The sequence below is a fragment of the Mugil cephalus genome, chromosome 17 (assembly GCF_022458985.1).
Source record: "Mugil cephalus isolate CIBA_MC_2020 chromosome 17, CIBA_Mcephalus_1.1, whole genome shotgun sequence".
NCBI classification, from domain to species: domain Eukaryota; kingdom Metazoa; phylum Chordata; class Actinopteri; order Mugiliformes; family Mugilidae; genus Mugil; species Mugil cephalus.
The window spans coordinates 13,587,377-13,731,555 of NC_061786.1; the positions used below are offsets into that span (position 1 = coordinate 13,587,377).

Consider the following 144,179-nt stretch of genomic DNA (forward strand, 5'->3'; position numbering starts at 1 on the left):
TGTCTACCTGTCTCAATGTGTTTATAGCTCATTCATTGTCATTGTCGCTCTCCGTGTCAGCTTATTGTCCGTCCTCGGGGAATGTCACTTTTTATTATGTCAGCGAGTGAACCGTGGCTTTGTTTGGGGAGTAAATACTCTACAATTACACTCTGATTTGAGCTTTATGCCTTGCTCCTTCAGAATCTGAAGAAGCAATTTTGATTTTAGAGCTAGAGTCCGATCATGTAAAAGGAATATACTTCGAGGGCTGAGATATATATTCATGTGAAGCTTGTTTTGTTGATGCAACAACAGATTAAATGTAACCGTATTCCAAGTGTAAACCATGGCTTCAGTATTTATTTAACAACTTCAAACAGACCACACAATATTACAAAAAATATTAAGTGCTGCAGGTCATACAAAAACGGTCACCAATTCTGAAAAAAACAGGTATAAATACAAAACAATTTATGTACAAATACCAAAAAAATAATGCTCATTAAAACTACAATTTCTGAATTCACGTTCCCTAATCTACATTGTAAAAAAAAAAAAAAAAAAAAAAAAAAAAAAAAAAAAACGCAAACGCACCATTCCCCAGGCTGTCAAAAACACACGCACACAATTTTCAAGTATTTTTAGGACAGGACAGTTAGCTTATCTCTGCAGTGTAGAGGTAAAGCCAAAAAGAAAAAGAAAAAAAGGATCAGCGTGAAGTTCAAATTTTAAAAAGATTGGTGCAACGCTTTTAAGAGTGTTGCACCGAAACATGAAGGAAAGCATTTGAGGGCCTAAAAGACATAAACCCCTCATTGTTTCCTGCTAAATCAACAAATTTCATTTCTTAAAAACAAGAGCAAAAAGAAATTGCTCCTCTAATTAAACCTCATTTACATCAATTAATTCCTCCCCCTCTTCCCTTTCCACCAACACCTGTAGCACAGATGCTGCGCTCTATTCATTTGGGGGGATATTTCCTAAGAAATACAATAGTAGTTTTACACTACTACATCAAAAAAAAAAAAAAAAATCAATGCTTAAAATCAACTATTGAACATCAAACAGTGGAGTAACTGGATTTGAAATGAAGCTGCCAAAACAACAAGAGAGTGAGCTCTGGGTGCACATTTTGGCACAAAATTCAGTGCCAAACTGGTAAACAGTGCCCAACATGAAGCTTAAAGCAGGTTGAGGGAAAACCTGAACCTGGAAAGCACCTTTAAAATCAGCTTTATACCCAACGCTTAAATAGCCACGTCCGGGCTTTTGCACTGTATCCGTGCGATCAACGCTGTAGATGCTCGTGGCTCTACAAAAGCCGGATCATTCACAGTTTAATTTGGTCAGTGGTGAAAATGCTACGGGTTTTACAAAAACACACCCTGCGTTCGGTCCTTAGCGGATTTAGCTTCCTCTCATCCAGTGATCGAGTCCTGTAAAGCTGCTCTTAAAGCTGACATAATACAAGGCTGCCCCCTACGGGCCAAAGAGTGGCACAAACATTTAGACTTTGGGAAAAAAAAAATAAAAACTTCCTGAGTTTTCATACCAAACACTGCCTTTCGCCCAAATAAACTGTCTTTTGTTGATGCACAATAACTTTTTTTTTTTAAGATTTTTTTTTTTCAATCTTCGTTGGGCAGGATGAAAGTGTGACCGTAAATCCCTGCTTTTTAAACTTTCCTTATGGTTGGAGATGACCTCAGATCATCTTTTCATTATGTACAACTTAGTTTTAGGTTATTATTAAATGATGGCTTCATAGTGTGATAAATCCTCCCCCCGAGAAGGCATTTTACATTTATAACCCCCCCCCCCCACCACCTCCCTCTTCTATACCTCAGCTCTTTAACAAATCCCCAAGATCATAGGTATCGAAGAAATCGGACACTCCCTCGCTGTCCTCCAGGCTCCAGAGGTAGTCGTCGTGGTCCAGGGGTGGGGAGAAACTGACAAAGGGGGTGTTGGGGTCTTGGGTGAAGGAGGCGCCGGGAAGCTGGTCCTCTGTGATCTGGAGCAAACTCGGGGGCAAACCCAGCAGACCCTCCACGTCAAGCAGGGACGAACTGGAGGTTGTGGCTGGGGGGGCGACGAGAGCCGCTGTAGACACATTCAGAAAAATGTCAAACCGGGAAACTGTCATTTCATCTTGTGTTTGCTTGTTCTACTTCAGGACACATCAGGGAATGTGTGGTGAGGCTAGCTTTAGCTACAGTAACTCCCTGTGCTTTCAGAACCCCGTTTATACTAAAAACCCACTAAGAAATCTGCTTCATTTATGGCGTTCTATCCTCACTCCAAGACACAGGTGCACAGCTCCAGTCAAAATGAGGTGATCTGCTTTCGCTTTCACATGACCGAACCCTAACCCCAGTTTACCTTCTGCGGGCTCCTCCTTGACGGCGAAACTCGGCGGCGCCATTGCGGCCGCAGCTGGAGCGACGAGGGTTGGGGGAATTTCCTTTTTGGGTGTGACACTCTTAACGGGGCTGGCGTCTTCGAGCCCCTCCTCTGGACAGAGGTAGACCTCGATGGGGCCGTTTCTGCTCTTCAAATAGATCTGCAACGAAGCCTGCGGAGGACGCGAGGGAAGTGGAGAAGTCAATGCATTCGTCTGAAATAAGCACTGACTGACATTATAAAACAGGGTGCTACATTAGGCACCGCTCACAGCCATATCAGCATGCGCCCTGACTGATATGACTCGCTGCAAGCACAGGTGTGAAAAACACCCTGGATGTATCTGAAATTTGATCACACCAGCCTGGCAATAGCTGCGCTGTTTGTGTCCACTTCCTTTCAGCAATGCACCGTGTGTTACAATACACAAGTGTCATGCCCTTGCTTGAGCAGAATTTTTCATTCATTCAGAACTTTTCCATAGTAAGGAGAACCTTTAAAAATATGTTGTCCATGCAGCTGTTTCCTAACTACATTGTAAATAAATAGAGCACACTGGCATGTAGTTAATGGACCATGAGGCGATAGCAATGTGGAGTCAAGTTCGTCAATAATGGCCAAAGTCTCGCTTTATCTTTATCATCGGACACTTTTCTTTCAGTTTTGCAAACAGAGCAGCAGTGAGATCAGTGTGCGTACGGAAGCTCCCAAGGTTCCGATTTATCATCCGAGCTTTGTGAAGGTTTTTAAAATAACTAATGTCGAGCAGAGAGGTTGTTGTGACACAACGAAAGACATTAGTGCCTGTTCAGATCGTGCATTAAGATCTAGTTCTCTGGTTGATCCACACTTGAGAGATCTGATCTCTGACCATATTTGGAGTTCATCTTGGTCGCGTGGGTCCACGTTCCTTTGGTAGTGTGAATACAACGCATATTCAGTCTCATTAAAGAACGCCTACACTCAGGAGAGTTGTTCCTGTCTGTTCATAATGAGAATAATTTAAAACATTCTGTCCCTGTAGCTGTTAATCAGCTAAAGATTAAATCAATCTAAGTAAGAATTTTGCAAAGAAAGTGTTTCTGTGTTAACTATTGATTTGGTCGTGCAGATGTAGCCACGTGTGGTTAATAAGTCCCAGGCATTTCCTCAAGATTTTTTTCAAATTACAGCCGTAAAAATATTCTACTGCGCCTCAGATGATGTTAGCTTTACTTGCAAGCTGTCACCGGATGCATTTGGAGACACAGTATTGTGTGATGCGGTCACGCCTGACATTTTTTCACGTGTGAACGGTAGGAATGACGAAACAAGATTCAGTTCAAATCAAAAACAAAGATCTCGTCTCACCCCCGCCGTGTCTGGCACCTCTAGCTTGGTCTCAGCAGGAGCTTTGACAGCGATGACCGTCTGGTCTCGGAGACTGGCGATCGAGCGGATGTCCTGGTACGTCACGTAGCCCAGCGTAAAGTGCGGGGTCAAGGGGATCAACAACAGCGGAAATGTGGCAGATGTGTAACCGGACACAGAGGGCGAGCGGACAGAGCGATGCAGGCGACGCTGCGTGTAAAGGATATCTCTGGCTGTCTTTGTATTCGGTCAGCTGTTTGAGCTGCGCGCTGCTGGACTGGATGAGCTCGTCCAGCGACCTCTCTGCTCTCTCCAGGTCTCCCAGCTCTTTCCTCAGGGCACAGGCCTTCTCTCCTCCACCTGCACCACCTTCAAACACATCTCCAACCCTAGAGAAACACACACGTGAACAGTTAGAAGCGTGTCTGAGTTGCTGAATTAGATACCAATTTGTATCGTTGCCATCCATCATAACTCAACAGTCCATCAGCACGCTTTGTTTACTTATTCTAATACCTCTTGATAACCACTAGGGGGAAGATGAGTGAGTATGAACTGTATACAGGAAGTCGTAGGAAGCCAGGAAGGAAAACATCTTTATTACAACCCCTTCCAAAATAAAAACTCAAAACAAAAAAATATTGCATGTATTATCAAATGTGATCAACTTGGTGACAAATTACAAATGTACCCCATTTATGTTAAACTATAGATGTCAGGGTCTATAGTGAAGTATTTATTGCAATGTACTGTCCATTCAAAGAACATACAGAAAATGCCACTACTAAGAAAGATCCCTCCACAAGAAAATAAACTATATCTCGCAATGTTGGAAAGCTGCGTTGCTGAAACTAAAGTGTGGGTGGCATGTGTTCAACAGTCGCTAATTTGATTTATTTGGAGGTTGGTAAGGAAACACACAATGAACATTACATGTCACTTTATCATTCTACTTGTTTTTGAAATGCCTTGTGACTTTTTCAAAATCAAATTTCAAAATCGTTATTGTACACCTTCCCCTGATCCCTATGGAAGGCCAATTCTGCTATAATGCCATAAATAATTGAATAAATTAATAAATAGCATTCATTATATTTATTTAAGTGCATGATTTAGCGGTACGGAAGATGAGATGAGATGAGATTTATTTATTTATTTATGGCATATATCTGTAGGTATTTGTTTATATTTTTTATTGTGGCAGAAATGGTCCTCCAAAGATCTCCAGTCAATGAGGCTACAAGACCTAACACATATCGAACGCACACAGTGCTTTACATGCACGTGAAAAAAAAAACAAAAACAAATTATTCCCTTAAATGAACTCTAACTGGAGACCTTAAGTGCATGTAAACACGGGCTCTACAACCGCTGCGCTGGCGTGTGACCCTGGAACAAAAACATCCAAGAAAGTCGATCGCAGAAGAAGAAGAAGGTAAACAGAACTGGTAGAAGAACCGTTTGAGGGATAGTGCGCATCTTATCTGCACCAGAAGTAGCGCACACATTACGTACGAGATTTTAAAAAGTGTACTATTAAACATCTGGTTTTTGTTTGAAACACCGGTCTGCTGCATGAACAACTCGATTATTATATGACGTAATAGGTCAACCGGAAAGACGGCCGTATTAACATGGTATTAACCCACTGAAAAGACGAGTATCGCCACCTAGTGTGGAGGAGGAGGACATGTTCCCGTCAGTTGTTCGATTTTCTCTGCTGCATGTAAACCGGGACAATAACCGCATTCAGAAAGCCGGATTTCAAGCATAGCTCGATTAAGCTGTGCATGTAAACACACTGACTGATGCATCTGTGCCTGTGTCTCTTCTCTGCGTTTACACTCACAGCCACTGGATGTTGTTCTTGGACTTCTTTCGGATCAGCTGGACCCCCTCTAGGACATTAGTGATATCGTAGATGCGTCTCTTCTGGACCTCCAGGACCTCCGTGGCCCAGTTGAGGTCGAGGACTCCATCAGGGGACTCGGCGATCAGACCCACGAATTTCTTGGTGAGCAGGCCCAGCGAGGTGTCGTAGCGCGTCCGCTCGCCCGGAGACTTTGGAGCTGAGAGCAAACAGACACATACACAAAAAAAAACAAAAACAGAAATAAATAAAAGAGAAACGGCGTAGGAATTCAGATATCGAATTTTCGTGAAGTAATTTCGACTGCTGCGGTATAGTGAAGAGGAACCGAATTAGTCATTCAAGCTGTTGACAACAAAGTAACATGAAAACAAACTATGATACAAATGTGTCAGCTGCTTTTATTCCACAGAGAATATGACTCATTTTACATTCTACGGTTGACATATTAACAACTATTTTGTAGGTATTAGAATAATGTTAGAGGTATTTACAACAACAAAAAAACAGTGAGTTCAGCTTTGCACCTAGTAGGCACTTGACATGAGATGAGAAAAAAAGGTATATTATCGTGTTAGCTTTCCTTGCGTAATATATTGTATGTCCAATAATGATAGTAACCAGTTCCTGAGAGGCATACGTTCCAAAAACAATTCTTTTAAAGGTCCAGGGCTCAAACCCAGAGCTTCTCTATCTTTAAAGAACCTTTCCTGGACTTAGATTGTAACAGAACACTAGATTTTCCAACCGCAAACTACAATCCGTGTCATACACTTACTTCTTGGGCTAGGTATCCTTGCTGCGATGCTGCCTTTGCCTTTTGGTGTGCGAAACTCTGGCAGGTAGAGAGGGTCTTCTAGATCCAGCTTTCTTTTAGCCTACAGACGAAAATGTTTTTGCGTGCATTAGGAAAAAAAGTACTAAAAACCAAGACGGCCGGCCAGCCATACCCAAAAGTTAAAAGTTTAAAGTATTAAAATGTACTGTGTGACACTGTGACGTCAGGGCTGGCAACGGGGTTAAGTAGAGTCCCGTTGAAAAGTGACGTGCTGTAAATGTGCCAACAACCCTCAAGTGCGGGAACAAAGCATCCCCCTCACACTTTCCCAAGCACTTCAAGAGTGGCTGATTCTCTGCGTCTGCAGGCGGGCGGGGAAGGAGGGGGGCGGCAGGCTCTCGACCCGCCGCATGCAAAACGCCAGGAAGTCCCTGGAATTGCTCAATGACCTCTCCTCCCCCTCTCAAACTCCGCTCCTTTCTTCTAAGAACTTAGCACGCGGGTCATCTACGAATCTGTGCACACCAACGTGAATTTTTTTTGGGAGGGGTGGGTACAGGAGCCGAGGCGATTAAGAAATGACCAACTGCGTGAAAACTGACAACTTGCGCAAACTGGCAACACCCTAGCGTGCGGAACTTCTGCCAGTAATTCTGTGACCCCCCGACAAATGCTCGCAGTGGATCAGAAAGTTTTGCAGTCAGTCATGCTCCCACACACAGAAACCCCTCTGGTGACTGAGCTAACGAGGCGTGGGTTTTCACCTCCACGTTTTTGAGGCTGCTGGGTAATTTGTACCGCCTGGTTAGGACCTCACCTTTCTTTATTGTCTCACACCCTGCCGTTCCACCATGGCAACAATAACCCCCCCCCCCCGCCTCTTTTTTGGTCACAGCAGTGCACACGAGGCTAGCGAGCTGATTCAGCTAATAGGTTTAGGCAACTGTCCTTCACGGAGATGAGAAAAGTGGATGTGCCTGTGTGCGAGCGAAAGGGATAAAGAAGGCTGCCATTGTCCCACCGTGCCCCCCTGACATGTCCACCTGTTGACCGGCGACATCTGGAGCGGCGCGGCGAGTGAAGCACACAGGCAGTCATACAGAAACGTCAGTATGGACACTGAGAGACACACATGCAAAAAAAAAAAAAAGGACGGTGACAACTTTCGGGAGAAAATGACAACCGTTTGGTGGGACTAAAAGTTTCATTTCTATTTGCATGACACCAGAGGTCACTGAGAAGCCTGCGAACAGCGACAGCTGTAGTTAAAGCGGGGTTTCGGTTCATCCTCCCCGTCTTGGGGTCCCACGAGCAGAGCTCCTCGCAACTTCGGTGACCTAAATGCGCAGACTGAGCAGCCGCACGTCGACAGTCTCCATGCGCTCAGGCCTGGAGCTTGAGTCACAGCTGATGACATGTTGTAAGAAGGGAACCAACGGTTTCACCCTGCAGCTGTATGGGTTAGGGTGGGGGCTAACTTTTTTTTTTTTGCATGAGGGATTTCTATGGTGAGTCAACCATATTACACAAATACCACTTCGTCTAGCGGAAAGACAGCTCGTCCTGCTTTCACTCAGCTCGCTTAAAGATCACGGAAAAGAGTTTAATTGTTAGATCTTCACGAGGCTACGCCGAGTTTGAGTTTTGCATCAGGATATCCAAAATGTGAGCAAAGACTGGAGGATCTGAATCTAAAATTTTAGGTTGAGGTTGAGTCATGTGTGCAGTATACTTATTACATTAAGCTCAAGATTAAACCAATGCAGTTATGGTGCTGCAAGGCGCTTTTAATAAGAAGAATTGTGAAAGGCCTGAGGCAACTCCTCAGAAGCCCTTTATCTCCAAGACTCGCAATATCACTCCACTCACGTTCGCCACAACCTCACCCTGCCTGTCTGAGTTACACCCAAACGCTGCATGTGGCTTCTCTGTTTGCTGTGCATTCTTTGGTCTGTTCCCGCCATCTCCATCAGTGTAGGGAAACGTCCACGGCGGCATTTCCACACACACACACACACATACGGTCACATGACAGCCACAGTCACGTGAAGGACTTCTACACCCCGGGCCTCTCCTCAAACCAACAAACCTTGCCGATCAGGCCGCACAGGGACTCTGATCCTATTCCGATGCACGGGCAAGTCGCGGTACGTCTGCCGAACAACCTCACCACCACACCCTCGGGTAGCCAGGGAAAAACAATTGCGCTGCCAACGAAGAGGTAAAAGAGAAGGGTGGATCTGCCCATTTGGCTGGCCGATGGGGGATGTGGGGCACGTTGCTTTGAAATGCAAACCCCCCCTCCACCTCCATTGAATACATTATACTCCAGGGTAGAGGCAGGCCTGAGGGTGCACTAAAACAAGGTGAATGATAGGAAGAGTGTATACAGTTGGCTATGTGACCAATGTCACACCCAAGCAGCCGTCTGAATGGGGGCAGGGTTTTTTAACCCCAGGTACTTAAGAAAGCCAACAGAGGAGGCGTCACTTCCAACCACACAGAAAGGCAGAGTAATTCATAAAGTCGACAGCGGCGTTCACATTTGGGGCGGATCGTCCGCATTCCTCGACGGTCTGGGCACACGCTCAAGTGACATATAAGCGGGGAATAAATGGGACATTGTTTCTGGGATACTGTAGCCAAACGGCCATTTGTTGCAGCTCAAATTTATTCGTGTGTGGCTCTAGATGAGGTTAAGTGTGAAAGCGGTCGTCACACGGGGACTGGACTTTGGATGGAGGCCTGAAAACTGTAAACCATTGACATCACTATCAAGTGGAAAGGAAACGGAGCAACTAAACATTATCAACAGCCTACAGAACCCTGGTTGAAAACTCACATGATAATTGCCGATATGCTGCCTTTTACTACATCATTCATAAGTAAAGTCGACTACACCAAGTCAAATATTAACTGGTTTTGTTTCAGGAAGGGGGTGTCCCGTGAGGAAGTGTACGATGTACGACAGTTTGCCTGCAGTCAAGGTATTCATGTGAAGCAGAGCATCTGGTTACCCACTCAAAAAAAAACAGTGGTTGTGTTGTTTAAGTTAAAGGAAGCGAGCTGTACGTGAAGAGGCAACACTTCCTGTAAACAGAAGACCCGTGATTGAAAAATGCACCGAAGCTGCAGCGTCAGCAGCAAAAGCACGTCTTTCAGTTCAGCAGTGTGCTGAAATTTTTAGTGGCTACGCAGGGTTTTATTGATTTATTACTATAATCGATGATGAGGTCACGCGCGTAGCTGCACACAGCAGATAACAGGCTTTAAGTCAAAACTGATCATCCAGAGCAAGGAAAGAACAAGTTTGAAGAGCTTTACAGCCCAAGTGCTGGCAGTGCTGGTTCTGATACAGATGAAGACGCAGTTGTTTTTTGAGTCAAAGATACACGTTTCACAGGAACATGCGTGTGTCAGGGGCTTTCTACGCCCTTTCGAATTAGACAGAATTTACAGCTCTTACTTCGCTGGTGAAGTGGAAACGCATACTTGACAGTCGACGTGAAGTAACTGAACATATTTACCTCAATGTGTTCACACAGCAAATCCAGACTCATTATGCACATATGGCACTGACAAAGCATAGAGACCAGCATTATCAGTGTGAGAACACACAGCGCGCTGCCTCCTTATCTGCAACTTGTCACTGACGTGATGGCTCGTATAATAATCCCTATCAGCCCACATCCCGGACGAGTGGCTGTATTAGCCCAGGCCATAGTTATAGGCAAAGTATCTGTCACAAGATCCGGATCAGGAGTGGAAACGCATTTTCCACGTACAAATCCATATGCACTCGAACTGTAACTAAGTCCACCTTGGCATATGATAAGCCAGGTGGTAGCCTGTTTCTCACTTTACTTATGTCCTTGCTAATCCTCTTGAAGGGCCTATTAGTGAACATGGGCTCACAGGGCAGGGGGTTAACATGAGATTTGGAGGCCCGGTCCCTACTCTAACCCCTCACCCCCTGAGCCTCGCTACAGTTCAGCAAATCTTCTCGAGGATAGCCGGCTTGAACGGAGGGACCGAATTACAGCAAACAGCTGCGGAGCGCTGACTAAGACGTTAGCGACTGTGATCCTCTCAGATCATCATCAAGATTTTCGAGTAATCCTTCAGGAACGGGAACTTTTTAAGCGTGTAAGGAATACAGTTTAAAAAGAAAACAGAAAACCAGTTGTTCGGTTATGACCTCTGACACCCACTTCCTTCCTCCAGTGATATGAACAGGTTGCACAGGTTCTTTATTGGCTCAACAGGTGCAATCGGAGCAGCTGTCTAGGGGTGTAATCGTCAAGTACATATGTACTGTGTTTGCATTAGCTGTCTCCCACCGGCCTGGTCGCCCCCCCCCCCGGTTGTTTGATTGTGTAAAAGCTATCCCCGCTGCACCAGGGGGGCTCTCATCCTTCTTTTTATTCCACAAGAGATGGGCCCCAAACACTATCAACTCCCCCCCTCCTCACCCCTCCCTTGTCCCAACACAAAACCTAGTACACACACACACACTGGTACTGTCTAGTTACAGCTGGACTGCGAGGATAGATGTCAGACAAGATGGCAGGGGGGGAAGAACACAGCATTCATGCACATCAGCAGCAGCCACAGTGGCCCCTCTGTGGCTTATCACGTCAAAACATATTTGAATGCACGCTGCTAAAACATGCATACCAATGGAAATTAAGAATTATCCTCCCACCCCTCCCCGCACGTAAACTCACAACCGACGGAATTAGTTAATAAACAGTGTGTTATATGTGCGGGTTATGTGCACAGGCTTGTATTTGTGTGTATGTTTCTTTACCGGCAGTCGCCCGGAGGATGATCTGATGGGTTTAGCCTCGGGTCCGTGGGGGGTTGAATACAGGCTGTTGGCTCTTTGTTCGGCCACGGCGGTGTTGCAGATCTGGGTGAAATAGCCGGCCGGTACCGTGTGCATAGGCGGGCTGGACAGTCCGGAGCTGAAGAAGTCGGTCTTGACTCCTCCGGTAGTCAAAACCTTGATCTTCTGCTGAGAGCACGGCAGACCCACTGCGGGCCGACCCGAAGCCGGCGAGACGCCTTTAGGCATCCGCATCATTTTCCCTGAGTAAACTAAAAAATGAACCGGATCGGTCAAGCGAAGGGTGAAAAGTGCTGAAAGCACACTTATAACCGCTGTGTTATTACAAGCTGCTGCAGCCGCTCTGTGAAGATATAGACTTTACTATAACAAAAAACAAAAGGGCAATATATATATTTAAATACATATAAGTTAACCTATTAACTGCAAGATGCACTCGGTGCACAAGTAATAAAAGCGTGTTTTCGAATAATATTTGTTAATACATTTAGCAGATTGCTCCGTGTCGTTATCCTTTGTCTGGTAACAAAGTGCAGAGTAAACTTGTCTTACCAGTTATATAAAAAATTGACTTCCTAAATAAATCTCAAACATCCAGTGTTTTAAAGTCCGACACTAGAAGGCTTCCAGGTCTGGCTGAGATCAGGGTCCCCCCTCGGTCCGGAGATTTACAACTTATTGCGAGTTCCCCTCTGATGCGGAATCCGACCCAGTCGGCGAATCCTGTCCGTCCACCTCAGAGCTCCTCTCTCCATACAAGAGGACAAGAGCAGGAGAAGAACAGGCTTTTTAGCGCCAAACTCGGTCCCGCGAAATTTGGATCTCCCGCGGTTGGAACCCGCGTCTGATTGGCCCGCGGCACGTTCGGCTTGTCACATTTGCATAAAGCAGTTGTCCCGGGACGAGGCGGGGCTTCTTAAAGGGACAGTAGCACCATTTCTGAACATAATGTCCTTTTATTGGTAACAGACTGAAGCTGGCCAAAATGGCCAGACTAGTCCAGGTCATATGATCACAAGCATATTACATAAATGTAACGTTGCTGTTACCCCACCTTTACTGGTTATTTGAGGTCATTATTAGCAAAAGTTAGTCTAAAACATACACCGCCCTGTAACCTTGCTTTACAGAGAACTTTATTAAAAGTAACACTGAACTACACGAATGCTATAGAATGTTAAATCTAATCATTTTATTATAAACGAATTGTAACATAGATTTATATTATTGCATTAATAATGGACTAGATATACTCCCAGTGAGAAATTATAGAACTAAATCTTACTATTGCTCAATAACATGTGGGTATTAGAAATTAAACATAAAAACATAAAAGTTGAGTTCAAATAGTGCTCCAGTGGTTAACTGTAGATCAATATGAATATTATAATATCATGTCATGCAGCTGAAGCAGCGACAAAGAAAGTGAGGTGTTTTATTGTCTACGTGAGAATCTATATTCCATGTAATGAAAGTGTACTGGGGCCTTTTACAAGGTGTCACCGGGCATATAGTTTGTAGATGATAATTGGATTCACTCAGTGCCACTCTTGCTTATTGGCTCAGAGGAGATATTGAATGAAAACACTCCCTCCCCCACGCACAGCGACCAAACCCAAGCCATATGACTTGACCCCCATTGGCTAAGACAAAGTAGACTACCAGCCTATTGTCATGCCTCTATCTTTTCAAGTGAAATAGTCAAATTTACGTATGTTCTGAGTGCACAAAGTGTGCTTCACTTAAGATTGTGGTTGTGAAAAAAAAATGAAGGACCAAGGGTGAGAGGGAAAGCTGACACAGTGGTTTGCTTATGGATTAGATAAGACAGTAGAAATTTGCTTTTCGGTTTGTCAAACGTATGTTGGACACAAGAATTGCTAACAGACAGCACATAGGGCAACTTAAATTCCTCCCACCCTCTGTTTCTTCCTCTTCCTGAACCATCCTTGTAATATCCCAGGATGTGTCTCTGATCAAGGTTTGCCAAAGACAAACATGACTTAGCTCACAATTTCTTTATGCGTTAATGTTTAATTTATCTTCACCTGTAGAGGGTGAAAATTTTGGACAAAAAGAGAATAAAAAGGGTCTTATTCTCAGATCAGTTAACCTCATACAGACAAATATTAGCAATGGGGACATGAACAGATGTTCTGACTCTTTATTGTTCAGTATGCACACGTGTATTTATAGCCAACTTACTGAATATAATGTAAGTTTGAAGTTCTTGCAGTGAGTGTGAAATGTCGCTGGCTTACTCTGGCGCCAGACAAACACAAAACTCTGTCACACTTTAATCCTCATGTGATAATGTGCTTTTCTTTGGCATGTGCTTAAACTTGTTCACGACCTTCAACTCTGTTTCTTTTTAACGCAGCTCATGTGAAAAAAAGAAAACACTGGATTATATTCCTGCTTCAGTTTTCTCTGTCTTATATGTACACCGACCGGGTATAACATTATGACTACATTCCTAAAATTGTGTAGCTCCTTCTTGGGCGTCCAAATCAGTTGTAAGTCATCAAAGAATGGACATAGTCCCTCTGAGGGTGTTCTGTGGTGACTGGCAACAGGATCTAGTGGGGGTGTTTGGCAGTATATTGAATTGTCACCAGATGGTGAATGTTATTTACTTCTCCTGTCAGCGGTCATAATGTTGTGGTTGATTGGTTTGCAATTGGGTCCAAGGTACATTTATTCCACTGCACTCCCCCTACAGACAGGTTCCTTTTGACCTTTTAAGAAATTAGGTTATATTATGCTTCCCTTCCTGGAAAGCAAAGAGGCCTGAAACTTGCTGCATCCTTATCCAACACCCCCATCTTGTGGTGGGGACTGGTACTCGATCATCTTTAATTAAATAAAGGCCTAAGTAATTATAATCAACGAATACATATGAAGCAAATCCTCAACTCAACTCAACTTGACTCCGCTTTATTTATATTGCACTTTAAAAAACGGCCAAACAAAGTGCTGTACATGGCTAAAATAAGATCATAAGACATACAGAATCGTGTTTAATATATTCTAATAGAATAACGTTGCAACAAGTAATTCTGTCACTGAAAAACTGCTAATGTCCAGGTCATTGTATCATTATAATGATACACACAAGGTGTCCCTCAATTCCACAGAGTACTTGAAATGTACAAATGACAACCATGCAGCAAACGTGTGTGAATTTTTCAGCTCAACACAGCCAGCCTTAACATCACAATGAACAAATGTATAGGCATACTGTAGCTACATAATGAAAAATATGTTCACAGATGTAGATTTTAATTGCAAATTAATATAAGTGGCACCGACCCTTTATTATTTCTGCCAATTACTGTTACAAATATAGTTTTATTTTCCTGGGCTATTAAGATTAATTGCAGCAAAAACCTATGAGTCGTATCCGATGTAATATCTAACAGAGTCTAATGCAGTAACGACACAACAAATGCTGTTAGCGAGGTGCTGATTTTACTTTTATTTGATTTTACTGTTGTAAAAAATGCTAATTGCCAGACCATTTCATTCATTTAATATGCATTGAGGTGTTGATGGTTACCTTACAGCACTCTCACATAACAATACCATTGAACTTAAAAGTTCAACACTAATTTGTCAGTCTCAATATCAGAATAAGTAAATAAATGTACCGACGTATATTAAGACAAATATGAAGTTTACAGAGGAAGTTCACTGATGCTGAACTGTCTTGAAATTTAATTTAGTCAATAACTCACTTTGACCACTAGATGGTGTTGCACTCACATTATTAGTATCGGGCTGAACTTTGGAACTAGGTCATCTTGTTCAGCTCTTTTAACATACTACTAGTACTGTAGGGTAAAGTTTTTATTTGCTGTCGCTGTTTTCAGCTTTGTTGGCCTATAAATACTAAAAGACCGAGCGGTCAGACCACAGGGCCTCTCTTTAGAGTTTGATAAACGATCCAGATGAAGGATTGGAAGTTTGTGCCAACTTCTGATTCCTGAAATTCCAAATAAATCCACAATGCAATGAGGTTTGTTCAGATTTGAGAACTAAATATGTTCTTTTGAACGTTACCTAAGAGATGATGCTCTCCAGCTTCCAAAGGTAAAGACAATTACTTTCTATGCGGCTCTTCTCTCATGAATGGTGACAATAATAGGCGAGTAGACTCATGAATGATCAGATGCTTTGGTTTCTGATCACGCAACATCCTCTCATCTACAGCATTTAGGAAGTTCAACTGCTTTAAACTGGTGGTAGCTACTCCCTCTTTGGAAAAATACAAACACTTGAAGGAAACTCCCTCCGTTTGATTTCCAACCACTCAACCTCAAGATTCATCAGAATACATCCTGTTGTATCAGCATTTCATTGTCATCCAAAGCCAGAAAGTCACGTCAGCGTCGCTCCAGTCCTGTGAAGATTCACTCTCATTCATTACTTCACAGCAAACACACCACGCTGCTTTAAGTGTTTCACATCCACGTTTTGTTTTTATTTCATTACATAAGAACATACATACAAAGCAAACTTTATAATAAAGAGTTTATGAAACTCACAGCACATTGTCTGTAGAAATAACACAATCCCTACAAACATTTACAATTAACTCTAGTATAGAGTTCTGATTATACCTAAGAAAACCCAAACTCCCATTCAAAGAAAAGTAGACATCCAAATTGACACATACCCACAGCAGATATGTACACATTCTCGAGAATCAGTCTGGAGATCATTAGATATTTTTTTTTTTTCTGTGTGTTTGTTTTTGGAAGGGTGATAATTACATTATGTGAGGTGATACTTGGTGTAGATAGGGTTCAGGTTGAGCGTGGAGCCCACAAAGCTTGTTTGGAATGTAATACAAAAAAACAAAAAAACAAAAAAAAAAAAAGGAAATAAAAAGGACAATATTTCTACTACGTATAATCTATAAGGAATCCCAGGTTTGAGAGGAAGGCATACAACGCTGGTCGCTTTCAGTTTCCAATCCTGGCTTCTGCTTTGGTGTGCTGATTTGTCTGTCCAGGGGCCAAAGAATGAGTCTCTGTTTTCTTGCTCATGCACTACTGTTGATCCCCGCTCATCTAGGAAACAGTCCACTTTTTTCTCTCTCTTTCTTTAAACCCTCCACCTCCTCCGCCTCCGCCTCCTCCTCCTTCTTCTCCTTCTATCCCAAATACCTATCCCACCCTTTCTGCCCCTCTTGTCCTCTTGCCCGGAGTGAAGTGGAGACATGTGTTTCCCTGCACCTGCATGGAGAGAAAGGAAGAAAAGTGAAGTCAGATCTCTCCCTCTCACCCTCCCTCCCTCCCTCCCTGCAGAGGGGAGCAGACAGACTGGCGCCTAGCATGGAACTTTCATTAACCCCAGGCAGATAGCAATGAATCCGCTACACAATCACTGGCCTGTCTAATTGGCAACCGTGGTGAATGTGGAGGGCAGGGAGACCTTCACATCTAGACAGACCAATGCTTGCACTATGTTCTCTGATATTTTAAGTTTTATTTTAAGTTTTTTTTTTTCCCTCATTTTGAAAAGTCCAAAACAACACACTGGTGCAGCTTTCGAGAAAATCATCCGGCATCGAATATGTTTCTTAGTGCATTTATCGTGGAGTTTTATGCAATAAACAAGACTGATTGGAGAATAAATACGTACCATGATCTGCCGTGCACATCCTAATGGCACAACCGCCCTTCTTCTTTGGAGAAATTGCGAGTAAGGTCCGCAGTCTGAATGAGGAGCAGGAAAAAAAACAGAGAAGCACTTTTAGACGCTTGCAGTGACAGTATTATAATTAACAGAAAAATAAGCGTGTCAATATAGGAGGGAAGCGATTTCTGCTGCAACATACTAGATTAAAACAAGTTATATCAGATCCGTGCATGTAAGAGTAGATGTAATGCACTGGCTATGTTGTGTTGGGACGCATAAGAACTTAAAAAGTACTTTTAAGAAAAGTACGGATTTGTGTTGTGCAGAGATCCAGAGAAAAATAATCCAGTGCACGCCAGTGTGTGAGGATGTTACAGGGCGTGCATCGGTCCACCCCGCAGCACGCATCTCCCCTCACCTTTATTGACAAGACCATCTCCGGCTCGGCCGAGTCCTCCGCCTCCAGTGCGATCTGCAGGTCGAAGATGTAGTCAATAACGTGTTGCAGGATCTCCACCTGGCTGACCGACTTGTTCTGCGGGATGCTGGGAACCAGCTCCTTCAGCTTGGAGTAGCAGTCGTTCATGTCGCACAGTGCGCCCACCGGCTCGTCCAGACACGAGTGTTTATTCCGGCTGATGGCGAGGCTCTGCTCCGAGATGCAGCACACGGCCTTGTAGCAGCTCCTCACCGAGCGGACGGGACTGATGGCTTTCATGGCGAAATCGCGACCGAAGCGGTTGAACGCAAAAAAACAACTAGAGCTGATGTTTGAATGCAAGCTGAGCGATAGTCGTCTCCCCGTTGAGATCTCCCGATCACTGTCCTGAATAGCTACAGTGCAGTGACAGCGGCGTACAGTTAGGTTTTTATACACAACGCGCCCGCTGACGCCCCCTTTCTCGCATCGCGCTCTGATTGGCCAGTGTAGAAGCACAAGTCCGATCTCATTGGCCGACGTCTCCCTGGGAAGAATGAGGAAATCAGGCTGGGATGCCTGAAGGGGATTGTCACTCCATTAGCTATCTTTTTCAGGTGGTGGTATTTATTTGAAATAGATAAAGTAGCAGACCACTTGAGAACTGCAGATTGAAGCTTTTAGATTTATACTGTTATTTACTGGGGACCACATGAATGAGAGTGGCTGTCTGTTCATTCATTTCACGTGTTTCTTCTTCACAATGACTTTAGTTAATCGGGGTTTTTTATTTTCACATACATATATTTTAATTCTTATGGGTTTCCAAACTGCGGGACACACAAAAACTCATATCCTAGCTTATATCATAGTCTACACAAATTAAATGTTGAATATATAGGTAAAAGGTCAGTGGAAACCAGGTTATTTCAACACAAATCGGTTCCCAAGATCATTCATTACAGCGACCAGTCTCATTATTTGAATTCATTGTCATTTGGGAGCTCATATACCTTAGTGTCGTTATATGGCTGAACTACTTACAATGTCTCTCATATAACCTAATGGGCTGGTGCGGCTGCCTGCGCTTAAGCTGTCAAGTCACTTTCTGCCAAAATCTAACCTCCTTTGCCTTAAACTGTTCCATAAAAGTTACTTTTTAACAATTCCAAATGTTTCTCCCTTTTAGTTTACATCAAAGCACGTCCCGTTCTGCTCCTATTTGGGTCTTATTTTCCCCTTTTCTCACAATCCTGTTTTGTGGAGGAATGCAGGCCTGAGCCAGCTGTGTGTCCTATCCCGGCCCAGCTGTGTTGATCTAACGCGCCAGTCCCAGACATGCTGGCGCCAGCCTCCCGACGTCATCCATTCACCCCGACGCGCACTCCCCTCTTTGGCAGACGGCCCGCCCTCCCCCGTGAACCATGAGAGGGGAGAGAAGCAGAGGCGCTCGGAGATCGGATTGGCTGGACGGTTCCGTCAGTCACGGACAAAGCTGTACGCCCCCACGGTTCTCTACTTGGGTCTAAAGTTACAGAGAACTTAAGGACAAAATGTTTAACAGTGATGAAAAGTCCAACATGGCCCCACATGAGACGGGTCTGTTCACAAAACGTGACAGGTCTCTCTGACGGGAAATTATTTGTAAAGCCAGGACAAATCCAAATTTAACTTTAGGCCAACACTTTAAGTGAAAAAAGCTTCTATATAAATCTCAGCGTGATTGCTCAATGGTGCCTCGGTGCCAGAATGGCAGCGGGATTGGGATATTTCTGAAAGTCTAACCAACAGAGGGTCTGAACTATTCATTTTTATCATTAAATGTTGTTCTTATTATAGCAGAGCTGGCACACAATTTGACATTTCATTGCTTCACAGGTCACAAGAATGGATTAAATATGACACAATGTTCGAGCTGGGTAAAGGGTGCGAGCACACCATATCCCTCTTATCTTCACTCTGGACACATTTGTGCGTAAATGCACACGGCCGGAGATATCCTCCCAATTATGCAGAGGTTTAACAGATGTTGGAGTCACTGCCTTTTTCCGGGCACCCCTCCCTCCCTCCTCCGCCACCGCCACAACAACTGACCCTGTATGACAAGTCACTCTGTTGACCTCACTTTGGAGCAAAACATAATATTGAACCGTGAGACAGGACTTCGATCCAGTGCTATTTTAAAGATATATTGTGCGAGTGGCGCCAAGTATCCAAACAAAACTTTGACCTTGAATATCTCCCTTAAATATGTCAGAGGGAGTTAATTTCCCAGGTCTGGTGGGAAAGTAACGTGTCTGCCGGGGCTAAGATTGGGCCGATACACGGGATTATAGGCCTCCTTTCAGAGCTGAAGCGAGCAATCAGTAGCACATTTAAGCGAGATGATTTACAGCGAGCGCTGATTGCGAGTTTGTGGTCAATTTTACAAACTAAGAGCTATTGCCATAAGATGTCAAAAGTGTTTTTCCTCTACCCAGCGCCTGACTGCGGATTCCAGAGTCCTCGGTGCGTAAATCTGTGCGAAAATGCACACACACACACACGCGCGCACGAGTGGTCTGGGCAGGGATCAGGTGCTTGTCGGAAAGGCCCCGGACACAATCGGGTCTCTCTTTCAATGGATGGGAGAATTCCGAGCCCGGCGTCAGTGAGTCTGCCTCTCTCCCCGCCCTCCCTCTCCCTCTCCCTGCTCCTCCGTGCAGCTGGACGCAGACAATCAAGCCATCAACAATCGCCACGCATAATTAGCAGCACCCCTCCCCCCCGCCCCTCTCCTTCTCTTTCTCTCTCAATTAAATATCCACTGTATTCTATTTACAGCCAGCTACCACAACGAAAAAAAAAAAAAAATACAACAGTTTAATAATAATCCCAAACAGTTCCACTCTAGTGAATAAACGCGTTTGCATTTGAGTCAGAATCTCACCTCTCTGTACGTCTTTATCTCTCAGACCAGCTTGTCTCAACAAAGACAAAGTGCCTCCTTTTTGGTTCTAACAACACTAAAGGGTAATGAGGGCCGTCTTGTGACATGAAACAGGAGGAGGGAGCAAGTCAGAAAGACATAGGGACTAAAGGCACCATAGTGCTGCGTGAAGAGGCAGCGTTGTATACAGAAGAGTATCATCCACAAGTGTAGGGTCATCTGAGAGGGGGGATAATGAAGTGGCAAGAAACACAGTGAAACTTAATTCCTTGTGTGTGTGTTTGTGTGTGTGTGTGTCATGCAGGATTCCTCCTCCTCTGCTCAGTGTTTTCACTCCGTCCTCCATCAAAGAACCTTCAGTCTTCCCCGTCCTTTGAACGCTTTGAACGTCCCACGGATCCCGAGCGTTTGACCCGAGCACTGACACGACATTTTACTGACATTGTTGTTTTGTGTCGGTCGCTTGTTCGTGCTTGCGCACGGCAATCATGCTGGATCTGTAGACGAGGCCGGGGGGGTATGATGGACGGGGAAATAAACTCATGCTCTTATGTCATTCATTGAGCTCATTGGGGATTCTTGGCCAGTACTTGCGTGCACGCTAAGAAACACGATTAATCACGATTAAATATCATTCATTTTTAATCTGCGTTAATAGCGTGCGCTGCAAACTGAACTAAAACTATTTTGACATGTCATTATTGAAATGTTGCACAGATTCATACAATATAAACACTGAAGCTGTATGATGTGTATTTTCGAGCTATGGTCATCGGTTCAAAAGCGCTGTAGCTCCGAAAGTATTAAAGGTATTTGTATCATGTGTTCACACATGGGCAAATTTGTCTATCTTACAAATTGAATGACTAGCAACGGGTAAATTACGCATCCAACGTGTGGTTACGATGCCAGTCAAAGGGTTAAAAACCACTAGTGACTGCAGCATACGGTAGTCTGGACAGATGGCAAATGGGAAGCTCTGACAACATCCTACGGTGGACGCAATCTAAATATAATAAACAGTGAAGTCTTATAAAGGCTGGATATAGTAACATTAACATTTTTTTTGTTTATGACAGCAGCATGCACTCCTATAAGAAGACTGACAAAGTTAACAAAACAGAAATATGGCTCTAACACCACACGAGTCATAATATTCGGACCTGCCGTATCTGAGAATCGCTCTGTTGTTATTATCATGCAGTCAGGTGGCCCTGTCCACGTCCTTGGGCGTGAGGCTTCTACTGCTCTCGCCACACGGGGAAAAACCAAGAACGGCGCAGCAGGTGGGACGCAAGCCACAGAAGGCCATAAAGCCCATGGCCACCACGTAGGGCCAAAACAAGCCGCGTGTTCACTGGGGCTGCGCGGGCGGAGAGGAGGCCGCCAGGTGCCGGTCACACCATTGTTTTGTCGTTTTCATCAGCTGACTGGAACACTTGGTTTATTCTGCAGCCATCCAGTGAGGATAAACATCTGGCTTCGTGTAAGCAAGGCCAGACTTGGTGGCTGTGGCTGTGGGCCGGTTGGTGTGGGCGAGAGAGTGATCTGATTAGTCACAACACCTTCAATCATTCCTCCCAAGCAAGCTGGAACAGGTTTCACTATTAAATCATTTATTATCAATAAATTGAGTCATTTCGGGGATAGACTCACGCATTCTCCAGCCTGCCCGGCATGCTGTCAAGAAGGCAGACAAGAAAAACACTTACACCCACTTTAGAGCTGACGTTGGACTTGTTGTTGATCATTAATCGAAACACAGCAGTTCCAACAATCCCCTTTAACGCAAAGCCTCTGTTTTCAAAAAAACACGACTGTCTGCAAAGAGACAAACTGTCTGCGTCTGCCAGTTGTCTCCACACGATTCCATTTGGTCTCACCCTTAATCTTTTACAAAAATCAAGACCCATTTTGCAGATTACTACCAGATGATGAACATATAATTATTTTTTACAAAAGCGCTTGTGAAATTGCTGTTCCTACTGCAGTTTTGCAAGGGGGGCATTTGTGGTAAATACACTTTAAACTCACTCGATCCGTGCTTTGTGAGATCCCACACAGTGTGGCCTGTACACAAAGGAGACTTTAGCTGTAAAACTGCAGCCGAATCCCGTTCGTTTAGATGCTCGCGCTGATTGGAGGAGAGGCCTGCAAGTAGGAGCGGCAGCCTGAAGTAGAAATGAACAAGTCCCAGCATTTTTGACCGGTTACAATGGCATATTAAGTTGCAGCGGAAGAGGCCAGGTGTAGATGTAGTCAGAATAATACTTCCTCGTTTTCCTCAGAAACCCCTGCGAAAGTTCATGCATTTCTTTTGCCAGGAGGAGACGAGGACTAGAGTAGATGGAGAGATACAAACAGGAAATTAGTTTGTGTGATCAGGAAACAAAGCCCATCGAAGAGAACGAGCTGAGCGAGAAAATTAGCGTGGAAAACTCACTGAAGGGCCGACTCAGGGGCGAGCAACAGAGACGAGAAGGAGGCGACGCGAAGTGTGAAAGGCAGAAACGGATTGACGGTAGTGAAGAGGTAGAAGGGTCTGACTGCGGGGTGGATGCTGCAGGGGTTCAGCTGGTCAGGCTTCACACAGAGACACACAGACAGAGGCCATTAGGTCCCTGGTGGGTATCTCTGCACCTGTGTGTGTTTGTGTGTGCGTGTGTGTGTGTGCCATGTGTTTCTAGGTCAAGCGGGTGCCTGAAATCTAAGACGAACCACAGCAGTGACTTTCACCTTCTGTCACTGACATCGTATTCTTCTGTCCTCCGCCCCCTCACCGCCAACCCCTCGCCTCCTCAACTCCACACAAATGCACACACTTGCCACCCCTCCTCGCCTCTCTCATATGTTCCTTGGGCTGTTAATGAACTGAAGCGGTGTGAACTGATACACAGCTGAGCCTCCCCCCACCCCACTTCACCACCCACTCCTCCACACACACACACACACAGTTACCCTTCCCCTAATCTGGGTCAGTGGTGCCCCTCTTGGTCACCCCTGGTGGAGCCCTCCAGACAGAGGGGGCAGAGTGGGAGCAGAGAGGTCTGGGATCTCGGTGACCTGATTAAAAGCTCTTGCACAGACTACTGAGCTCCGTAACCAATCAAACACAACACGCAGTTGCTACTGGCCTGTCCCGTATTTATCCGCATATTTGCCTTTTCCCTGTAGAGTGATTTATAGGTGACTGTGCGTTTTCTGCTTGAAAACGCACCCCTCCCAAACGCCAACGTATCATTTTCCCCCGGAGTAGCTTTAATCAGCGATGGGAACAACATCATGAGGTGGACATCAGGGAAAACGGACACTCTGCCAGCTGGTCGGCCCTGCATTGCCATATTGAGGCATCGCGGAGCAAACCGTTGTGAACTTTATAACGGTCCAGTGTGTTTTGTTATGAAAGTTTTTAAAACTTGCTGCTGTTCCTGTGATGTCGGCGAACCATTTTAAACCCTGACCCAGTGACTAAACTCCCACTCTTTGACCCCCTGGCCCTCAGTTACTACTGTTGTTACAACCAACAAACAAGACGAACCAAAATACGCACGGAAATCTGCACAAAGTCTGATTTCTGCTGAAACCCGAAGCAGCGCAAGTCAGTCCCAGAGTGATTAACACTACCAGGAAATTCCTATATCTGTTTAGCTGTGTCTGGCCTGTGTGTATTGTATTATGCACACTTCCTGCTAACATTCTCTGGTTACTCTGTAATTACTGAAAATATCCTTGCACCACTAAGTTAAGAGTCTGGCCAAAGCGGAGGGTCAAAGCCACTCAAGATTTCTAAAAATGCTGCTTCCTCCAATCCGTAAGAATGTCCAAAAGAGGAATATAGCCTTTGGACGCGAGTTCTCATAAACTAGAAGCACTGGGACTTAAAAAACACACTATAACACACTTAAAAAAACATACAACACAGGGATGTGTTGATGAAAAACACATCGCCTCACTTACTTTATGGCATTTAGTCCTGCAGACACTGTTATAGCTCGGATGTCTCTTTCCACTGCAGGGAAACCGAGATGAATGGCATTTAATTTCAGTCGGTTGCAACAATGTGTCTTTTCAGAAATGGCATTAGCTCAAGATAATTCACACTTCGAGCCTTACGGGGTCTACGACCAATAATTACTTTACTGTACACAACAAGGCCTGTGGATTATCCACAGCAATTTGGTCACTGCCTACAGAAAGACACCATGAAGTTGTTGCCGTTGCTATAAAAATAGGCACACCATTAAACAATCACGCCATTAATTTCAATATATAAAAATTAACTGTCAGAAAAAAAGAACTACATAAGTACATAATTTCTGATTTTATTTAATTGTGTAGCTGAGAGTTAAACCAACTTGGAAATCTAACAGGTCTTTAAACCCATCTCCTCAAACTGGGGAGGTGAGCTGAATTATTTTAGATACTCTCATGCATATTCTTTGTGAGCAACACACCCACATCAACGCAGCTACTTGGATTTTTATTTATCTTCTTCGCAGTGTTATTTTCAGCTTCAGCGTCGCCTTCAACACCTACAACTTTCATAGTTCGGCTGTGGAACACCTACGCCACTCTAAAGTTGAGCGTGAGGCAGGAAACTTTGTCACACGTCACCCATGTCTCGCTTTGTTTACCGTCTCTCTGTGTGTAGTGGCACACTATCGAAACAGAGGTGAAAGACACCATACAAATCACCTCCAAACCTTATGGGGTATGTTTATTTATTTGTTTCCTTTTATCGCAAATCTACAAATCAGCATTTGTGAAGCAGAAGGGGCAGATGCACAGTCCGGCGCATGACCTCAACATAGTGATCTCAGATAAAGACAGAGACTTCAAACACAGCGGGTAATCTTCTCTGTGAAGGACACAGAGCAGCTTCTCAGGTCACAACAATAGATAGGTCTGACACAGCCCAGTTAGGTGAATGCTAAACTAGCCACGTCTCTACACTGTATTCACAAACGGCAAATGGTGCAATGACTCCTCCTCTACGTGGGTTTCAGTGCTGAATGTCAGCTGAGGATAAAGGTGTCGATGTTTCCGACACGCGGGGCGTCCCCTTTATCTCATCAGCGTCAATACAGTCAACAGTGGCATCTTGAAACTGAATAGGCTTCAGCCTAATGCGACAGACAAACTGTGGCAAAGCTAGTCGGTCAATCAGATTTGTGTGTGTGTGTGTGTGTTCGCTCGCACCACAGCAGCCTTATAATGACTGTTTAACTACTTGAGTAGTGCTCACCTGTGTCAACGCGCTGAGTGACTTGAGTTAATTATTGCCCTGCAGACGTCTGCAAGGCCTCGGAAAGACAGAAGGATTACAGAAGACGAACGGGAGATAAGACAAAAACAGAGACGCTGCCTTTCTTTTCAGCCCCGGGACGAATCGATCTCAAGATTACAGTAGTGTGTGTTACTGGTAACGTATCAGTGATAAGCGGGAGCATCGGTGCAGTGAGTCACGCTCGCTTAAGATAATGCTCATAAATTAGTTTTCTGTTCACGCCAGATGTGTGCCCCTCTTGTTGGGGAGGCAGATGATTCCACCCTCCCCGACCAACAACAACACTCCAGTGTTAGGCTAACCTCCTGGTGACTTAACCGCAGCATCTGGCAAACGTTAGGCTTCACCTGAACCCACCGTTTATGCTGTAATCTGAGCAGCACTCTTACAGATGCGGCTTCGGAAGGCAAGCCTTGTGTGTGTGTGTGATCTTATATGTACTCTTGCATCTGCGTGCTCTCCAGACTCGGCTCAGCTCGGAGGGTTTTAAAAAAGACAATTGCTCGGTTCAGGATGGGAACCAAAGAACCCGGAGCAGGCACAGCGGGAAAGCCCTTTTCACACAGTGCACAATAACTACCCAGCCCCAGAGAACACAGTGCCTGGCTTGCCTAGTGAACACACAGCACTGACAGTGTGTCGCACACGTGGTTGAGACGGGTCTATGTGTCCTTTTGTTAGCAGCGACTGATAAATGAAAAAAAAGAGAGAGAGAGAGCGAGAAAAAAACAGACAAGACCTACAAGACAATAATACCACACTCCCTGCACAGCTGGCATATTTTCTGAGAAGCTATTTCCTGTTAAAATTCTGACACGGGAATAATGATGGCTTTGATTGGGCCCCAGTTAACGGGAGGCACTTCCTGTTCCTTTGTATTGGTTTCATTGTGAGGCAATGGGGTGGGAGGGGGGAGGAACGGGCGAGGCAGGGTTTGAGGGAAACAGCTGCTGGAGATGACACAGTCAAGAACATCCCTGTGACCTCCCACCCCTGTGCACCAACACACACTAACACACACACACACACAATATTTGCAAGTGCTCACCGAATTATATCTCCTCTAAACTACCAGTAAAACCGGAGGCCGTTAAAATGAAATTCATTTACAGTTAGTAATCACGGTAAGTGTATTGGACAGAAATAGTCTTGCCTGACTTGTGACATTTGTGTAGCTATTAATGAAATGCCTACACGTACCACGATGCATTGTGCACGAATATCTGAAGGGTATTCCCCAAAATCTACATATGGGCACGTTCAACCCTGTTGTGTACTGCATGACCACCCTAGGTTTGGCTTGTACTTTCCTCTTGCTCGGCTAATGCAGCTGCCCCCTCAGCCTTTCTTTGCCAGGCTGCTTCATCCGCTCTCCGCTGCATAAAATACAAACTGACTGTCCAGCTGAGTCAGCCAAACACACACTAATATCAAATCAGAAGTTAGATGTCAGTATTAGTAGACACTAGAAACCCCAGCTGGGGGCAGCTTGTGGTTTGTCCAAGAATGAATGGTATTACTAGTTCCAGGAAGACAGAGGGAAATAGAATATTTAAAGAAGTGTTGTTGTTGTTCACAGGCCTTTGCCTAATTTGGATAAACAGAGATAGATTGAAAATCAGCAAAGTGCTCCTTTAAGGCTTGTTAGGTGTAAGTTAGGTGATGAACGAGAATCATTTGCAGTTGAATTCTCATGAGAAATAATACTCAGAGAGAAAAAAAAAAAACTTCCAGGTCATCATGGCATGGAAAGTTCAAAGACAAGACACTCAGATCAGTCACTGCAAATTGGTGTGGCTTTGTTGTAACAACAGAGGGATAATACCTTCTGCAGCCACTTTACAAGAAACAGAATCAAAGTGAAATTTCAAATCAGCATTTCTTTTAAACTAAAATGGATGGGTGAATATGGTTTAGTGCTGTTGCTGTATTTATCTTTAGAAGAACAAACTTTAAAACCCATGTTTAAATTAACTCTCACCGCAATAACAACACAAAAAGAGGTTTCAACGGCTGTGATGATTTCTTATCTTATACAGAATCGATAAAACGAGCAATAGCTCAGGTGCTGAAAACAGTTCGGTATTTTTTTCTTTGTTGTTGTTTAAAAAAAGCTGCTGTTAAATGATAAAGGTTAGGGTTTGTGATCTCTGCTAGGGGAAGTGCCGATTGTTATCTGTAAAGGAAAGTTAATTGCTGCAAAAGCAGCCTTAGCGTCACATCTAGTCTTCCTCTAGAAAGATTTAGATTTATTATAACTCTTTAAAACTGAAAGGCATCCCCCACTCACATGCCGAAGGCACACACATCAACACACATCTGTGCTCGTATGCAGTCACACCGACGTTTTCTATCTGAGTGAGGTTTTCCATTAGTGTTTTTGCAGAGATCACAGGCTGTTCTGTTTCCTGCCACACAGAGTGTTTCGCCACAGAAGCTAACCAGTGTTCATGTGCTCTCTGCTCTGCATTGAAGATGATCACTGGAAAATCATCAGTGCAACACACTCACACCTGCCACAGACACAGATGCATGAGCACAAACACAGTCACTGCTCAGCCCTTATTTGGCTACTAGACTACGAGAGGAAAAGCACTGAAAAGAAAATTTCTCATGCACCACTGTGTTGTTCTGATTTAGTTGTCACCTTATGACCTTTCATTGGTACAACAACCGTTTGCGCTTTCCTTTCCCTGCTCTTGTCATTTTTTTTTTTTTTTTGCAGCAGTGCCAGTCTCTGCGGAGGACTGATGTGAGCTCCAGATGTTGAACTAGACTAGCTGGAGACAGAGAGGGCAGAGGGCTCTACAACACCACCTCCCCGCCCACCTCCCTTTCTTTTCTCCTTAAGCCTCTTGCCTAAATATTTAGCCAGTTCCTTTGTCTTCTGCGGCGGCCTCAGATTGTTGCCCATTCATTTGCATCATTTCACGAGAACATGTGTATCCAGCTCCCGTTTCATCCACATGAGACTTGTTCTTCTTCTGCACCGTGGCCTTGACAAACATGATTTTCGTTATAAAAACACACCTATTGCCAGATGTCAAACTCTGTTTAAAAAAAAAAGGGTTGCACCAGTTCAAAGAAGAGTTGAATCAAGTATTGTTAGGCATCAACAGCGATGAGAGATAATTATTAGAGGGTAAGAGTATTTTTGTGAAAGGAAACTTTCTTGTGGCGCCGCTGCGACAAAGGCAAGAACTTGAGTGCATAGGAAAAGAAACACAAACAGAGGAAGGAGCGGAGGGATGAGTGCTTTCCTTTTAGGTTCCAAAACGACGAGAGAGGCTGTTGTCTTTGCGCGAGTCTTTATTGGTCGGGTAAGAGGTCATTTAGCCTCTTAAGATACTATCTCTGTAAGTGAACATCCATCCATCACAGTGAACGCAATGTCACCTTCCTCACCTCTCTTCCCATCCTGCATCGCTCCTCCTCCTCCTCCTCCTCCTCCTCCTAATCCTCCTAGCCCTGCACCGCTATCATCTATTTGGGTCCTGCAATTGCTCAGCCCTCCTTTGCTGGTGCCTCCTTCAAAGGACGCATTGATCACCGGTGGACACGGACAGACAATTTAAGGGAGTCGCACTTTTCTCTGTGTGAGCGCGGCCATGCAGCAGCAGCAGCAGCAGCAGCAGGGGTCACACTCTGAAATTAGGCTGCATGCCAGGGCTAATTGAACTCAGGGGTCACTAACTCGCACCGCCGACCATGCACGTTAGTTAGCATATCTTAACGTACTGATAAGATCGTGTGTTTTGCAGATAGTTTGGGTTAAGGAAAACTGAAACGCGATTAGACTGCGAGAGTGAAGCGTCATCGCCTCGCATCACGGGGGGAACCACAATTATTCACAGGCACACTGAGGCATCTTCACAGTTTGCTGCCGTCAAAACCGGTGAAACACGTTGATTTGATTTGAGCGAAACAAAACCACAATTGTCTGGCTGCTGTTCGAGACCGAAACAGGATGCGTGAAATTGGATGCAGCTCGTCATTAAACAAACACATGTCGCCATGCACAATGTATACAGATGCAAATATGTCCCCTGGCCGGCGAGGCCGAATGCAAAGTCGCGCGCAGATCTTAGAAACCAGCTCTCACCTTTCCCCGCTTCATGTCTTAGATGTGGAGAAAATATGAAAGAGCACTAATCCTCTGTAACTCAATTTAATATCCTCCTCGAAATAGACTGCCCACATTATCTTTAGAGCCGCAAGAAGAAACGCCAATAAGTCGCACATACAAATGTCTGGCTACTCAAAGGTCACATTATGCGGCCATTTGGGTGATTTGGAGACAGCTTCTAAATCCACTTAGCTCTAATTAGAGCTCTTACTAGAGCATCAATTTGTAAGGCATTAGTCCGGTCACCTCTATGTAATTAGGACATTTCATTTCACCTGCTGTGACCCAGCTCCTCATGAATATTATTAAGAAGAAGCTATTTTTTTTTCTTTGTCCTGGGAGAATTGGAACAAAAAAATATGACACAGTTAGCGGTTAATTATCAACATCTTGCACCAGATGATTTAACTCTTGATGAACGGCGGCCAATTTCGCTATAAGCTATAAAAAGTGGCTCGTAAAAGATGGGCACAGCGGTATCACTGGCCTCTTGTCGCCTTCACGTGGAGTGGTGTTTACCGCGCTAACGAGAACACACTAACGAGAACACGCTAACTCTAATGCTAGCCGCACACTCTAAGTGGAAACCTATGGAAATGTTCCGAGGTTTCATATGTTAATATATTGTAATTTAGTCAGCCCCTACACCGCCTAGCACCGTTGCCCTTTTGACACGCAGCCAAAAAAGTGTCATATGATGATGTCGTCTCATGTCATAACCACAAGACCATGAGTTCCATTTAAAGTTAGCATCATTGTCAGCAAACCAAATGGATACCCCAATAGTGGTAAAACAGTGTCATTGACAAAGGCTGCATTTTATTATTGTCATTTGTAACAGTGATAGTACAAAAACGACTAGATATGTGTCCACTTGTTTGAAAAAGTAGAAAATCCGGGGGCGAGAATATCAGTGGAGAGAAGAATAAAGTGAACCTTATCAACTCCTCTGCTCAGACGCTGCTTTGATGTTGACCCGCGTTGTCCTGCTCGGCTTCTCATCAAATCGCCTCACCTCTGACCAACATACCGACAGGGGCGGAGTGCGTTTGTTAGACCAGCCGCAGACAGAAATCTTACGCCTCCTTCGCCCATCTGGAGCAAACGGTCAACAGTTACAACAGTGTTGATGATGAATTCAATAAATGTGTGTGAGCGGGTCACGTTTCGATGCCCTCCCCGTGCTCGGCGCCTTTCCTCCGCTGCAGTTCTCTGCGGCCCGACCTTTGGCCTGGTCATTCGACCTTTCCAGCGCTGACCGCTCCTCGGCCGTCCAGCTGTGAAATCGACTCTGGGATCGTGCGAGCACATCTGCGCTCGTGTTACATCCTGAAGAAGCCCTGCGTGCTTTGAATACAAAACCCTGGCAAACACACTTGCTTCCTTAGAGTGCGGGTTCTTGGATGGTTTCCTATCACCGGCCTATTTGCTCACACTTTAAAAAACTCCGCTCCCAGCAATGGTCACCCTCACTTTTTCCCCCCAGATTCCTTGCCCCCTCTGCAGAGGACCAGAGGAACTGCATTCTGGTGGAGACCGACACAATTTCCAGACATGCGTTTGGGGCCGGGGAATAAAAAGGAGGAGACGTAACCGGTTAAACCCCAATATAATTAAGTTTTACACTCTCAACATTTTGGGATGTAGACGGTGAGACGTTTTCTGCTCTCTTCTGTTTCCTCCCCGCGAGAGAGAAATAATGACATTTGGGAAGATCTTATTTATAGGATTCTTAAATATACACAGGAACAACGTATTAGACTAAGTGGATTGTTTTAAGATGATTGTCAAACCTTTACCGGAGAGGAGAAACAGAGCACACTGATTTCCGTCGCCATCACACGTGCTTGATGCAGAAACTTTAACAGACCGCTTCTCATAAACAGAATATCTCATCTTAAAGGGCCGTTCCAGAAAGTTTGAAGCCTGTGACTACACCGTAAGCCCCGGCATATTAAAGAAAAAAAAAATCCCTTTATTTCTCCCCACGTCTTTCCATTTGAACTTGTCGTGTCCCCAGTACAGCACACAGGGCCTCCTTTTCGTCTCCTCCCATCCTACTCTGCCTCTCTTTCTCCCCTTCCTCTATCTCTCCGTCTCCCCCCTGCTAGGATCCCCACAGCTGCGCGGACCAGGTGCGTTCCGCCCCGACACACACACGCACACTGACACACACACACACACGCGCGCGCACATACACACACACACCCTTACACCCGCCAACGGACGCAGCAGGAAATGCCTAATACCAGTTTTAGAATGATGCCACTATGCCAGCTTGACAGGGAGGCTGCAGGATCTGTCACGAGAAAAAGGCAACAGAGACCGAGGGAGAGAGTGACACAGAGTCACTTTCTCTCTCGCAGATGCATGTCACCGAGAAGCCACCTTCTGCTTCAAACCCTTAGCAAAACTTCATATCATAGCACCTCGTGGCTTTTACACGCATCCAGTCTGACTCGGTGTCCAGGACGTCACTGCTCGCGCGGCCAGAACGTATCCAGAGACAACTCTCTCCAGGGATTCTCAAGCAATGGGGACCTCTGTGCATGTGCGGGACAGTGCACGCATGTGTGACTTTATGTGTGGGTGGATGCACATGTGTTTTTATAAAAAAAAAAAAAAGAAAGAAAGAAAAAAAAGTACCAGTTATTTTGGTCTGTGGCTCACCACAGCTCACACTCTCCCCTGTCTTGTACTCATCTCACACAGCCCCAAGAGAAGGAGTGGGGGGAAGCGTTTCACAGACGGAGGAGACAGCCGGCGAGAGAAAGGCAGGCCAGAAAAGGAAGAGGAGACGATGAAGAGGTCGAGGAGGAAGGAGGCACATATTCGTCTTTAAAGGGTTTTGCAGAAATGTCACTGGCAGATTCTGCATTTACTGGTCACCCCATTCATTTTACACCTCTTCTATTGGTACTGGGTCATTGAACCTCTCATATTGGCTGCACAGAAGGTCAGCAGAGTCCTGGATGTTATACATATATATATAAAAAAAAAAAAAGACGAAAATAATAAAAAATATGCACATGGCGATGTAACTAACCAACAAGTGCTTGATTTGTTAAGGTATGACTTTTTCTTGGATTGTTTTGTCTACAAATGTCAGGAAATGGTTAAAAATGCCACTCGGCATGTCATAAAACCTAAGATGATTTCTTCAAACATGTTGTGAGAGTGACAGACAGCAAAGATACCCCAAATATACAGTTAAATGTCACAAACAGCAAAATAAACCACACATTCTCATAGCTGGAAGGAAGTGATGTAGCGCATTCTTTCATAAAAATTACAATTATTTATTCGTCAAGTGATTTAAAAAATGATCTTACTTTCAGGAACTGACCACAAACTGTGCAACTTAAATCCACATAAAAATTTCGGTGCAAATTCTGTTTCTATAATTTGCCCAAACTCTTGACTTCCTTGAGTAATAGCCAGTTGGAACTGGCACGTGCTGCCCCCACCCTCCTCTCCCCGTCATTACGGAGCGTGAAGCAGATGTGCTATGCTCTGCTTGGTGCCCAGCGTCAGCAGCATGCGAAGGAAAAAGCACAAAGGACGAGGATCCCATCATCACACTCTCCCAATCCAATTAAATATCTCAATTGCTGGGCAGCTATTGATCGGATGACAAGTACCCGGATACTAACAGCTGCACTGCACTGCTGTCTGCGTGTCGAGTTAAAGATCCGACTCCTTTTAGGTGGCTGGCCTTTTGACTTCACTATAAAGCCTCCAAGTTGAGGGGCGCTTCTTTTGATCACCTGGTTGGACAGGTGCCCCGTTAACTGAGGGTTAATCGTTGCGCTCTTTATTTATCTTGGCCCCTCACTTTTCCTTCTATTTTATATTTTTCCATTGAAAAAAAAAAGATTTTAATTTCATATTGGTTAATATTATTTAGTTACATGTACAAAACATAATGACATTAAGAATCTGCAACATACTTCTTATTACGCTTTGTGTTATTAACCAGTAGCTCATGAAGAAAATCCAGATAGTTATCAATCAAATATGTTGTACCGGATACTAAAGAGAACTCATTCTAAAAAAAAAAAAAAAAAAAAAGGAAACAAAAAAAGAGAAAATGATTGTGTGCTGTGTAGAGGAAGTGTATGTTGGAGGTCAGCGTGAACAAAGATGCATCCAACCCATCAGTTACTTACAACAGTAATGTGGTTGACGAAAAAAGCTACTTGCGTTTCATTGTATTGGAAACTTAGACCGCCACTCGACTACATTCACACATACACAATTGCACACCCTGCTGACACCTCAATGTGGCCACATTCTCACCTCAAACCTTTCCATTCACTGAGACAGGCCAGTGTTTCCACCACCGGATGTTTTTTGAGGCCAGTGTTTCTTTGAAAAGACACCGAAGGCCTCAGCCAGACGGGAGAAACCTGCGTCCTCGGTAGGATGCACGACGTTGTCAAAAGTTTTCAATTTGACTTTTTTTTTCAAAAAAAACATTTTTGAGCCTATTTGCGTAGACCACAGGTGACTGATCTGCTCTTTTCTGGGTGAGATTTTGATTTGCGTGGGGGATGAACTCCTCACAAAATTAGAATGACTGTTAATAATATGGCGTCAAATGTTGATATACGAGTCGTTATCAATAATTACAACTAATATTAGCTCATCTGACCTGAGGAGCATCTAAGCTGGAACAGCACAGGTTGTCTCGTGTGGAAGTAAGACTAAATGTGTGCACACAAAGCGAACACACACACACACGCACACTCCAACAGGAAGAGTGTGGGTGTCTGGGAGCAGCTGCATGGAGCGGCATCAGACCCAGCTTCCTCCTGGTGTACCATCTCTCCTCCCTTTTCTTTTTCTCTCCCTCCATCAACTCATTTCCTTCACACTTATTTTTTTATTTATTTTTTTTTCTCCCTCGCTCTCACACACTGACAGAAATCCACTCAGAAACATACAATATCGCGCCTCCATCTTGTGTGCTGGCTTTTATCAGAAGGGCTCGACGCGAGATTCAATCTGCACCGTTGGCAGAAATTAGCTGCGGGGCACAAAGGAGATGCAGTTTGCGCATGTTGCAATGCAAACACCGCAAGCGTGTCCTTGTTCTGTCCTCCTTCCTCAGAATGGGTGAGACGCGAGCACATCATCACCTGAAAGCCCGAATGTTGCACAACACTTTCCTGCGCCGAGCTCTAATCGAGGGCTCGTTGGCAACGTTCACAACTTTGCTCCACTCGCGCAGCTGTGCGAGGTGAGGCTGAGATGACTCAAGCTGTAGATGGACGGAGCAGATAATGCCAGAAAGTGAACATGTGAGAGACAGAAATGTGTTTGGAAATTCGACTGTTACATCAGAGCCTCAGCTGTCAAATGTCAAAATCTTTGATTGTTGAGCAACGTTCTTTGAAGTGGCTTGATTATAAAAATGACACGATAAACAGGATATGCACCATATGTATATTGAACATTGTGTGCTTAAAAAAAAAAAAAAAAAGCCGTTGGAATCTTCCTCTGACACAAGGCTGCACAGGTGCAAGCGCATCTCTGCGTTTCACTTTCCTTTCCAGTTTTCTATTCTTACTCTGCATAGCTATCGCCTAGCCTGATCCCAGACAGTATTCCTCTGCCTTGAGACTTTCCTTTAACCCCTCTCCTCAACCACTTTCTGTCAGCAGCACGCCCCCAGGACGTGGTAACTGCGCTGAAGACACTCAGCAGTTATTTCTGTGTTTCCTGTGTGTCATGTGGTGGTAGTTCGAGCTAGCTAGCATGGCTGACAACACACAGGCTCCCAGGTGCAGAGTGTCACAGAGTGGGCCGTCAGCCAGAAAGCCTGTGGGCCAGTTAGCAGCCAACAGGGCCCTGCAGCACGTGCTGCCCTGCTCACTCCATCTTAACCCAATGTTATTCCCAGAGGAAAAGAGGAGTTGCGACAATTTTCTCTTTGGGAAGGAATATACACCATTTCACACCAAGTTTGCCTTGTTGTCAGTTCTGCCAGCACATACAGAGGACTGAAACTGGGTTACTGTAAGACCCAGGGTCTTACTTAGTGACACTAAAACTATAAACGTCTGACATAAATATAAAAACTAAGGCACAATACCAGCTGAAGTGAGGCAGATGTTGCCTAAAAGTGGTCGGCGCAGCCCCCGAGTTTGGCAGGTGCGAAATAAATAAGTATAACAACCTATAATAGAAATGTCACAGATTTGAAATGACACGCAGAGCACGGCGTGCGTGAGCTTGCCTCTGTTGCTTTATCCTGCGATGAGAGCACCGCCACACCAAGCTAACCTGTTTGGGAATCGGTCTCTCCCAAAAGTTTCAAAACTGTGTCAACCTGTGCACGAGTGGCCGCGAGCTGAAATACTGGTGAATATGCTCCTGTTCCTCCCCCAGAAGCCAAAGGGCCAGGCTGCGCCGTCAGAGCGGACCTCGAGCGAAGGCGGCGAGCAGGGGCACCAGGGTTTGCCCTCTTCCCCCGGCTCGCCCCCAGGCCGCAGATGCACCGACCCAGACAAGGCTGCGCTTCTCTGGGCAGCACAGAGAGGCTGCTGTGCTCTGGTTCCTGGAGCCCTGATGCTCTGATTGAGACCCTGAGCCCATGCAGGAACCAGAGGGAGGGGAAGGGGAGACCAAGGGAGGGCACGCATACACATCTGGCATCTGCGAAAACCCTGCACACAACCTCTCATATCATCACGAGTGAAATGTATGGGCTATAAAGAAAAGCAAAGCTCTGTTTTCTCCTCTTCTGCCACACATGCAGAGGAAGATGCACACACCCACACACACACACACACCCAATGTGTGCCTACCAGCTCTACAATCTCGAAAAGTAATTATGTGAGGAGCAGGACAAGAAGGCACAACAATTCTCCAGCTGGTGAGATAGCACCAGAATACACCACTCGGTGCTATTGTTCTATTTATAATGCTCACCAAACAATGCCACGATGGTGTCTGAAACAACAAATTATATCGCAGCATAGCATGTAAGGAGGAAATTGTACGAAACAAAGTTCCTCTCCGGTGATGTATACATACAGAGTACTGTATATAAATATGGCAAGATCTATTGAAGCTGTCAAGGGGAAGATAAATGAAAAGCTGTGAAAGGAGGACACAATAGAGAGCGTATCAGAGTGCAAGAAATTTGTGTGGGTGCACGTTTCTGCAAGATGTCTTTTTGGTGTGTTGTTCTGTTTTGCGTGGGCGCTGCCTTTTGCATTAGGCGGCGGTACAGGACGGAGCTAGAGGTGGAGGTGGTTGGGACGTGTGTTTATGTGAACGTGTGTGTGTGTGTGTGCGTGCAACGTGTGGGTAAGGGTGCAGGGTGCCACTGATAAACACGTAGTTTCAGCCCACTGTTCCAACACATTCTCGAATATCAGGCGATCGGGTGACGATTCGTCTTCATTAGTTTAGAGGTAGGAAAAAGACACCAAAAACTAAAAAAGGGAAAGGATGATGAAAGATTTCCAGCGAATGTCCACGGCGGTGCTCGTGTGAGCTGCCTCCTCTTTCAGTATAGGCCAGCGAGAGGCTTAGCTGGAGCGGTATGCTCTTTGTGGCCAGCTGTGAGGCCATTAAAGGCCCATCTGCAGACAATAGGCTCTGTCTGAAGGGCACACACAGCCTGGTTCCTGTCCTGCCCTGTCTCACTGTGTTTGTGTATGGATGCGTATATGAGAGTACCATGCATTTCCATGTCCCCATTTTAATCTATTACAAAGGAATACACAGAAAACACATGCACGCACACTTAGTCATGCAGCCACTTCTAAATGTCACTCGCTTTCACGTGTGGGGCTCGGTAATTTTCCATAGAAAAATCTCTCCCTATATATTATCAACTCATACCCTTGTGATAACGACCTCCCTGTTATGTGGCAGAAATAAACAGAATCACCACTGCACTGAGGCACCTCTTGTTTCGAGTCAGACACCGTCGCAGATGGCGGAAAAAACTGATTCCACCGCGCGATTAAAGCCTCCACGCCATCCTCTCTTCACCACCGAGGAAGTGAAGATCACTTTATTAAAAGGTTATCTCCTCTCCGCACACTTGAGAGAACAAAACAGAATGCAAAAACGCAGGCAGGCACTGGAAAACTAGCTAGCTGGCCCGACCACATACCTCTCAGCGCGGTTCGATCAAGCAAGCCACAGCTTCACATGCCTCGACACACACACATACACACGGCTGCTGCATGCAGACACATGCAAAAATATCTGTCCCAATACTAAAATAGGCCCTGAGAGGTTGCACCTGCACCTGTGCCCTGGTCCACACCTACACACAGGTGTCAGGATGTGACACATACACACACAGACAGAGAAAGAAAGATAGAAGAGAAGGAGGGGGAAAACAAGAGCGGGGTGAATCACACTACTGCGGTCGACCAAAAAAGCTTTTTCTAGATATCATCTCTGTATTTTAGAGTGTAACCATGAGTGTGATTTTCATTTTTAAATAGACTTTTAGGTCGATATGTTTAATTATATAAGTACGCGCACGCAACGCTTCCGTAATTGCTAAATTCTCCTCTGCGTGTAATTATATGATGTATAATAGGACTTTTATGCCTAATTACGGGTTTGCAGGGAGCGGAGTGAGGGTTTAAGCAAAGTGTGTATCATATTGCATACATGAGTGCCTCAAGTGTGTCATTCTGTGATCCAGAATGAGTGGTCTTTGAAAGTGGGTCTGTGCGACTCAGTGAGTCACATCCCTTTGTCCGTCTGTGGCATGCCCCTTCTCACATGGGGGAAAATAATCCATGCGGTGGCTTTTATTTAATATGTATATATGACTTCATGGGGACACATGGGCTTACTCCTACACACAAGCACACTAGATAAACAAAAGAGGACAGAAAATAGATTTTATTATTCCCAAAATGAGACATGGGTTCAATTTGTCTTTATAATTTGTATTTATAATTCACAGTAAAAATCCAAAAAAAACATTTCAGTAAAATCATGCTGGTAAAGTTATATATTATATATTGTATTTCCATTCTAATACGAATACTACCATTATGTTACAGATTACAATCTGTAAGGGATATAAAAAGAGCCCGAGCTCAGTCACAGTGTTTTGGTTTTAAGAAGACATAAAACGAGTACCAGATATGAAAACAATTCAGGTTCACAAAAACAACCATGTTTTTACCTTCAAGCAATCCTTTGATATTTGACTTCAACTTAAAAATCTCATGTGGTTGAATTTGCGTTCTTTGAGAAATGTCGCCATCCAATGGAAACAAACCGTTACTGCGAAGTGCTGCACCAACTGTTTTTTAAACGTTTTTTTTTCCAGTTACATTTTTGACTGTGACTAGGAGTTGTTTTGCTTTCTTTTTTTTTTGTTTGCACTACAGAATTGTGCTGAAAATATCATCCTTCACTCTGAATTTATAGTTAATATGACCATTATGTGAGTACAAAATTACAGATAAATGCATGTATTTAACTCCAGTAATTAAAAAATGCAATAAGAAAAACAGTCGACGGTGACTTTAAGTGCTTATAGAAGATATTTAACCATCAACTGATTATTGCTTTTCTCACCACATACCCCCTTACAGCTCATCCTTCCCAGCTCCCATGGGGCAAGAGACCCCGGTGCCTTTGAGCCCACAATACCCGTTAGGTACCTTCTTGAGGTACTGCTGGTGATAGTCCTCGGCGTAGTAAAAATGCTGCCCTTCCAGAATCTCAGTTGTGATGGGACCATAGCCCTTCTTCTCCAGCTCCTACGGACCAAACACAAACAGGATCCACTGTAATTAAAAGTCTAAGAATCAGAATCAGATGTTGATACTGTATAATGAGGAGGAAAATAATTTTTTAAAAAAAGAACACGTGGACAGGAATGTTACATACAAGATAAAGTTAAGGTGTAAATGTGAGCAAGATGAATAATAATTAACATACTGTATTTATGGTAAACAGGACATACATCGATCAGCCACAACATTAAAACCAATCAGGATATGTAAATATTAGATATGTACCACCCACATAGACCAGACGAGACTCCCCTACCCCATAGCAATGACACAATACAGACACAAGTGCACACAAAACGTGGAGAAAAAAAATGCACAAGGTGTTGACCTGGTCTCCAAATTCACTAGATTGCAAACTGATCAGGTATCTGCTGGATGCACTGGAAAAAGCCTGATCCACAGAGGCCCCTCCCCTCAACCCACAGGACCAAAACATTCTGTTGACAAACACCGCAGGACGCCCTCAGAAGGCCCACATCCATTCTCCGATGAGTCAGAACTGTTGTGGAGTCACAAGGGAGGCCTACACGATATCAAGCCGTAATATCTGCCTGATCTGTCCATATATGGCAGTATTTACAGGGAAAAGCATTAAATCGTTAATTTGGAATAAGGTGAAATCCAGGTCAGCGCAATTAAACTGCAATCATGAGTTAATGAATGGACAGTCTGCTACAGGAGGACGTGATTTTCTGTTAATGATTGTCCCCGTCTGACTGTTTATCAAAGTTATGGCCTGTGGGGAGAAGCTGTTCCTGTGTCGAGAGGCGTATGATTCAGGCTAGGTTATGCAGCTGATCCTCTGTGAGCATAAATGAGTGTTTATGCATCTTCGCCGCAGAACGCTCTGTTTTTTTTGTTTTTTTTTTACCTGCGGACATTTAAAATAACCACGATTTGCGGGTCTTAGTTTCTGTAACGATGCAGAGCCACCAGTCGACAGCGGCGATGCAAAAAAGGCGTAAGAACAGAACAAACTGTGAGGAAAATAATCCAACTCGGCGCCACTTCCGCAGACTGCCGTAACTTCCTGAAGACGAACGCAGCCCTTAAACGGCTTGTTTTACTCCGCCGTGTAGTGGATGTGAACTTCGAATACCTCTCGCTAATACAGTAAAGAGTTTCTGCTCCTCTGCTGGAAAGCAGGGTGATTGAGTGACAGAAGAAAGGAACGTCTCCTTTTTTTCCTCTCTGTCTTTTTGTACTGCAGCATGCCTCTGTGGCTCGCTCTGTGGGACAAAGCATCAAAGAGTATCCGCTCTCTTTGAGAACTCCTTAAGACACTTTCACACTTACCCCTCTCTAAACACCTTGAGAGGAGCCTTCAAACGCTCTAAAAACAGTGCGCTCGTTCACATGCGCACACACACACACACACACACACACTAAACACCTCTGACAGATATATCAAAGGTGTACCTGCTGTGCTGAGTGGATTTCTCTGTCTAATAATACAAGCGCTCAGTCCTCTCTAGATCAGTGCTCCTGAGAGCTGACAAAACAACAAGTCTGAGGTGCGCTGGGACTGTCTGTGGGCAACAAGTACCTTGCATGTAGCTCTCTACACCTCTGAGCAGTTTGCAGCACTGGGGAGCTCTGCTTTGTGGGGGCGTCAATTGGGTTCAGCAAGCGCCAGGAAACAGGAGCTGAATGTTTTAAATCCAGGCTAAACTTGTTCTTATCAGCTCCTGCATACGTTCCGTCTCTCAGCATGGTGCTGTCGTGGATATGTTTTTTTTTTTTTGAGAAGCATATGAGAAAATTAAACTTAGTTTTTCTTAAATTGGTGAAACTTAAAAATTGCCTCGCTTGCTTCTTTATGGAACGCGCAGCCCGTTTGAATTCTCGGATTCGACGATTGACGCGTTTTCAAAGCTGGAACAAGTATCGAAATGTCCCATTAAAGGTTCCTGTGCAGGATCAGACGTTCTCAATTGTGGAGAATATGGTTAAAGACACCGCTTACATTTTCCTTCTAACGCGCTAGTCATTGAAGGCCTGCGAGCGGACACGTATACCGTGGAGGATTCACTTTAATGCTGCAGCTATAAATATTTCATTTTTAAAAAAAGGCCTTGATCTTAAGTATGAAAGGGTGTTGCTTTACTGATGAACTTTGCATTTTTTTTTTGTGCAGCTTTTAGCTCTCAATTTCAGCATCGGTGACATGGCAGATACAGTTAAGAGGCTGGCCTGTGAAAAGGTTTTCACCTAGATAAAAAAGAAAAAGAAAAAAAGAATCGATATGCACGCTAGATAGGTGATGCTGCTTTTGCAGTGACTGAGCCCAAGAGTTTGGACATCACTGTAAGGCAGACAGCAAGAATGCAAACTTTCAAAGAGGCAGAATGGCTTTGATCATTATGTAACGCAGCCTTTATTTCATAACCCAAAGCTTCAGTGCAAGTGTGTCTTCCTCAGAATTTAAACATTAAACCAGCGCACTATACACTGTGTATGCAAGATAATACCGAGGTACCTAAATGTGCAAGGGAGCTTATGTGAGAAGAGCATCAACAGTCAATTAAATCTCACAAAATTCAATTTGCACTACAAAGAAATATTAGTTGATATATATACACACTCCGATCAGCCATAACATTAAAACCACCGAGAGGAGAAGTAAATGACGTTGACCGTCCTGTGACATTTCAGTGTTCTGCCGGGAAACTTTCAGACCTGGCATTCGTGGGGAGCATGAGATAACCTAATTTCTTAAAAGGTCATAAGGAACCTGTCTGTCGGGGGAGTGCAGTGGAATAACTGGACCTTAAACTCAATTGCAAAACAATCAACCAGAACATTATGACCGCTGACAGGAGAAGTAAATAACATCAACCATCTTGTGACAATTCAATATTCTGCTGGGAAACTTAAGACGTGTACCACCCACCTGGACCAGACCACACACACCCGCCTGACACATACACACACACACACACAAACACGCTTTAGGAGCAACTAAAAAAAAACACGAAGAACAGGACAAGGTGTTGTCCTGGCCTCCACATTCGCTAGATCCCAAACTGATCAAGTATCTTTTGGATGCACCGGAACAAGCCTGATTCACAGAGACCCTCCTCCTGAATCCGAAACTTAAGAAGCCTGTGTTTTTTTTCAACAAATTCCACTTGATAGTGTTCGCTTATATGGAACTGCATGTGCAAGAACAGTCCCCACACATTTATAAAAGCGAACAACAGTGAAGGGCAGGGGTGTAGCGTGTCATTCTGTCCACACGGAGGCAGTGTGGCACCACCTGAGCGTGCCTGCGCGCTTTAGGTGATGCAGTGGAATCAGTAAATCAAAGCTCCGCGCCCCACAGAGAGGCTGAGGCAGCAGCTGACCTCTAAGTCCTCAGTAGGCTGCCGCTCCGATACGAGGGCTCTAATCTCCCCGTAGGACGAACCCGGCGTCCGCGAACCAAGCGGCACACAACGCAGCCCTCGACCCTGACCACGAGCCTCACAAGCACCATTCACATGCACAACCGTGAGCAGTCTGACATGGAAGAGCCAATATTTCCCGCCTGCGTCCAGCATCACTGTGGTGAGGCAGCCGGGCACAAGCGTGGAGCTTTTTGTACATCATGGCCTAATTAATCAGGCATCACCGCCAAGCCACAGTAGTAGAAAACTCTCCGGGGCAAAGGACGCAAGGAAAGGGTCTGCCATACCGAACACCTCCACCCTGGCAACCCCCCCACCCCCCCACCCCCCGCACCACTCCCTTCGCTCTACATCCAGCCCTCTACAGCAGTCACAACACGGCGGCCATTTTAGATCTATAAATCAGGATGCATGGCGTCATGCCACTGTGTATAACCTTATGTGGCTTTGCTTTCTCGCTCTCTCTCTCTCTCTCACTGCAGAGGCAGGAAAGCGAATGGAGGGAAGAACGGCGAGGGTAAAAAGATGGCAAAAATTGGGGGTGGTTAATTCTAGAGAGCAAAAAGTAAATCAGACGTCCTCAAGTTTAGTATTTTGATGCCGCTGCTGCTGCTGCTGGTGTAGAAATGACGGCTGAGCAGAGAGCGCATCTGTACACTTGTTCGTAGTGTGTGAGCGTGATGGACGCGTTAAGAATAGTTCACTGCATGCGTGTGTGCATCACTCAATCGGCGGAGACAGAAACACAACAATATGTGGAATTACGCAGAAAATAACAGCTCTCCATTAGACATTATTTGTCGTAAAAGTTATTATTACGGTTGGGTTAGACATGGACTGATTACGGGTAATGTTGGGTTATATCTAAAGGTGGCGAGTGCAAGTCAAAGCATTGTGCTCCTAAGCGACAAAAATGTGTTTGTGTTTGTGTGTGCGTGTTGTGTGTGTGCGCGCGCGTGTGTCCAGAGCTGAGCTCACTCAGCCCAGTCAGCCCTTCCTTTCTTCACGCCTGTCGGAAAGACTCCCATGTCAAAGACATGGCTGAATGGGTGCATATCTCTCTCTGTCCTCCTCCTTTCTGACTCTCTCTCCATCTTCCTCCACTGCTGATTCTCTTGCTCTCTCCCTCCCTCCCTCTCTTTCTCTCCCTCTCTCTCTCTCTCCCATGTGAGTGCAGACCACCGCTCGCTTCGTGCAACCAAGTCCTCCCCGCTTGCCAGCCAAGCGAGAGAGCCCCTTGCGCCATCACCATCGCCACAGAGGCAGCCCCGGGACACAAATAGGACGTGACACCCCGAGAGAGGGCTGAGGTGGAGGAGGAAGAATTGGAGGAGGAGGAGGAGGAGGAGGAAAATGTACTCCCCCCCCCCCCATCACCACCACCACCATCCCCCTTCTCCTCTCCCTACCCTCACTGTCTTGTCTCTCTCTGTGTCGTCTTCCCTCGTAAGGCCTATGGCTGCAGGGCGGTGGGGAAGAGACGCGCGCGCTGACATAGAGTTTGTGACACCCGATGACTCATGGTGAAGACATTTGAAGATATGACCTCGATTCCGTGATTTATGTAATCATCCTTGATTCCAGTGCTGACACCGGGACGCGGTTATTGGCCTTTACCTCCTCTCTCCGGCCCATTGTTCTCCGAGATGTCACCTCAGACATGATCTGATGCTCGCATCATTGGCATTTGCAAAATTAGGAGCGGCGTTCGCGATTTCCAGAATTTCAATGATTATACACAAACAGTTCAGCAGCGGAGAAAGAAGTACCGAGACCACTGAGAGCACATGGGTCCACTACTAATATTATAATGCCCTATATTCAAATTTTGCTTGAATAGAAGAACAAAAGTGTTATTACTGATGATTAGTCATTTTGTAGGAAAATAAAAAAGCACCAAAAATGGGCAGAAGTATACGTAATAAGTAGTAATACGTAAGAGGGATCACATCCGAGATGCGCTGGGATATTTTCTGCAACTGAGAGCACGAACACAAATATATATATAAACAGTTCAACCCACTGTAAATCTCTTTGGCCCGGATTTAAAACAAATGCAGCGCTGACTGCAGCTGCACACCTGAACTCTGGAGCAGAAAAAGCCCTTCAACATCTTTATATATATATATATAAAAAAAAAATGTAAATACACGCCGAGCAATGCTGCTCTTTGGTGAAACGCCGCTAACAGATAGACTGTGGCTCTGACTGAAAACACATGAAACAGCCTGACATGATACTTATCGACTAGTCCGCGGCACCGCGCTTGCCCTCCATGACCTCGGGGAGAGTGGCAGAGTGGGAGTGATGGAAAAGGCGACGGAGGAGAGAGAGAGAGAAAAAAAAAGAGACAGATAGATGTGGAGATGCTGAAGGGATGGAGTGAAGTAAGGGAAGAAAAGAGCACACGGAGGCAGAGGGGATGGAAACACGGCCATAGTGTGGCGGTGAAAAAGAAAAACAAAAAAAACAGTGATGAAAGAGCTGTACATTAGGCTTCTTGCGCATGTGAGGTTCTGTAAAATAACACGGGAAAAACACTCATGTACACCACCTCTGTATGCACGCCAAAACAATGCACGCGGAGGATGGGAAGCTTATTTTTTATTTTTTTTCCGTGCCCTGTTCCTCTCTCTTTCTCTCCCTCAGCACGGGTCAGGCATCCATTTTAGCTGGGCTCTAATCTTCAGCAAGCGCTCCTACATTTTGTGAGCGCGGAAGCCAACACTCCTACATTTTGAGAGGGAGAGACGATGCATGCACTTTCAGTCTTGGAGCGAGGCGTTTTTTTCTTTTTTCTTTCTTTCCGGAGCAGACAACAAGTATCTGAAGACCAAACGTGCAGAAGATCAGTCCTTCGTTCTTGTGAAAAGCCTTTTAACGTCGTGGCTGCGATGCAATCCCTGGCGTACGGGCATTTCCCTTCTGACGAGTAACGGGGGAAAAAAAAAAAAAAAAGTTATTTCTGAACAATAAATAATTTTTTATTAAGTTCATCTAAACAGATAATGTTTCACGCCTATGAGTGACATGTTTTTTTTTTTTACATCTAAGTTCTTTACACCGTTCCATTTAAAGCACGGAGTCGACTTTTGAAGACGATCCAGAATGAAGAAATATCAGCCTGTGCGACTGGAGGCTCAAAACCTGCTGATGTGTACCCCGTTCTAACAACCCTTGGGCTTCTCCTCAGGACTTGTAGCCTCAAATGATCCCCCCCTTCAGCCCACCATCCTCTTTTTTTCCCCAACCCATCATCCGAACCCCTGTGCACCCTCCCTCTTCATCCCGCTTTCAAGCTCATTAAGTTAGGATGCTTTATCAGAGGGCACACTCACCCCTCCGAGGCCCTGCGCACATGCGTGCGTGTGCACATGCGACATTTGAGCTGGCTTGATAAAACCTATTGTTCATACGCGCACGCACACGCACACACACATATATATGTATATATAGAGCCCCCTGTTCATCCATTTTTCTCTCCAAACCCCTAACTCATCTCTAAGCCACCCCCGCCCCCACTCTCCTCCTAATCAACTCTTCCCATCCCTTCTCTCTCTCTCTCTCTCACCCTCCACTCACCCAGCTCTAGGGAGACACGTTTTAGCAGAGAGGGAGGGATAGAGAGAAGGAGAGAAGGGGAAAGAGAGATGGGGGAGACAGAGGGAGAGGAAGAGATGCACTCCTCCTCTCTGCGGCTTGGCTACAGAAGCCTTTGATGTTCTGCAAATTTCAAATTTCATTATAGAGAACCCCCTTCTCCTCTCCCCGTTCCCTCCCCCCTGCCTCCCTGCTCTTGCGCTTAAACAAGCTTTTCTGCCTCGCCTCGCCCCCCCTCTCTCCCTCTCTCCCTCCCTCCCCTCCCTCCCATCCAACCCCCTTTCAATGCTGAAGTTAAGAAACTGAAAGCCCTGCAGAAGAGACTCTTCGTATGGGTTAATTATTCATTGGGCTGCGCCTGTATGTGCCAAACGTATGTCTGTGTGTGTGTCTGCGCGCACATGTGAGGGTGGAATCTGGATTTTGTGGAGGCCTTGTCTCATCTCCGGACGTCTCAGATCGCCTCCACCCACTCGTTCTTGTCACTCTAGTGAACATGCATTCCCTTCTCCTGATGCTCTCCCAAAGCACATTGGCCTTTTAGGATAAAACGTGCACGCGTACACACACACACACACACACAAGGCAAGCCCCTTCGCCTCATAGAGATTCCACTTTCAAGCCAAGCGTTCTCAAGATTTAGCAACGGTGCGGCAAGGCGACCATTTCAGGGCATGAGGCTGCCATTTTGGTTCCGAGTGCGTCAGCCGCTTTGAGAAGACGCGTGTCCCAGTTGAACCTCGGATGAATTGGGGGGTACCACCGAGTGACAGATCCGTGGTGTCAGCAGCGCTGATGGGGCGAGAATAGAGAAAGGGAGAGGAGGAGAGAGGAGCTCTTTTCCTCTTATAGATGTTTTGTAAATGCGTGTGTTTGGTGAGCAGTTCCGCTGTGGAACCGGAGGGTGAATTTGGAGTCTTTCCCTAGAAGGGAGGTGACAAGAAGATCAAGCTCAATGTAACAGCTCTGTCTGTGCTCTAACATGAACCCGCTGGACTCCAAGCTTCACATGTTCTTGGCTGTGGTTTAATGTCGCGCTCAGGACATGCAACATATTATTGTTTTAAGAATGAGCTACATTAATCACACATATCCCAGATTTGCTTGTGTGGCAAGTATCAAATAATACGTCTGTTCAGATGTTACAGAAGGTTTTTTTTTTATATAAAGGATTATAAGCTTCTTATATTTTATTAGAAATCCATTAAATGTACAGGATTGTTATTTAATCCAGTATATTTAATTATTATTATATTACTATACACATCATACATTATCAAATGAAGCATTTAAAAATAACCTCAAGTAATTAACCTCAGCTAACTCCTGGATAATCCAGCTGTTCAATTGTCTTGAACACAGAAATTATCCGACACTAGTCTTTGTACCAGGCTGTAATAATGTTTATTTCTGCTGTAAAGGTCAACGTGGAGATCTATGAGGATAGACTCATCCAAACTCATTTGATCATTTTAGAAACAGCAGTTTATGGCTTTGTTTGTTAGAAAAAGAAAAACTCTGATCAGCTGACCTGATGGAAACCACGTAGTGAAGTGAAGTGATACCAGGTAGGACCTGAAGGTTAGATTGTTGTGCCATCTGTTGGTTTAAACTCAAAAATGCTACTTCCTACCATGACTACCTAATACATATAGTATGTGAGGCCTGTGCTTTCCTCTCATTTAAATTTTTTTTTTTGTTGTTGTTGAGTGTTACACTCCCCATCCCTCTTCCCCACGACGGTTGTTTTATATCTTTCGAAACACCATGAGGACGAATGGCTTGTAAACAAAGGTCGTATATGTGTTTGTCTGTGTGTGCGTGTGCAAAGGGGTCACGGACAGTTGACCGCCAAAGGACGGGGTCCCCGTCGGTTGATTGCCTGTCACTGACGTCTCTCTGATCTGATTGCAACCCCATTTTGCTTTTTGTGCTTTTCCCTTCCTCACCTCCCCGTCCTCCTGGTCCCAGCTGCCACTCCTCACTCACCTCTGACCCCAGCCCAAGGCCAAGGTTGGGAGGTTGTTGCCACAGCAACAGAACAGCCGCCCTCCCCCCCGCACACACACTCCCCAGCCCGTGACTGCTGACCCCGAGACCCCCGAGGAACCTGTGACAATCATAATTTGCTCCCCTCTGCCCCCTGCCAGCTCTCCTATGAATACCAGTTAGGGAGGAGAGGAGGAAAACAATTCAAGGTGATGCGGGGATCAACGGATGGATGGGTGGACGGACATATGGACGGAAAGTAACAAAAGGGAGACGCGTGTGCCATTGAAAGGGTGAGCTTTAGAAATCAGTTAGGATGACCTATTGACCCACTTCCCCGCTTTCACTTTAAGAAAGAAGGTTTCACTGGATGATGCAGATGACTATCATCTAAATGGAGCTGATTTGGTTCAACGAAACAGCCTAAGAGGTCATCACGTGAGACTCCAGTTTGTGTTTGTTATTCAAATAGCGGGGACAGTTCAACCAAAGCTAGCTTTGCCAGCTACGGCGTCGCTTCGCACACGGTTTGGTTACGTGTTTGTGTAATGTTGAACGCAACAATACAGTCTTCTGATGTGTGTGTGTTTGTGTGTCGTACCGGCTGGAAGACCACTTTGCTCTTCAGCGCCAGCTCCTGTTGAACGGGGTTGGACGTGTATATGGCCGAGCGGTACTGGGTGCCGCGGTCATTGTGCTGCTTCATGCCTGCAGAAAACACACGCGCACACAAAAGGAAAATGAGACACTCTGCAAACAAGCCATTAGTGCCGTAATCACAGCAGGCACCATGTCATTTGCATGTAAAAGATTTTCACAATTATGTCATCATCCCGCATCTTGGATTCACGAAGCCAAACAAATTCAGAGATCACATCAGATTCTGGGCTTTCATTAGGGAGGCCTGTGGTGTGTACGTAGGTGTGCGTGGCACGTGTAGGTGGGTGAATTTTTTTTCCCCCTTCTTTGTTTGTCAAAATTTTCATCAGCTTTACATCAGTGTGTTTTTGGAGGAAGCCCAGGCCGTGTGTACCTTGATGAGGCCAAACAGCTGCCATCCCTTCCCTGCTTCTCAGAGGCTACAATCCTGTGCAGCTCTGGCATCCATGCCCAGATCAATGGCAAGCTTCTCTCTGTTATTATCTTCTTCTCTCTCTCCCACTCAGCATCTGTTTTCTCCTTTTACAGGAGAGGGTTATTCCATTCTTCACTGAACCTTTGTCTTCCTCAGTCTTTGGCCTTCTGCTGAGGGCTGGAGCCAGTGGTATGGGTGTATTCTTTATAACCATATTTGACTTTAAGCGGCTGTGACAGCAGCTTGGTTTAGATTTCAACAGACTCCCCTTCCCTTTCTAGCCACTGTCATTTTGGTGATTGCAAATCAATATAAAGGGGGTAAAGATCAGTGTTTTATTAGCGAAGGCACTACCAATTGGCGCTCTTGCTCTGCCTCTGTCAGCGTTTTTAAAATCTTTTTGTCTTGAGTGTCGTATAACACTTATTTCTGTCCATTTCCTCCCTGTTTTTTAATTTATTTTCTCACTTCGGGCCCGCCAAACAAGCTGTAAACACAACAACGCACACATTATCACCATAGAAAGCTGATAACATGAACATGTTGGCAAAGACACTACCGAGCAACTTTGGCATTCATTCAGAGTTGCGTGCGAACGCATCCAAACAATTATGAATTTGAACACTTTCATTTTCGTTGGACAAAGTGCTGGTGGAAATATGTGGCTTTCACGAAGATAAATGCTCAGTTACTTACATTGTACTTCTCATATCTGGTGATTGGCAGGTTTTGTACAATGTTTAAGTTTGAAGTGCGTGAACTTTATAAATGAGTTAAAGATGCAGTGATACCTTCCACCTGCACACAACATCTGCAACTAACTGATACTTATTAGGATGAAACGAGTCTTCTTCTCCCCCAAAACCTTGACTGGTAGAGGTGAGTCAATACATCGGGTCAATATTTTTTTACTGGTATCGGCTGATACGCTGGTGCATTCGCCGATACATATATTTTTTTTCCCCGGCAAGATTTACAGACAGGCACATCCACAGGCAGCCCTATGCTGCTGGAGATGCCGCGGACCCATGCAGCCCATACGTGGCCCCTCCCCCTCCAGCAGAGTGTGCGCAGCTGGAAGCTGGATAATGCTTGTAGTCATGTGGTGCACCCCTAAAAATAAGAGTTGAAAAGTTTTTTTTTCTTTTGGTTATTTCTTTTAAACAGTTACCTAATAAAGATCTATTTACTTTAACACTCAGCACCAACACATTACACTCATTAGAAACTTTTACTGTTGTTGTTGTTAAGTAGGAGTTTGCTTGCTGAAGGTTTTCTTCTCTCTCTGGCAAACTAATTGTGCAGGTTGTCAATCAACCATTGTCCACAGTTCACAGTTTAGAATGGAGCTGTTGTGCTGAAGCTTTTGGTAGGAATATGTGTTGAAGTTAAAGCTAAGGTGTGAGACTAATTCTGCCTATAAGCTAAACATACTTGGCTGAGAAGGACACTAGAATCGCCCCTGCTTGTGCTCTACCTCTGTTTACCTATTTATTTTTTTATTTTGTATGTATAAGAGATTTAAATATTCTTTGAGTTCAATAAGTGTTAATGTTTTTGGAGACTTGTAACATTTGTTACCATTGTTTTATTTTTATCATGTAAATGGAGGGAGAAAAAGCAGTATCAGCTTCAAATATCGGCACAAAAAAAAAAAATTAGTATCAGCCCTAAAAAGTTTTGTTGATCGAGTACAACCGTCTTCTTACTATGGATCTTTAGCAGTCTAGAAGAAAAAGCTTGCTATGTGTTGACTGGCTTGCTATATTTTGTGTTGTTGCACTTGCACATCAGCCACTAATTAGACATCTTACCACAAAAGGTGTGAAAGTGAAGAGTTGTGTGCTTGAGTAATGGAAGTCTGATGTGTGTCTATGGGAGGACAATATAACATCCTTAGATAAGAATGTATATTGTGTATGAACTAACGTGATGTATTCATCCATACACACTTTTCAAGAGACAAGCTTTGTTGTGCAAAGATGCTTAAAGATATTTAAACTGTGTAATGTCGTAATGACTTTTTGTATATAAAAGAATAACCATTTTTCCTGCCACTGTGCAGACAACGCATTCCCCTGTAACAGTGATCTGCATATCTTGTTCCCTTTAGATGAAATGTTTCCTTACATCATAAGGTGTCACAACCTATCGGCGACACAGTCCTTCCAAACATAATGGCCGTAAGTATTCATCTGGTCTTCATTCAAATCGGAGCAGACAAGACGACGTCGCCGGCGCTCAGACACACATTGAATAAACTCGCTATAACTAATGTCGCTGCCTCTGAGAATTTGCTTCACTGAAAATTTCTTCTACAATATTAAATTCTACCAACAACAATACATGCTTGAACATTAGGTGTGACACTTTTGAGCGTGATCACACACATTGATTATCAAATATTAAAAATACACTTTCATCTAGAAAGAATGTATTTGATCAAATCAAAAGCAAATCAAACGTTAAGCTACGTATTGTTTGCAAAGAACTCTGACAGTCCATTCAATTCAAAAGTCGTAGGCGAGTCTTTGTTAACTATTATGTGAATTTTACTCATGGCTGCTGAAGTAGATTTCAAATTTCACCTTTACATTGCAGTTTTATGAGTTGCTTTGTAAAACTGCAGACATTTTTGCCTTTTCTTCCCAAACACACCTTCTTAAAAATTATATCTGAACCTTGGACCACCTGGAAGGGAAACTGCACCAGGCAGGACTACCTGCTAACCACCTCCTGGGGGTGGTCAGTTCAAAGTCTCCCCACCCTGCCCAACCTGCAGGACATTTATACAAAACGTTGCAGGTTAAGGACCAAGATGATCCTGAAACATCCCAGCCACCCCAGACACTCTCTCTTCTCTCTCTTCTGTTTCTGTGAGTACAAGAACCAAAAACCTGAAGAAGATTTTCTATCCGCATGCCATCCATCTGCTCAACTCTGCGCCTTAACTGGACTTTCAAGTATCAGTCCGTACGTTTACATGTTTACGCTTACATACACGTGAAAAACCAAAATCATTGCCTTAATCCGACTTTAACTGGACAACTTAACTGCATGAAGACATGTTACTCCGAATAAAATTGGAGTTCTCCTTATTAAGACACCCAGACAGTTTCTCCGGCATGTATACAGCATGCGCCACAACTAGTGCTGGTGTTTTTGTTTTGTTTATTATATGATGTAATAGGTCAACGGGAAAGGGGGCCGTATTAACATGGTATTAACCCGCTGACGAGACACATATCGCCACCTAGTGTGGAGGAGGAGGACATGCTCCCGGCAGTTATTCGATCCTCTCGTTGTATGTAAACTGGGACAAGGACCGCATTCAGAATGTCGAATTTTGGGCATAGCTCGATTAAGGTGTGTAAGTAAACTGACACAGCTGCAATATTGTAAATGTACGTATATATGAGAGCTCCCCCCTTTTAAGTTTACATTTTAAGTTTACGGCTTATATCTTATTTTATGTTATTGTCTTATCAGGTATTCATTATATTCATATTTTTTGTGCGCTGTGTGGAATTATTACTTTTTTTCTACTGGTTTCAGGTACTAATACATTTTACTATGTATTGTACTATGTATAACTGCGCATGAGACAAATAAAACATTCTTATTTCCTCTTATTTTAACCTGTCAGTCTGATTTTCTTAACCAGAACATACAAATATCAGCACAGTTTATATTTTCACATTATACTAATACCACTCAGTTAATTTGTTTGCCCATGTTGCTGCATCCATCTCTAACCTCACCCCCTTTCCTCTCCATCACTGCAGTGCTGGATGTTGGCCATGTTGCCCCCAGCGCTCAGTGGTGAAGCTAATGGTTGTCCCTCCATCAAAAGGCCACCAAGCCACTCCGCCATTGGATGCCCACAAAAAGCACCGACTGCGATTGGCTGGTTGGGGTCTTGTGGCTCTGCTGTTCTCCCTGACCTTCCCTGCTGACCCACGGTGAGGACCGCCCCAACCCCACACACGCTTTCATACGCATGTACAACATCATACGGACAAAATATGCAAATTAATTGGGATCATATATCATCCAACTGCAGTAATTTAATTAAAGATATTTTATAGCAGAACTGATTTAATTTCCTACGTTACAGAAAAGGTAGACCTTTGATATCACACATATAAAAGCGAAGATGTCATTCTTTCATCACAAAGAAGCAGTTGACGGATATCAAAGAAAAGTCAAGAGACAAACACCCTTGAGTGGTAATAGCTGCTTCCAGCACAATTAAGATTCATGTCATCTAGTGAGCTTCATCCGCCACCGTTAGACGTGGTGCTCCCTCATCAAAATATTAACACCATCCAAAATATCAGCCGCGCTTTTGATTGTACCAACTCCAGATCCAACACCACAAGCAGTCCTCAAAGAAATACAACGGATAACAAATACCACCCCCCCCCCCAAAAAAAAACAAAACTCAACCCCTCCCAACTCCAGCATCTCTCTCTTGCTCTCTCCATTTTTAACAGCCCCCTTCGTTATTTTCTCCATCCATCAAAGGCGGCACTAATTATTAATGAGAGCCTCCCTGTTCTATCTGCATTATGCATGAGAGCCTTGCCTCTGAAAGCAGAGGGTAATGGGGGTGGACACGAGGGGAGGGGCTTCGGGTCACACATGCGCACACACACACACACACACATACATACATACATATGCACACACTGCCTCTTGGAGTCACTGACCTATGCCCATGACAGCTATGCCAGAAATATTAATAAATTGCCCCCCACCAAAATTTTAACGTGACCCCTTTAACACAAACAGAAGGGCGGATATCTCCACTAGTCTCAACACCAGCAACTACTACCTCCGACACACACGCATACACAAACCTGCGTACATAAATATACATGGATATACTTTTTTTGGGCTTGTTGCGTTTGAAACCCACTGAGGTTTGATGCATCTCTGTAACATCTCTTCCAGTGTTTACTAAAAAAAAAAAAAAAAAAAAGCTCCACTCAGCTTGTCCCTGCTGGCTGTTGGGGATAAAAGCCTGCCATTTCTCCCACTTCCAACTTCAACTTCCTTCTGCAATTTGCACTAATACGTTTTTCTTCTCCAGCTCTTATCTTGTTACCCATTTACCCATTTCCACCCAGATTCAATTCTTTGCTCTCTTTGTCACATGCGTATAAGGATCGGCCGCCAGATGTGATATTCAATGTGAGGCCCAAAAAAAATTTGGTAAAGGGGAACAAAAGGAGAGATTTAAGTGGACGTTAAAGGCCGGGTCAGGCCAGAGAAGAGTACACTGCTTTAAACGTGTTCCTTCTTAGCCTGCATGTAACTGCGGACCTGGCTCCGGCTTCTTCTCCGCGGCATCTTTTAACACTAACAATCCTTCCTTCATTAAGTAAAAGCTGAGATTAACCTCAGCTTTCCACCACTTTATGTTCTTTCCGCCTCGCCTTCCCCTCGCGCTTTCAGCTCCTTCACTGTCCATGAATCTCAGAAGGGCAGTCGCCACTCACACAGATGTAAAACATGAAAAGATTGCATATGAGAATAAAGAGAAAAAAAAACAACAACACCTAATTACAATGAAGACAGAATAACAAACATTTCAGCAGTCAATCCACTGTCAGAGTCCGCAATTAAGAAATGTTTCTGCATAATTGGTGACTTTTTGCAACTTCAGAGGAAAATATCTGAAATTAATTCTGAATTATTACACTCGGCAGTGCGTACCAATTAGGCTGCAGCACAGTGAGTGCCCACGAACAATCTAATCCTTTTACCTCTTTACTCCCTTTCAACACAATATTTACCCAACTCTGGTCTAGAGGGGACTTTAACCCTGCCCTGTCCCCGCGGTCAACGACCAACGGGGATTATTCGATAAAAAAGAAGGAAAGAAAGAAAAAAAAAAGAAGTATGATGCCTGATAGCTAGCTGCAGTCTTCCCTGTACAAGCGCGAGTGTGTGTGCGCGTCTGTGTGTGTAAGTACTCAGGGTTGTGCCGTGCCCCGCGGTCCTGTTACGACTGTGTGCGTGCCAGCAGAGCTCTCTCCTCCTCTCCACTCTCAGCTGCTATTTTTGCCCTGTTCTTATGTAAGTCGCTCCTGACACGCTGGAGACAGAGGCAGAGTACGGAGCTGGGATGGTGAGAGCATCCCCAGCGGACGCACACACACGCACGCACACACACTTGCCTGCACGTGCAATACATATATATATTTATATATATATATATTTATATATATATATATGTACAATATACAAGGCAAAAAAAGGAAACTGTGCTCAAGAGGCTGTCAGGCTGTGACACAACACATATGGGCATCTTAAATCGTAGCAGCGTGTGCTTCACACAATACTACTGAGTGTGTGCACATCATGTAGATTCCTGCAGTAATTTGTAAATCTGTTTAACCTCATTATTAGTTTCCATTTTATTGTCTCTATGCTCGAGCAGAGCTCTCCAACACGCTATTTTCATGCTTTCGGGCATGCTGCTGTCATGTCACTGCGACTCTGGCCCTATAGTCGTTTATTTTTAGCTGCATCCTAAATCTAACAAGTAGGGCTCGTTCTAGTGTATTACTCAAATCAGTCCGGATGAGAGCATGAATCGGATTCCTCTCATCACATCGCCTGCTGCTTTAGACAGCGTTCAGGTCAGCAGTTTTGGCGAATGCGATTCGCGCTTTTGCAACTAACACAGAGAGTGGTGGGATAAAATTTGCATATTATATAATAACCTCCGAATGATAGTTAACAGAAGTATTATTCAATGATCACTGCACCACATTAACAATAATAATTCTGTATGTTCCTCAATTTTCCTTCTTCAATTTTCTCTCCAGAATGAAGCGGGGGCAGTTTTTTACTTCTCTGGAGGTAGAAAAAAAAAAAATTGATTTTCCAAATGCAGCACATCTTATTTTCCAGCAAAAATCTTTTAATAGCCTACATTGCATCTGGTTTTGTGTGCTGTCAAATCAAATATACAACCTGCTGTCAATTCAAAATGCTGTACAAGCTGCAGCCATGTGTGCATTCCTGTTTTTTTCTTTTGCAATACACTGAGATTACCATCTGAAGGTGGGATCTAATAATAATTGTAAAAAAAAAGTTATAACCCTCTGTGTTTGTTCTCCGTCTCCAATGCGTTTCAACCCAGTCCTTATCTGCAAGCCTGCTCCTTTGCACGCGAGGCGAAAAAACGCGCACAAAATCACGCAACTTCCTTTTTTCCAAACACGAGACGACCTGCAATAAAGAAAACACCCAACTTCAACATAATCAAACGGACATGCAGAACTCGACCCCCACGCTGCGCGCACACACGTGCCGCAATCTCCATAAATTAGGGCCGTCAGCATGTGTGAGGGTGTAATAAGTGACACCTGGTAATGAGCACACCATTCTCCGCCAACCACAGGAGAGGAACGGGGTTGGGTTAGGAGCGTGTGGGGGTGGCAGGGGGGTCACAGGTCAGAGGTCGAGGTCCCCTCCTCGGGGGGTTTGGCTTTAGATGGCAGGGGCACCCCTAAATTTGAGGGATGAGGTGACACGGGGGGACCCCAGTAGGGAATTGGCGTGTGTCGCTGCCAGCTGGGGTGGAGATATTATATAAAGGAATATTCATGCCCATTCCAATTGTTGGAAAGTAACCGTCACCAGCGTGACTCAGATGAAAGACAGCTTGATTTATGTCTATTTTGTGACCCCAGCAATGCCGAATGTGTGATATGTGATGAGCAGTTTTAATGCCGCACACGGCAAGCTGCAAAAACAGCTCGTCACATAGAGCGGTAGGCAGCACCAACACGGCGCAGCTTACACCCGTACGCACACAAAAATAAATAAAAAAATCTATCAAGCTCAAATGAATAAAAATGGCCACCGTCGTGGTTTTTGCATCACACTCCTGAGTTAATAGATTTGGAATATATCCCTCTCTGCCAACCAGTGTCTACCTACAAGGGAGAGCGTGCGCGTACGTGCAGGCATTATCAAATGAGGACAGCTGCGTCGGCCATTTTAGCTGTGCATTTGGGTGTTTTGTGTCTATCGGCGTGTGCCTGCGATGCCTGTTCACTGACGCAGCATCAGCAAGCCCGCGCCATAAATTCTGCATGGCCTCAAAAGATACAGAGGGTGGAAGGAGCGAGGGAAGAGGAAGCGAAGGGCTGGAAAAGATACGAGGAAGAAACAATGCAAGGGGGGGAGGGAGGGAGTCTCGGTTGTTAAGATGAAGGGCGGCGGAGGGGTGAAGCAAAGGAACAACCAAGGAAGAGATGGGAGAGCAGGGAAGAGGGGGAGGGGGTGGAGGGGGGAGGATGAGGAGCAGGGAAAGGAGAGTGACTAAGAGATAAAAGAGGAGTGAGTGGATGCGAGTGTGTTTTTGTGTGATGAGCGGATGGCCTCAGGGAGCGGTCGACTCACTGCGCTGCTCTGCGGATGTACAGACGGGCTCCGGGCCGCTCGCTGGCTTCTCCGCACGGTTCACAGCGGAGAGGAGGGAGAGAAAGACAGAGATGGGGGGGGGGGGGTATGCAGGTGAAAGGGATGAGGTTGGGAATGATGGGATGAGACAGGAGGAGAGGGGTAAAGAATGCCCCTCTCCTTTTATCCAAATGTGAATGGAGGCAAGAACTGGAGGGTGGAAGAGAAAAGCAGAATAAGAAATCACACACACGAAAAAAAAAGGGGGGCGTGAGGGTGTGACTTTACGTAAGATTAGGGAAAAGTGGAGAAAAATAGAGGGATGACAGGTTATGAGGAAGCGGCCACATGAGATGCTCCTATCATCCACTGTGAGCAAAAGGGAGTGGAAATAAGTAGGGACGGTAAAAGGGGCCTGCAGGCCTCTGGAACGTGGAAGTGTCCGATGATGAAACTGAAATGCCACTCGTGCAGCTCTTTGCGCTCTCGTCGCGTGAAATATGCGTGCGTCCGTTACGCCTGTTCACGTGCACGGATGTGAGCCGCGAAGTTACGAGTAGGCACAACGAGCACTCGTGCCTGATGTGGACAATATGCTTGCGTATGGAAGTGTGCAGTGTGCGAGAGTACGGGAAGAGGTGTTTCCATCCTCGCACTGATCACTCTGAATCAAATCATGTTTTCAGCCGTAATGAACCGCTGCTGCCCCCTGACACGCGGATGTCACTTGTACCGCTGAGGGCTCGTCTATTTGCTCCAGTGTTTGCATGCATTCGTGTAAGGCATCCCACTGGAGAGCCGTCTCAAAGACAGACATAAGAAACTTATAATATGGGAGTGTGTTGAATGGGGGGGTTTATGCAACATCCCAGAGAAGCCAGCAGATTGAGACTAGTGTTGCTGAATATGGAAAGAGGGCACACAGCAAAGGCTGCTGGGAGTTTCTGATTGGCTGCTAATGTTGCTATCCAGGCCGGGATTGGTGGAGCTGACGCAGCCCGACATCACGTTGTCGGGACTAAACCCTTTTGAACTGAGGCAAAGCAGAGAGGCACAGATATCAAAACACATACACACATGTGTGCATACGCACGGTTGCAGCTACACACCCACACACGCGCATTAAAAGGAAGTATTACATGCAACTGAATATGCACCTGTGCATAGTTCCATACATATGCCAACATAGGGAATATATAAGACCGGGCTCCGACTTGAAACGGAGAAAACAGAATTCATAATGCTCCCGGGCTTGTCTCCATATACGATCTCTGGCGAAATCTGCGCGGTTAAAAGGAAAAAGAGTGAACTTCCTTAATTTCTCCATTCTCTTTTAAGCCCGGCTCTAAGGTGGACAGAATAAATTGGAGCTTAAGCATGCGTGAAGGCACAGCCAGCGGGCCCCTTTCCACCACTCCACGCTACATTTGTCAAATCAGAGGAAATTCTGCTGCACGTGAACCCAGAATCTGAGAAGGGAGAAATGGCAGGGATTCACATTTAAGTCACGCGCAAGGTGCAGCACTCTTAGGGGAAAAAAAGAAAAAACTAAACAAAACAAAAAATACATTTGAGGTTTGTGGTTATTGGGGAAACATGTCACCTCTTCTTAAGTGTGACAAAAAAAAAAATAGTGCATAGACGATATGCGGCGTGCTATTAATAAAACATGAGATGAGACAAGGCGGTGAGTCAGGGGAAATGCATGACTACTCTTTTGGCCTCACTGCCTTCACCCCGTGGCGCCTTGGCTCGGCTCTGCTTGCGCCTTTGCCCGTAGTAAGACGTGCCTCTGCCCTTAGCTACGGCGAACCGGCGGAGGATCCGACGAGGTGGACGTTGTCCTCGGACAAACCTAAATAGTTTCGCCTCACGTTTCTTGCCTCATGGCTTCAACCCATCTCTGAGTGAAAACTGTATAAAAAAAAATTAAAAAACAGGTATTTATCTGAGTTAGCTGATTATAGTTGCACAAACATGGCTGACATTTAACTGTATTTAGGTCACGCGGTGGATGAGGATGCAGTCATGATGGACTGAAAAAGGGATGACAGAACTGTTACGGGCTACGTCACTTCGTGAGTGTGTCGCGTTGTGTGCACAAGCCTGTTTTAAGGCGGAAGGTCGGGCCTGCGAATCCTTGATCCATCTTCCCTGCTTGCCCCTCCCTACATTCAATATGAGTGAGCAGAGTACCTCTTTGCGCGCGCACACAAAGACACACGGCTTCCATGTGCGCTTCTGGTGCAGTAATGTTCTTACATCACCTCCTCCAGTGAGCACAGAACAAGAGAGCTTCAGGAGACGGAGGGACGGGTTGACGGGAATCGGGTTCTTGTTGACGCCGCGTGGCACGATATTTTGTGTATGTGGTGTAGAAATACGGGGCACGAGCCAATAATTTGATTTGATGAGACAAAATGATGACGTTTTAAGAGCTCTGCGCGATGGAAAACTTCACAAAAGCCATTAAACGCGCCAATCGAATGCACCGAGCACAATATAACCTGGACGAAAGAGAAGGACAAATTTAGTATGATCACTGCCTGAGTCAGAAGCCCCTCATGTGGAATGGATGACAAAATCCTGGTTTACACTGGATAAAGTACACGTCACGCACATGCTCGGAGAAAGTCTTTTGCAGTTGGGGATTGAACACGCACCGCACTGGTGTGTCTCTCCATGGATGGCTGGATCTCAGACACATTAACACTGTCTGGCGTTGACTTACACCCATGAGACCTCCCCCCACCGCAAACGCATACGCAGGCACACGTCTGGGCATCATCCTTCTGCTCTAATACACCCAGCGCCCCTTGGGACAGGTCTTATTTGAGGGCGACTTTGGGGTTTGTGTGTGCGCGCTCCTACCTTGTGTGGGATCGTGGCCTTCCCAAAAGTGTTTGAGAAGTTGCTCCACGCTGATCTCTTTAGGGGAGAAGACCACCCTCACCACCTCGGTGTGACCCGTCAGACCTAAAAGGAGAATCACAAAGATGCATTAATCAAAAATAAAGTGTTGTTTTTTTCCCCCTTTTTGTGTGGCATCTGCCTGGCCCATCGATCCGTCATCCTCCCCAGTCCACCCAGCGCTCCCGTGCGAACACATGTGCAGAACACGAGCAGCGAGCTATGCGCCGGGTGTACGTGTCACACGGCGCGTGTGCCACAGGTAGAAGGCATTCAGGTCGAATCCACATACGGCTTCGTTACTGCTCGTGGCAGAACAGGAAAGAAAAAGAGCAACAGCCCAGAGGTGCAGGTAGAGAGAGTTAGACAGAAGGCACGGTAAAGTTTGGGGCGTGTGGTGGAGGTTGGCAAAAGCACACAGACATTTGCTCCCGTCTGCAGCTGCCAGGACCCCAAAGCTTCAACAAGCCGCCTGCAGGCATTCTCATACCGGGGGCTGTGTTAGGTCTCACGTGTAGGTGCATCTGCAGGTGCACATGTTAATGGAAGAAAATGCATTCTCACACAAGTCACCGCGAGTCATTTGCTTGGTGTTGCATCAGTAGAATCGTACACTGTACGCGCACAAACATGCCCACACGGATAAATGCGTCGGGTGCATTGCAGATAAAAGGAGAATGGCAGCCATGCATGTCTCCAAACGGCAAATGAACATGCAGGACGTCGCCTGTATAAACAGTTGATGTCTAAACAGCACACACTGGTTTTAGCAGTCAGGAGTGTTTTACAACAAACAGTACCAGTTTTTGCTTGTTCACAATTTTTAGACCTAAAAAAAAAAATGAATAAATAAATGAACATATAACCGACCACACATTACAAATCATCATGTACGTGCAAAGACTCTCAACCTCTGGGGCTGATTATACGGTATTTTTCCGCTTTCGCATAAAGCAGAGAGCTAGGTCATGGGCTGGCAGTCGTGGCCGCCGTAAAAGTCAACGAGAACAGTAGGAAGCAAAAAAATGAGATTGCGGCAAAACCAAAAGATGTCAAGACCTGTTGGAAAAAATGTGACGGCGTACTACGATTTTCCAGGCTTGTCCCACATGAAGGGGGTGAAAGGCCGAGGTGTGACGAAGACCAGCGCCACTAAAGCTGCCAGAAATTCAGTGTTTGGCTGAAGGACCCTTCAGCAGAGAGACGAGGGTGATTACTGGCCACGCAAATCAACATGCAACGCCGGTGCCCTTTTTTTCGGGTTTGATTATTCTGTGCTGCCGAAAACAGTAATGAGTGACGCAGCACTGGAAACCTATCGAAATGTTTAATATTACTTTTAGGAAGACTTTTTCTAAGAAGCAACAGCCATTAGCACAAATAATATAATTTACAAAGCTTACATTTATGTGCGAAGGGCATGCTACACCCTAGCTGAGGCATGAATCCTCACACATAAATTGTGAAGTGATGCCAGTACCATCGATCTGAGTGAAAACATCATGAGGAATTAAAAAAGGCAAGGCAACTTTCACTTTAAACAGTGGCTGGTCTTTGTCCCAGTGAATGGAACAACACAAACATGGAAAAGTCATGTTCAATAAATTGACAGTTCTTAGTAACGAAAGACTAAAAATGTATCCTCATTAAAGCATTATATAACCGAATCACATGATTTCAGTATCTGATAATATATCGCCATACTTGTCTACAGTGCACTCCATTAAATCCATTATGAATTCAGCTCGTGGGAGTTCTGTGGTGTTATACCCTCGCATCTGCATGACATCTGCACGATGCCTCTCTGTACTCCCTGCATTACTTTCTAACTGTTCATTTTAACCACGAGGACAATAATTTGCCAACAGTAATTTGCCCTAAACTTTGAAAACTAATTTTCAGAAAAAGAATTTAGTTGTTTTTTTGTTTTGTTTTTTTTATAGAGTACACTGACAAGATCAGCTCCCCATTTTGTTGTTGTGCTTTGAAGAATGCCTTTAACTTCCAAGTCAGCTTAAAAAGGTTCCAGCATCAGCTTGTCATTTGTGTACTGCGAAGCCCCGGCGAGGCGGCCCGTACCGTGAATTTGATGAGATAAAAAAAAAAGAAAAGGAAACGCTGATCGATGATAACATCTCCTCTTCACTCTCAGCCGTCTGCGCGCGTCTGTTCTCTCACAACAAATCTGACTGCACCTCAACCTCCCGTTTTTCCGTCTGTCAACCCGCCCGCCTATCTGCCTGTCCTTCTATCCTGCCCTGGCTCTTCTGTCAGTTCCATCATCCCATCCTTTCTGTCTGTCTGTCTGTCTGTCTGTCCGTCCGTCCTGCCTTGGCTATGCTGACAGCTCCTAGGTCTCATGCCGTCGCAGGGTTCTGCTCCGTCATGGCCACTGGAGCGACGCCTGCACTCTCTCAGCCGGTGGACAGGTAACCATTCTTTCTCACACACATTTTTTAAAAACTTTATTTTGCCCGTTGCCTCACTTGCCGCAGCACCAAGCCTCTGTTTTTCTCTCTCATCTCTCTCCCATTTCCATCTTCATCCATAGCTGACCATCTTGTTGCCGGGGAGCTGACGGAAAGAGGGACTAGGCAACAGACAGATACAAACATAGAAATCTTGTGAAGCGCTGTGCTCAGAAAATCTGCCAGCAGAGCCCCGAGCATCTTTCCCCTCCTCTCCATGTCCCTCATGCTGTGTCTGCACCTACACTCCACGCCCGCCTGCAATGATGTGCCCTGGAAAAATGGAGAAGCCCCAAACTAACAGCTTATGAATCCTAAAAAAAAAAACAAGGGAGGAACACACAGTAATGCACAGCCCAGACATCTTCCTTTGAATTATATATCAGCTCCCTACATAAATCTATTTGATTTTCGGGTTGAGGAAAATTAAACCAGGCGTATTCAAAGACCAAAACAGGTAGTCAAGCATTATTTAACATCTTAGATAGGAAATAGACGGAATTCACACTTGGGTCTTTGGTGTCATGTTTCGCCAAATCATATTCTCAGGGAAAGAAGTCCATTTACGGCCCTTCATGCACAGTAACCTCTGTTGGCAAAAAACGCCGCAGTACAGCAGAGTACAGAGCCCAATCCTTACAAGTAGGTCATGGGGAGGTGGGGACGGGGGGGGAGGGGATGGGGGGTGGTGGGGGGGTGGCGGTGCAGCCCATCTGGAGCAGTGCATTCTGAGTAGTTGACTGCAGATGAAGGGAAGGAGCTAGAGGATGAGAGAGCTTTACTTAAAACAACCTTTCCCAACTTGGTGTCTTTTTCCTCATCGCCTCGCACCTTGACGTGATCTCACAGGGAAATGTCCTGCCAGCCCACTTCAGCTCCTCGCTGGAGGTTAGAACGATTGGTTCATGATAAAGAAAACCCATAAAGTGTAGGAGGTATAAATAAATAAATACGCAAACGTGTCCAGAGCGCAGTACCTGTGCAGACCTCCTCGTAATTGGGGTTGGGCGTGAAGCCTCCGGCGTAGCCCACCTGTGTGGAGAAGACTCCTGGAAGCTTCCAGAAGAGTTTCTCGACTCCCCAGAAACAGCCCATTCCTAGTTAGAAGACACACGCACACACAGACACACACAGACACACAAAATCAGGGCTTCTGTGCTGCGATGCCATCTCCTGAAACATTCCACCAAAACGTGTCAGTAACCACAGGCTGCTGATAGAGGACTCCATATTGGGCTGCTTCTGGTTTTTATAAAACAAGTGTGACTGTGCAGTCTCACCAAACATAATGGTCTCCATGCCTTCTGGAAAGGGCTCCACAGTGGGATTCCCACTGACTGCATGCTTGTCTGCGGAGGGAAAACAGTGTGTAAATATGGTATCAGATCGCAACACTGTGTTAGGGCGCGCGAGTAAAGAGGCCCATTATCAGCTTCACGTCGGCCTCGTAGGTTTTCACTTCCTTAGAGGCTGACCCAGGCCAGCGGATCAGAGCCAGAGGCTTCTGTGCTGGAAGACATTTAAGGGATTACACAGCCTCGACCGCCATTCGGTCCCTGCCGTCCTCTCCTCAACACACACAAGTAAACACAACAAAGCAGTTATTTATTTTTATTTTTTTTTGGGGAGCTCTCTCTTTGAGTCCACTTTAGATTCAGCGCGAGTGTATTTGGTGTTCGGCCGGACACAAAGCGAGTGGACCACGGCGCCCGGCTCTCGCGCGCGGGAGAGTCTCCCAAGTAAGCTCCGCTAATCTTCGCCATGTTAAAAATACCCAATAAGTAAAACAATCTGTGGCGCTGAGAGGTGGCACTCTGCTGCCAACTGTGTTGCGTGGAATTAGAGCGCTAAAAATGAAGTGTGTGCGTGCGCGCGCGAGCGCGTAGCCCACAGATGTGTGAGGCGGATTAGGGTTTAAGAAGACTGAGGTGACTTAGCGAGCAAATCTCCACTAAGCAAGGCTGGTTTGTACTGCAACCACTAATATTAGTCTACAGATAAACAGGCCACAGGGTACACCAACAGCTTAAGGAACACACCAATAATGGATGCTTGCTCCGAGTTGAATGTGCGATCACGTTCCGGTTGCTCTGAGATGGTTTATGTGACATTGACCTGAATACAAACAATCTCTAATCTGATACAGACATAATAGTTCATTTCCTAGATAGGCCTGGGATGATCTCTAACCGTGACAAAAGGCCAGAGACCAGCGGGTACCTGCAGTTTATTTCAGAGTTAAAGAGATTACTATAAAGCCAGGCGGCAGAGAGGCACTGAAAAGAAACAGTTTTGTCATGCTTGGACACTAAAGTTTAAGGAGGAACACGGCGAGCAAAAGAAGCGCCAGAGCACTGGAGCCGATAATGCCCGTCCTGGCGCATAAGGTTGCTTTTTTGATATTTGACAAAACTGTTTGGTTTTTCTGTACGGTAACAGATTGCAGAAGCATAAAGGACTAAAATGTCACAGAGGCCCGGCTGCCCTCAGGCTGTCTCTTCCTGGCCTCCTGTTGTGCAGCAGTTCTGTCTTTTAGCAGCAGGTTGTTTGGCAGTGCCAGGTCACGGTCACAGGGCACAGTCAGCCGCACTCGAAACTACATCTGTGTCAGGGACCGTACTGGCGAATGTCCTCAGTCCACAGAGTGGACTTGAGGTGGTGGGAGTACAGGATAAGGCTTCATATCCGTCTTCTGGGGATTATTTTATTTATTTATTTTTTTTTATTGTGTCTGTCCTCCGCTCAGGCTCACCCTCTCGTCCTCCGTTTCAGCGCTGAAGTTGCCAAATGACTGCGAGAGAGAAAACGTGAGAGTGAGAGGGATACAAGTGTGCGATAGAGGAGGAGGAGGAGGAGAAGTGGGAGGAGGCGCGATCGGTCTGCCAAAACAATAAAAGGAGTAAATAGCCAGTGAGAAGCAACAGATGAGGGTAGCAGAGAGGCAGTCAAGGATTCTTTTGGCTTTCGGACCGCCGTGCCTTCGGGCGCTATATAAAAAGACCGAGCACTTCATCCAAGAGAGAACACAGAGAAAACAAACAAGCAAACAAATAAACAAAGAAGAAAAAAAAAAGGAGAAGTAGAAATGAAGTTAGCCAAGAACATGCCGACACAGCACTGCCCGGAGAAGCCAGCTCCGAGCCAAACCTCCCCGCCCTCTCGTCTTCTTTCCCTCCCCGCTTCTCTCCATCTTCACTTCGCACTCCCTTCCTCGCACACCTTCCCGTCATCCCTCGCTCTCGCGAAACACGTGCGCGGCTGCCCGCATGCACACAACCGGCCACACAATCGCTTTGCACACCAACCTCTGCAGTGGGTATTTCTCCCATGGAGCAGTTGGCAGAGGTCCAGGCGGTGCCAAGCTGGCTCCTTTCACTGTGCCTAGTCCAGCAGCCCCCTCCTCCCCCCCTCCTCCTCCCTTCTCTCCCCTGCCAGACCAGCGCCCACACCCCTTTCTGCCAGAATTACCCCATCTAACACACACAGGCACCGAAAAAGAACTGGCTGAATACCCTCACTACGCTTGCCTCACTACGCCAGCAAAAGAAAGAATAGAGGACGACAAAAAACAAGCAGGGAGGGCGACTGACTGAGCCTACAAAGGAAGAAAACACGCTGAATATAGGGGAAGGATTCATGAAAAGGATTTTTTCCAACTTGGATGAGATATGGGCGTAATTTCTTTTGTGCGCTTTTGTTTTCAAGGATATCTGAAAAGCGCTGTGAACGCTATACAGTACAGCGGGAATGAAGCGGAATACCTTGGTCACCTTTTGTTGCTTTTAGCATGGCGGCTGTAGGCGGCTGGACCAGAACCAAAAATCGGACCCGACTCCCCACCACTGTGCTTGAATCAAGGTTACCACAAGTCAAGGGCACAACAATCTATCTGTTGATTCGCGGATAATAACGCCCGGTTTGATTTATTTCACCGGGTATTTAGTCTTTGTTTCCCTCCGGTTCTACCCGTGGTCCCATGTTTCTCACCCGTAAAACTGAAGTCCGAGCGCTGCTGCCTCCTCACAAAGAGACACGGGAGAGGTACTATCGCTGGATGCCAAAACTGGCGATGGAAGGTCGATTTCCAGGCTGCTGTTTATTTCCTTCCAAAATCCATTCTCTCTCTTTCCCTCTCTCTTCCCCTTCCCTCCCTCTTGCTATTCCTCTTTCTAGCTTCACACAGGTTGGCAGGGAGTCAGGCACGAGTCGTCGGAGGAGGCTGATGCTTTATACTAGTGCCAACTACCCTCTGCTGTATGGGAGGATGGGTAGGGGCGAGGAAGAGTGGGGCAAAGGAGGGGAGGGGAGGAAAGACTAGTGGGAGGTGGTCCATTTTTAAAAAACAGTAAGAGGTAAGTAAAGAGCGGCTCGTGGCCTTTAAACAATCAGCCCAACTTGGCATTGTGGGAAAAGTGCACAACTTTCAGACTAGTCATGCATTCCATACATCCTGTATCCTAGCAACGGAAACAGTTGCTATGGAGAAGATTTAACCACCATAGCATCAGCTCCCTTATCATGTGTTTCCAGCAAGATGGAGGCACATCCTGTTGGGGCCTGCTCAGAAATGTGTCTTGAAGTTGATGGGGAAAGAGGTGGACACCGTCCAACGGGCACGCAGGAAATAATAAACCCACCTTGTTTTAACTACATGGGAAAATTATATATAAAAAAAACAACAACTTTGCATTCTCTCTCTGCTGATATACCAAAGTATACCAATCTAAACGGCTAACGTCTCTCCCAGAGCGCACTGGACAAGAGGCTTGTTTAGCTACTGGGCCTCTGACAGTGGGATGGAAATCACCTGAGGAAGCTTCACGCAAACACTGAGAGAACAGGCCATTTTTCAGTTTCCGTCACCACACCACTGGCAATCTGTGAGCAAATCCCTCTCATTTGATTATCCCATTTTTGTACACTTAATTTGCATGCTTCACCACTCGCTTATATACTTTTCCCTTCCTCTCTGAAACTGTTCCAAAACCACAAAGCAAGAGCGTTTGGAGAAACAGCAGACGGAAAAAAGAGAAAAAAAAAAAACCCCACCAGAAATCTATCTTCGCCATGAACCTGCTTTAAAGAGTTATTGTGAAACATGTAACAGAGATTGATTTTTGGTCAGCTGACCTCCCCCATCGTGCTTAGAAGAAATATTGGCAGTCCATCCTGCACTGACTCAAAATAATAGCCACTGTGCCCCTACCATGTAGCAATCTGCCACTGGATCATTCGCGCCAAGGTCACAGAGTACATTATACAGACTGGAGCGAGGGAGGGAACGCAGGACAACGGGACGTCTGAACAAGGAACAAGGAGCATCTTTAAAGAGGCTGGAGGGCTCAAAGCAACTTTCAAATTTTAATGTAGAGAGAGGACAAGTGTGCACACACACACGCGCACACACCTACACACACTCAAGGCTGGGACTGCACAGGGCATATGTGGAGACAGTCCTTGCAATCCTTAAATTACTCATGGTTAGTGGGCCCACACCGACAAACACAGAAGCTCACATACACACACTAGAACAACCCTGTCCCTCATCTAAACTGCTCCCCCATGGTGAAAGGGGAGGAACAGATTTCTGCCATGCGGTGTCTCCGAGCTGCTTCGACAGACGGAGAAGGAACTTACGACGGGGCGGGGCCTTCATGCGCATAATGCCCAGATGGGCCCCTGGACGCTGCGGCACCGCTTCCTCCCATGCACTCACGCCCAACTCCCACAATGCACTTTGTGGATCCTGCCGCCCGAGTAGGTGCTGAGTGGCAGTACCTGGTTAGTATCTCCCCAAGTTTCTCCTTTGTGGCCCACTTCCTGACTCAAACCCGTTAATGGAAATGTTGACTGAAAGGATAAAACAGCCTGTGATGAGAAGGAGACATCTGACTTGACACGAATCAACAAAATTATAAATAGCTACGTCTTTAAACGGGCAAAAAATAGAAATGCTAACTGAGCTATCATGTTTTCTGTGCGTACCACCATGTCTCAACTGGCACTGAGAACTTGATCCACACTCATTTGTTTTATAATGATTTAATCAACCACTATTTGTTATACAATCCCACCGTAGATCCCAACAGGCTTTGGCTGCCACTTCACATTATGTGGCTTTCCTTACTGTCCAACAACTAAATCACACACAGGAACGCAAGGAAAAGAAAAACAAAGGTACCCTGGGCAGACTTGATTTAAAGAATTCACTGACAAAACTCAGTCAATTCCAAGTACTAATCCAGAATCGGGTCATACTATTGCCTTTTATCATATTTTATCATATTTTAAGAGAAGTCAAACACATAAGAATGCTGCTGCATGCCCCGTTGTTGTTTTGACTGAAACATCTACATGAAGACTAAACAGCATAAAAAGCTACACGTACCACGTCCAAAAACACTAAAGAAAGGCATTTGGATTTGTAGTTTCTTTGAAACGTCTCCTCTCATCCAAGTAGCTTCTGCAGTTCTAAAGGACTGGTGGAACCCCTTTATAACCAAGGACCTGGATGACCTTCACTGATACACTATACCATAGCTTTATGTAAATGTTTTAGTTAATACCCATGCAGTGTTTAGTTAGGTTATTTCTCAGTTCTTCTATTAATCATCAGCTGTCTTTAAAGGTGAAAAACATCTCAGTGGTATCACCCATAGGAATCTAGAGGAACAGTTTTGATGCTCAGTGGTGCGTTTATTGCTGTCGCCATCTTAGGCAGAGTCAGGCACCGCCTAACCTACCTCCTGGCTACTTTAAAGATGGCCAAAGAGGTTGAGCATAAATGGGGCAGACGATACACTTCAACAGCCACCTGTCACTTAAAACAGCCAAACGCTAAATTATGCATAACTTAAAATCTTAATAGAATTTAAACAAGTGAGAAAAGCCACAAAAGTTGTCATGAGTGTGTAACAGCTAAAGAGTTTACCAGAGCGTAAGTATGTTTAACCCTGTAGTCAAGTTGGACATGGAGGTCTACGGGGACTGCTTTAGGCACTCAGGTTAAGGCACTTCCACAGTTTGCTTTATTTTTCAGACCCAAAGGTTACTTATATGGTGAGAAGTGATAAAGATCTAGAAAGGCGACCAAGAAATCTGACCTACTGTGTCAACTGCAAGTTCACACTGAAAACTTATTTCATAAAATTATATGATTATATGGGCGGGAATTTATTTTGGCTTTGTTTGTTTGTTTTTTTTTTTTAAACCAGGTGACTTCCACTTGGTATTTATCAAAAGGTCAAGATCAATGTGAAGTTAAGGAGTCCTGCATTTAATATGCAGGCCATCTATTTGAAAGGCTGCAGAATATCATCTGAAACACTCTAAAATACGCATCATCACATGGGAAAAGTTGCAAGAACTTCAGAGCAGAATGGCTTCAGCCCATGCTGCCAAAAAGGATCTGTCAGGCCTCAGATCCAACAGATGTTTAGAAGGCACATTTGTCTCTGGTGCAGCTGTCCTTTTCCAACTTTTTTTTTTTATGTTTCACATTCGTGCGTCCATTTAAATAAGATTTGTTTGCTGACTCGACAACAAATAAACGTGTGTGGTTTCATACTGTTTCCTAACGTCGCGGGCTGTTTACTTTAACCGTTTTACTGTCTGCGTGTTTGACTTATTCAGACAAGGCTGCGCGGATGTGGTCTCGTGGTAACTCGTCGGAAAAACTTTTCCTCGCGCGGTTATTTACCTGCCACGACCATTTTCTCGTCCCTTCCTTTCATAGCGCGGTCTCTGCTTGGCAACTGGGTCTTGTCTGCCATTGTGTCGGCGGCGGCGTGCGACGCGTAAACGAGAAGGAGCCAAATGGTGCGTATTTGTGTTTGGGGGATAAACGGGGCGGGTGGTGGAGTCTTCCGGGATGCCTTCATAGCGCCGTGTGGTTACGTTTCACAGCGGGAGGAGGGAGGGAAGGAGGGGACGAGAGACGGCGGCGAAAACGCCATCGTTATGAATATTCATCGTGCGTGGGCAACGCCGTGCACTGCATATTAACTAGTCAAGGGGTTAATATGACTTTGGCACAAAAGCCCGCAGAGCACCGTGTGCGGGAACGAAATTAAATTTAAATAAATATCCACGGCGTTCAGCATGCAAATGAGCACTCGCCAATTATCGGCTCTCGTTCTGTGGGAGGCGTCTCTGGTTAGACCAGGTTGGTCGGCAGTGTGGATGTATAGATGCTCAGGTTTTTTCCCGTTTGTTGTTCGTTTTTTTACGTCAAGGAATGCGTGCGTGGGGTTAATGTGGACAGGTAACGGCTCGGAGAGTCCACTGCTAATATCCTGCAAAAATGACTCCTGTGCATTAATAATCAAAAGACAGCAATCGGTTCTAATGGGCACAGCTCAACTCTGACCAATTAAACGCATATAAAAATATTCTGGTAACCACACCACTGAGGTCCACATTAATCAGTGCTGGGTCTCTTTCCCTTTAAAGCCTGACGACTGTATTTTATTAAGAAAATTGCATGATGTGGCATGTTATGCTGCTTACACTACAGAAGGGTGAGGTACTTACCATGCCGGGAGGTGTCCTGCATGGCATTTAGATGTGCAGAAGGTAGCGAATTCCAGTCAAAAGATTTCAAGCCCGTCCTATCAGTCATCTGACAACTGTACAACACATGAATGTTGATGTCTTGGGTCAAATCCGAGCATGATTTTTATTCTGACATATGGTAATGCGGACCGCAGACGGTGACAGTGATATTAGACAAACAAGAGCGGAGCTGATTTTGACAAATCGGTTACTTTTGGTTTCGGCATTGCCAACATATTGCTCTTTTATCTCATTGTGGCTGAATCATTTCGTGCTGGTGCAGGATCGCAGGCCGGAGAAGAAGCACGGCCGCGGAAACTTCGATGGATACGTTTCACTGTTTTTTGGTACAGCAGCTGCAACATCCTAAGTTAGCAGGATGGCACGCGTCTTTCTTGGATGTCATTCCTTTTCCGCTCTGCTTTTACATTCCCTACACCGTTCCTTGCTGGTGTAACTTATGAAATGAGTGCAAGTCCCACAAAACTATTAAGTCAATCAGTCTGAAACGAAGAAGTCACTCCTAGTCACAGGCCCGCACAAGTCAGAGAGGCAACTTTATTGCACTCGGATACTTCTTCAGCTGGAGCCAAAGCAACTGATTTGATAGTAATGATGCTGACTATTACCGTGTGGGAACTTAAAACAATCTTGTGAACGCTCTGAACCAGACAACGAGAGTAACAAAAAAAAAAAAAAAAAAAATCCAGGGTATTGTTCCTGTATCCTGCAAGCCGGAATAACATCACACCCCGCTGCAATCCCCCCTTTCCTCTCTCTTTCTCTTCCTCTTTCTCTCTCCCTTATCTGCTGGGGAAATGAAGCTCAATCACCTGCGGAGGAGCTGAGGGCGGCACAGGGGACTTTGCAATGCAAATGCCAGGTAATTACCCGAAAGCTAGGAGAGTGGAAGCACACAGATGAAAATAGAGCAGGCAGAGAGTGAGGGAGCGAGGGAGAGGGAGCGTTAGAAAGAGATGAACCGAACACCGGGTTCACATGCCTGTTGATGCAGGATGATTGGGGTGTTTTGGGGGTGTGTGCGGGGAGAGGGGAGGGAAAGGTGAAGAGAACCCACCGGATGGATGGAGACCACATACATAAAGAAAGCCCACGTTGCGTGTTAATTTCCTCACTGCGCTTGTATCTGTGACTGTTAATGGGCATTCCTAACAAATGATCAATAAATGTTATATTTATGCGGCTAAATGCCGCAAGGGTTGAAACATCTAGTTTTAATTTGGAAGAATATCCGTAATGGATAAAACAGTTTTTTTTTTTTTTTACACAAGTGCACTGGCAGTTTGTTCAGGAGTGCATGTGTGCACGCGCTTGGATTTGTATGTGCCTGCGCACATGGGCTCGGTGTGTGTACGAGCGCAAGCCGGTGTGTGCATGCTCTCTAATGGGCACTTGTGTACGTAGTCTTTGTGTGCGCGCGGATGACTGTGTGTATGTGGTTCGTAGCGGAGGATTTAGTGACTGTGCCAGCTTGCAGCTGTTTGATTGTCAGCGAGTGAGAGCGGAGAGATGTGCAGATGTGAGCGAGTATCAAACAGATTATGAAATGACCTGGAATTAAACATTGCAGTAGATTTTTAACCGGGTATCATCGCGTGTTAAGCCCTCCGACTGAGAGATGGTTAGAAACCTGTGTTACATACCTCGCTTTGACGGTTCAACGCAATTTCACTTAACAAGCCAAAATGCTTATTTGTAATTCAACACAGGACTCCGGCGTTTGTTTGTTTGATTGTTTGTGGAAGATATTACCAAGCAGTAGTGTGACTCACAAGCAGTTTGCACCTCGACTCAATAGCTGCCTCTGATTAACATCTGAACAGAACAGGAGCCAGCCAACCAGAAAACTGTTTTGGCGATTTAGTGTAATTGTGGCTTTGCTAAAGTCTCACTTCGCCTAATTAGAATAATAAATCATGCCGCCTCGTTGTTTTCAAAGGGCCCTCCATCGTCTCGCCGAAGCAGGTGGGATTGTAGGATGGTGTGAAAAAACAAAGGGTTTGATTGCTCTGCTGAAGCTACAGTCAGTTAAAAGCAACGTGGCGCTCTCCGGGGATTCATATTCAAAAAGTAAGCCGCATCAATTCATGGAACAGAGTGGGAAAAGCGAACTCGACAAATTTTGATTCATATGCCGGCCCATGCTTGACTTCACTTGACATAAATCACTTGGCTCATTGGAAAATGGAGAAAAGAGATGGGGGGGAGGATTGAATGACATGAAAGGATGAGGGGAGACTGCATGGTGGTCCTTCTCCAAGATGGTTGTTGTGTTCGTCAGTTGCTCAGGCATTCATTGATCATATTACACGACCTTGCAATGTAGCATTCATTTTGTCAGAGAACTTTACTGACACAAAGTACAAAGTTAATAGCAGCAAATATAACTATAAATAATGAAATATAATTTCTGTTACAAATTATAATCGTTAGTAGAGCTGCAATTTACAATTACGCCCATGAATTAATTTGTCTAGATGAATCAGTTTCATTAATAATAATAAAAAAGTCAGTTTCCCACATCAATATTGTTGAATGTCTAACGGTTCAAACGTCAGATATAAGCAGATACATTTGAAAGGCTTAAACCAATCAACGTCGGGCCTTTTCCAAAATAACCGAAGCGTTTCTACTGATTAAATTGAGTTGAACATTTCAGCTCAAGTAACAATATTTCTCCTATCTTTCAATATTTTAAGAGTACACCAAAGTGAGGCAGAACAACAAATTCTGAAGGTAAAGAAGCATTACTGATGAATAATATATACCTCTTTCTTAGAGCAACTGTGGCAATTTTCCACAGCGTAAAAGGAAGTGCATGTCTGTCTCAACCATTCCTGTTCAACAGTGATTACACAGTGTCACACTTTTTTTGTGTGTGATTTCATCTCATTCAACAGTTGTGGAGTCTGTTCGGGATGTGTCAGTGCCACTGAGATAGTCTGCCAGTTCGCCGGCTGCCTTTAGAGCCACGTCACATATCATTTCATTGTGAATTTTGAATTAGTTTTTTCAGCTGTACAGATAATAATTAGACCTGATTTGTTCAGGGATTTTTGGTTTATTGTAAAACATTTGCAGAGGAATCATGTGATATTAATTCTAAAAGCTCTTGTAACTCAGTATAGTATTACACGGATGGTTAAGGGACAGAGTTTAAGTTTAATATCTCCTTTTGAAGTGATAATGACTGAAAATAAAGTACCTCTTTCCCTTTACAGTACGCTTCTCTGAAACCCACCTCCACACATCAGATTATTTAGGGATCTATTAGATCTCTGTTTATCCCCTTTAAATAACGTAATGCACCTGATGAGGGTTGATTTCTATTGGACACATTGTTCCATATTTGGTAACATGACAAACTCTTAATTGTACTCCAGAAATTTGCATTACGAATGTTCTGCATGCATCATGAGGAACATTCGCGTCACTTCTGAGATTTTCTCCTCCAGAAAGAATCTGAATACGTTTCATTCAATAATTGGAAAAAACTACTTGCAGTTGGCAAGAATTTGGTGACGTGACATGAGATCAAAAATGCTGAAAAATGTATCCCTAACCCAAACTTAGTTCCAGTTTTCCTGCATGTCCATCTTACAGAAACACCAAGCATCTGAGTAACTACAGAGGTTTTTATTCCTGACAGGATTATGTGTGACATTTATCATATGTCACAGCCTCCTTGATCTATTTCTGTTGCGCTTTGTTGCCATGAAAAATACTGTAAACGTCTCATCGTTGTGCTTTTTGGAGCATATAATGCGACACATCTTATTAAGTGCACAAGAGCACCAAAGGAAAAAAACAGTGAAGTCATGTCGATGCACTGTTATTATTATTATTATTCATGTATTATAATTATCCCCACCTTTTCTGCCTCTAATATGAAGTAATTTTTGTGAATTTTCTCCTTTTGTCTTAAATAATTTAGATTTATTATTACATTTTTTTTTAATTTATAAATTAATGGGAAATAAAAACTTGATCACCGGATATTACACAGCGATGCAAGCAGAGGGAGAGGAAATAAGCAGATAAACGCAGAGAAAGCAAGAGGTGATTTGAGTAAGCTGAGTGCAGCTATGTAACACCAGTCCACTTCCTCTCCCTCTCTCGCTCTGGCGCTCCACCCGTGCTAAGAGTGGCTGGGCTAAGCTACTCTTGCCCTACATACAGCCTAAACAGCAGATTACTGACTGTCCCTCTAATCCCATGCACCAGGGCATGTGCCACTGTCACCATGCACCAACCACCCAATCACCCTGCAGCCACGGTCACAGTCCCCGCTGTTCCGTTAGATGTGCACCCCCCCCCCCGCTCCAGCCTTTTATATCTCTGTTTTTGGTCAGTCATTTTGGATTTTTGGCTTTAATTTGATCCGAATACATGGAGATATCGAAATATTTGCCTTTCCTCGCCTCGAGTCTTCCCTAGCAACAACCTGTCCCATCCTCAAGCTCCTGGTGCCCCCCCCCCCCCCCCCTCCGCCCTCTCCCAGTGTTAACCTCCTCATGACCACCTGGCATGGGATAGCTGCCTTCAGTCCCTCAGACTCACCTAAACCACCAGGCCTGAGATTAGGGTTAATCTGGACCTTGTGTCATCCTGTATCTATCCACCACCCCCACAGCCCCATTCTTTCCTCCCTCCCCGCCTCCCTCCTTCCCTCCCTCCTCTTCAACCAAAGAGGCTTTGGTTTAAAATCCTTTATTGTGAACCCCCGCTCCCTTTGCAGTGTCTTTCTGCCTGCTGCCAACTGCAACTTTTCCTCCCGTACCATATCCTCAGCCAATCCTGGAAGAGATACCGGTAGAACCTGTCCCCAAGCTATGCTGGTTAAGAGATGCAAGCAAAGGATTTTTTTTTTTTCATTGTCTCTCCCTTCAGTATAAATTTTGTATTAGGCGAGAAAGTTTTGCACACACGCTAACGCTGGAATGAAACGCTCGCTTGTATTTAAAGTGTCTGTGAACACGCAGTCATACGTGATTATAGATGAATGGCGTGTGCTTATTCAAGAACTCATCCTCCACTCACTGTCCCAATCATCCACCCCCTGGTACATTTAGAGAGCTACGCTCTTCTGGTCCTCTCCCCCCTGAGGACAGAGCGAAGACATGGAGGCCCGAGTTGGATGAAGAGACGCTACAATGGCGCAGAGAGAGCAAAGATGCGTAGAGAAAGAAGACAAAAAGGGGGGAAAGATACAAAGCGTTAAAGCCCCTTTCCATTTTTTTTTTCTTTTCTTTTTTTTGTCTCTGGAAATAAATGGCAAATTCTCCCTCTAGCAAAGTCTTGTGTCTTGAGTTGAAAGGCCAGGGGAGAGCATTTGCAAGACGAATACTGGTAGAAAAGGAGAGTGAGAGGTAGGGAAGCGGCGACAGATGTAGGCCAGAAATAAAAGGCCTTAATGTAAGGGGGGAACGAGAAAAAGACCCTTGAGCGTGAAAACCTGCAGAAGTTGCGATAAAAAGGGCGCAGAGGACACGCTGAAATCATCAAAAGATGCCGAGCTCATAACGTTAATGTCAAATTCCTTGTTTAATCCTAATCAGCCAATTTGTTGAGTGCTGTTTAATTTGTTCCGATTATACACTGTGTGTTCGTTTATTAATAAGAGCGGGTGCATGTAAGATAATGATTATTTATAGGGATTACTCACATGATGCAGCAAACCTCATCAATCCTTCGAGAGGCACACACTGCATGAACACAAACACTCGTAATGTGAACTCGATGGCGTTATCATTTACGCAGCCATCGTTAATACGAGGAGGTAAGACGGGTCCTCGCGGAATCCCGGCGCACGAGCAGGAGGAAGCAGGAGTGACTGGTAGAGCGAGAGTGACTGATTAAAGAGGAGAGAACATGCTGAGAGAGGAAAAAGTCCGAGAGTGAGGGGAGAAACGAAGAACGGTCAAACTGATTGTGCGAGAGTGCAAAATGTCCACAGAGAGCAAGAAAGAGGGAGCGGGCGATGTAGTTAATGGATGTAAATTAATTGCTGTCATGTGGATTCTGATCCCAATAAATCAGGGTCAGTGTGGTCTGCGGTGCCATCTCTCCAAGGCTGGGAAAAGGCAGGAGGGAGCCTTGATCGGATACACAGAGACACACGTCGGCACACACAAAGTCACATAAACACACATGCACATACTGCAATTGAAATACCGGCCTCAAAATGCTTGAGAAAAAATGAGATCATCTTCGAGAAAATTCAAGTAAAAATGAAGTCATATTGAAATACAAATATATTAATCGCCTTGCATGCGATGTGCCGAAACAATCCCCTTAACTTTGAGGAGCTTTTGCAAATGCACCTTAAGTCCAAACTGAACGTAGGATGCCAACTAGTGCAGACCTAACTGGGTTATAAATGCAACGTGGTCCAGTGAATTAGCCATGCTTATTACGGGAAATTGCCACTGTGCTTTCTGCTTAACTAGGCTGCAAAATTGATTTACCTTATTTCCCCAGCCTATGACCATCACAAAGACATCCTGTTATTATGGGGGCTATAAGCATTATTGTATGTGTTGATCAGAAATTATGTGAGCCATGTATTTTAATTACAAATCACACAAGGGCAATTTAAAAAAAAAAAAAAAAAAAATGTGTTGCCCACACATTGGAAGAAACCGCCGTGCTACACCACGAACTGGAAAAAAAAATCTGCCCGCTGATGTTAACATCTAAAAATAAATAAATTAAAAAAAACAAAAAAAAATCTTACTCTCGGTATGCTATGTCCCATATTATATACAGTACACTGTGTTTTCTTTGATACTGTATGCCCTAAAGCAAATCACTCACGTTCAAACAATAATATCTGAACATGAGAGAAATGGTGCAAAATGGGAAGTAGGTCACGTAGCAATTTATTTGACAAAAAGGGGTGGGGGTGGGGAACTGGGGCATGGTGTGTGCAGCGGCAGCAGCAAAAGGGAAGGGTGTTTTTTTTGGGGGGTGAGCACAGATCAGATAGTGTGATGTTCTGTGAGAATGATTGTACACATGGCTGGCCTGGAAGTACAGCTACAAGGACTCGTTGAAGAGCTGTTTGCAGAAATGAAAAAAAAAAAACCTCTTCCTGATTTTTTTTGGTATATGTAGTGTATATTACAAACCACACACACACACAAATCAGAGAAAACACACTGATCAGAGGCTCCGGTGTCTTCTGTAGTGAAATCGAAGCTGATATTGCAGTCACTGGACCATATTAGCACAGCTGACATGGAGAGCGTCAGCAGCATTGATCAGCTATCAGTGAACTACGCCCCCAGCCCTGACACAGCTACAGCTGAGCCACGTGCATCGCTGCTGATATTTACGGAGTAAATACCCAAAATCCACATAACCTACAGTAAACACATGTATTCTCCTGCACAGACGCCCACGTCTTCGTAAGCTCTCCGGCTTCTTCCTGATCCCGCTTAAATCCCGTCATCGCCGATCATCACGTTCATACGATTCAAATGCACGAAAGCCCATGCACCTCCGTGTCCCCCGCTGACCCAGAGTGCTGCACTCCACAACTTAAATAATAAAACAATCACTCGGAGACGGCGAGGAGGCTTTCGCAATGGCTGAAAACAGGGGGTGATCGTGTTTGTCGTTTTGCGGGAATGAAAAGTTTTAAAAGGAATTTTCTGTTGTTGCCACATGAGAAATCAATTAAAATTTCATTTGGCGATTCGCACATTTCGAGATTCATTTCAAACAGCGCTTCAGAAACGAGAATTGGATTTCCATTGATTAGCTTCACTGACATTTCTTTTCGCAATAATCAGGGTGTTGTGCCTCCCTGCACAACTCAAATATACATAGCAGTAAAATCCTCTTTGTTAAATTTGAAAAAAAAAAAAAAAAAAAAATACTGTAACATCTGTCGGAAAGATTATGACATGAATGTTGTGGTACGGAATTAACAAACATTTACATACAACAAATCAATCCGTGGGGTATTAGGTTCCAGAGGCCCTATTTGCATATTGAAGGACTGTGCACTGATATACTCTCAGCACAATCTAGACAATCTGGGCAGACTGCGCTGAGGACCTGTAAAGCCACATTAACACATGAGAGAGGCTCTGGAGCACCAGTCTTTTCTAATGACTCGATAATCCGACCCAAATGCTGCCTGCTTGCTAATCTCTCCATCAGATTACCAAACTAGGGACGAGCACTGCCTATTTGTCCCGTCCTGTCTCGCTCTCTGTCTCCCAGCTTGTTGTCTCTTTGTATAATCGCTTGCTTCTTATTTCTCTGTATGATAAAAAAAAAAAAAAAATTCTTTTCGCTTGCCTCCCTGTGATCTTCCTAGCTGTCTGCTAGCAGGGTTGCACGCCTGTTCGCCCGCTCTCATCCCCTCATGTACGAGCTTTTAAAATGGAGGGGCGAGGCGGTAGGACATCAAAATGCAGCTACAAATCTCCTTTCTATCGTCATGCCGAAATGCACAAGGGTAAACACGCGTACATACATATGCAGGACAGTATGCGTGAAATCTATGGCATGTTATTAATGCCCATAAATTATAAAGCTCAACCTTTCAGCAGTAAATACTGGTAAAAAAAAATAAAAAAAATGCCACAAAAACATACGAAGGAAAAGGATCTTCTCTTTTGCTCATGCTCTAATTTGAACCGTCGCCGTTCACATTCACTCATCTCTCACGAACGGAAGGCCAAGCTTTCTGTATTGTTCCACCGTAGGTCTCTGCTGTTAATGCTGTGCATTTTGTGTAAACAGATATTTACTTATGTTGTTTTTGTCACACATCAAGCATGTCTGATTATATATATATATATATATATATATATATATGTGTGTGTGTGTATACACTATAAAACACTGTTTTTGCCTGCAAGGCCCCTCAAATATCTATTTAATTTTACAAAAATCCTTCCTCGTCTTTATCTGTGTCTTCATCTGTTCCTATGCATGAGTTTGTGCGTGTCTGGACTGACGTGCGTCTCCTTCTCAAGCACCGCAGCTCAAACTGCTGCTGACAGTCTGCAAAAACTTTTGACATTTAGCTTTTCACAAAATAACACTCGACGCCACTAATACCAGCTGAACGGGCCTCAGAATTATTCCCCTGTATCTGGCACTTTTTTTTTTTTTTTTTTTTTTTTGCAGATTTCAGTGACGGGCTCCAGACGGATCGTATTTTCCACGGGGAAAAAAAAAAAAAAAAAAAATGACACATCAATTTTTAAGGAAATTTTATTCCGTCAAGGTGTGTAATTCCAAACGATATTTAAAAACAGATATTTTACGCTTTTGGCTGAAATTGAGATCAAAGGGAGTGGAGCGAAAGCGCGTCAAATTGCCACCGTGGAGACGTGCACCCCGTTTATCCTGCGTGATTTCGGAGGCGCGTGACAAATATCGCAGCAGAGGTCAAATCGTATGATTCAAAGTTCCAGCATCGCCTGGATCTACACTGTTACTGATAACTGAACATAAATGACCATAATCAACCTGTAATAAATATAAAGTAGGATTGTTAAATATATTTGATATTCTGATGAAAATAATGGGTTTATTTTATATATATATATATATATATATATACATATACAATCTTTGGCGATAACGTATGACACACATTTTTTTTTAATAAATAGGACTGACAGCCATTATAACAAATATTACAATGGAAAAAATTTTAAATGCAATGGATAGGTCAAATCACGAACACATGAAAAATATACTCATGCAGGATGGATCTCTTCCTGCACAGATATGACAGTTGTAGATGTCAACACATTTCAAAATAATGAGAAAGGTTAGGAGCGAGGATTTCGGGGACGAGCTAAGTGGTGAAGTGAGGCATGAGACAGGGAAAAGCAATGGAGGGCTTGTGGAAGCAAGAGAAATGGATGAGTAATAATAAAAAAAATATATAAAGAGGAGAGGTGAGCTCTGGTATATTCAGAGCAGAGAGAGGAAGAGGAGGAGGAGGGGGAGGAGGAGGAGGAGGCGGGCGGGGGTGTCGGTGTGGCTGTCCATTTCCCCGGGATCAGCTGATGGCCGTGGATGATGGAGCGGAGAAGGGTCAAGGGTCAAAACCTTGCATTGTCAGCCGAGCCCTGCTCTCTCCCGTGGGGGTCCCCCCTCCCCTCCCCTCCCTCCCTCCTCCTCCCCCCTCTCCTCCATCCATCCCCCGCTGCCTCCTGCACATTTACATACATTTATCAACACTGCGCGTCGTTGTGGCTCACCAGGAAAGAGGCTGCACTGCATGCATTACTGGCTGGCTGCCCCTGCAGTCTATGCCGCTGCAGCCCGGCGCGTCCACCGTGGAGTCACGCGTTTAACCGTTTTCTACCGTGCCCGGGCGCTGGTGCACGCTACGTGTGTGAATTCTGCATCAAAGGTAGCGCCGGCAGAATATCCGGACAAAATTTGTGCGCCTACGTGCACATCTGTGTGTACGCGTGTGCAGGACAACACAAGGCCTCCCATCCCATCCCTCCCCATCACCCAAGAATTAGGCCTACCCTCCTCACCCCTCATCCCCCCTCCCATTCCCACCACCGCCCCCCCACACCCCCCACCACACATACACACCTCCCCCACTTTGCCTGTGTAATCCCTGCCAGCTGGCCCTGTTGGCTAATCCCTCTTGCACTGATCAGCTGGGCCACGCATCCAGTACGGGACAGGACAGGGACAGGGGCAGATAGGGGCGGGACGCTCTATACGTGTGTGTGTGTGTCTGCATGCGCGTTTGCGTGCGCGCGTGTGTGAGGTGGGGGGTGGTGTCGACCAGAAAGCATAAATTGAAGCCCGTGCCTTCGCCTCGGCGCAGTCTGTCTGAGTGTGAGCCAGTTGCCTGTTCCTCCTCGTCCGTCCATCCCTCATCTCTCTCCTTCTTCTCCTTCTCCCTTGGATCCTTATACATATATACCTACGCGGCTTATATATGTATATTTTACACATTGGGCTTTTTTTGTCTTCCTTTTCGGTTTTGTCTTGAGCAGATCCAAACGGATTTTTCGAATGGTGGTGACTGGGTAGAATTTAGTTTTTTTTTTTTTTTTTTTTTCCTGCTACTCTCTCCTCTTTCCTCTCCTGACTGCATGTGTGACACCTGCCTGCCTCCCGTCCCTTCAGCCCCCTTCTTGTCCGCCATCCCACCCCCCCCTTGTGCCTGCTCCCCTGCTCTTCCCAACCCACAAGGACCTTCACAGGATGGAGCTGCGCAGTGTCACAGCTACAACTACAGCAGCAGCAACAACAAAAACAAAACCAGGACCGAGGACCCGGAGGAGGAAATACTCTGCAGCTTCTCTGCTGTTTCTTTTCTTTTTTTGTTGTTTTTTTTGTTTTTTACTTCGTCTTTAGAGAGGAAGGATATATTTGATCTTGTTTGTGCTACTCTAGGCAAAAATAGATAGGGGATTGAGAGCAGTGGTGGGGAGTGTAAAAAAAAAAAAAGAGAAGGATTTCAGGTGTAGAAATTTCTCTGTAGAGTCCTGCACAATGGCAAAGAAGCTAAATATTTCCTCCCTTGTGCCAACCATTTTTCTGAATGATCAATTTTGTGCAGTTGTTAATCCCAGGATGGACACTGTTGTTATTTAGGTCCTGTTTTCCAGCCTGTATATGGCCATAGTTACATGCGCAGAGTGCACACACACAGAGAGAGAGAGAACAGTAGAGAAGAGATGGAGAGTAGGAGGGAGGGAGGGAGGGAGGTAAGAGGGGGAGGGTGGGGGGGGAGATAACGACACACACAGCTTTACCAACTGTAATGAAGAACTGCTTGGTCTGGTTAAACCGTACCAAGCTCTTAACCAGGAGCAGTGGAGGCAGTGGCGTAGTGACGATAAGGCATAGCGGTGCATCGTAGTGTGTTCTCATAAATATCAAGTCGCCATCCTTTGTTTTGCTCTGAGGGGGAAGATGGTCTGCAGGAATGGTAGCAATCAGGTAGCTGGGCTGCTGCTTTCTTTATGGTGCAACAAAGGTAGCTTTGCTCGCTCTATCTCAATCCCTGTCTCTCTGTGCTCTCCTCTCTCTGTGGTGCTTTTTAATGATGTGCTGTAGCATGCGTGTACAGAGAATGTCTTAATGGTGTGAATCCTGCTTTGATCATCACTAGATGTATTTTCTTTTCCTTTTCTTCTTTATTCATTTATTTTGTTGCTGGACGAGCTTTCTTGCACATCCACGAACGCATGCATGCACTGACACACCGTGGGGCTGCCTGAACGGAAGGATCACACCGCCTTGTACCATGTGTTATTTTCTTTTATGTGTGTTGTCTGTAAAACGTGATTTCGTCGCAAAGGGAGAATGCATGTTAGTGTGGGATTAGCATGCGATGCACTTTGACGTGTGGAAGGACCGCATAGCCGCCTCTGAGCCCGCAGGGATGACGAGGGGATCACAGGTGAGGAGAGAGGAATGTCAAACCGAGATGGACGGAAATATATTTATATATATAAAAAAAATAGGACCAGCATGTCAGCAAATAGTGCACATGTCAAAAACGGCTGAGGAGTGAGATTACAAAAGAGGGAAAGTGTCGGTAGATGCACGGTCAGCGACGGATCGTGACAGAATGTGCAAACTAGCCGGGAGCATTTCCGAAGTTTAGGTTTGAGCTCTTTGTGTTCACAGTGGACCTTGATTTAATTTCAATACAATTAAGGCACGCGGTGAATGCCAAGAGAGAAGCCACAGTCTTCGCTCACCTGAGAGACCAGCACTGGTAACAACACAGATGGACGTTCCCCCAAGATCCTATGACATGTAAAGGAGAAGTGACAGGACAGTGCTCCTAAGACAGGTGCGCAGATCCGTTAGCGCAAACTAGAAAAGATACATTATGAAGACATAGGAGGACGCCATAATCTCTGGACATCAGTTTACTAATCTGCTGGTTTCCATCATGTCAGAACAGACAGAGCTGTAGGCAGCCTTCCAGTGTTGGTCCTGTGGCCAAATGGACAGAGGGATCACACTAGGGGGATTTGCCATGTGGTGACAGAGGGCCACTTCAAAGGTCTGTGTGTTTACGCATGAGCGTCCACTTGCCCTGTCTGAGAGGAAGATGAAAACCAGGGTGAAAACGCTATAAAGGCACGATGTGCTGCTGGAGAATTATAGTTTTTGTTCAGTTCTGCCATTAGGCCCATCGTAAAGCGCAACAACCTCCACACTGATTCTCATGCATGAATTCCCATAACTATCAGCCACCAAAAAAAAGAAAAAAAAAAAAGAAAATACATCTTTTACTCATTTAAAATTATAGTATTTTTGTTTGGCGAGTTTCAAATGTCACACCCTTTGTCTGTGTTTTTGTTGTGCAAAAAGAAGTCTCAATAAATAAATCATTCCACTACATTTCTATTTGTACCATCTAGTATTTCTTCAAAGTAATAAAAAAAAAGAAAAAGGGAAAGGAAAAAAAAGCGCCCAAAGCACATCAAGTGATTTAAATAATGAGCTGCACTTCTACTCTTATAATCACAGAGCTGCATCAGATGATTCAAGCTGCAAAGTGCTGTAGGCAACAGAGATGAGAGTTGACCTACATCACAGATGATGGAGGCAGAATATGCAAACAAAAAAAAGAAAAAGAGCAAAAGAAATTGTGAAGATTTGTTGACTTCCTTCAGTCTGTTTTATTCACTATTGTAGCTTCAATTGTCTTGAAGGCTATCGTGCGGTAAAGGACGCGAGTCCGTTGGTTTATCATGGGAAGACAGGATAAAATCATCACGAAACAGTTACACAGCAGAGTATAAAAACGCAGACAACACAGATTTCAAGATCTAAAAATATAAAAGCCACATATATTCTGCACCCACATCAGGGCCTATGTGCTTACCATGCTAGACATTTCATTATTGCCTGTCACCCCCCACACACAATTAGAGCATGCAGAGAGCAAGTGTGCCACATATGTTACCACGGAGGTCATCAACTGATTCCGGGGCCCCCTTTTTTTTTGTCTGTCTGCACATTATGCATTCTCAAAACTCTCAATACAATTGGGACACAGGGAGAAATGCGAGGCGGGAGGGGAGGGGGTGACACTCAATATATCAACAGTGCAGGGCGAGAGCAGGTGACTGCATACAGACCCCCTCCTCACGTGATATAAACATCTTCATTCTTATTCCTAAATACACTGCTGCATTTAGTTTAAATAATGCTGTTAAATCGAGGAAGTTTTTCAACAAAAGTTCTTCAAAAAAAAAAAAAAAATCAAATTTTTACATGTAAAATAAAAACTACACGTGAACAAAAATGCGTCCAGTAAGGTGCACGAACAACACAACATATTCAAATTATAAGGATCTATTTCAAATTATTGGATATAAAAGAAAAAGAAAGGGGTTCGGATGCGGAGTACATTTCATTTTTTTTATCAGCATTAATTTCTGCCCTTTACCTATAGACAGACTCGCTGAAACAAAATGCTCGAAAAAGGGGAGAAGGAAATCTAATTTAGTCATGTAAATAGAGGTCGGGTTGGCGACATGGCGAAGCGTCACTAATGGAAGAAAGAGATGGATGCCTTATGATAATGAGGGGAAAATAAAGCAGAACCATGACCTTGCAGTGCAATATGAACCCGCAGACACCGCGCATTTAATGTGGAGCTCTCTCTGCCTGAACAATACTTCTTTCCCACATCGGAAATAATGGGCACAAAATAAAAAAAATAAAAATGTCTGAAATATTTCTCCCTATAGGTGAAACAAACGCGGGGTCGCAGTGTGATGCTTAAAATGTTGAGTGAGTGGTGTATGAAAAATAATATCCTCATCGTATTCCTTATTTTTAAACTGTTTATGGACGAGTGTAGATAAAGTTTAAAAGATTGATAATAAATCAAGCGCCTCTTGTTAATTGAATCAATGCGAAGTCCTTCAGTCACAACACCACAACTTAGTTTACGTCTCTATCCCCTGCATGCGTTTCACTCCATGCGCGCACTAAGATATGAGCTCTAACCTCCTCCTCCTCCTCCTCTTCCTCCACTTTCTCCCTTTCTTCTCCTCCATCGTCTCGGTGGATGTATCTGCCTCCGCTTCGCGGCCGCTCATTTGCATCCCAGGAGGGGCTAAAAAGGCGTCCCCAGAGACGCACGGATAAGGGTCACGGGAGATACCCTCGAGGCAGCGTGTTTGCCACGCACCCTCGACACGTGCCGTCGACCTCCCCTCTCGACACCCGCACAACACACAGACAGAGACACACTTTTCTTCCCACAACAATACGCTTCAGTCCCCCAAAAGCTGAGTGACGGTCACCCATGATCTCAATTCTTCTTTGCCATTCAAAATAAACATTTCTTGTGATTATTGTTACATTTTTTTTTCTAAATTTGTATTTGCATTAGGCCGTAATGTCATTGTTATGTCGACAATGTGCAGAGGAAAGGAGAATTAATCCTATTTTTTAAATTACTTAAGACTATAAACTAAATTTCTATCCTTAGAAAACTATAATGTAAGCTATATAACTACATAAAAGGTCTAATAAATTCACGAAAGCCTACAAAACATGGACTGTCGCGTTTCTTAATTAAACAATATTACTCCGACCTCCCCACAAAATGTTTAAGAAACAGGTTTTTAAATTTCAAAAGGAAATACTGAAAATTAGGAGCCTATAATTTACATTTGCAAGAGCCCTCACACGTACATACAGTAAACGCAACACACAAAATCATAGGGAAAATAGGGATGATACCTTTTTGTTGTTTTTGAAAAAGACATTTTGACTAGACTATTGGTTGCTGTGATATGCGTCGTGGTTTTCAGCAATTAAAAACAAAAATAACAAATAACATATTTGAGAAGGCCTCGATTCTGGGACCAGTTTGGGAAAAACGGCCAGATTAGAAAAGGAGCCTGCACTTTGGTCCGGATGGAAACAGAGCAGCAGTGAGCAGTCCTTTGTCGCCCTCTTGTGTCTACTTCGTTCAGTGCAGTTATGGTAATGAGGAGAGAAAATGGCGGATTGCAGTGTGATTTGTACACGATAAGATAAATATATATGCATTTAAATTGGACTTCACCTTTTCACAACTTTTAAGCCAACCCTGGCCATATGAAACGGTATCAGCGACGCCTTGTTCACAGTAGATATCAAACCAAATCACTGCTAATTAACGCACCGATAAGCAGGAAACATAATTACCTTAAGACATACATTTCGCTTTGCCTATATACACACACATATATATGTATATATATCGGAGTAAGGCAAAATCAGTTGAAGCAAATTAATGACATGTCAAAAACAAAATTTTACTGATTACTCAGTGCACCCAAACAGATAAATCTCACCTGCCCCCCAAAAAAGACGAAAAATAAATCACAACCAGAGCGAACAGGGACAAGAGGCTAACCACGTGACTGCAAATAGCCAATGAGGAGAAGAATCCACGTTTGACTTTGTGGAGCATCTTTATTATGCCACAAATAAAAGCCAGTAGTTCTGAAAGAGGACCTTGCGTTTTTTTTCTCGTTTTTTTTTTTTTTTTTTTTTTACTCACCAACAATGACATTCTCAAAATGGTTGAAGCTGATTGTGATATTATAATATGTATGGTCGACTGAGCAGACAGGAATCTGGGAGTGTGGAGGCAGGTTTGGAAAGAAGAGCGATAAGAAATGCAGAGTGCTATGGCGTAAATTGAAGGCTGGTGGAAGAAGGTGGAGCGGGGGGGATTGGATATGAAAGTTAGCAGAAAAAAAAACATTCATATACCCATGAGGGAGAAAAAAAATAAAACATTAACGCAGACATGCTTGCATGACAAAACTGCTTTCCACAGTCAAACAAGGGGAATGCACACCGTTCTGCTGAATATACCACATTTATTACTTTGAACTGATTAATAGAAAGAGTGGGGGCAAGGCCACTCGCATCACTGTCTTTAGAAAAACCGAGGAAGGAGGAGAAAAAAAAAAGAAAAGAAAGCAGCTCGTAGCAACAATTAACTGTCCAAGAGAAAGAAAAAAAGAGGGTAAATTAAGTCCAATGAAGAGGGCCCCAATTTTTTTAGACCATAAACATCTTACAGTGAGCAAGGCTCATCAACTTAACATTTCTTCTGCTTTCAAACACTTGACCCCATTCCCTACTCTTCCTCTCCAGATCCTCCCGACCCGTCCTCCCCCACATACTCCATCCAACGCATGGGAAAACAAAACAGAGGGCCTTTCTGAACATCTGCAGTCCTCTCAAACAAAAACATGGCAGGCATGTACAAAAGATTCTGGAGTGAGCGTAGTTGGCACCCGCCTACGATGAAAATCCGCCAAGGAAGAAACTCTGTTGGGTCCTGGTTGAAGATTTGTGCATCCTCAGAAGACAAAGGGCTGATGTGAGGGGTTACAAAGAAAATGAGACAAACTGCCCATTCTTCACTTTGGGGCACTATATTAGCCAACACTACAAACTTCTATTGGATTTGTGTGTTTGTGTGAGAATTACAGACTTGCTCTTGGACCATAAAAACAGAAACGATCCTTTCATTTAAAAAAAAAAAAAAAAAAAAAAGGGAAAAAGGAAAGAGCAGCATACAAGGAAAAAAGCATATGTAGTGGAATGGGGTGGGGCAAAAAAAAAAATTTCACCTAAGGATGCTATGCATTTAGTTGTCCTATGATAATCGTTTCCTTTTCTTTTTTTTCTTTTTTTTACTACAAGTTCGAAGTAAGTCTTTAAAGTCAAAAGAAATCAAAGTCTTCATTTAGTTTTTTTGTCCTTTGTTAATTCTTCACCCCTATAAGAATTTCTTAGAGATCTGGATGTAATGACGTAATGGGGTGGACAGGGCTTTAGAGGGGGCCATTGCAGTCTTTAGACCAAATCACCAACTGTTACTTGACTCGTCCTTGGCGCTCCTAGAACAAAACAAAAAGAAAGGAATTACATCAGCGAACAGGACAATAGAAATGACAGATTTTTTTCCCACTTATCACATTTGGTCTTTCATGCAACAAAATAACCACATTTAAAGCCTTACAACCAGGGCTCTTTCTTCTCACCTCACTGTTTAAGATGTTTGATCACTACAGCATTGAACAACTGACTTAGACACAATAGAGAGAACATAATGGATCTGAAAATGTATGGCAGAGTCCATCAAGTATTAAAGGACAAATGAGTAGGAGAACCTAGGATGGCTGCCTCTTACAAAAACGCCAAAGGCCCTCTCTTCAGCTATTGTTTGGTTTGTCTGTTCTGGGTTACTATAGAAACATGAAAGGACAATAAGCTGACCTCTGTGGAAGAGGAGGATTTGCTCTCCATTTAGACGGGAATAATTTTATCCCAAGAAATGATTCAATTTTATATCAGGTCATCATATACTAATCAAACTGATTATTAATACAAGCTTTTGCTTCTGCTCAAAGATCCTCCAATTCCTACTCATTGGTTCTTTAAACCCAATCTGAACCGTTTCCAAAAATGACAGATGATGCAAGTTACCTGAAGCCTGTAATGACTCCTGTTGCTTGGGTTGCTGGGATATGGCTCGCTGCCTTGGACCTCCACCTATCACACATAGGAGTGAAAACTGAGCATAACTGGAAGATCTCACATTCACACAGAAAAGCAAACACGTCTCTGAATTCAAATAAGACCACTTGTCATAAAACATAACTTGGATGCCTGTCTAGATTACAAACAGCAGAGTCTGACAAGCATTAGCACAATCCATACAAGCTGAAAGCTAAAACGTAGAGACCGTAGCTTAACAAATATATATATTTATATCCAATTTCTACGGTCTGTTTTATTGCCACACACACAGCCACGGAGACAAATATCTTAGTTTTATATCTGCTGGTTAGGCAGCGTAGAACTGAAACAATTCTGCATTTCTCAAATGAATTCATGAGAACAGTTATGCAGCTGCAAATGCATTAAAATAAATGTATATAATCATATAAAAACAGCTGATATACTGTTCATTTTTGAAACAGTGTCTTGCTTGACATCTCTTGTAAGAAAGCTCACACTAAATGCCACTAAGTGTAGCCGTCAAAATGTAATACGAGACAGATTTCAAAATGAAAATGACCAAATCTGTTCCCTGAATTCGTGTATCATAGCTTTTAAACAGTAAATCTTAACCTTCTGGCAACACATTTCTTTGACTTTAGCAAGCTTTCAGTACCTTAAAGCAAACCTTTTAATCTCAACTTCACAAAGATACAATAAATGAACAGTTTAATATATAATGCCCATTTAAAAAAGGCTAACAAGCTGCTGTGGATCTCAGTGGATTTTGTGTGGTCTAAATGTGTAAGGTTAGAAGAATTTTTAAAAAATGTACTGTGCAAAACATAAAAGCCTACCCCCCACTATACACAAAAAGAAACTGCAAACAAATGTTACTATAAATATATAACCTGCAATTTGCATTGTCTTTTCCCTTTTTTTGTTCTTTAGGTTAGTGTTTACACTTAAACAATAAGCCACAGAGATTCTTTCCCAAAACCAAATACGGTCTTGTGACACAGGGAATATCTTGAGCAAGCTGCACAACAGATACCGCTAATAACGCTGTCAAAATGAAACTAGATCATAAAACAATTAAAGGGATTTTCAGATATGTCCTTATGTAATCCTCTGAAAATTTCCTGTTTATAACTTCATAGTACAGTGTAAACATAATAAAGTAATTTTCGGTGTACTCTTTGTTCCCCAAACAAGGCATTACATGAGTGATGACAAGAAAATATAAAACCACATTGAAAAACTGGAAACAGAAAAGTCACAAAATGTCCTAAAGTGAACACAGTAAATTATGCCAAAGATCTCAATCATGCAAAAAGCATGTTGTCCATGCACGGCCACTCATAAAGACTTCATACACCTCATCGTTCGTTGTTTTTTTTTTTAAGTTAAGAGCACTCTTTTTTTTCATTCCCCTGTTGTATCATTCACTTTATTCAACATTAACTTGGTTACCTTTTTCACACACTCTTCCTCCTCCTGACGCTTCTCGTAGTGAGAAAAGTCATCAAAGATGGAAGTGGTGTGTTTATATCCAGCGATGATCTTAAGCACCTGCCTGGCCTTATCCAGCGGCACCTCCTGTGTGTCCCGAGAGTTGGTCACTGGCTTATTTTCGTTGTTCTCCAGTCGAATGTGCCTCAGCTGACTGTTGGGAACGTCCTTAACAAAGATCCAGCGCACATCAAAACGACCCTTCCATTTGTCCTGCGACCACACGCCAGCAGACGTGTTGTAGTCCACGGGTGAGCGCATCTCCGCTACCCCACAGAAGTGACCACTCCCGTTGACGCTGAACAGAAGATAAAGTGGCCCTTTGCCTCCAAGTGAACGGTAAGCCGTGTCAAGCCTCTTGTTACCATGCTCTGTGCTGCACCAGATGTTGTACTTGATGGAGCGGTGGATGTCATCCTCTGAGTAGCTCTTGATGATAAACACCCGCCCCTGTTTGGGATTCCAGTCAAAGTCCTTGGGGTTGTAATTGTTGACCATGCGCAGCTTCTCTAAAACTGGATGAGGTTCAGAGGGAACCCCAGGAACCACGCCCACACCAGAAGAGGTGGGAGGTGACTGGCCTGTACCGCTCCCACTGGCATCCCCAAATCCATTTGCCCGGTTCCGTGGAGGGACCCAGCGAGTAGGCTGAGAAGGTTGCTGCTGTTGGCTTGGAGGTGGAGGGCCCTGGGAGAGAGGAGGCTGGGGCATTTGAGTCATACCTGCCTGCGCATTGGGCGGGAGCTGATGCTGGCCCATCTGGGAAACAGGTGCAACCAGCTGTCCATTACTCAGGGGCATTTGTGGGTTCCCTGCAGCAGTAGCTCCAGGCTGTGGTGAAGCCTGATTTGGCGGCTGCCCATTGGTGGGAATAGAGGGCACCTGCTGAGGAGTGGCAGCTTTGGGCATAGTGCCCTTATTGTCCCAAGTGCCGATGTCCATGTTGTGTTTAATGGGCGGAGGAGGCAAATTTGCGCCAGCCATGCCACCCTTGGTTTTAAGCTTGGGCTGAGGCTTGGCTGGCTTGCTGGCAATATCGGCCCAGGATGCGGGCTTGGCAGGGGTAATCGAGACAGGAGGCATGCTGGGAGGTCCAACAGATGATACAGGGCCAAGGGGACCACCCCCAGGCAAGCCAGAGCCGACCACCTTAGGAGCCATGTCCCCATTACCTCCCGGAGCAGCACCACCACCAATCTTAAGCCCTGCCATACCCTGGTCAAGGCTGTTCATACCAGGTGCTTTATTAAGTGGCTCGTTGGCAGCAGGTGCAAATGGGGACTGTCCGTCGATCATGGCACCGCCAATTGAGCTGGGAGCATAGGCATAGCTGCTGCTGTAGCCAGAGCTCTGCGGTGTCCCCGACTGTCCCTGAGAGCTGCTATTACCCCATGCTGCAAAGTCGATGCCACTGGGGAAAAAGTTGAAGCCGTGCTGGCCCAGGAATGGGTTGCTCCCCAGGGGGCCTGGCTGGCCAAACATAGCGTCCGGGAGGTAGTGGGGTTCCCCATTGCTCAGCTGTCCATAGGAGGCCAGATAAGGCATAGGTGGGTCCCCACCTGTGGACCATGCTGCCTCATTCAGGGAGTAGGAAAATCCTATGGAGGGGCTGTAGTAGCTGGGCATGTACGAGTCCGACATGGCCGTATAGGCATTGCTCTAAAGAAAAAAAAGAAACGGATTCAGTGAAAACATGCTCCTTGTAACAACACACTTAACAGTTACAGTAGGCCTCTTAAAAAGTGTACATCTTATTATTTTAGATCTAAAAACATAAGATGAGCAGATATTTAATTTACCATGAAGAAATTAAGTATCTATGCCAATCCTGCTAATCATCGGTCTTCATCATCTCCAAACTACTCAGTAAATACACAACACTGTGTAATTTACTATGCAATTTACTTTTTCTTCATTGTGTTGAGCTATAGGATGCTGCACTCCTCCAAGTGCAAGAAAATACATACTCCACTGTTCTCCTCAAGAGAATAGTGCACTGTGTCTACTGCTGCACAGGGGAACGCCATCAAGCATACAATAAAAAGAAATAAAATTCAAGGCCAGTGAAATACAGGATAGTCCACAAAAGCGCTCATTCCAGCTGCACATCATTAAGGTCTATGGGATACAAAAAGCAAGTGATATTGCTGGTTGACAAATGTGCTTACCGTCTTTGGGTAAATATTTTTCCTTTAGCCGTTTGTTAAATAAGTAACAAGAAAGTTCATCATCGAACTCATCTTCAATGACTTATATTTGTTAAGTATGGAACCTTTTATAATGCGTCTTCTCTTACTAATTGCGTTCCCAAATAGCTATCTATACAAGAATATTTCATACAGACGTAGCAAATTATGTGCAAAGATTAGGAATATTTTGAGGCAAAGTACAATGACGTAAGATTAATTAGGCATTTATAAAATGATGCCATCAGGTTATTCTTAATGTTGATGGAACATGTGCTATATAATAACTGGCCAAGTGTACACACACACACAACTCTTACACAAAAAAAATGATAACTGAATTCTAGGTGGAAGTTACAACCTGCTGATTTTATCTTCAACTGTTTAAAAGATCTGTCATAAACAAAAACGTAAAACCTGAAACTCCTGTTGTTGATAAACAAGTGATGTAAATAAATAAATAAATAAAATACACCCGAGGACAACCTCTGGTCAAATGCTTACCTGTCTGGCCTGAGTATTCAGGTAAGGCTCAAACTCATCATCATTCAAAGTATCCTTTTGGGTCACAGCTCCGTTTTGCACTGGAATAAATGAAACGAAAAACAACCACAGATGTAAACAGTGTATGGAAAATTGTGCACTCCAGAGATGTCACGTCAATATACACTGCCATCATCATGGCAACAAAACCACTCCATGAATTTGTTTCAGTTTCAGAAGGTTTTCAGGTTAAAACTTACTAAGGTAACACATCACGTCCAAAACTGTACACTAGCTACAAGTGATTACATACCAACATAAAACAACAAACTAAAAAAAAAAAAAAAAAAAAAAAAAAAAAACAGATTCAACCATAAACTAACCAATTAAAATGTATGCCACTAGCACAATTTCAGTTGCAAAATACGTGCATGTTAAATGTTGATGAACATGTGGGTCATGGTTTGTTTTCACAAGTTTGTGAGCTCTACTGTGTGTGATGACAAGAGGCTCTCTGATACTGAATCAACACACATATAACGTTATATATATTTTTTTTAATTTATTTATTTATTTTTTAAATGTAGCAAATATAGGCCATCTATTACAGCCACATTAGTATGATGACGGGAAACGTGGGGCCCATTTGGACACGGGAAAAGCATGTCGGAAGACGTGTCATTTTAGGTTAACTTAGCAACGAGCTAACGTTAGCATGCAGTTAGCAGCTTCGTCTCCATGTTAACGAGCCAAGAGTCCTTTCAGCTTGACGGACCTGGCTAACATTAGCCGAGTGGGCAGCGTGCTACGGTGGCACCTGTAGCATAACAACGCAAAAATATTCCATTGTGACCGATATAAACAATAGCTGAGCAGTAAGGAGGTGTTCTCCCACTTGATAGAACAACAAAACTAGTATAAGAAGTAGAACCAGGAAAAGGGTTCTGATATCATGTTGCCATTTAACGTTAGCTAGACAGCTAGCCCGATGCTACCTGTGAGTACCTTGCGAGTGCAATTTCACGCGTGTAAAGGACACAAAACGTTGGCGAGTCACCGGCTTGATGAGACTCGTGACACAAAATGTCGTTTTGTGTTTCGCTAAAGTGTTAAATGCAACAACGTTAACAGCGTACACAGACGGGCCTAACCGCCGACCCAGCTTTCGCATCCGCGCACGCAAGATTTTCAAAGCGCACGTAAAAAGATCCACTCGAGTCGATAACACACCGGACCATTTCTGTTCTTCTTACCTTTATTAGCTTGGCCTTTCGGTCTCTGGATTGGGTCCAGGTGATTCATGAAGGTTTGATTTATGAGAAGAGAGGAAGGGGAAAAAATAGATGAAGAGATATATTTTCAGCAGTCAGTTCCTTTAGCAGGTGGTCAGGCCTACTGCACTACTGAGCCACAGCCGCTGCCGCTGAGCTAAGCTATCCTCGCTAGCCGTCGCGATGCTGAGAAATTTGGCCCACGTAAATGTTCAGAAAATACCTCTCTTTACCTGTTCAAGGAGGCTGCTGGCTGACATGTCTTTCCCCCCCGGAGCCTGTGTAACTGTATTTACTCCTAAATAAAGCGGCAGGCTGTAGAATTTGTCTAGCTATTGAAGAGTTTCAGCCAAGCGCCCTTATCTCCCTACAGAGCCTGGTTTCTACACAATGGCGGGCTGCAGTTTGCTTGACAGACTCCTCAACATGGCTGGGCGGCCCTCGTCAACCCACGATGGCATTTATTTACAGCGAACACGCGCCCCCCGGTGGCTTGGAGGAGCCAGTTCAACTCTCACACAAGTCATGATACTTAATTAGATTATTATTTAAATTAATATTACTGAAATGCATAAACTAAATAAAAAAATATACAATTAAATAAGATTTTATGGGGTTTAAGATTTTTTTGTGTTACCTAAAATTCTAACAATAACAGTGGGTCAGAATTCCAAAAAATCATCCAGCTCTCATACAAATTATGATAATTATTTTTCTTTTTAATTATTATTATCGAATTGCACAATTCAATTAAAATATAAATAAATTAAAAATTTATTAAAATAACAATAACAATGGGTCAGATTTCCACCGAACTTACAAAAACACAATGAGGGTTAGATCCTTAGTATAATACAGTATAGAGCATTTTGGTGCAACAAGAATAGTCACAAAAATGAAGGTTGCTGACTTCTTAGCCATCCATCTGGAGGTTTGGACTGTACCAGGGGTATTAAAACAAACCTTCAAGTAAATTAAGGGATGGAAAAGTGCAAAAGAAACCTCATATAAAATGTATTTGTTCTTGCTAGTTGCTCATGATATGGCATAATAAACATAGTTATATGCATTCATTTTTTTTCTTTGTTTACAAGAAGACTTGTTATTGTGTTGTAATAATAATAATTGTAATAATAATTTTCTTTTCACAGGCTGAATTCAGGTCAGGACAGGTCTAAATTAATTGTTGCGTTAATTGTTGCTAATACAAAAATATAAGTTGACTGCTAATACTGTCATATTAAATCATTTTCATTTTGTTTCTATTTGCTATTTATACTTCCTCAGAAATCACAGCTGACTAAAGGTCAACCTTGAGGACTGCAAAATGATTCAAATTTAAAGACCACTGGGGTAAGCAGCATTTTCAGGGAAAGTGAAATAGCAACACCATCATCCACAAGGTGTCCCCTGACCCAATTACAGGTTGTTCTAGTAAATGATGCACTGGGAATGTTGCATTCATGAATCTGTGTAACTGCTCACCACTAAACTCAGTGAGACATCCCTGAATAAAAGTTAAACTTTTATAGTGTTATTTCACAAAACAATTGTCAAATTTTCTGGAAAGCTCTGAGAAAAAGACCATTGCTTGCCATTTCACGTTTCATCCACAAGGTGGCCACCTAGTCACTATCACGAGTCAAGATGAGCTGCTGTGTGCATATGTCACACATGCCCACTCAGCTATTCATCTTTTGCTCACATCCAAAGATAATTCACTCACTCACATGTGCACGAAATAATTCGACTGGCCTTTTATTGATTCTGATTCTTTTTTCAGGATCACTATTTGTGAAATGTTGCTGTAGTCCGCATGAGCCTCGATAATGATCCCTCTAATGAGGAGTGCCTTAACATTAATATTGCGTTTGGAAGTCATCCTTTCTTAACTCACTGAGCTTGTACCTGCCCATTAGAAACATTAAAAACCAAATAAATTAGATGCACTGAGTATTAATTTTTTATCTGGTGATGCTCGTATTCTCCTGTAAGCAAAAGATGCTTTGTTAATTTGAAAGTGTTTCGAATTTTCTTTTTTGAAATGTTCTTTAAAGTTAATCCCTCCTCCCAAAAGTTATTATCTACAGTCATTCTTGATCTTAAGCACCAGTTCACACACATGCTTTTTCTAAAAGTTAACCTAATGCAAGATCATAAAACATCTTAAACAGAGAGGATGATTTATCTCAAATTTAAATTCATGTGCATGGTCTAAGAGCCAGGGGGGACGACACTACGCCAGATATGAAGTGATGTTTGTTTAATTCTGGGATGCACATCCCGCTATACTCAGCGTGTGAATAGCACGGGCAATATAGGGGTGGCAAACCAGTAGCAGTGACAAGACATTTGACTTGTGAAACACGCCTAGGACAGTAGCATGGCATGCTTGTATCATATTCCGCCTTTCAACTCTCAATCATTTTTGAGTACTTGACTTTTTTTTTTTTTTTCCCAGGGGCTTGTTGACTGGTGCGGATTGGACAGGTGGCATAGCACGGGGAAGAGCTGGCCGTTTACCAGCCAATAAAAATAGCTGTGGTCTCCATGATGTCACCGGTGAGTAAATCATAGCTCCTGAACATAGAGAGAGAATCGAAATGAGAGAAATAAAAGGAGGTCTGTGTCTTTTATAGAGCGCCACCATACTTTCTGACTGCCTCTGTGTCTCGCTTGTGGAATAAAGCTTTCCACCCTTCCTTCCACGCAAAATGTGTCTGTCACATCTGTCACCTCTCATTTTCCTGCGTCTTCACGATCAGATGCATGTACATCTACGCGGCGAGCAAGATGTGAAAATACCACGAGGACCCCCAGCCATCAGTAACGCTGCCATCTTCAGCCAGTCACACTGGCTGCAGTTGCCAGAAAGGGTGCACAAACTAAAGCCGGAGTCTGATCTCACTCCCATACCCGGCATTCTGAAGCCACAACACCATGCTGCTGATGGGGAACCTGATCAGTCGTAAATCTTCCCTCTTTGACCATGTGACATGCCAAATTTGTGATTCTGCCCTCTGTCCACCCTCCATCTCTTACCCACCCATAGTGCCCTTCTAACTGCAGCCCCACACGCCGCGGCAGGAATGTCAGGCGGGAAGGTGACAATGCCACATGCCCAGATTGGTGTGCACCTTTCATGTGTTTGTGTGTGTTTCTTTTGGCTTTATATCTATGCGAATTGGAGTGCGCCTAACTCCAGTGACCCAGCGGCAGTCGGCGGCAGAGTAGTCTAAGTAATAGGATGTCAGGAATGTAGCACTTGTCAGACTCTCCGAGGATGCTGTTAATTCACATTCTGTCCATTTCAGAAGGTTAGGCTTTAATAAACAGGGAGCATTGAGTGTATTTACCTTTGTGGAAGCTGTTTGCTCCTTGTACGATTTGAAGCGTGCAGATATTTCTTAGCTTATACTAATGATAATCTGATGTGCAGTGGAAGTATTGCGGCTAGGTTTGTTACACATTTTCCCGGAACCAACAGAGGACAATAGCGGCAGAACCAAACTATACTTGGACATTACTGCTGAACACCTTTCCTCGTAAATGACTTTTAGCACCTCTGCAAGTCAACTGATACTTTAATTGTTTTTGTTTCACATCCATGCCAAGTTTATAGTTTGGTATTTCAAATCAGACTTTCTATGTATTCTTTGCATATTTTACTGCTTATTGCATCAAACACTGAGACAAATGCCTTGTGTATGTAAGCGTAAGTTGTAATTCATCTAATACCATTAGATTCATGGATCTGTGTCCTCTGCAGTACCGTGACTTTAAGTGCAACATGAAAATCTAATTACACTGCGTCAAAAATGAACGCTTAAGAAGCGTAATCCATGTCTGAGTCATCCAGCACAGAGATGCCTAGAAGTAGGCAAATCAATCAACTTGAGTATCATAAAGCCATCAGGTATATGAGTACATGAATACTGATGATGAATGGTTATTTCCAGGAATACATTTTAAGAATAAGTGAGAATTAGAGAAAAGTTTTCATGTAGTAGTTAAATATCGTAAAGAAGCCGTGTCACAATGTTACAAAATCTAAAATCACAGATAAAATATAAAACATAATATATATATTGCCTTCAATATACAATAAAACAGCAAAACTCTTAAAACAACAAAGTAGATTTTCTAACTGCCCTGAAATTGTTTTTTTTTTTTTTTGTGAAGGTAACAAAAACGTCAGTGTAAAAACTAACGCCTAGATATGCTATGGAAAATGAGCAGTGTTGCAAAGTGCGAGTGATTTCTAAACAAATGGCCAATGTAAGTATTGAGAGCTACTTTATAAACATATATTTAACTGACTTCTAGGCTCAGACCTGTGGAGCCCTGGACCCTGGTGGTCTGCGAGGACAATGAGGAGGTTGTTTTAGGGAGAAAATAGCTGCACACTTGCACATTCTATCACAGAGGATTTATCACCAACATTTGTGTAGAAGGTTGAATGAGCCAGACCTGTCCATATGTGGCCCTTTGTGTGTGTATGTGTGCGCTGGGGCGTGTGCGTTTCCGATGACACTCGGTGATGATTTTGAACAGCTGAGATGAGTTTGTGTGGAACTGGACAACGGGGGCAGCTGTACATCTCTGTCTTGGACATATATACACACACACACAGACACACACACACATACAGATTGAGGCGTATAAACAACAGTGGAATCCTGAGATCCGACCCCCCTGAGGCCAAGCCAGACTGAGACTTTAATAAAGGACTTGTTGTTTCAGGAGGTGGCTTATATGGTTCATATTGCAGCAAACTCTGCTTAACAGGCTGTCACCATAAGTGTTCTGATCACATTTTTGGCTAACATTTAGACTTACTATGTCTAAGAGTTTAAAATAATGCTGTCTAAGCTTTAATGGTAATATAAAGGACTGTCATACTACTGTCATGCCACAGCTTCTTTCTGACTTTAAAGTTTTTTGAAAGAGGTAAAAAAATCTGAGACATAAGAAAGGATTTTATAAAAAAGTCACAACTAAAATATATCTTTCACACTCTCACTCTGACTTTAAAATAAGACATTAATAATCAAAGGTTTAAAGATCAGTTTAAATGCAGTTTTCTGCAGTCAACTCTATTCCAAAGAATTTTTTCTGATTTCCAATTTTATCTGACATTGACCTCGATATTGTAAAAACCTGTGGCCCTACACTGTGCTGACGATGCCAAACTTTATCAGTATTCCTAGAAAACAAAATAAAGTCTTCTGAAAAGTCACAACACTGGCCCTGCTCCTCTTCCACAACACTCAGTATGTGTCATGATTTCTTTAGCATACTCATGTTTTTCTAGCAAAGCATATAAACTATTAATGGTGGTGCTGCAATTTGAATAGAGGTCTAAATAAAACCAGGTTGCCATTACTACCTCAACTGGCTTGCAACATCTCAACCAATGGGAATCTTTGCCTGGTCAGACCTCTTTTAAGGGGGGAGGGGCCTAGATCTGCTGAAGGGTCACAAGGAGTGATGTAACCTGTGTTTATTTTAGGCATACACAAGTAAATGTAGACACACAGATACCTCCGCACACACTTGCTTGCAGAAACACACACTCAGTAGCAACTGTAAACTCTTGCACATACTGTTCTTTAGATATAAAGATTTTAGCGTGCAGTGTTCAGCGCGTCTAAAAATACAAATGTACTAACAGAGCAAGTTTTTGGGAGGGGAGCCGTTGCTGCCTTGTTTCCACAAGTTGATTTCCTGTCTTTCTAGATTGTTCACTTGACATGCACCCTCTGCGCACGCATTCAAACGTTGGTCGGGGTTGGTCGTTCCCGTGAACGGTCGGGGTGATCGGATTTTGAAAAGGTGTGCGTATCACTGGGGAAGACAAGCAGGGGGGCAGAGACAGAGACAGAGTGACAGAAACACAGAGACATTTAGTCATGGCCGGTAGTACTAATAGTGGCCTCGCTTCCCTTCCGTCAGCTGCAGCTGTTGATCACGCTGGTGTAATAGTGAGCTTTCTAGCATTGCATCACTCTCTTTCTCACCGAGCCCTGCGCTGTCCTGCATTACTCTGCATGTATATACATCTAGTGGCCCATATTGCACATATTGATGCAAGGGAATTGGGCAGAAGTAGGTTTAGTGTCCCTTAATTGTTAGTGCTGATCCATTCATGAAATGGACATGCAAATTTAAAATTAGTTTCTTACATAAAATTATATACATATATATATTTTCTTTGCTAAGTGATGCATTACTGCACAATAATAATAATAAACAACATATTGTATTGCTGTAAAAGCAGCTTCATAAAGAATCAATGCAGATAGGACCAAGAGAGTCCCTACTAATCTGCTTTCCATTCATTAGCACATCAATAACCTGCCCCAAGTTATTCATACTATGTATGATGTATGCATACCAAGATGTTGGTCATGTTCTCCATGTAGAGAACGTAGCAGAGGGACAATGTAACTTCCCCAGGAGCTCGTCCACTAGCATACATCAGAGACATTCCACCTCATCTAACACTCGTCCATGGAATTCTGCAAATTTTCCACACTATTCTCACGGCCATTCTAAAGTGCCTGTCAAAAAGACTGGCATGCCCAAACATCAAGCACCTGTAAATCCTTACAATAAGAGAAATAGACGCAAGTATTAGGAGAACGTATCTTGACTTGTTTTTTTCTTTTCTTTTTTCTTTTTACAGTATCGGCATATTATAAATGATCCTGTGGTGTTTGTAATTGTCATTAGATATGATTGTGTGTGTGTGTGTGAAAATATCTTTTTGTTTGCCCTGCTGATAGGTGATAATTTGTCATAGATTTGTGCAGAGTCCCTTTCTCCTCCATGTTGGTATGACCAGTGTATGCAACCTATAGTTGACACCTATGTGTCATTCTGGGAACACACTAAATACTTCAGATGACTTGAGGGTTTACTTGGCAACCGACGGCTGTTTTAAGACCGTGCATATTTTCAGCTTGGACTGAGCACAAAGTTTTCAAGTATCCAAAGTACATGGAGAGGAATAAAATGTCACTGAATCAAACCTATCATGTGCTTATTGTTGTGTAGCCTGGTGACTTCATCCAAATCTATTTGTGGAACTGGATGACATTCTATTTAAGTTTTATTTTACACTGGGATTAAAATGCTGCGGAGTCACAATTAGTTACAAGTTGTTTCCAGTGTATACACCTTCCCTGTCTCATGCTTGAATGGGAATGTTTAATTTCCAAACCTTGACATAATTTACATTTACCTCTGACATATGTTTGAAGGGTTTTAGCCAATTCGTTTTAAATATTACGTAAATAATAAGTTTGTTTAAGCGCAATCAATTATCTGCTCTAAATGTAGAGGTGGTGGTGGGAGTGTTGGCGGTGATATGGGGAGGGCTGGTAAAGGTGGGAGGGGTTGACACGGAGATGTACAGGACAGGACACCCTCATGCTTGCTCCATAAACCTCATCGCATTTTGCTACCGCAGCTGTTGTGGCGCACGCAGTGAGCGGAGTGGTGCGCTCCTTCCGGAGTGACTATGTCGAGTCGGACACCGGCTTTTTTTGCACTGATCGGAGATCACTAAGCTCGCTTCCTTTCGAAGAAAAAAAAACGGAATGTTGTCACTTTGTCTCTCGCACAAGTCGGTTTCAGGAGAGCAGTGAAGACGCCGCTCATTTACCATGAGCTGTTTGGATGTTATGTACCCAGCCTATGGACATTACGCACCGTACGCACCGACTGCTCCTGCTTTTATTAATAGCTTACAGGTAGGAAGTTAATAAATATTCATACGTGATAGTTCCTAACTGCGTTGTTAGCGGGGTTGGTTTTGATAAGAACAACTGAATTAGTTTACGCAACTTGCGCGTAAAAGTAAAGCTGTTAGTTAAAAACGTTTGAGATGTTTGAGGTGTTGTGAGTGTTTACTTGATCAGTAAGTCATCACAAAAAAAAACTCTGCTCTGTATTGGCAGCGATGTGTGCAGTATCAACTACATAAGTCGTTCTGCAGCCACTGATATCTTGACGCTCGCACGCATATACGTGCCAGTGCTGCCACACACAAAGAAAAACATTATGTCAAAATGTCTCACAGTCAGCGCCAGAATTGTCCTCTGCAACACCTGTCTTAGCCCTCTCCCTCTTCCTCTGTCCTCCCCCGCCTGCCCTCTCACCCCCCTGACAGGCTCCCACAGGTCTGAGCAGCACTTCGTCTCACTGCAGGGATTTTATGGACACTCCCAGCGGTCCCGAAGGGATGTCTGGGGGCCCAGGCGCTGGAGGATCAACTTCCTCCTCATCCTCATCCAGCTCTTCTTCTTCTTCTTACACCCCCGGGACTTCGAGGCCAGAGGAGGGCCCCAAGGAGAAGCAGGAGGGCCCCGAGGCAGAGTACCTGACTTCTCGCTGTGTTCTCTTCACCTACTACCAGGGAGACATCAGCAGTGTGGTGGACGAGCACTTCTCCAGGGCCCTCAGCTCCTACATGGATGGAGAGGGCAAACGCCGAGCACCAGAGCCACAGAGCACAAGTATGTCAAGTCACTGCATCCAGACCATTCATTCACTTACTTAAAACGAATCAGTGATGTAATCTGTTGTTAAATGGAAATTTGGTATTCATTAATTGTAATTGTATTAAATAAACGAAAATTCAACGTAAATTCAACGAAATCATTCGGGTTTACTACACCCAAAACTAACTTTTGTTTTGGAGTCAAACGTCATCCTGTCAGTTCAAAACATGCCACAAAGCTTGCATGCATTTGGGAACATCCTCACACTACATTATTGCGGTCTTCTCTGTATTTATGTGAGCACAGGTGCAGAAGTTGTCACAGTTGAGGCGTCTCGCACACACACACACAGACACCGGCCTCCGAGGCCACACAGGGTGTCATGACAGTTCTGCAGAGCACAGCAGAGTGTCAGACAGGTGATGTGATCAGGTGACAGGACAGAGGGGCTGCTTGATGGAACTGTTGTCTCTGGAGCGGTCGGGGCAAAGGGTCATGAAGGTCAGGCGCTGTTGGCAGCCAAAGGGGACTTTCTTGACTCTGGTTATGCTGAAAGTTTAAAGAAAAAGCAAGGGTCTACACACTTGTGTGGACTGTTGGCACTGGGCTTGAAAATCAGGAATCCAAAGGGATACCTGGATAAAAGTTCATTCGTAACTTTATCCAGTTGTTTTCCCTGGCAGCCTTCACAGTGCAGATGCGAAGGGCTAAGGGTTTTGTAACTGTTCTTATTAGCCACAAACATTTCGATATTTTAAAAAAAGCTTCAGTTAATGCTTAACTTTAGCATAATTTTTCGGTTTGTTTTTATTGCTGTAATCCAGAATTTTTTGAAATCTGATGATTTGAAAAACTGACACCAAAGTCCCTTCCGGACAAACAGTTTAAAGATGTCCCTCTGATATCCATGTACGGCCTACAGCCTTTACTCACTCCCTCTCTCTGCTGTCGCTATTAGTCTCTTTCCTTGTTCAGCCGGACGTCTTCATTTCGGCACCAACACACGCTCCCTGCCTCACAACAGATGCTATGTTTATACATGGCCGTAAGCGCACAGCCTCGTCGGCGTATCCCCTTCAAACGCCTCCATGGCTGCCATTCTGAGTCTCGCTCCAGCTCTTGCCCCACAATGGTTGCTCAGTCAGTTGCCTGCCTGCTGCTCAGATTTATATATGTTGTGGTCAGTGTGATAGGGGCAGCGGGAAACACTACCTCTCAGGGTGCTGCGCGGTGTCATTTTTCAGAGGAATATCTAAATATAAAATTATATTGCCAAAAACATATAATGGCTTGCCGACGGTCCGTCAAGGGCGAGGAGAGGAGTGGGGGGGTGGAGGGGGTGGGGGGGCAGAGAAAACAACAGGTGGGGGTGCAGAAGACAGAGGAGAGGGACGACGAGTGCTAGCTCTGCGCCAGAATTGCGTGTCTGAGAGTGTGTGCCTGCGTGCGCTCGAGCGTGTTGTGAGACTTTCAGGAGCACTGGGCTGACATGAGAGTGAGAGATGTCACCATAGTAAGTGATTTAAGACTCCGTGAGCCTTGGGCTCCCTCCAGGTCAGAGCGTCTGCCTTATATAGAATTGTAGGGTATAGGCTCGTCTCTCCTTCTTACCTTTCCCTCTGTCTCTCCCTCTCTCTCTCTCTCTCTCTCTTTCATTCCCTCTGTCTGCTAGAGTGTGGTTGTGTTTATTTCTGTGTCTTGTTGGGGCTAGAGCTGTATGACACTATGATCCAATGGGGAAGATATCTGGGCCAGAGGGTGTAGCAGTCATGTGAGTGACATCTACGTTTTAGCACGGGTTACTCTTCTTGCACGGCCCCGGCCTTTCCATTTGTCTCTGTAAATCAAGCGATTCACCGCACAGTTGTGCAACGGTTCATGTGCTGACCCGAATTTGACCGTTGCTCCCCCCCCCCCCTCCCCCTCTCCCTCATTAGGTACCCCTTCACCAAGCAGTCGGCGAAGCTTCCCCCCATCCTTCTGGGACAGCAACTACTCGTCACCTCAGAGCCGCTCTCACTGCGACACAGGCGCGCCTTCCTATTCCATGGACCCATACGCTTCAGGGCTACACCCGGGCCTGCCACACCCACACGCTCACCCTCACCCACACGCTCATCCTCACTCCCACCACCATGCGCCGGAGACCTGGGGATATACTCAGGCCCAGGCCTACGGCCCCCCGCGGCCTCTCCACGAACTGTATTCGCCGTCGGCTTTGGAGCCCCACTACGGGCCCCTGCTCATGCCCACCGTGAGGCCACCTCATCTCCCCACCTTGCCCAGCCACTATGAAGTGAGCAAGCTGGAACCCACCGCCTCCTGGCCAAGCCTGCTTCCCCCAGGAGATGTCAGCCAGACCCTGGCACTCAACATAGAAGCAGGTACCTACTGCAGATATTTGTGTTCATATTTAGACCTGATATGAAAATAAGTATTCTTGCATCTTCTGATGATCACATTACTCCATCCTTAAAATTCGGAGGCGTAGGTTGTTTCCCTATTAATTGCTGAAGCTTGTGTTACATTCAGACAATATAGTTTAATGACGTTTCCCAAATACACCTGTATCAACCTACGACCATCAGAATACACATATAGTAGATGCATATACTTGTGAAGTTGAATACATTAAGACGCACCGTAGACACTCCCACGCATGTAGACACACTCACATACACACAATACATCATAATCATCACAGAAGCCCCCCCCCCCCCCAACCTCCTTCTAAATGGGATGTTTGGCAAAAGTAGGCTCCATGACAACCTGTGTTCTGTTGTTCGCCGTTGTCCTCCTCATTGTTTCCTTTCTTTTTTCCCCTCAGGCCTCCAGCAGCACAAGAAAGGCAAGGAGCTGTACTGGTTCTAACGAGCCCTTCAGTCACACTGACCAGCCATTACCAGATCCAATTAGTCCCTGGACCTGCTCTGCTATTGAAGCAGCGTGTCCCTTTATCCCCCCCACTCCCACCCTCCCCCCCAACACACACACACGCTGCATCCCCCCCTTCTCTCTGCTCCCAGCCTCCCCTGCCAGTATACAGCCTTGCTCCAGGTCGCCATGTGTGCACCATGGAGATAAAGCAGAGAGAGGGAGAGAGGAAAAGGGAGAGAGACGGCAAATGTGAACTAGCCGTAATCTGTGCTGTCGCGCTCTCTTTCTCATCTCGCTTTCCGCTAACGCCGCTGCCGGTGCAGCACAGACTTTGGCAAGGTGTGAGCCACGGTGACCTGTTTGGACTGAGAAAGACAGGATCACAACAGACTTTTTTTTTGCAGCGGACAGAGGGATGGAGGGACGGATGGAGGGACAGGGGGGAAGAAAAGCAGCGAGCGGGGATTTCCTCCAACGTCCCTGGTTATCTCCGTCTCATGCTCTGTGTTGGTGCAGTGGTCGTCATTATCCACTTATCTGCATTTCACAAATGCAACATGCAGCGCTAAACAAGAGCAGCAATCATGGCAGTTCAAGCTTTGTGACTGTCATCATGAGGCCTTCTTCTGGTTGTTATTATATGATATTGCTCTTGGAAATAAAGTGTTTCTATTTATTGGTGTTTATGTGCATTTCTAAACTGTTTGGCCAGTGTTCTGAGATTATTGCGGTTAAGTATATCAGTATCAGTATATCGTGAATTTTAAGGAGTGAGAGAGGGGCGATAGAGCTCAGCGTACCTTCTGGTGGAGCTTCTCATCCACCTTTTGTGGAGAACGTCATCAAAGTCATTTCCCGGAAAACATATCAAATGTGTTCAGTTGAACAAGAAGTTGTTTGCCCTGAGCGCTCTCACGTGAGTTTGTACTTACAACTTGATGATGATGTTCCATATTAGTTCTTTACTTCTTTGTCATTCTTAGATGTTTTGAATTTGGACTTTCTAAATATCTTGGGGATTTTGTTTGTGTGTGTGTCATTTCTCATATTTGTGTCCAAAAAGATGGTGATGTCAATAAATATTTTTATGGTACATTGTCACATCTCGTGAATGTTGATCTTGCATGACATTCTGAATAGCAGACGCTAATACTAACCTAAGGAATGGGAGAAGGGTAACCGAATACAAATTGTAGAACCAGGAAATAGGAATGCCGTTTAGGCTTAACTTCGAGCATTAGTTTCTGATTTTGCACATGATTTTGTGCAGCATGTGCAGATATTTTGATAGCTGCCTGAATTCCGGAGACGGTAGCAGAGCCAGATGTGATCAAGGTTGCGCCGCGCGACTCGTCTTATTTAAAAGGCCTTCCATTTGAATTCCTGCTTGCATTCACACTTTGTCACCTATAAAGTGGGAACGAGTGGTGAATGCCAGCAATGTGTAACCAGAGAAGAAGCCAGCCATCCCAGCTATGTACCAAATGTTGCCGTGTTATTGATCCGATAATCAGATTATGCGCTGAGGTATGCCAGTCTGGGCCACTGTCACAACTTAGCGGCTGTTATGTGTGACCCCCACTTCAGAGCGGCCAAGTATGCGATTGCCTTTAAGCTGAGGAAACACGTAGAGTAATGAAATTAGAAGAGTTTACCACGGATAGCTTTCCTCTCAGTTTCCCATTCCAACCATCTTACTGCCATTTCACACTAGTATTGTCACCGGGTGTGAGGGGTTCTTTTCACGCCAGACTCTCCAGGATCTACTCCATAGTTAGCATGCATGCACGGATATTGTCACATTATATTGCTTAGCTGTCAATATAGCCTACATAGCATTAACATTTTCCGTGCTGTAACAGATACTTGCAGGGGCCTTACTCTGTGGAGTTTGCGTGTTGTCTCTGTGCGTGCATGGATTTTCTCCAGGTGCTCGAGCTTCCTCCCACAGTCCAAAGACATGCTTGTTAGGTTAATTGGTGATTCTAAATAGGCTGTAGGCGTGGATGTGAGTGTGAATGTCTGTTTGCAATCCTGTGTTAGCCCTGTGATAGCCTGGCAGCCTGTCTATGGACCTTGCCTTTGCCCAATGAGAACTGGGATAGAGTCCAACCTCCACGCTACCCTCTAGCATAAGTGGTATTAGATAATGTGCGAATAAATACTTTACGTATGGAGCAAAATATGCAAAAATGCATGTATCCTGGATAATATTGGATAACCAATATAGCACATGGCTGGTTAAATCTGCAGAAGAAGAAGCAGAGCGTGCTCTCTAGATTTGCTTTATTGCCTACATGTATTTTAATGTGTAAGAGCTGCGTTCGTCAGCGAACTGAACTGAAACTCATGCCTAAGATAGTGCTGCCATCTCCTGGTGTCTTCATAACACTGCAACTAAAATGTACTTTTGACAGGAGAAGTAAGTAACATTGACCATCTTGCACCAATGCAATGTTCCGCTGGGAAACGTTTGGCAGAACACTGGCATTAATGTGCAAACATGTGCCGCCCACATATCGGACCGGACACCCCCACCGCATAGCAATGACAGTACTTGAACGCAAACACACAAACAGTTAAAGGAGAAGACATAAAAACATTCTCTGCTGAGTAAGAGCTATTTTGGAGGCACAAGGGAGGCCGACACAATGAGGAAGCAAGGCAGTCATTAAGTTACAAACACCTGACAATCCACAAACATATGACTCGTGTTATCCCTTATCAGAGGAGCCGCAATTGCCAGATGTAACATGATGATGATGTGGCCTTATCAGTGGTGAGTAGCAAGCCAATATAAACATTTGGTGTTTGCCACTCTTATGTAACCACAAAGCTTTAAAATGTGCACGTGACTGCCTGGCAAGAGGGGAGTGACTTTCAATGTGAAATTTTTCAATGTAAAAATAATAACAGTGTCAGTAATTCTAAGCTGCTAAAAAAAAACCTATTGTACTGTAAATCTTTACAAGAGGAAGCAAGTCCCCAGAATTTCCTGAGAACGGCCAAAACTCTCTACTGTTTCAAGCATTGGTTTGAGTCACAGATTATAATAAGGGGAACACCAAGTTCACTCGTGGTCAGCGTCAGAGAGAATAGGTCACATGACTTTGTCATTGGTGGAAATCACATTATACAGGTCTCAGCAGATGCAGTTGCTAGATGCTAGATTCATTTTCTTACTCTTTATGTAATGTAATAAGTCTCAAGCTTTTGCCATTCTACCATCATCAATACCATAAAACGCACTCTGCTCTCCTTATAACCTGACAGTCGGTCTGCCCTCTGCTGCTGTAAAGCAGAAATCAAATTGTTAATGCCTAACTTCCAGAACTGTCAATGCAAGCTAAAGTAGAGCAAATAAAAATAAGAAAAAATCATAGCTGTCAGTTTCAGCTCTGCCTTTGTACTAACCTGAACCCCTACACCCACATACATGCTCACAAACTGAAAACGCCCTCATATACTTCCTTTCCACTTCTTTCTCTAAAGCACAAACAAACTAACAAACCTGAACTTGTTTTCTCTTTAAGTTTCCTTTCCATCCTTTCATTCATTGTCACTGTGTTGAGTCACGTCTCGATCGTGCCACATGACTGTTTACTGTAAATTATTAACAATATACTCAAATTGCAAGCAGTGTGTCAATGTAAAGTGAAGTTCGGATTCTTAGTTTTGCTTTGTGCACGAAATTCCAGTTATTATCAGTCAATGGACTAATGACAGACAGTCATGTGTTCATGAACTCAACCATTTTAAAGCAACAGAACGTCATTACTTCATTTCCCATCTGGCAACGCTGCTGGGAAGTGGCTGACTAAACATCATTACATGCAGAAGAAACTTGTGAAGCTCTGTGTTGGGATAGTACACAACAGAAGTAAAAGAGTAATATAGGGCATAATGCTTAATATCAGTCACATGTTGCTTGATGAAATGTATTGAATGTAACTTGTAACAGACTATATCAACAGTTGTACCTTTCAATTAATTTAAAAAAAAAAAAGAGTTCTTAGAGACAGACTGCTTGCACTTCTCTGAAGAACCCAACTTCGCGTGCAAATACTGCACAACACCATGCAGGTGGTTTAAAAGAGGTCAAGGGCACGTGAAAATGTTTAGCTTAGTTCTCAGTTTTTTCCTCAGCTCACGGCAGCTTTATGGTCTGAGGCATTTATTGTGACTTGGAAAGCCTTGTGACACCCAATCAATCAGAGTGTCTGTCTGACAGCATAACTGTGGCAAAGTACCACAGACAAAATAAAGTGCACTGAAAACAAGTGCAACAAGATCACGTCCACAATCTGGTCATGATTTTTAAAAATCCAGTGGATGACTGACTCTCATTTTAACTTTAATTAGTTATTTTCCTTCCGTTCTGTTATGTGGTTATTATGTCTCATTCTTAATTAGTATTGAAGCGGCTACAGTCAAGCTGAAAAACAGGATGTCTGTGGGGAAACAGAAGAAGGAAGCCTTGTCAATGGAAACACCTATGAATCATAAATCAAACTATATCAAACGGCAGAGAAGGAGTTTCTCGGAATCTACTCTGTATGTACTGTATGTACATGTTCATGCGTTAATGTGGCTGTTTGAGGAGGCACTTGAAGAAGGAAAACAGGAAAAGTAACATTTCAAGTAAAACCTGATCATTCACACAGGTCTCTTAAAGAACTTCCAGCACGTGGGTGTAAGCGACATCTGCAAGTAGAGCAACTCCTCCATCAGCTAATGCACATTTTCCAGCGCGGCGTTGTTTAGTTTGTTAAGTTTTTAAATAGAACGGGTTGGAGATGGCTCACATTATCACATGCATGTGTTGTTGTTTTATTTATATGTACGTCACTTTTGGTTGAGCTCTTTTGGGAGAATCCCCGTCTCTTTGTGGCTAGAACCTGAATACTGGAGAGAACCCAAAATCCCAGCGGTATATTTTTGTGTGTGTGTTTGTGTGAAGGTGATGCAGTCTGTGTTTCTTCTTCATGTGACTGAATAATTCCAAACGAACAACCTACTGGACGTCATTTGAAAGAGAATAACGTGTCATTTATAATAAGTTTTGCTGAGGTTATGATGACTCATACGTTTCTCAAAAGAGTGGCATCATGTGAGCTTCTCTCTGCATATGATAACTCCACCTTTTTACTTTGTAATGATTGACACTTACTGTTCGTGTCTCTCTCTCTTTATAACGTCCTGACAGTCATCTGACTGGAAGGCTATTGTCATAACTGCAGCTGGCTATATAAAGACTTTACATCAGCTACAGGTAGTCATACCTCCAGCCTCTCATCACACACTGAGAAAGAAGACCCAGGTGAGTAGCTGCACCACAGACAGCAAGACACGGAACGTTTCTGTATGCTTTTTTAGTAGAAAAAAAAAAATAATACCTGAGAAAGAGTCGGCAGAACAGATGAGACCAGAGCGGTGGTGTGCAAGCAACTTCCACTATCACGACAAAAAAAAGCATTACAGAAACAACGCTGAATTGAAAGTGCTCTGCTCTGGCTTCCTGTCCTCAAAGTCACGAAGGATCTCTACTTCTTCCGTTAGTGTTCAGTCAAGATGAAGTTGTTGCTGGTGGTTGCTGCTGTTCTGGCCGTGTCCAGCTGTGCCAGCGTCTCTCTGGAAGATCTGGAGTTTCATGCCTGGAAGCTCAAGTTTGGTGAGACAGTAGAGACTCTTATTGCTCAAATGCGGTTTATCTGGTGTCTGTAAAAAATTCTGTGTGTAAGGTCAGAGTCTGGAGATAAATCTTTGCTCATGTCTCTTCATGTATGTGTACGTTTGTGGCTTTTATTTTATCTGTAATAGGGGGAAAGCTACTCTTAACTTAAATTAATTTCATCGATCATGTATTTCCCTCGGTTTCCTTTATGATCATTTCCTTCTCTGGTTTGCAGGAAGGTCCTACCACTCTCCAGCGGAGGAGGCTCACCGCAGGCAAATATGGCTCAACAACCGCAAACTGGTGCTGGTGCACAACATGCTGGCAGATGAGGGCATCAAATCCTACCGCCTTGGCATGACCTACTTTGCTGACATGGTATGTGCTGAAAACAGATTGGGTCATTTTGTCATCACTTAGGTTTTAACTTTCCGTGTGGTTTGCTAGTAAATGAGATGTGAGAACACGGTGAACCAATTCAGTGACAGTTTTGTCCCTCTTCACCAGGAAAACGAGGAGTACAAACAGCAGATTTCGATGGGCTGCCTGAATTCTTTCAATGCTTCTCAGCCCCGTCGTGGCTCTGCCTTCTTCCGCCTGGCTGAAGTCGCCGATCTGCCCAACTCTGTTGACTGGAGGGACAAGGGATACGTCACCGGTGTCAAGGATCAGAAGGAGTGCGGCTCATGCTGGGCCTTCAGCACTGTACGTAAAGCCTGTTGTTCTCCGCTTCGCAACTTTGCACAGCTAAGTGTGAGTGCAGTTTAAAATTCCCGTCTCCTTCCTCAGACTGGCTCGTTGGAGGGTCAGACCTTCAAGAAGACAGGAAAGCTGGTGTCTCTGAGTGAGCAGCAGTTGGTCGACTGCTCTAAAAAGTATGGCAACATGGGCTGCGGTGGTGGCCTGATGGACCAAGCTTTCCAGTACATCCAAGCCAATGGAGGGATAGACACAGAGGAGTCCTACCCTTACGAGGCTCAGGTAAATAGATGGTTCAAAAAATACTGTACAAGAACTGTACTGCTCATAATCTTTAAGTGCAAAATATCTAGTGTTCATCAGCCATCTGTGATTGTTCTGCTAAAAAGAAACAAAGCCAGAGGTGCAAATCAATTCAGGGTTATTAATTGTGACCCTGAATGGAAAAGGTGTACGATACTGCCATCTTGTGGATAAACTATATAATGACCCTAATGCGGACTGAAGCATGTGGAGCCTTTTCTCATATGTCTCCTTTACCAACAAAGGGCTTGAGAAATATTCTGCTCTCTGACATACACTTATTCACCACTCTCCGTTAGGATGGACCATGCCGCTACAACCCTGCTACCTCCGCTGCTCAGTGCACAGGCTATGTTGATGTGACACAAGGTGATGAAGATGCTCTGAAGGAGGCCGTTGCCACCATTGGACCCATATCTGTCGCCATCGATGCATCTCATTCGTCCTTCCAGCTCTACGAATCAGGTGGGCACTTCTGAACACTGCGCTGCAGCTGTACAATACATTTTCTTATTAGACATGACGTGTTAGCCTAATCCACGCTTCTGGCCTTCCAGGTGTGTATGACGAGCCCGAATGCAGCAGCTCCGAGCTGGACCACGGTGTACTGGCTGTGGGTTATGGCAGCGACAACGGAAATGACTACTGGCTGGTCAAGAACAGGTAAGTTCTTTCGCTCATATTTTAATTAATGTGCTGCTACAGTCACTTAATTACAGCTCAGTGTCAATGTGAGTCAGTCAGTACAACTATTCCATTCACACACACACACACACACGAGTGAAACCCACTTCTTAACCACATCCCACAGTAACACATTACTGTGATATGAAACTATTATAGTGGCTGTGATGTCGTTTAAGCAGCTAATCGTTAGTTGTGTGTTTCTATAGCTGGGGTGTTGGATGGGGAGATAAGGGATACATCAAGATGACCAGGAACAAGTCCAACCAGTGTGGTATTGCTACAGCAGCTAGTTACCCCCTGGTCTGAACAGGTGAGAGGGAAATTATCTCATTTTTGAATTTTTTTCCCATAATAATTCCATGATCAAATTTTTAAAATGCCATTTAAGCAACTAAAAAACAAACATTAACTGGCTGTTTGTGTGTTTTTTTTTTTTTTTTTGCAGGTCCAAGACTTACCTCAGTGACAATGAGCACAGTAACACATAATTTTCTTAATATATTTTCTTAATTAAAGAAATAACAACTAACAACTGTGACATGCACACGCTATGTTTTTTCTTGGAAGTTGTTTACTTGACATAGAAAAACCTTTGTATGATTGTAAATAAATGTGAAGAAATAAAAATTATATGAATTTATGACTGCGCTGGTGTTTTATTATTGACAGACTACCATCATGTTGTTCCGGAGATATAAAAGAAGGCGCTGTTATTCGCTGCCCCCTTCCCCCTTTTTTTTTAGAGTGAGGTCTCAACAGCTATCGGATGGGTTGAAATAAAATGCTAGAGGAACGTGTAAATGTGTGCTGTAGGCTACTGCAGAAAAAGCTAGTAAGACTCAACTGTCAACTGTGACAGGATTTGTATTGATGTGGTATAGACGGCGATAACATCTGACATCAGGTCAACATTTAAATACATCCATTCATTTGTGACTAATATGAATAAATCAGACTGCAGACGTTGCAGCACTTGGGGTTCTAGTTGCTTCCTGATATAAAAGTGATAGATGAAGCTGCTTTTTTTAACAGATGAATAAATAAAGCGTCTTTAATTGAATAATTTAACTAAAGAAATAAGATAACGCTGTTTAAAAATCTCAGACAAGCGTGTTTCGAGTGTGGGAAGTGGCTTGTGGCTGCGGTCGCATGCAAATTTGCAGGATGAGTCATGAGCCCAAGGGGAAGAGATTTCTGTTTTTTAAGTTAAAGGTGGCTACATTTCCTGTCCCAAACTGACTGGATCACATGCAAGTCGTTATATTAAAGTACCTGATTTCGAAAAGGTAACAAATGATAGAGTAGCTTCATCTCACATTTACAAAGCCTTTAGTCAAAGCTGATGCTCTGCACTAAATACATGAAAGGTGCTTTTAACATTATAAATGTACACGCTTTATTCCATTCATATTTTTTTTAAACACATCAGGCTGCTTTAAGATGAGACGAGAGCTTATAGATGACATATTTTCTGAAAGTCGAGTTCATCCTCATATCCCAAGGCTCATGTCATGTCTGGATATTCTAGCTTCAGCTGAGATAAATAATTCACTGAAACCAACCGTTTTTTTGTGTGTGTGTGTGTGTGTGTGTTTCTAGAAAAAAATCTGACTGCGCTCTCTGATACAGGCCGCTGTTGTGGCGATTGCCTTGCAAACCCACGAACAAAGATAAAAGCTGATAAAAGCCGTGAAGCGAGGATTTTCAGAGTGGGAAATTTTGCTCGGAACATTTTATTTTCTTCTGGATAGCGTTCGGCTGCGTTTGATCTTTCTTAAGGATTCTGCGGTTTGTGAAAGGTTATCTGAGATTCATTCATCAAGTGCAGGTATACGGGGACGCAGTGAAAGGAAAGAGGTTAAAGTGGAAAGTGATACGGCTGGCAAACGTGCACGTCTATAAGTAACACAATGACTAAGTCAAAGTCGGAAATTTTACGCTCGTTTGATGTGGTAAAAAGTCAATATGGACAAAGAGAAATACCACAGCAGCATGTATTATGACGTCTATTGCGGTTAATATATTTTACAGGCCGTCTTTGGCTTTCAAGATCATCCCCTCCTCTGGCCCCACTGTGACACTTGATCCAAACAATCCTTTATAAGAGGCCGTGAGAAAGAAAAAAGAGAGAAACAGGAAAACTAAGCTTATTTGAATCCTCAATAATATTCAAGTGTATTCAATTAAATTCAATTAAATAGTAACACAACAGTGAATAGTGTCTACGCACCTACACCGTCTCTGTCTAAAACATGGATAGCCTATACAGAAAGCAAAGTACAGTAGCTTTTTCTTTTGGTTCTACAATTTGTCACCTCTAAACCTCTGCAAGTTAAAACCTTTGGAGGTTTAAACACGTTTCCGAGATATTCTGATGTCATAAAAAAGCAGTTTCTATATTACAATGCAAAAGATAAGGACAAATTAAACTGTAATAGAGAGTGAGGGCACAGTTTGTAGTGACAAGACGATAAGAACCTGATAAGACCCTTTTATTGTCGTGTTGAATATTCACTTTATTTCACTAGTGGATCGATCTACCTGATTTTTAGCCCACTGTCCTAGACCTAGACAGCTAAAATATTACACGCCTGTATAATCTTTTTTTTCTACACTTTCCGGATACAGTCGAGCTGCTCTGATTTATAACATCCTTGCTGCATTTCTGAGATAGCATCGACCAGATCTGGTGGAGACAAATTTGCGATACTCGCGCCCAGTGTGTATAAAGTAATCCCATAATGGAATCTGGCCCTCTTTCATGAGAAATGTATAATGCTTAAGCATTTTATTTTATGTAATCCAACTAAACTGCAGCACCCTGAGCCTTGGGGCAGCGGAGTCTTGCTTCACTCTTCTTGCAAACCATGAAGTGGGGCTTTAAATACATTTATAATGCTTGAAATGACTTTGTTCATTTGTCATGGGGTGTTCAGCCAAACTGCGTTTAATTTTACTGCACTCAACGAAGCTGAAAGGAGTTCTGACTTTGCTTAGTTGCAAGCAGTAACAGATTATGCTGCATCCTTAATCTGGCTTTAGACATTTTATAATTCATAAGGAGAAAAAAAAAGAAAAAAAGAATTATTTTAGAATTATAATTATCATCCGTGAGAGAATTAGCGTTTCTTCCTCCTCTTCCTCTTGAGGTGGGTGACATCTGCGTTAATCATACACAATAGTTTCCCCGGTGTAATTAATGAAATCACATTAAGTGCTTGTAATTTGCCCATTCTAAATGTCACATTAGGTCTAGTTGTGATAATATTTGATGGGAGGTGGAGGAACAGGGGGCAGAAAGGAGGGAACATATTAGGGATTTAATCAGCCCGGGCGACAAAATGTGACCTTGACGTCTTACTTTTTCCTCCCTCGGCCGAAGCGGCGGCAGAAAGAGCCGCGGCGCTGAGGCAAACAGGCACAGGGAAAGTAACTGAAAGACAGATTTAAATTATCTTTTGTCTCTGGAGTCTTGTAACAGCAGATACACAGTAGAAAAAAAAGATATCCCTGCTATTTTATAAGCACCCTGGTGTGACAGTATTCGGCCAATTAGGCTTGAGTGATTGTTATCCAGTGACATGACCATCATCATTTCATTTTTATTTCAGGGAGTAAGAAGGAGGGCACTGGAAAGTGGGAAAAGCAAATGATGAAAAAGCTTCCAGACAGAGACAAAGGGAAGACAGAAGGAGGGCGCGTAAGAGGTGAGTCAAATTAATTGGTTTTGCTAAATCCCCCTCAAACAGCAGAAGCCAATGTGGTTCCACAAAAGGCCATTACCGGTAATCAATTTAAATCTGTTTTACCCTTCCCAAGGAAACCAATTAGGCAATTTAATTTGGCTTTTTTGATTCACAGCATAACCACCGCACAGGACAGGACATCCAATTCACTTCCTGCAGAGAGGGACAAGTGAAAACACTGGGAGGTGATGCTGGAACAAACAAAACTATTGATCTAAGACAGGCTGGGAGATGCAGGGGAGAGCGAGGAGGAGACACGGGGAAGCATTGCAGGGTGAATGAATTCGGATTTTGCTAATGAAAAATAACACCGAGCCTGCTGGGCTGAGTCAAATCTGCCTCAATAATTAAAGTTTAGCTGGATCCACATCTTAAGTTCGGCTTCCTGGTAAGCGTGACTCCTCATTTTAAGCAGTTGATCTTTTTTGCTATTGAACATCGACACTAGATGGCAGCACTAGACTACTGATGGCTACCTGAGCGGCTCCAGACGCTACGGCTAAGATTGAATAATGCAAAATTCTGCTTCAAAGTCAAATGCATTCCTTTGTTTCATACAGTCCTGTGAGTGCACATGCGTCCGCAAACGTCGAACTAGCGCACATGCACGCTCTGAGCCTGCACATTTCCTGCACCAGTGAACTCTTTACGCTGCAGACGCACACAGACACCATAAACCGAATGTCTGCTTAATCAACAATGCCACTGCACAGTTTCAGCGGATTGGCCGTTGGGTTGGTACGGAGGAAAGCGTCAGTCATCCGTGTCACCCATCATAGCGTACAAACAGCCTCTCCTGTGGGGATAGAGACGGGGGGCCGCGTTTCTGCACCGATGTGTTATCCGTCTCCCATCATGCCTCTCTCTGTGTGATTGCATGTGTGCAGCCTCTCGCTCGTGTGGTTTGTGTGTGTGTGTGTGTGTGTGTGTGTGTGTGTGTGTGTGTGTGTGTGTGCGTTTGCACAGGGAAGGGGCAAAAAAGGGGGTGTCAACTGGTTTGTCATGGTAATGGGAAACATGTGTGATTATGACAGACTGGAGTTCAGCATGACCGCACACGATACTAATGTACACACACACACACACACACACAAAGAGAGAGAGAGCTAAAGAAAACTAGAAGAAAACCTTGTAAAAAAAAAAATCCTTATCTATATCCCTTTATCTTTTCACCTCTCCATCCTCTTTTAGCCAGCTGCATTTCTTGGACGGGGTTCCTGGCTGCAGTTGGAGAGAGCCATGTGAAGCTAACCGTATCAAAAAAAAACAAAAAAAACAAAACAAAAAAAAAAACAGCCCCGGCAAGGCCAATTACACCCAGACAAAGCACTTTGCATGTTATTGTGTTAGGGATTCATGCTTGATTGACTGAATGGGTTCTAATGAGGCTGGGGAACGACGTGCAGGAAAGGAAGAAACACTCCTCCGTTACCCTGATGGACTGACTCACCCACACCTCCGCGCGCGCAAACAAACGCAGGTACGGACGCAATTGCTGGCGACAGCTACAGAGCAAAGGTGCGCAATCATATTGGCATGCACGGAGCGGAGAGCACACCGCCACGGACTGTGTGGGTCCTTGAGCGTCTGCAGTGGGCAGCAGACGAGGAGCCGATATTACAGTGGATAGGTAACTTGCTGTATTGCCTTTGCAGATGCTTCCCTCCCACTGGCATCCTTTTATAGTATCACTTGACTAGGTGGAGCTCAATATAGCAACAGAAGGACTGGTAAAGCCTTCAGCAGTGATAAAAAAATGTCAGCTGAGTCTGTAACAGATGTTAGTTTTATTTTTGTATTGTGTGCTGTGCCGGGCTTCAGCTCCACTAAGTTTCACATCTTTGAAGTTTTTCTTTTTTTTTTTTTTTATTGTTCTCTGTCTGAGCCGCATGAAATTCGAAACGGACACTAGTAGCCACAGGGTAATGGAAATAACAAATGCCAGCTATGATGTTGGCAAGATCACTGTCAACAAATTACAAATTGAAAATGAAATTAGCTAGCACCCCAGGGTTCCGTCTGTGAATTTTAAAAGGCAGGTATGAGCGGCTCTTGCAGGAGATGCAGGAGTAGCAGATGGGGAGGTACAAATTGCAAGAGGCAAACTTGCAAAATCATAATGACGCTGTTTTTCATGAGTAAACAAGCCAGACACTGTAGCGTCCGCATAAGACGTTATTAGAAGTCCATACATTTCATCGTAGCGACTATAGTGGCACTGTGGGAATACGTGGGGGACCCAGAGCGAGCGGTGTGCTGAAGAATATTTACTGTGGCCTTCTCCTTCTTTACCCTCTTCTTTGTCCTGCTTTTCACAACCCCCCGTCTCCACCTGCTCATTTCCTTCCCTTCCGCATCCCTCTCATTCATCATTTCTTGTTGCTCGTCCTCTTCCCCCTCAGCCCTCTCCTCTGCCTCGTCCATCTCCCCCCCGCCTCGCTGAGGTCAGGGTGAAGGGTCAATTGCCTGGGTGAGGGAGTAGTCATGTATCTGTCTTATCTTTGTCTCTTATCTCACCTGACAACTCTTTCCCAGAGGAAACGGCCTCACGTTTACCTACAGCAACCCACTCCTTCCACACGAGTGTGTGTGTGCGCCTTTTCTGCGTTGCATGTCTGCGTATGAGACCCTCTGCATGCGTGGGTGGAGGCGCCTCCGTGAACTCCAGTCCTCTGTCTGCCCTCTTTTCCACCCCTGTTTATTTACCCTGTTAAGTTTCCTCCTCTCCGGCTGTCTTCCTTGCCTGACCTTTTTCTCTCACTGCATTCCCTCCTCCATCGATAGCCAGAGCTAATAAGGCAATTAAAGCCTAATTAAAGGAGTCTTCAGAGAGAAGGAAGGTCTCGGGCAACTTCATGAGTGTAAGGGAGCGGTGTGTTTACTCATGCCTCTCGCAAGCTCCCTCTCACACTATTTTGACCACCGCAAGAGCACAGAGATAACGAAAAGGACAGAGCAACTGTGCGCACAGTCCCATCACGGTTCCTGCAAAGTCTTCAGATTGACGTTAGTATTTTTAGCGATATTCTGTGCGGGGTAACCAGCCAATTTGTTCAGCCTCACGTGCATTCATCCAGCCAGTCAGATTTTCCTGCACAGATCAAAGGTTCCCGTGCAGCGCGTCGGGTTGCCAGGTTACCTCTCCTCGGCGCCCTGAATCAAAACCGCGGATTAAGACAGAAAAAGGCGGGTTTCAAGTCCACATGAGGGACAATCGCCCTCTCTCTGGGACTCGAGCGGCTCGTCCCATCGGCAATGGATCCACGGCGTCGCTTCCGCAAGCATCCCAAAGCTTCCCTTGCATCCCGATGCATATGATCGCTGTGTTCACTTGTAGTCTGAAACAAAATCTTTACCCCTGATTTAGAAGGCACTTACAATGCATTAGCCGTGTGGTAATTACTAGAAACTCAATTAGAAGAAACCGCTGAAGACCAAGACCAAACTGGAGGGCTTAAGCTGCAACGCTGGTAAATGGATTTGGAGTTAATTTAGTGAGTCAGAGGGTGAAACAGCCATCAGTGATGTTTTAAGCCGCAGCAAGCAACCTGAACGCTCAGAGCTCTGTACCGTAGGCTGATCTCCTCTGTAGTCTGCCCTCAATTGGCATTCAGCTTCACTTTGGTTTAGGTGTTACAATTAAAGCGCTGTGGGAATTTATTTTTTCCCAGTCGGCGTGCATGCGCCCTCGCGTGTTTGCGCTTCTGAGGCCATTTTCCCTTCGGAGGTTCGTTATTTCTTTGCGATGTTTACAGGTGTAAAAGTTACTGTCTTTGTCTCAGAAAACCTGCTCAGAGCAAAGAGGGATATTTTATTCATTGATCTCTCTATGTTCTCTAACGTGCCTCGGGGTATTTTTATGACCTTAAGCAGTGCCCTCTGTTCCAAGAGAATATCTGCATATATTGTGCATGTACTTGTTGGTTTGTGGTATAAACATTTCAACAAAATCATCTTTGAAAGGGATAACTGTGACCAAGCTAAGAAAGAGCTTGTAAGAGATCCCTAACGGATTAACCACTTTAATTGCAACATGGTTCCTATATAATGTAGCGATTATACAAGCCATGAGGCTATATCTAGGCTAGGCTCTAGAGGTTTCTGCCCCACACACCTGTACCTACTGGGACTGTAAAGTACACCAAGCTGGTTAGTTGTATCACATATTGGACCGTGCCATGTAAATCTACAGAGAGAGCAGATGGACTGCACCTTGGAGAACGTGTGGGTGGAAAAGCCTGCCTGTCCCCAGCATGTGTGTTGGAGTATGTGTTCATGTAGGTGTTACTGCAGGATCTTGGCTTTGGCCGTGGAGTAAAGTTGTGTGTGTGGTTGTGGGTGTGTGTGTGCGTGTGTGTGAGTGGGCGTGCATCGTGAGAGCACTGCTGCGCCTCTTTCTTCTGGGGACCAGATGGTGATGGAGCCAGTCGCTCCACTCAACTCTCTCCGACATCACCACTCAAAAACAAAGGGCGAGAAAGAAAGAGAAATCGAAATAGACAGAGCATATCATATGTGGTAGTAGTCCGAATGTCAGTGTTGTGTTTGATCCAGTGATTTTGATGACACTTCTCTATTGGCCTATGAATTACAGTGTGTGGAACATAGTAGGTAGAGCGGGTTGTTGTCTACGAACCAGAGGGTTAGCAGATCGATCCTCGGGAATGTGCCACTTGCTGAAGTGTCCTTGAGCAAGACACTGAACACCCAGTTGCTCCCAGTGTGTGGTGATGGTTTGTGAATGTGTGTGTGCTTGTGTGAGCATTTCTGACTGTAAAGCGCTTTGAGTACCAATAAATAGAAAGGTGCTAACAACTGTATTTACCATTCTGAGGGTGTCCTGTTAGTAGGGGAGTCTTTGGTACCTTTGGGTGGAGAGAAGGGGCCTTTGAGGACCTGGCTTGTTTCAGAGCATCCCACAGATACTTGATCAGTTTTGGGTATAGGGAGTTTGGAAATCGATTGTTCTTAAGCAGCTTGTATGGTGGAAGGCTGCACTGTCCGACTGGCGATGGCTGCTACCGTCAGGGAGTGTCATTGCTATGGGGTGGGGGTGCTTGGTCTGGTCTAGGTGGGTGGTACATGTCTAAGTTACAAAGGGAAACAGATGAGTATTTAAAGGAGGGCACATCTGTTAATTCTGCCACACGCAATCCTTTAAACCATAGCTGCACAAGTTACATGCTAGAATGAAGGCTTCTATTAGTCAGGAGCATCTTGATCTGCATCAGATGTTGGCAGTAAACTTTTCCCATCATTCCTCTCCTCAAGTGCATGCCTTGCAGTGTGGTAAGGACAGGTGTGCATGTTGCAAGAGGGCAACTAATCACCAGCCACACTCAGCTGACAGGCTGACGCTGCCTTGTGATGCTCTGCCTACACTTTCCTCCAGAGAGAGTCTAATTACATGTGATGCTGCGGAGACAATTTGCTGAATGACAGCACATGTCTCAGCAACATTATGGGCCGTGAATTACTTGAATCCAAGAGGCAAACTCCTGCTTATTGAGGAGTCCATGGAGATTATGTGTGATTAGTCTGTTGAATGGAACAAAACAATATGCTGTTATGCTGCAGCAGTAAACGAGGCAACATAGCACAGCTCCTACACCAACACATCTTATCAGAATGGTGATAAATGGTGATTTGTGTTCTACAAAATGCTGCATATCATAGCATTTGATTTTGTAAGCTACAGTAACCTCAGTGGAAACGATACAGCAGTTTCACTTTCTTCTCTTGTGGACTGAACTTCTTGAATATTCCCAGAATCCCTCAGGTCCAAAATTACAACCAGTCTACAGTGGATTGAGGCTCAGCTCTTTTAGACTTTTAAAGGTCATACATGACTATTAATGAATATCTTTGTTCTGGTCTTTGTCTCTGGAGGTTGCTAATTGAAGTAGCATCTCCTTCCTTACATCCCTACATGCTGACGAGGTAAGAGACGGTTGAATAAAGTGTGTCTTTTTCTTTCTAATGCAGCTAACGCTGATGTTGTAGCTAAATGAGGCCTGTGATGAACGCCGTGCCAGACAGAAGCATCCAAGCCCACTGCTTCCCCTTCCCTCACTGCCTGGTGCGCAGTGCAATGGCCAATCAACTGCTCACACAAAGGAGGAATTAGCATATTCCCTGGCACAAAATCGGCCCCTTAATTGTAGCTGCATTGAGCCCGTGTTCTCCACACCTCCTCTCCACTTTCTCTCTCAGTTTTTTCTTTGCACTCTCCACATCACCAGCCTCTCCAAGTGTGTTTTTTCTTTTTTTGCTGTTATTCTTTCACGTTTCACTTCATTCCTCCTCCAATCATTCAGTCTTCATCAGACGGCTATTGTGTGAGCTCAGAGGGAGTACACAGAAATAGAGAGATGGGGGCTGGGAATGTGTTTGGCATGCTGTACTATAGGAACAAGGTTGTCAGTCTCGAATGATGCTCTCATAATCAGCACATTGGAGCCGCGGCTGCTGCACAGAATTAGAATATCAGCCTAATGCTATGTACATTTCTGTGGTCTCCTTTTAGGGCTGTCAATCTTTATCCCTCTCATTGCTTCCTTTCCTTTCCTGGTGCTGCAGTTTGTTTCTTTTAGACTTTATATACTGTCATACTATATTCCAGCATGCTTTGTGCGAATTTCTTTTTCCTCACACTTTACTTTGCCTCCAGTGTTTCATCTCCATCATTTACTCTTGTTTGCTTTCTGCTCACCATCCCCTGACTCATTTTGCCCATTTCCTCCTATACCTGTTCTCCCGATCTCCCTTTCTTGTGTTAATTACAGGCAGCAAACAGCAAGGTGGGACTTGAAAGGTTTCTTTAATGCTAGTTTTGTATTCCCGAGTGGCTGGATCTTGCTAATAACATCCCTTTCTGCGCTCTAAACACCTCTACACTTCTGTCTTCCATCTTCACCCGCTAATAATATACCGACAACGGTAAAATACAAACCCTGGTTATGATTATAGTCCCAGTCAACCTTTCAGTCACACTGACGTTGGCTTCACCACCTATCATTTTTCAAAGTCTCCCCGCCCAGACCTACTTCCTGTACTGTCACATTCATCTGAATCTCCTCTTATGTTATCGCACTTGTTTATCTGCCTCCTAACTCTGTTATCATCGGCGGGCTCACACACACCTATCTCTGCTAACACTGTCACAGCTTTATCTCTCCTGCCGTATACTGTCACAGTTGTGGTGCGTGCGTCTACCTCTGTTGTTGCTTGTAGTTTGTCTCCCGGCCTTGCTGATGTGGTAACAGTGTTTATTCTGCCAGTCAAAGATGAGACAGAGACGGCCTCACTCATCCCGGTCTCGTGGAGGGAAGCTGTCGGGGGGGGCAGAGACTGAAAAAAGAGAGAGGCAGCAATCACATTTCAGACTGCAAAGAGTCCCAGGTGGTTCACACAATTGTGTGTCTGAGATAAGCTAGGGTCTTGACTGCTGTTATGCAGAATTTCCCTACAGTTGGTATACTTGTGGCATGATGCAGACTCGACTCGAGTGGTTTCTCATCCAATAGAAAGTAAGAAACATGAAGAGCAAGCCCTGACCAACCTTTCCATCCAATCACCGGTTTTGTATGCTTTTTTTTTCTTCTTTCTTTTACAATTACTTCTTCTTTGGTTCTTTATGTTTGAACAATAAAGCACCAATACCCTGGGTAAGGTAAATATTATTTTATATCACCATAGCGTGCGTCATGATATCATATATATTGATGAGAAAATCAATTGAGAGACAGTTTAACAACACAGGAACATCTGCTGTTGGCTAATCCAACAAATTAATTACAGGAGAAATCAAGGTATTTTATCACATTGATCCAAAAAGCATAAAAAAAACCCAGTAGTGCCATAAACAGTCCTGTTCATCGATTTGCCAAATTGCTCACAAGGGCCTAATACAATCAGGGGTATTAAAGAGAAGCTGACTGAGCGGTATAAAAGTTGTATTGTGGTGTATTTAAAAAAAAAAAATACAACGTGTTATATAAATTATAATCACATAAAACCACCGGACCAAACCACCAAATGAAACAGCCAACAGCTGTAACTGAAATGAGTGTCGCCACACTGTGCTACGTTTCAGAGCCGTATATTAGAGTCTGGCCAACTGAAATCATGGGCGCCATGTTAGATACATCGGAGGGAAGATTTTATGTTGAAATATTTTCACCATTAACGGGCCTATGAATGTCTGTCAATATGTAGAAGGCCCTAACTTAAACATCCCAGCGTCTATTTAGCTTAAATATGGGCTTAAATGAGCCTGTAAACTGCTGTGTAGTCTAGTTGCCTCATCAGTCACGGAGCTGTGTTTACCTTCCCCTCAGCCTCCCGTGTTCATCCATCATTGTTAAAAATGACCCTGAAAAATTATAAATACTAGTCCTTCTCTTATTTAGTATTATTTTTTAGTATTATCATTATAACATTAGCACGCTAGCAATAATAACTTAGTAGTAACCGAGGTAAAGTTACGTGTCAATTTAATTTGTCTATCTACATGGACATAAATTACATGCACATGTAGGATTTAAAGTATATATGACGGTAGATGCTATTTTTCTAAGCCTTTAGTCTAGATAACTAGCTAGCATAAGGCCCGGTTAACTTAAAACTTCATTCATTTGTGAAGTGGCATTGGGTGTTTTTGAGATGAAGGTGCACATTAATGATGGTATGACTTTATTTTTCCTATATAAAATCTTAAATGTCCAAGAGAGACATTCACATTTACGTCACATAATAAGGGGAAATCAGTTGACATCCATTTCTTCCTTTTAACCTTCTGCTCCCAAAACTTTTTCTATATTTGTTCACTGGGGAAACGATGGAGCTTCCCCCATGTTCTCTTGACCCTGTCTCTGTGGTTGAATATTGGTTAGACGTAGCAAACATGGTGCCCATGAAACATGTGACCAGTTCAGAACCAATCAGCATAGAGGGATAGCTCAGACAGTCTCTAATTTACGGCTCTGTTACATTTTATTGACAAGCGACCTCTAGTGGTCAAAGATGGCATCTGCTGTTTCAGCACATTTACGCTGAATCCACTATTGGCTGTAGTAAGTCTGCCAGGGGAGGAGGTTGGTGTGGATGGATGGGTTAATAAAACATTAAACTTTAGACATGTGCCACTGTTGGTTTCCAATTACAAATCAATACACATAAAGCATTTAACCACAACCTCTGAATACCCTTAAATTCACAAGAGGGAGGATCCAAAATTTGGACAAAGGAAAAAAATAGCTTTGTGGGGGGGGAAAAAAGCTCAAAACAAACACGCAAAAAAAGAAGGGAAATGGGTGGAGGCAGGATGAAAGATAGTAGATAAAAAAAAGAGTAAACTGTACAAGGACAGGTATGCAGATGAAATACACAAGGGACTCAACTGACTAATGAGTCACGTGTAAGTGCACATTTTGGAGGGAAAACAACAACAGGAAATAACAGCAACAGAAACTGAAAGCCATGACATAAATATTTATAATTATAAATATTAATTGTTCTCTAATTAAATTAAGAACAAGCTGTACTTATTTCGAACTCGAAGCATAATCTTGCGTGAACTGAGCCAAAAAGTTGTTTTTGTGCCTGAAACTTACTATATCGTAGCATTGTCACACCGTATACATACATCAATCAGGCATAACATTATGACCACCAACCTAATATTATGTCTGAGCTCATGAGCTTGTGATACTAGTTAGAATATGAATGTGAAATAGAGTGCAATACTGCACAACATGGAGAATTAAATCCTAAACCACATGAAGTATAAGTAACTCCACATGTCTTTGTCCTTCCTTGTTTCCACTGACAGTTGAGTAGTGTATTTACAATGTTTTGGAAAAATTATAATAATATAATAATTGTAAAAGGAAAAAAAAGCCTGAGGAGACTTTGCAGAAAACAAGCCTCTACTCATTATACTGTAAATTTAGTTTTACTTGACATCACAGAGAATTTCCTAAAAACAAAAAAGACACACAAACATTCAGTTAAAAACGTGAATTATTTAGAGTCAAATGAATTTCCCTTTGTTTTCCCCCGATTAACTTTCACTAAATTTGGTTTTGCAAAACAGTCCATGATTTTCACAGAAAAATCTCCGTAAGTGTCCATAAGCATGGCTCTAGTCTGTGGCAACAATAGCGTGCAAACTCAAAGGCCTGTACAAATAGCCTCTTTATTAATAATGCTTGACAGGGTTTCTGGTTGGAAGCTAAAGGCTCATTAGAACGCACTAACTAGTCCCTGGTAGCGGAGACGCATGGCTGCTGCTGGTCTCTAATAAAGAAGAGACTAATTGGGTAATTACATTCACAGACAAAGCTCATGAGTGCCGTGCTTATGGACCTCATTGCGAAGGGCGAGTATTTTAAATGTGTGCTGTAAAACCGGGGTCACTCTTAAGGAAGCTTGCTGCACGGCGAACACATGACCGCACTTTATCAAATGCAGCTGCACTGAGCCGATGCACGGAGACGTTCCCAAAATAATGCACGGAGCAAAAAACTGACTTCATTAACATGCTTAGTGCCTAAACTGGTAATAGACTTGATGTGGAGCAATAGAGCATCGCTTCGAGTGGAAATATTGCTCTGTGTAATGTGAGAGACATAGAACTTGCACAAAAGAGCCTTTGTTCTGTGGCTCCTCAGAAGTTATCAGGTTGACAGTCTATTTCTGGGAAATTTTACACTTTGCTCCAGCTTTTGAAATAGGTCCCAGTAGTGAGCTAAATAAAGGAGGGATGGGAGAGCAGCGGGAAGAAGATGAAGAGCTGGATAAAAAGAAGAGGGGAGGGAGGAGCGGGGAACGAGTATAGCTGACCCGACAGGAAGTCTTTGACAGGGACCCACGCGGCAGGTAGCAGAGGTGCAGGACTCTGACACGAAACTAAGCGCACAGTCATCCATCACCGTGGCAACCCTGGCTGTCAGTGCAGCAAGCCGAGGGACAAAAAGGCGGTGCCGGGGCAGATGGGAAGGGAGAGTGAGGCCCGAAGTCCTCCAACAGAGAAGCCATGGTCAGAGGCAGAGGCAGGACATCAGCCAGGATGTGCATTAACACACTCACACAGACACACACACAAGTTAAAAAAGGGGCTAAAGTGTGCATTGACCAATGGCCTTCCCTGTCTCTCTGTCCACACTGCAGACCAGCTGTCCGGAGGAAGTAGGTACAACCCATCCATCATCACAGTCCTCCTGTCTCGGAGACCTCTAGCCATTCTGCGGTAAAAGTGTATGTGTCTGTATGTGTATGTCAAGGCCAAGCATTCATTTCAGCTTATCTCTTTGTTGTCTTATTAGCAAGTGCTATCAAGTGTCGGCCTGCATGAGAACATTTATATAAAACGTGTTTACTTCTCAAGTGCTCACAGGGTGGGGAATGTTAAACATTTCATCCGACAACATTGTCTCCCTCGTGTGTGTTTGCGCAGCGCTGCGTTGCAGAAATATCTCGCGACACAATCATGCAAGCGCTTCAAGCTAATCAATAACAATCAGAGTTATTCAGATATGGACTGAGCTGTGAGCTCTTTTGAGCTTACACTCCGTCTTAATTTCAGAATCCCACCAAATACACAATCACGGCTGATTAGCATCATCTCCAGCTTGTTGTCAAAAGATTAATGGAACACAAACAAACTGTTGGTGGTCACATTATCAAATACGAGCAAACAACTAGGCAGCCATTACGGCATTATAGCCGGTTTAATAACTGTTTGTCTGTGATAAAAAATAAATATATAAATACTCCAGTCCCTCGGGAGCCGCAATAGTATGGTGGAATTATGGGTAATTGTTGACCATAATTTGAACATTGTGCAACCAAACTGTTGCCTGCCTATAGCCTACAGCCAGGCTGATTTCACATTTCACATTTACATTCGTTTTTTGCACAACAACAACACAGCGCACAAAGCACAACTTTAATTTCTCACGATTACTCCTCCACCACATCCGTTTCAGTGTGTCAGTTCTGTGGGAGCACTTCATTTAATTTAGATACTGTAAGTCATGGCGTTTAGATTCAGCGGAAGATTAAAATGTAACTCAGTTTAGAGTCTCTGAGGGAAAAGGCAATCATCAGACTATCTTGTACCTAGTTACATTCCATGCGGGGTAGATGTAGCGCAAACTATGATATTGATATTGCCCTGTATTAGACTACAGCCACATAATCCTCTGTGATGATGATTGATACTCGAAGTGCTGCGGTCGAGGATCACTTCTGTGGCGAAGCCTCCAGAGACCCAAAGACGAGATTAAACTCCAACTCATAACAGCTGAGGCAGGATGATGATGTCAGAGCCAAAACAAAGCTATACTTTATCATCGCACGATCGTCTGCGTGTTTTAAATTACCTATATATATAATAATTTTGTTCTTTATTGAATCACATTAACCACTGCACCTGAACAGAAAGTGCTAATAATTAACGACCATCCTCTAAAATTAAAGGTTAAATCTTTCATCATTTATAACTGATGCATCTGATTAATATTAATACTATATATGTGAATACTATGCTACTAATTCGACTCGAATTTCTTTTGATATATAACTCAGTCCACAATTCATCTCATTATCCAGAGGTTTCTAATCTTAATGTTACATGGCAACAGTTTCATGTTCTATCAAGCGTGTAGTTCAAACACTAAATAAAGTCTTGACAGTCGACAGAACCCTTTGCTCGGGGGACTAACATCGGAAAGTGGAGGGAATCTTTAACTGCGGCCCTTTATTGCTTGTATCAGAATACTGGATGAGGGATAGATTATTCAAGACCTATAGTAACAGAAAGGGGCGGGTGGTGCTCCTCTGATCGATTCCCTTCATCAATATTGAATATGCTACACTGGTAGAGTACACAAGGCTGGGGCACAGAGGAGAATGGGAAACGGAGGCAGGACCTGAGGGGGTGGGGTGGGGTGGGGGGAGGAGAAAAAGACTCGATTTTCTGAAATCAGATGTACTGAAGAGGAGGTTAAATCTGACATAAAGAAATCCAAGTTACTAATGCGACCCTTGGGAGAGCTTCGCAGCATTATCTGTGATAGAAATAGGCTAAAGATAGACTAAATTACCAGTTGTGGCTCTCTTAGAACATTACTTTTAAAAGCACTCTTAAACTGTCTTCATCTCTGGGCAATGATGTGATTGTCGCCTCCAGACAACATAATAACGGAGCCTTTAAAACCTCTAAAATGTTTCTGTGTAACACAAGTTATAATCAACCCTTAAGTGCTAAAAGTTGTCACCAGAGTCTGTATCTTTCGAAGGGGACCACGGTATATTCTACCCAAGGAGAATAAGGAGCTTAATTTACAGCCTACTGTACATCAAACGTGCATCTGTCTGTGTGTATGTGTAAATACTGTACATCTGCAGAATGGAGCAGCAGCGGCTGCTCACATCTGTGTCTCGGCAGTCCATTAAAGCTCTCAAAACATCAACTCAGCAGGCATCGCTGTGGCCTGGCTCTTTTACTGGAGCGCAGGGAGAGGGCGGCTGGATCGCGGTAATCACCTCCTGTTGCTCTTCAGTAGTTTGAGTGACGTTCCCCCGAGGTTACTCTACGTGCAAGTGTGTGTGTCTGGAGGACGCGGGGGACGGGTTTGCAAAATGTGTGAGCGCGCCCACGCATGCGTGGAAACGGGTGTTCAGGATCACGACAACAATTAGTATGTGGCACATCATCTTGGTCAGGCAATCTTGAAGTGATGAACAACTTATTTGCAACTCCAAATTTGTATCCTCTTGGTTAATGGAATAGTAACCAAAATACCCCTAAAGAGTACAAAGAAAAGATGCTCAGTTTTGAAGAAATTCAAAATGAGAACCTATTTTAACCTCTCCTTACCAGCACTGGTCAGTTTCATAATTGATTTTACAGATTTATTGCTACAGTCAAGGACTCAAGCATGGATTATACTTTTGTAACAGATTCACGGAGTCTATACCGTAGCCTACACAAGTGGCCTATGCCACTGTAAGAATTTATTCTTATACACTGATGTTCTGGCAGCATTTTATGACGCTACAAGTCTAGTCGGTGTTAAGTCAACTGTGTTGATTTTCTCTGTGTACTTGAAAAGATGATAATTAAAACTGAGTGATTTGTGTTGGAGTTGGAAAAAAAAGTTACTTTAACTGAAATCACACAAAGGAGGATCTGAGTTGACGGTGTGTAGGAGGCAAAAGGAGGGAGGATTTTCAGCCGTGAACAAAGAAATGCATTTGGAACCAAACACAGCTGCTGTAGTTTATGTCAGTGCGATATGCATTTACCTTTCTGGGAATGGTACACAACACAAAGCTACATATATAAGCATGAATCTAGCTGATATGTAACTGGGCTTCTGAAGTAAAGGCCACTTAGCTCTGGAAGTGAGGTGGAGATCCCCGAAGATCTAGATACTTATCTTCAGCTGCTCACTGCAGACTTAAATTGTTTTAATCCCAGTTTAGCTCTGTGAAACACTTTGCAGGTTTGTTTTGAAAGTGAAATTTATCTAATGATTCATTAAAAAGCATCTCCCAAGCTCTTCTCTTGTAACTCATCAGTGTCTACAATTTAGCCCTTGACTCAGTTCTTTCACTCTGTAGCTATTAATTACTGTCTAATCATGTTTTAGTGGCCTTTTACATGACAAAAGAGAGCTTACTATTTGTCAAGCTTGCCGTAAATTTGGCCACCGGAATTAATTTTTTCCCCGCTTGCATTCAGTTCACTGCAGACAGACTCTAGAAGGCCGTTCTTCATGTGGTGAATGGTTTCTCTGTGCAGTCATGTAACACAAATATGAGCTCCTTTTTTGCCAGATTGTGAACACCTCTGCAATATTTGTCTTTTATGCATCTTATATCTTTTTTTATTCTGTGTGTATTTGTGTATTAGACAGAAACAAATATACAAACAAACAAAGGGTGAATGATAACTAAATGGTCAGAACACACCAACCCATAGTTGCCCCCAGGCCACATCCAGCCTGCTGGCCACCCATGTGTGGCCCCCAAACTGTGATTCCACAATCACAATGTGTTTTGGTTGGGTCAGCATGTGTAAACCGGACCCTTATCTCCATGCTAACACAGCCTGTCACTGGGTCACCCAGCGTTCAGCATGCTGCAGCATGAGTGGTTAAGTTTTAACTTTCACTGTGTTCCAAGTTTTCAGCTAAAAGAAAAGTGGCCAGTGAAAATCGACAATTCAGAGGAATGGGCTGGAAAAAATTGCATTTATTCTCCCTCCATTCAGCACAATATCAGTGTGCTTAATATGCCAGGAGACGGTAGCCGTGATGAAGATCTCCAATTTGAAATGGCATAATGAGAGCAAACATGGGAATTTTGAAGAGACATTTCCCCCAAATTCAGAGGTCAGAACAACAAAAATAAATTGACCCAAACTGTCATATGAAGCTGTGAGCAGGATTCTCGTCACATTTATGACACAACAAGAAAAAGCAACAGAGTGCTCACTCCCAGTGGTGTGGATTATGGGTAAACACAAGAAACCATTTCTCTCATTAAGCAGTGTTTGTAAAGTGCATTTAAAAATGAGACAGACATCCGAGGAGATGGGATAGCTGTCTAGGTCAAGAATATTAAACTTAAATATTAAACTTAAAAAATATTACAAAAATAAAAATGACAAGGTTTCCTGTCCAAAATTCGAACTGCCTTCTTAAAGAGAGACTTGATAGGTTTTAATGTATTTGTACTGTTGAGGTGCAAGGTTCATTAAGTCAGTGAGTATCACGTGCCAGTGCTGCTGATAATATTTTCTTTTTGCGCGGACATATAGTACCGTATCATCAGCATATAATTGCAAATTAACATTTGGTTATGTCATTTATATAGAGACTGAACAGAATCGGTCCGAGGAGTGAACCTGGGGGTACCCCAGCTGAGCAGCTGAGGTAAGGTGACATTGAGTTTCCAATTTCCACAGTCTGTTTTCTATTTGGCAGATATGATCTCATCATATCTCATTCTCAGCAGAATGCGCCATCAAAAAAATTGAAGAGGGACAATTTTGAAAGTACATTATGGTTTAATGAGTCAAATGCTCTTTTCAAGTCCAAGAAAACCACTCTGATCCAATAAGCTTTGGATGTTCTCATGAAAATAATAAATTGCTGAGTTATGCTCATTTTTAAGATGGTCATTGTTAAGATTGTTAAGATGGCAACATCATTATATTCAATATATTCAGATGAGATGACAATGATAAATGGAAAAAGCCTTCTACATGTACTGTCCAGCTTTCAGGGTTTACTTTCATCACCACCATTGCACTTCTCATACATTGCTTTGTTTTAATGCAACACAATAACAAATCAGAGTCATCTGTCTGACCAGACAATCTCCACTGCCGATTCAATGTGGTCAGACAACAAAATAAAACTACAGACAAGGTTCAGACTAGCACCAGCGGTGTGGGACATACCACCAACACCAACAGCCTGAGACTGGCCAATATCACTGTTGACTTGGTGTTACAACATTACACTAGTGAGAGCTGAAAACGTACAATGAACATAGCCTACTGAGGATATTTAGTGAAAGAAAATTTATGTCAAGCAGGTAAACCTTGGAGCTGAAGGAGTATTTTAAACTTGTTCAGACAGACTATAATTCAAAGCAGAATGCTTTATACTTCAGGTCTAAAAGGACATTTTAAATGTAATTGCACTGTTACGTTATATATTATGCCACCTGCAGGTGGTTTATTTCTTTCATTTGGCATAAAGCGTGCATTAGCACTATGCTGTGTGCTTGTTTTCTTTTCCTGTCCATGCAGCCCATTCTGTACCTACTATAGTGCATTCCCATTTTCATTTCAGAAGGACCTGGATTTGCTTTTTTTGGTGTGATATGTGTGCATGCGTGGAGACAGCAAGAGGTACAACATTACAGACAGCCACAGAACCTATTCTCATAAACGATGCGTTTCACTCTCGTTTTTAAACAAATTCAGGGTCATTCTCAAGAAACACTGTAGCTATCATCACAGGATGCCATCTGTGTGCAGGCATTTTCATAGCTATGACTTAAATAAGCATTGACACTAAATGAGTGTCACTGCAATAAATAATGTATGCTACGTGGAGAAGGGAGAAGCACTACTTGAAAAAGAAGCTAATGAGATTGATTGATTGGATGCTCTTGTTCCTAATTGCCATAATGAGGAATTAATATCATGACTGAATATTTGCGAGAGTGATTATATTATGTTAGCGTCTCATGAATGTACCAAAGCCAGTGGTGAATGGTCTGTTGTCAGTTACCTGCTGTAGAATGAATAGCTGCAAACACGATATCCGCTATTAGTATGGAAGTCACACTTTTGGCTACACAACTAATTAGTCTCAAGCTCAGCATGGGCACAGTTCCAATTATTAGTCAATGTGCCCTTTTCAGTGCACAACGGTCGTTCTCTTGGCTCTTGTGTGAGTGTTGCATTGTCTGAGCGGTAGTGACAGGCTGGCCAGCGGTGGACCATCAGCTGAGAGGTGATGGATGGTCCTCGAGTAATGGGTTGAACAGGAGCAGCTCAAATCTGTCTATGGCTATGGTTCAGTTTAAGACACATTTAAACAGTGTACTCTAACAGAAATGCACCACTAGATACAGACAGTTAAATACATGCTCATAGTTAATTTCATGGTTATCACAGGCTAAATGCGCCATTTTTGTCTCAGTCATAGGACAGGAAGAAAGACAATAATGTTCCTCACCTTTTGGTTTTTATTATTAGCTGAACATTTTTACATATTGTTAGCCTAATATTATATATTGTATATAGTATAAATGTCCATGTCATTTTTTGATTGACTGTTAGAATATCAATACAAATGACAATGTGCATGCTCAAAATTGTTTTAGGCTAATACTATTATATTCTTCATTGATTTTAAGGTGATGTGTGTACTTCTTTTCTGCAGTTGCTGCATTAAATATCTTTCTACGCATAATCTGTACTTAGAGATGGAAGAACTCTGTATGAAGTTACTGGTAGGATTCCTAAAGGGTTGTTTTGAAGCACACCGTGGTGACTCCGGTGGTCGCCATCTTGGCTGTGCCTAAAAACATGTTACTCATGGCTCCTCCAGACATGGTGAAAGAGCTAAGGCATGAGTGAAGTTGAGGGGAATATTAGCAATGGGGAGTCTGGTACAAAACAGTGACAATACAATGTTCTGCTTGGAAACTTCTGGATCTGGCATTCGTGTGGATGTTACTTAGAAATGTACCATCCACCTAGACCAGACCAGTCACCCTCATCCCATAGCGATGACACTCCTTGATGGTTTTCGACATCCCCAGCAGGATGCAGCCTGACACAGACACACACACACAAAAACGTGTTTAGGAACAACTAAAAACACATAAAAAACAGCACAAGGTGTTGTTGACATGGTCCCTAATTTCCCCAGATCCCAAACTGTTCAAGTATCTGTGAGATGCACTGGAACCAGCCTGAGGCCCACAGATAACCCTCCCCTCAACCCATAGGACCCAAAGATCCCCAGTGACAACATCCTGTTGCCAGACACCACTAAAGACACACCACTAATAAAAGGGCCAATGTCCATTCTCTGATGAGTCAGAACTGTTTTTGTGGCACAAGGGAGACGTACATAATATTAGGATGATGGTCATAATGTTATGCCTGATCAGTCTATTGCTAATGCAAACATATAACAGGTTTCTAGGAGACCTGGTTGCATATGCAACCATGTACAGATAAAAGGCAGCCAAAAGTGTTATTAAACACAGCTTACCTCGCATCCTGCAACCAATGTGACATAAACCTCTGAGATTTAAAAGCCAAAGGTTTGTTTTTCCCTCTTTTCTCTTCTTCTTTCCTTCGTAGGTCAGCCCATTCATCTTGAGGCCTGCTGAGACGTCAGAGCAGGGTATGGCTCAATCGATCAGGAAGTCTAACTGCCCTTTGTATGTGTGTTTTCTCATGCGTGTGTGTACACACAAGAGGTCTGACTGGAGCATTTTATTAGCGGCCACAGGGAACAGAAGCAGTGGCCTTTGCCTCACATCACTTTCTCACCTTTTCCCCTCCCTTCTTTTGGTGCATATCTATTCCTCTCTCATCTTCACATTTTTCTCTGGCATTTATTTAGCTTTCAGTCCTCTGGCTTCCTAATACCATTCAATCCCATCTTCTGTTCATCATCTTTCCAGCACTCATCACTCTTTCACTGACCTCCACATCCAATCTAACTCATCTCCCTCCCTTTCCTTCCAATCCTCCTCCTCTCTTGCCACAAAAGAGACGGGTGACAGCTTTATGGCTTTATCTACTCTCCATTTACCTTTCATTTTCTGTAGTGACATCTAATTAGCCACTTGTCATGAGAGAAGGCCAGCTGGTAGGAGGAGGCACAGCATGGCAGGACTCCTCCACAGATAACCGGCAACTGGTTGGCGGAGATGCAACAAGAAGGCCCAGGCGGAGTGAGGGACAGGATGACGGGCACGGGAGAGAAGCGAAGTACGGATAACAGAGGGATTAAGGTGCGGAAGTGGTGGGCAAGGTGAAACAGAGGCTGGGTGATTTTGAGGCACCGAAACAGGATTGGCAGACGGATGAGAGGGGACGAGAAAGAAGAACAAAGAAGTTCAGGATCCACAACGTCACAGTTGAGTTCTCAAGTGAGATTCTCGACGGTCCCCGAGCAGAAGCTAATAAAATATGTCATCACCTCAGTGTCAGAGCGGTAGCCTCAAATAGATTCCCGCACGCCACATCCCCCACGCACGCAGGCTTAGCGCACTACACTATGTGATCAGGGAGAACGTGTGGGAATACCAAATAGAGACAAATGTATTGGCACAAGATCACTTAGAAAGGTCAAATAAATCCCAATTTCACTATCATGTTTTTCTGAGTAACATTTCTGTGCCGCGTGCATGTTTATTAGTGTGTGTGTGTGTTTGCACACATATGAGAATACAGCCACCTGGTAGCAGCTGCTTCCCACAAACTCTCACTGATAAAGGATGAATGACAGCAATTAGGCAAGCAGAGGTAGCTAATAGCTAGTGTGGGTAGAGGACATACTGTACATGAATCGGATTCTCCATATGAAAGTGATTGAAGACATTCGATATGAAGTGTCAGCTACATAAATACACTAATTAAAAAGTGTCTGAGTCGGCTTTACTTTATCCCTCATGCTGGTTATTTGGATGCGTGCCTGGTGTCAAAATAATGTTGTAATGTAAATCTGTGCCCAGAGCTTAAATATTTTTTTATTTACAATAAGCAGAGTAACAGCAAATCTTCATTCTAGAAGCTGCATCAAAAGGTTTTTCTTCCTGAAAGATTGAATTGATTCTTGAAATCGTTAGAAAGCTGGCGTAGTTTCTGTCCGTCAAATGATCACTCCAGGGTTCAGAGCAATGATCAGTAATTTTTCATATTCTCCCAGGATATAGTGAATAGAAATTATAAATGTGCTAAATCTTAAACAATAATAGCCTCAGGGCAGAATCCAACCAAGGGACACTGGATTACAGTGTCTGGTTATGTCTTCACTACTTACCAAGAGAACCATTCATTCATTTAATCATTTTCTGTAACCATTTGTCTTTTGGAGGGTCGGGAGGCCCAGAGCCCACTCAGTTGTAACTGGGCGAGAGGCTGAGTACACCATGGACAGGTCACCAGTCTATCACAGGGCTAACACAGAGAGACAGACAACCTTTCACACTCAGATTAGGATCACCAATTAACCTAACAAGCTTGTCTTTGGACGGTGGGAGGAAGCTGGAGTACCCATAGATCGTAAAGAACCGACACAGACACAGGGAGAACACAAACTCCACATAGAAAAGCCCCAGTTGGCCGATGGATTGAACCCAGAACCTTCTTGCTGTGAGGCATCAGCTTTTTATTTTATAATGTTACTGTGGACAAAGAACTGATCATGAATATTGAAACAGAATAATGGGGGTTGTATACGCATCAATGGTACAAGCTTTCATAATCATGATTAGTGTATAATCATCTTAAGATTGTTGGGTCTTCGTTAGCATAAAACGAGCACTTCAGATTTACGTACACCCTTAAAAATAAAGGTACCAATTAGAACCAAAAGTGGTTCTTCACATTGATGTTATGGGCGAACCTGTTGAAGTTCTTAAAGGAACCTTTTGCCTATTGATTCTTTAAAGAACCAACATCGGGTCAATTTTTGTTTGTACTTCCTGCTTCATTTTACACTTCCTGCTTCCCAATGTCCACCTCAGTTAACCTTACAAATTCTTTATTGATACAAAATAGTCAATTGTAAAATAATGGAGATGGAGAAGCAGACGGAAATACTGAAGTGGAAACACACTACTACCAAGTGGACAAATCACGGCTCGTGACTGCACTGCGTTGCTGTGGTGAGTAGTTACCCTTAGTGGGGAGGTGCAAGGCTCTGCTAAGGTGCTGCCTTGTCGCCAAAGTCTCTTCATCACCTTAACGCGGAAGTCTAAACTACCTATTAGTCATACTTTCACTTTTCAGATGGTTTCTTACACAGACACATTTGAGAAGCTATATTTGGAAACTGTTTGGAAAGGCCAAGCACTAGCAAGCAAAACTTAATTGGTAGGTTGGGTGAACCACCTGTCTATTACGGGGTTTCTTCAACCAATGAGATCAGTGAACCATACGACATAAGAGGAGAGCACTGAGGAGGAAACTCAACAAAGTGCAGTGTGAAGAGCTTTTGAAGCTGGCCTGCTGTCAGTGTAACTAGCTATGAAATCCATAAAGGTAAAAGATTCTTGCCAACTTGGAGGAAAATTTGCGTCATACCCTGCGCCGCAGATTGATGTACACCTCCCCAGAATTGACGAGCACTGATTGATCTTAAATGCATTTCCACATCTACGTCTCTCTTTTCTCTTACAAGCATAGTCTGCCTTGTACTCAGCATCTGCTCTGATGTCTTCTCACTCGTCTACACGTCAGTAACTTCAGCAAAAGAGTTTAATGTATAAGCTTGAACATGATCTGCTCAGTTTTGGTTGATGTTCCTCACACTCAACACAGGACCATAGACATACTGTACGTACTGACTGGTGTGGGGTGGGGGTGCCTTCCTCTAAATAACATCCATAAGTTTCCCAACAGAACATTATTACATTATTTACATCTGGTGTAAGTGGTTTTAATGTTTTGGCTGATCGATGTATAAAGTCACCCATAAAACATTTCAGCTGCCAGTGGTTTCTCACAGACTGACTGGTCAGCATCACCGTGGATCCGCAACAAGTAGTCTGAAGCCTGGCAAGATTGATTGTTGAGAGAATCCAGCTGCCATTTAAGTCATTATAAATTCAGCCTAAAGTGCTTCTACACCGCCATCCTGAACTTTCGCTTTAGATTATCTCAGACTCTGCAAGGAAAGCAATAACAGTTTTTCAAGAGTAACCTATTTTTTTTTTTTTTAACACCATCTGTCAAAAAAATGTGTGCTATAACCTCTGTCTAGCCACAGCATGACTCTGCAAGTTTGCAGTCCAGGCCTGGATAGAGGGCTCCTCATGCTCAGGAAAGCTCCACAGTGTAAAGTGGATGCTTCAAACCCATTCAGAAAATCTGCTGTAAAAATGCTTTGAACATGTAAATACATTATACATCCTATCAAGTGGTCCATTGGGATTGCATGGTTAGACGTGTGTGGGTAGGAGAGACAGTCTGTGCGTGCTAATTGCTCACTGTACACCCATGAATCATGTCATTTCCATTACCCGCTGAAATCCAACATAAAAGAATCATTAAACACTCCAGAATGACAGCAGCCGTTAGCACATGTGATACTATTAGACCAATCAATGCCAAGGCTACTTCAAGCCTGTCTCACTGTTCTAACATGAAGGTCGGGCTTCCCAGAGATCAATAGCGACCAACTTCCTTTTAACAGAGCAAATTATTTTGAAGAAATATGACTTGAATGAGGGTGAAGGGAGATTAGATGTGAATGAGATGAAATAGACGGAGGAATGAAGATGGAAATGACCGGGCGGGGAGATTCAGACAGGATGATAGATGTGTGAGTGAGTGACAGATACGTGTGAAAAGGAGAGGTGGGCAGGCAGGTGAGAGATTTTTTCATTTCACAGTTTCACACACACACACACACACACACACACACATTTGTTAGCTGTGGTTAAGCTCCTTTGAGTGTCCGCACTGAACGCCTTTCGTTTCATGCAGTCTCCTGTACGTATAAAAAGTGACAGGAGCCAATGTGGTTTGGTCCGCTTCTTTCTCACCTCCGTGCAGCCTGGACTATTACTGTGTGAAGTGGGCAGTGCTTCTCGGACTACGGGTTTCCGAAAGTTACGGAAACTGTTGGCGACAGCCTGCCAATTCTAATGTCAGCTGTGGATGGAGGGAGATTCAGATATTTTTCGACCGCCCAGATGCCTTGACCTCAGCTTAAACCTAATGGTGAGCTCGGATGTGTTCAGACAAAGGAATATGTACAAAGCATTGATGGTATTTTTGTTTTTAATTTTGCAACATATTTCTGCTCCTACTGGCTTATTGTAAAGGCTCATTTAGGGCACAATGCTGGTGCAGGTCAGTTATATCACTCTGTAAAAACGCCACCCAAATGCCTGTTTTGTTTATTTTGCTAGTCGGATTAACGTTTTATATACTTCCTACTTCACTTTTAGCTATGGCTACTGAAATTTTCATCAAAATTTTACTGGAAACAAGTCAAACATAAAAATCTCCAAACGTCCTCAGTTAACCTTTCCTTGATGTGTTCCATCTTTATTGGTCCAAAACAATTAATTCCAAAATTGCAGATATCTGCATCATTGTGCGCGTAGTTAGAAGCCTAAACCGCCACTGTCACAGTTTTCCACCGGAGTAAATCCCTCCTGTGCTTCCTTTTGGCATTCAATAAAATGTCTTATACCGGGCTTTATTCTCACTTAAACAGTTCCTTCCTGCATTATCATCACAACATGCATAATAGTTTGTTATATACAAGAAAAGTGTCAGAGCAGGTACTGCTGACTTCACCGGCGCCATCTTGGCTAGGTCTATCTTATCTTTTCTCTTATGTAATAGTTTACTGATATATGACTGTGACCACTCTTGCATTAGGACTATATTACAGTAATAAGTCATAGAATATCAGTAGTGGTGATGTGCCGATCGATACTGAAATATCGATATGTCCGATACCAGGTCTTTATGCTCTAAAAACGATTCTCAAATCAAAATATCAATACTTTCGATACGTCAGTCGTTGTTTCCATTTTGTTTAATGTATTTTTTAAATTTTAATTATTATTTTACTTATTCTTTTTTTTTTTGTTGAAACACCATTTTCACATATTTTCCATGATTGTGTCTCTGTTTGGTTTTTCTGTTGTTGTGTTAGCTCGGCTGTATAGTAAATGAGGCCTAATTTTAGGTTTAACCAGACACATTAGGGTGTATTTACACATAGTATCAGTGTCGATACCAGCATGAATTTTACTCGGTATCGGATCGGAAAGGAAATCAGTGGTATCGAACCTCACTAATCAGTAGGACAGTTGTGTACATATATACACCACCAGTTAAAAGACTTGAATGAGAAGGTGCATCCAAACTTTTGACTGGCAGTGTACATAAGCATACGCACATAAAGTATAAACACACAAATTAAAATGGATAAATAAATAAAAAAAATACTAGAGGTAATAATGAACTAACAGAGGAAAGGGTGGTTCAAAAAAAAAAAAGGGAAACTGAAAGTCTGAGGCTCCTCCACCGATGATTAATTGAACCTTGCCTTCACGCATTCCATGCATATTTGCGCAAGTTTTTACATCCATTTGAATTTAATTGCACCGCTAATGGTTATGAACTGGAAAATGTTCTCTTATCCTTGTTAAATCACCCTGCATATTGTTGCTGAGTCCACAAAGTCAAACTCATGTGCGCGGCAAATGGCGTTTTTAAAAGATTGATAGTGAGAACAGGGCCATTAGTTGTCTTGTTTATAGCTTCTGGTTTGCGCTCGGATTCATGTTTGCAAACCTATATGGTGGAGAAAGAGATTCTTGTGACAAATATGCACACGGAACACACAGCCTAATGTTCCTTATTTCTTTCCTTTTAACATGTACACACTGAAAACCTCATTCCTGTTTCCCCTTTCTTCCTCCTTCCCTCTGCCATCGCTCTGGGAGGTTATGAATATGGATGGAGGCTGCTGTAGAGGGGAGAGGAATAGGCCAATGATCCACAAGCTCTCTCTCTCTCTCTCTCTCTCTCGCTCTCTCTCTCACACACACACACACACACACACACACACACACATTACACTTTTCTTTTTGCCTCTTGATGCCCATTTCCCTCTGCTCGGCTTCATGTGTGTGCATGCATTTGCTCTGTGTGACTGCACTGAATATATTGTGGGTATATTTTCTGTCCATGGCACATTGATTTAGTACTGTACACATTTTCCTCTTTCACCTATTCCCCCCCACCAACACCTATTTTGGGATTTCTTTGTGTATACTGCCAAAATCGGATTTCACAGTCATTAATTCTGTGAAAAGCAATCAATAATTTTGTGTAAAAGTGAAGCTATTTTGTGACAGCATTAGAAGGGACGGGTATATCAGTGGTGAGATCAAAGGCTCCTGTTACATTCGGCCGACACTCTGGTGCCTGCTGTTTTTCTGCCTCCACATAATGTAGATTATGTGTGAGTCAAATCCAGGTAACACATACCAGAAAATTACCCTTAAGTGCCAGGCTGCCGAATGCTTGCAGCAAGCTGCTGTTCTTTGACAACAGATGTCAAAAAAAAAGTC

General features: G+C 43.9%; 6 protein-coding genes across 8 annotated transcripts; 2 read left to right on the top strand and 4 right to left on the bottom strand.

Moving 5' to 3' along the window:
• Positions 1-313: 313 nt before the first annotated feature.
• On the bottom strand, positions 314-11,996 carry e2f2 (E2F transcription factor 2). Its single transcript, XM_047612057.1, has 8 exons — positions 11,785-11,996; positions 11,194-11,483; positions 6,384-6,483; positions 5,585-5,804; positions 3,963-4,124; positions 3,736-3,850; positions 2,365-2,557; positions 314-2,085 (listed from the first exon to the last, which is right to left on the bottom strand). The coding sequence occupies exons 2-8, from the start codon at positions 11,467-11,469 to the stop codon at positions 1,826-1,828; spliced, it is 1,326 nt and encodes a 441-aa protein (XP_047468013.1). The 5' UTR covers positions 11,470-11,483; positions 11,785-11,996; the 3' UTR covers positions 314-1,825.
• Positions 11,997-15,685: 3,689 nt separating this feature from the next.
• id3 (inhibitor of DNA binding 3) lies at positions 15,686-17,732 on the bottom strand. The gene is made up of 3 exons (XM_047611826.1): positions 17,297-17,732; positions 16,882-16,955; positions 15,686-16,472 (listed from the first exon to the last, which is right to left on the bottom strand). The coding sequence occupies exons 1-2, from the start codon at positions 17,594-17,596 to the stop codon at positions 16,902-16,904; spliced, it is 354 nt and encodes a 117-aa protein (XP_047467782.1). The 5' UTR covers positions 17,597-17,732; the 3' UTR covers positions 15,686-16,472; positions 16,882-16,901.
• A 20,774-nt stretch (positions 17,733-38,506) lies between these two features.
• si:ch1073-358c10.1 (peptide methionine sulfoxide reductase MsrA 1) lies at positions 38,507-71,192 on the bottom strand. 2 transcript variants are annotated; one of them, XM_047611794.1, is made up of 6 exons: positions 70,984-71,192; positions 64,565-64,633; positions 64,262-64,381; positions 60,778-60,882; positions 49,009-49,115; positions 38,507-39,393 (listed from the first exon to the last, which is right to left on the bottom strand). In XM_047611794.1, the coding sequence occupies exons 1-6, from the start codon at positions 71,162-71,164 to the stop codon at positions 39,220-39,222; spliced, it is 756 nt and encodes a 251-aa protein (XP_047467750.1). In that variant the 5' UTR covers positions 71,165-71,192; the 3' UTR covers positions 38,507-39,219. The 2 variants fall into 2 exon arrangements, with proteins under 2 accessions (XP_047467750.1, XP_047467752.1); XM_047611796.1 differs by lacking the exon at positions 38,507-39,393 and adding an exon at positions 45,377-45,743.
• Positions 71,193-88,367: 17,175 nt separating this feature from the next.
• Positions 88,368-125,627, bottom strand: ythdf2 (YTH N(6)-methyladenosine RNA binding protein 2). Of its 2 annotated transcripts, none has more exons than XM_047611603.1 (6): positions 125,517-125,627; positions 95,791-95,815; positions 94,559-94,638; positions 91,830-93,527; positions 90,342-90,407; positions 88,368-89,752 (listed from the first exon to the last, which is right to left on the bottom strand). In XM_047611603.1, exons 1-6 carry the CDS (start codon positions 125,610-125,612, stop codon positions 89,729-89,731), a joined length of 1,989 nt encoding a protein of 662 aa, XP_047467559.1. In that variant the 5' UTR covers positions 125,613-125,627; the 3' UTR covers positions 88,368-89,728. The 2 variants fall into 2 exon arrangements, with proteins under 2 accessions (XP_047467559.1, XP_047467560.1); XM_047611604.1 differs by lacking the exon at positions 125,517-125,627 and adding an exon at positions 96,042-96,244.
• On the top strand, positions 103,221-108,285 carry vgll2b (vestigial-like family member 2b). The gene is made up of 4 exons (XM_047611606.1): positions 103,221-103,565; positions 103,985-104,330; positions 106,253-106,699; positions 107,143-108,285. The coding sequence occupies exons 1-4, from the start codon at positions 103,479-103,481 to the stop codon at positions 107,184-107,186; spliced, it is 924 nt and encodes a 307-aa protein (XP_047467562.1). The 5' UTR covers positions 103,221-103,478; the 3' UTR covers positions 107,187-108,285.
• Positions 112,405-115,195, top strand: ctsl.1 (cathepsin L.1). The gene is made up of 9 exons (XM_047611605.1): positions 112,405-112,512; positions 112,752-112,863; positions 113,102-113,244; positions 113,374-113,571; positions 113,656-113,847; positions 114,168-114,333; positions 114,426-114,531; positions 114,762-114,865; positions 115,001-115,195. The coding sequence occupies exons 2-8, from the start codon at positions 112,764-112,766 to the stop codon at positions 114,859-114,861; spliced, it is 1,005 nt and encodes a 334-aa protein (XP_047467561.1). The 5' UTR covers positions 112,405-112,512; positions 112,752-112,763; the 3' UTR covers positions 114,862-114,865; positions 115,001-115,195.
• Positions 125,628-144,179: the final 18,552 nt, after the last annotated feature.

Bases quoted from the DNA above. Each gene is read 5' to 3' on its own strand.
- e2f2 (XM_047612057.1), bottom strand. From the start codon at position 11,469: ATGATGCGGATGCCTAAAGGCGTCTCGCCGGCTTCGGGTCGGCCCGCA. The intron at 5,805-6,383 runs GTAAGTGTATGA...GTTTGCTCTCAG, and splicing joins AAGGATACCTAGCCCAAGAA to CTCCAAAGTCTCCGGGCGAG. The intron at 3,851-3,962 runs ATATCCTTTACA...CCCGCACTTTAC, and splicing joins GAATACAAAGACAGCCAGAG to GCTGGGCTACGTGACGTACC.
- id3 (XM_047611826.1), bottom strand. From the start codon at position 17,596: ATGAAAGCCATCAGTCCCGTCCGCTCGGTGAGGAGCTGCTACAAGGCC. The intron at 16,956-17,296 runs GTGAGGGGAGAT...CTCCTCATTCAG, and splicing joins AGATGGTCTTGTCAATAAAG to ACTGCGGACCTTACTCGCAA.
- si:ch1073-358c10.1 (XM_047611794.1), bottom strand. From the start codon at position 71,164: ATGAAGGCATCCCGGAAGACTCCACCACCCGCCCCGTTTATCCCCCAA. The intron at 64,634-70,983 runs GTAAATAACCGC...TTCCCTCCGCAG, and splicing joins CGAGAAAATGGTCGTGGCAG to ACAAGCATGCAGTCAGTGGG. The intron at 64,382-64,564 runs GTGAGACTGCAC...TCTTCTAACTAG, and splicing joins CATGGAGACCATTATGTTTG to GAATGGGCTGTTTCTGGGGA.
- vgll2b (XM_047611606.1), top strand. From the start codon at position 103,479: ATGAGCTGTTTGGATGTTATGTACCCAGCCTATGGACATTACGCACCG. The intron at 103,566-103,984 runs GTAGGAAGTTAA...CCCCCCTGACAG, and splicing joins CTTTTATTAATAGCTTACAG to GCTCCCACAGGTCTGAGCAG. The intron at 106,700-107,142 runs GTACCTACTGCA...TTTTCCCCTCAG, and splicing joins GGCACTCAACATAGAAGCAG to GCCTCCAGCAGCACAAGAAA.
- ctsl.1 (XM_047611605.1), top strand. From the start codon at position 112,764: ATGAAGTTGTTGCTGGTGGTTGCTGCTGTTCTGGCCGTGTCCAGCTGT. The intron at 113,572-113,655 runs GTACGTAAAGCC...CTCCTTCCTCAG, and splicing joins CATGCTGGGCCTTCAGCACT to ACTGGCTCGTTGGAGGGTCA. The intron at 114,532-114,761 runs GTAAGTTCTTTC...GTGTTTCTATAG, and splicing joins TACTGGCTGGTCAAGAACAG to CTGGGGTGTTGGATGGGGAG.
- ythdf2 (XM_047611603.1), bottom strand. From the start codon at position 125,612: ATGAGTGAGGCCGTCTCTGTCTCATCTTTGACTGGCAGAATAAACACT. The intron at 93,528-94,558 runs GTAAGCATTTGA...TTTTTTCTTTAG, and splicing joins TGAATACTCAGGCCAGACAG to AGCAATGCCTATACGGCCAT. The intron at 90,408-91,829 runs GTAACCAAGTTA...TATGTGTGATAG, and splicing joins AGGAAGAGTGTGTGAAAAAG to GTGGAGGTCCAAGGCAGCGA.